General features: G+C 38.1%; 1 protein-coding gene across 1 annotated transcript; it reads left to right on the top strand.

Annotated features, from left to right (window-relative positions):
* Positions 1-35,928: 35,928 nt before the first annotated feature.
* On the top strand, positions 35,929-140,426 carry CYYR1 (cysteine and tyrosine rich 1). Its single transcript, XM_059065320.2, is given in 5 exon segments — positions 35,929-36,198; positions 36,200-36,374; positions 41,375-41,477; positions 125,550-125,707; positions 137,981-140,426. Coding segments are annotated over 5 exon segments (834 nt in total). The 5' UTR covers positions 35,929-35,976; the 3' UTR covers positions 138,157-140,426.
* The last annotated feature ends 3,753 nt before the right edge of the window (positions 140,427-144,179 follow it).

The raw sequence follows: 144,179 nt of genomic DNA, 5'->3' as shown, positions 1-144,179 counted from the left end.
ATCTAAAAACAAAACAGAAAATTACCAAAAAATTACAAATAACAAGATCTCCCAATGGCAGATGCTATAAGTTGTTTTTATATATTCTCAATACTATAGTATTTAATATTCCACATACATTGGCTTCAAATATAAATTACATCTTTTTTATTATTTATTTTTAAATCACACTTTTCCTGCATAATTAAGGTAAATTAACCAGTGAATATCACTTCTCATTTGAAATAAAAGCTAAAACTTATCTTAAGAATAGTCATAAAAGTGTACTAAAATTTAACCTATTACACCAGTGTGTCTCAGGAAACACTGCTTCCTGGTCTATCTCAGCAGAGAGAATACATTTAGATGAAGCACCAGTATGACATCCAAGCGAAATTGGAAGGCAATTTAAATTTTTACTGCTGCTTTTGGAAAACATTAAAGAGGGACTATATTTTTAACTCTGAGCAAAATGTGTTAAAATCTCTTTATCTGAGAATCTCTTTCAATATCTTTCACAATGTGGGAAGGTAGTCACTCCCAATCTCCCTTCTCCTTCCAGCCCAACCATCAAATTCTTTCTCCCTAAATTTTTTGTTTGCTTTTTTTTCTTTTCTTTTTTTTTTTTTTTTTTGCAGTACGCGGGCCTCTCACTGTTGTGGCCTCTCCCGTTGCGGAGCACAGGCTCCGGACGCGCAGGCGCAGCGGCCACGGCTCACGGGCCCAGCCGCCCCGCGGCACGCGGGATCCTCCCGGACCGGGGCACGAACCCGCGTCCCCTGCATCGGCAGGCGGGCTCCCAACCACTGCGCCACCAGGGAAGCCCTCTCCCTAAATTTTTGCAGTTGCTTCCACTGTCCTGATTAAGTTATAGATTTAAAATCATAATAAAATAAAAAGGCAACCCTGAATGCTCCTCAAGCAATAAAAGAGACTTTCTCTTAATGTGGACGTGGGGAAAAGGTTGTTACTATTCATAGTCAATATTTTTTTCTTTGATCCTTGAACTTCTATTTTCTTCCAGTACTCTTAAAAATGATGTATGAAAAAAAAAATGACGTATGATTTATATTTTATAAAATGTACAGATCTTAAACGTACAGTTGGATGAATTTTGACAAATATGTATGCTTGTGAATGTTCAAACTATATGGAATATTTCCATTAGCCCAGAAAATTCCACTGCACCCTTGTCAACCAACAGGTTCCCTACAATTAATGGAGCCATTCAGTGTTATGATTTATATTATTATTTTATGAATTATTCATACTTTTCATGTAGCAGTACTGCATTCCTTTTTAACCTTTCTTTTTTTTTTTTTTTTTTTTTTTTTTTTTTCGGTATGCGGGCCTCACACTGTTGTGGCCTCTCCTGTTGCGGAGCGCAGGCTCCGGAAGCACAGGCTCAGTGGCCATGGCTCACGGGCCCAGCCGCTCTGCGGCATGTGGGATCTTCCCGGACTGGGGCACGAACCCGTGTCCCCTGCATTGGCAGGCGGATTCTCAAACACTGCACCACCAGGGAAGCCCCTGCATTCCTTTTTATTGCTTGTTTTTATCCATTCTCTTCTTGAGGTGCATTTGGTTTTTCCAGTTTTTGGCTCTCCTGCTAGTTTGTGTTTAATAATATACAGATCTAATATGTTTTTACTTAAAACCAGTTTGTTAATTTCTCATCTATCATATCAGCCAAAATTGAAGTCTAACAGTTGCCTATTTAGGGGAGATTATGGAGCAGCCAGAACTCATATATTCTGCTGGATGGAATGTAAATTATTATAATCACTTTGGAGAGCAATTTGGTAATATTTAAGAAAGCTGTACAGATGCATTCTCCATTATCCAGTAATTCAACCCCTACTTACATATTTTAAAGAAACTCTCAGATATATGAATAAGGAAACATCTACAAAAATGTTCACAGCAGCATTTTTTTATAAAACCTAAAACATCAAAACAGCATCAATGTGTTGTCAGAGAAGAATGGAAAAATGGTGATATATATCCTTAAATTGAACACTATTTGGCAATGAAAATAAGTGTGGGTTACTTGTATCTACTTGGATAATTCTCACAAATATAATATCAAGCAAAAAAGTTTAAAAGAGAGTGTTATGATATTTTTAAAAATGTATTTAAAACAACAAAATAGCACATATGTAGAAAAAAACAAGAAATATGTAAAAATGATAATCATCATATGGAGAATAACAGTTACCTCTGCAGAAACTAGAGAGAGATAAGAGACAGGAAGCTTCAACTAATTTTCTTTAAGCCGGGCTGCAGATACATGAGTGGTCACTATAATATTCCTTGTGTCTTCTATTATGTCTGAAATATTTAGCAATAATAATGAATTTTCTTTCATGATACTAAACCACCCAGAAGTGAACACATAATTCAACAAATTCCTAAGAGGATCTTTCAGAAAGTATATTAAAATTAAAAGAGTTTAAGCAAGAACGTTTGGGAAACTCTCAAGGGACAGAACTTCCAGATTATTGATTCTCTGAATCAGCATTGCAAACAGTCAAACATGCTGCGTGAGGGACTGAGTAGCTACTGAAGAGGATCTGGTATCTTCTCAGGACTTGAAGGGTTGCTTTGAAAAGACATTTTCAGATGGATCCTTTTTACTACTTATACTAAAACATACCATTTAAGTAGATCAGAATGTATATGCACATATAGATAATTCAGGGAGAGTGATATGCTGGTAAATGTTTAACAACCAGCTTAGGGAGAGGAGGACTGATTTAGTAGGAGTGGTCAATTCCAATGTTGTAAACACTCCCACCATAGTTGATATACTACCAACTTGCTTTTGATGAATGCAAAGTTGGGAAGAGATGTGCACATCAGCTGGTACCAGCCAGCTCTGGCACGTCACGGTGGGAGACAGGTGTCAGAGAAGACTTCCCCTGAGATGGGAGAAGTCTGATACAGTGGAAGTCACCCATGGCCCAAAATGATACTGGGATTTTCCCAATGATCAAACTAACACAAAGTGATTCAAAAACTACACTGAAGGAAGGGTAAAAGAGAAGAGAACTTAATGGGAAAAGTTAACAGTATTTCTTCTGTGAAACTAAAAGTAAAAATTTGCAACCTTGGGACTTCCCTGGTGGCACAGCGGTTAGGAATCCACCTGCCAATGGGGGGGACACAGGTTCATGCCCTGGTCCAGGAAGACCCCACATGCCTTGGAGCAACTAAACCCATGCGCCACAACTACTGAGCCTGAGTTCTAGAGCCCACGTGCCACAACTACTGAAGCCCATGTGTCTAGAACCTGTGCTCTGCAACAAGAGAAGCCACCGCAATAAGAAGCCCGTGTACCTCAACAGTTGCCCCCTGCTCGCCACAACTAAGGAAAGCCTGCGTGCAGCAACGAAGACCCAATGCAACCAAAAATAAATTAATTAATTTAAAAAAATTTTGCAACCTCTCTTGCATTTCAGAGGCTAAGTCTTATCCTTCTGGAAAGCAGATCTATTTCCAATAAAATGCTCCAATGTCTTGAATACCTTAAGTCGGTGGTAGTGCATTATGAACACAATGAAATAATGGTGTCCTTGATAGAAAAAAGTCAACAAATACAAGTAAAAGAGCTCAGCTAATAAGAAAAGATGCAGAACTGTACGGACTTGTACGGAGATTACACAGTTAGTTTCTCAATTCCCAAAACTCGTGCAAAGAGGTAGCATGCACAGCTGTGTGTGATCCCATGCACGAGGAGAAGGAAAAAAAAACAGGTTAGAGAAGTTTCTCATGCATTCAATTAGTGGTTTTCGATCCTCTTGGCCCTCCTCCTCACCACTGAATTGTGGGAAAGAATCAGGCTACAACTGTACCTGCTTAACAGGTGCATGAATCAACTGTAAAGCAACCCCCAACACGTTTCTTAATGTTTTCTAAGAAGCAGAGGTCAATTTTCCAGGCTATTCCCTAAGCGCATCCAGACTTCAGGAGTCCTGGAGGATCATTCCTGGAGGCAGATTAAGAAGTACTTTGTGATGAGATTAAAATCTCACATAATGTGGGAAATTCTGTGATTAAATCCCATTGTTTTGTGAATCTATACCTTCAGCTCAGCACCTTAGACACCTACAGTCATTAAATGATTCAATATGCATTTTTTTCTTTAACCCTAGATTAAAACTAGAAAGATGATCGAATCTCGAAAGCTTCTTTTTTAGGGTAAAACAAGATGAAACCCTGAACAATGTGATTTTCCTAGGGGGACCTAAGAATGTTACTAATACCAGCTTCTTTGTTAAAGATTTAACATAGGATAAAATTTCTAAAATTTTCAGTTGGGAATGTTCTATACACGGAGCTGGCTTATAGTAAATATTGCTACATATATAGCTTTAAAAAACACTTCCATTATTTCCAGAGACCCATAAAAATAAATTTTGCTGTTCTCATTGTTTAATAATAGATTTTTAATTACTGCTTATTTTTTCCTTGGGAATTGGGAGGTTTGTTTCATTTTCTGTCTACTTTACAGAAAAATAATATACTCAAGAATTTATTTTTTCAAGGATTTGTGAATACTTTTTCCTTGTGTTTATTCCAGGGTCTCTCCAGCTATCAAGGCTTTAAGGCATGTGTGACACAAATAGCAATTCCAAAGAGATCTGCTTTAGTAATTTTTCTCAGATACCACACAATTGACTGTTAGGTTATTTTCTTAACATGTCTTTATACCCTCAACTGAAATGCATTTAAGAATATATTTTTTTGGCCTTCCCTGGTGGCACAGTGATTAAGAATCTGCCTGCCAGTGCAGGGGACAGGGGTTCAAGCCCTGGTCTGGGAAGATCCTACATGCCGCGGAGCAACTAAGCCCGAGCGCCACAACTACTGAGCCCAAGCACCACAACTACTGAAGCCCATGCGCCTAGAGCCTGTGCTCCACAACAAGAAAGGCCACCGCAATGAGAAGCCCATGCATCGCAACGAAGAGTAGCCCCCGCTCGCCGCAACTAGAGAAAGTCTGGGCGCAGCAATGAAGACCCAGTGCAGACAAAAATAAGTAAATTAATTAATTTTTTAAAAATAATTTATTTTTTCATAAATTTGAACTGATGCCTAAATTTTTTGAAAAAAAGCTTTTTTCCCTAATCTTTTGGTGTATAAACACTACTTGAAATGTCACCAAGACTATTCAACTAAAAAGTAGCCCCATTGTGAAAATTACTGACTTTCTGGGAAAAAACATGTGCTCCTTTAAATGATATTTTTTTCACTCGGTAGTTTGCCTACAAGGGAAACTTTCAATTAATATCGTAATAGCTACTTGAATCTCAAAGAGGAGCAGGTTGCTTGAATTGACCCAGGTTAATTACATTAGATGGAGACAATCTCTCCCAAAGCAACTGGATCAGCCTAAACCTTTAATTAAAATTTATTTATTCCTTGGTAGGTTAAAGGGTTTTTTGGGGGGGTCTTTCAGATTCCCATTTAAAAGAAATTTTGCTATTTCTTTGTATCCTTCTCTATTGTTTTTCTTTTTTTCCCTAACATCTTTATTGGCGTATAATTGCTTTACAATGGTGTGTTTCTGCTTTACTAACAAAGTGAATCACCTGTACATATACATATATCCCCATATGTCTTCCCTCTTGCATCTCCCTCCCCCCCACCCTCCCTATCCCACCCCTCTAGATGGTCACAAAGCACCGAGCTGATCTCCCTGTGCTATGCAGCTTGATGCAAAGAAAATATGGTGTTTTTGGAATACGAGAAATATATATACAATGTTCCTACATAGGCTAATCCTTAAGCTGCTGTCAACTAATACCTTGATGGCGATGAACTGACAGCTAGTTGAGAACTTTATAGTTACTTTTCAAGGCATAAGTGAGACAGAGATAAAGGAGGAAGATGGTTAGAGAGAAAGGCGAAGAGCAAAGACTTATCTTCCCCTTGTTCAAAACACTATCTCCGGGACATCTCTTTCAGATGCATTTTCTCATGCTGCCTTCAGGAAGCCAACCAAAATGACAGTAAAGAGATAAAAAAGGTAAAAGTCATAATTCCGTAAGGATAAAGAGAATTGTAGAAGAGACAAGAGCAGACAGGTCCAAAAACAAATTTTTTAAAAGTAAATTTATTTATTTTTGGCTGCGTTGGGTCTTCATTGCTGCACGCGGGCTTTCTCTAGTTGCGGTGAGCCGGGGCTTCTCTTCGTTGTGGTGCGCTGGCTTCTCACTGTGGGGGCTTCTCTTGTTGCGGAGCACAGGCTCTAGGCGCACGGACTTCAGTAGTTGTGGCTCGTGGGCTCTAGAGCGCAGGCTCAGTAGTTGTGGCGCACAGGCTTAGTTGCTCTGCGGCATGTGGCATCTTCCTGGACCAGGGCTGGAACCCACGTCCCCTGCATTGGCAGGCGGATTCTTAACCACTGTGCCACTATGGAGGTTTCCCCCAAAATTTAGAAATAGAAAAACAGACAGATGAGTGATAAAGGATTTAGCTGGCTTGAGAAAGCTGAAAGTCACCTGCCTTCCCAAAAAGCAAATCTGCTGGCTCTACAAAACAAAACAGCTTATTCAATATCTTGTAATAGCCTCTAATGGAAAAGAATCTGAGAAAGAATATATATTCTTTTGCTGTACACCTGAAACTAACACAACATTATAAAACAACTATACTTCAATTTTAAAAAAAGAAGCTGAGGAACTGAAAGTGGGGGGCAGACAGGGCTTGAAACAAAAGGGATAATTGAGATACCCTAGAAGAAGCTATTCAATAAGGCATCCTCCCCCTATCCTGTGCCCCAGAATTGAACACACTCTTGAGAAGAGGAATGAATGTTGTACTGAGAATAGTGGGAGCCATATTCTTACCATACTCCATCCCCAGTCCTAGACAAGAAGGAAGGAAGTGGAGGAGGAAGGAGGGCAATTTTACTTCCTTTTACACACCCTATGGTGTAATAATGAAGTACTGAGATCTGCACTTGGATTGAAACAGACATCTCTCTTGGGACGCTGTGGCACATAACTCAAATGAGCCAATAATTAAAATATCATTTCTATTTAGCTTCGAACTTCATTATGAGGATTGCAGCTTTTTAATTGTTTACACATTTTCTTAATTATGTTTTGCTTTGTGCAATATTAAAGTTAGTTTTAATTTCCTATTCATTTGCTGACTTAGAATGGGGAGGTACAGTCTGAAAGTGCAGTGGATGCTTAAAAATGTAGCAGCCATAGAAATGGATACCTGGTAAACACATTTCCTTCATAAAAATGTCAATTAAGTTAAATTTATGTTGGATCTCTAAGACTAGATTCCAGCCATCTTAAGAATCAATAACAATCAGTAGTAATTCTAGGAATCAAGATGATCATTTAGAGTATATTTATTCCAAGTGAATAAAAGGCACATGACTTGAGTCCACAGGAAAATAGTCACAGACAAACTTAAATGCAAGGAATGATGTCATCTAAACCAGCTTCATCTCCTAGAATAGTGGCAAAACTCAGGAGTGTAGTCAGCAATGTATAAGAAATGTACAGGGCTTCCCTGGTGGCGCAGTGGTTGAGAATCCGCCTGCCGATGCAGGGGACACGGGTTCGTGCCCCGGTCCGCGAAGATCCCACATGCCGCGGAGCGGCTGGGCCCGTGAGCCATGGCCGCTGAGCCTGCGCGTCCGGAGCCTGTGCTCCGCAACGGGAGAGGCCACAACAGTGAGAGGCCCGCGTACCACCAAAAAAAAAAAAGAAATGTACAGAATGCTTTATCCCCAGCCCTGTTACTTGACAGGTTAAAGGTGCTCATTCCCACACGTTAACATGGAACCACAGGTTTGATGTGATTCTTCAATATTAAAAAGCAAGCAAACAAACAAAAAAGCATGCCACAAAACTTTACAGAATTAGCAGTAATAGTTATCTGTTCCAAGTGGATTTTCATCAGTTATTGTGAACCGCCAGATGTGGTTGGCCATTTGCATATTTCCATGAGCTCTTTTCTCATAAAGATTTCTAAAATGTATGTTTTCAAAAATAATTTTATCCCAAACCAGCTTATGTCAAAAGAGAAACCATTTCTCTCCCTCTCATATTCTCTCTCTCTCTGTCTTTACATCCCAGTTGATAAGATGTTCATACTACCATGGACATAGATATAACTACAATGAAATAAACTGTTTCCTATAACACAGGGTTGCAGTCTATATTCTTCTCTCAGACCTCTTCTTTTCAAGGATAATTCTTTAAGTTATATTTACTTAAAGAAATAAAGTATTTTATGGAGAAAGATGTTATGAAATTTTTCAAATAAAATAAATACACTTTTCTTGACATTATTTTAATGTTCAACATGTCAATAATCTAGAGATTATTTTCCTTGCTATATTCACATATACTATTAGTTTTCATTTCTTCCTTTTAGAGTTACTGTTACCATATAATTACTATACACATATGATACATACATTCCCACATATATGTGTGTTTTAAAACATGAATGAAAAGATGTACGTAAGAAGACAAAATAGGAGTAAAGATAAAGGACACCAAATAGAAAACAGTACCAAATACGGTAAATGTTAATCCAACTATATCAATAATCATTTTGCATGTCAATGGTCTAAATGCACAAAACAAAGATGGAGACTATTAGAGTGGATCAAAACACATGACCCTACTACATGTTGTCTACAAGAAACCCACTTTAAATATAAAGACTTATTCAGATTAAAGTAAATGGATGGCGAAATAAAAACCATGCTAATGCTAATGAAAAGAGAGAAAGCAAGGGTAGCTATATTAATTTCAAAAAGAGCAAACTTCAAAACAAGGAACATTATTAGGTATAAAGAACGGCATTACCTAGTGATAAAGAGGTCAATTCTCCTAGAAGACATAACAATCTTTAAGGCGTATGTGTCTAACATCAGGGTGTCAAACTCCAGGAGGCAAAAATTGATAGAACTGCAAGGAGAAATAGATGCATCTACTATCACAGTTGGAGACTTCAAAAGCCCCTCTATCAGAAACAGGCAGAAGTAGCAGGCAGAAGAACATAGTTGAATTCAACCACACCACCATCAATCAGTTGGACGTAACTGACACCTATAGACTAGTTTATCTAACAACAGCAAAACACACATACCTCTCAAGCTCACGTGGAACATTCTCCAAGACAGACTGCATGCCTGGCCATAAAACACACTTTATCAAATTTTAAAAATAGAAATCATAAAATGTCTGCTTTCAGACCACAGTAGAATTAAACTAGAAATCAATAACAGAAAGATAACTGAGAAATCCCAACATACATGGAGATGAAGCCACACACTTCTAAATAACACATGGCTCAAAGAAGAAATCGCAAGAGAAATTTTAAACTGTTTTGAACTAAGTGAAAATTAAAATACAACTTATCAAAATTTGGGGGGCACAGAACAAGCAGTGCTTAGAGGGAAAATACAGAACTCAATGCATGTGTAGAAAAAACAAGAGATCTAATATCAGTCACCTAAGTTTCTACCTTAGAAAACTAGAAAAAAAAAAAAGCTACTTAAACCCAAAGTAAGCAGAAGAAAAGTAGTAATAAGAATGAGAACAGAAATCACTGAAACTGAAAAGAGGAAATCAATAAAGAAAACCAATTAAACCAAAAGCTGGTCATTTGAAATGTTTAATAAAATCACTAAGGCTCTAGTCAGGCTTAGAGACCTGAATCTGAATCTTACCACTGGCCACATAGGAGAAAAAAAAGACCATAAAGGCAGCAGTGCCAGATTTTTCACGGAGACGGTTAGTCCCATCTCTCAGTGGAATAGGTGCCAACTGACTTTCTCAATATATCTAAAGGGGAGAAGAAAAAGAATAGAGCAGGATGAAGGTGCTCTTTCTGTGGGCATGAATCTGATTCAACACACCTTTTTGTCCCACTGGGGACAAGGGACAGAGAGAGAGCCATAACCATTTGTGCAACCTCTAAACACAATGTCACCTACCCACTTGCAAAAGTATCCCAATTAAGGTCATATAATCTTAGCACTCAGATGAATAGCCCATTTTCCTCCTCAGGCAGAGAAAAAGGAGAGTTTCTTTGAGAGCTTTCTTCCCACCCTAGTCCCACCACCCTCAACTCCACCAAACCCCTCACCTTCTCACCCTGAACCAGCACCCAGCAGAGAACCTTTGAGATAGAAAGAAGTTTGATCTTCACTAATGTAACTCCTTCATTTTGCCACTGGGGATGCAGAGGGTCAAAGAGATGAAGCAACCTTCCCAACCAGCTGATTCCTGCCAGTGTCACCTTTATTTATTAACACCGAAGCAGTCATCTGTATTACACTTTTTATCACAGTTAGAAAATTCCTTACATGTCCTATGCTTATATGGGTTCATATCAAATCTTGAACCTTGATAATAATAAATGAAACAATGTTTTAAGAACCCATATTTTAATATCATGAATTGTGTTTTTATACTAGAGGATCAATCACAGTCAATGCTTCCATACCTGGGGGTGAAGCATTAAGTATTTTTTTGTAAATCAATAATTTTCTGTAATTAAGCCACATCCAGAAAGAAAATAAATAAATCAGCAAATCATTCTTTTTATTGCCATTAGCCAGGACTGCATTTTTAATTGGCCACTGTACACTGCTAATATACTTTAGATTTTGTTAATTTTCATTAGTTTTAGGAAAATGTCTTCTGATAGTGTTATGGCCTGCATTGTGTAACATCAAAATTCATATGTTGAAACCATGTCCCCCAATGTGACTGTATTTGGAGATAAGGCCTCTATACAGGTCATTAAGATTATATGGGGTTATAAAGGTGGGGCTATAATCCCAAATGACTGGTGTTCTTGTAAGAAAAGGAAGAGTCACCAGAGATGTGTGCACAGTGGAAAGGCCATGTGAGGACACAGCAAGAAGGTGGTGGTCTGCAAGCCAAGGAGAGAGGCCTCAGAAGACACTAACTCTGCCAACACTTGATCTTGGACCTCCGGCATCCAGAACTGCGAGAAAATAAATTTTTGTTTTTTAAGCTCAGCCTGTGGTATTTTGTTATAGCGGTCCAAGAAGACTAATACAGAGAACTATTTTTGTGAACTTGTAACCACTTGCCAAACAAAAATTCTTTTCTTTGAAAGTTTTACATTTGGAGGGACAAATGATACCATATATGCTTTATTATAATGTACTTAAGAAAATCAAATAAAGAAATATGGACCATAGCAATTGAAAAACTGCGAATGCTTCTTTTGATGGATGACAATGCTTGTTATTATTTTTGCTTATAATCCCCAGGATATAATACTATTAAAATGCATAAAGTTTTAACGTTGAATTTTTTAAAAATCAAATGTAGGGTCAAAAATACTTGTATTCCAATCTCTCAATATGTAATATGGAAAATGGCATACTACTTACTATTAACATTTTAAAATATTTCCATACATGTCTTTCACAGAGTCAAGGGATTGGACTTTAAATGGATATAAGAGTTCATCAAATGGATTGGGCTTCAAACGGATGTAAGAGTTCATCAAATGGTAAAAATAATAACTTAGGAGTGTATATTATATGTCTTATATATGTTATTTTCTTTTATTCCTACTATGATATAAGTAAGCAGAGAAGGTATGAGTCCTCCTATTGAACCATCCAGGAAATGAAAGCTCAGAATGGTAAAGGGTTAGCTAGCAGGACTCAGTGTCAGTGAGCATTATCTGGAATTAGAATCCTGATCTTTTGATGTATACATTGCTGTTTTTCCTATCACTCCATACTGACTTACAGCTTACTCTGCTTTATTTCTAATAAAAAGAATTTACCTAAAGCTTATTTTCCCAATATGGTTAAATACACACGTCCAATTTACACCCATCTAATAGTTTCTGGATATATTTATTAATTAAACACTATTTTCTTCATCCTTCCTCTGGCAAATTTATCATTCCCCATGGGTCACAAATTGTACAATCATTATTTTTCATTGCATATTCTCAGGGTTAGAGGAAAGAGATATTGGTTCTTGTGATAGAGGAGGGGAAATGAAGAACTATCGAAGGTAATGTTTTATTCTCTAGGCTTGAAGGTCACATGTCTAGGAATGCCCCCAAAGTGCCATGACTCTGAGCCCATATACACCCCTTCTAAACACTTAAACGTATTCTAATCACATCCACGAGTCTCCTGCGATCCCTTCTGAGATATGTTGGCCTTCTCCTGAAGTTGCCCACTGCTGCCCTGGCATAAGATGCCACTCTGCCAGGCTCAGCCATCCTGGACTGGAGCTCGTCACTGCTGTCACTAAGCTAAGCGTGTCTGACCACATCCTAAGCCATAGAACCAAGACCAGCCTGGATCTTTTAATGCCTTCCTGAAGATTCAGTGATAATGGGGAAAATTATAACTCAGAGAGTAAATTATCAACCTCTGCTGTATATACATGATCTCAGAGCCCCCAAGTTCATACCCATTTGCAGGGTCATACAGTATTGCTAGGCACTGGTCACACACACACATGGCAGCACCAACTCACCCCTCTATTCAGTGTCCTGACTACTATCACACCTCTGAGTATAGTCGCTCCTATCCCAAGACCTCATCTGAAAGGAAACTTTCTTTTTCATCCTACTATGAGCTTTAACTTCTTGTCACAGGATCTCCATTTTTCCTGGTTGATTAACTGAAGAAATAACTTCTCCCTTAAGGAGAAACCCCTCCCCACCCTCACAGAGATGTGGCATTTTCCACTGACCCCAGTAGAACCATCATATCTGAACACAGTAGCCCTGGACCAAGTCATTTCTCAGCATCCTGTCATCCAGGCTTAGACAACACCACTGATTAGAAATCAAAGGTCCACAGAAACGTTTACACTCAAAAACAAATGACTTTCCTTTTTCTAGTTTCTTTCCAGTATGTCTAAAATTATGTCTATCTCTTTCCTGAAATTCTCTACATCTGAGATCCTCATGCCAGAAAACAGCTGCTCGAGCAGTAATACATGCAATCTCAAAGAATAAATTACAGTATACAAGCAGACTACTTTACAAATATATTCATAAGGCAGAAACACATCTCTCAAAGAAGCAGCAAAATCTGTAGACATGGCTTTGCCAGAAAACTTATGCACAACAGTTAAAATCACCAAAGAGACTATAGCGTTTCTCAGTTTATAACATCTGCGGTCATGTTTACACACTGAGGAGAAGAGGCAGGGAAGAAAGAAAGAGATGCTAAAATGCAGAATAAGAGATCCATGCAGAAAAAAATTCTCCTGGGAGGACGACAACTAGGAGATAGAAGGAGATGGAAGTTAGAATGTTAAGTGGATAGATTAACTTCAGATAAGAGGAGACGCTGGTGAAGCCTTGGGAATAGAGGTCTGGGTAAAGACTAAACTAAAACTGAAACCTCTAATATGATCTTGGGAATGGATAGAAAAAGACACTAGACTTATTTCAATTCCACTTTTAGCACCTGGGTGGTTAGTAAAGAAGCCTCCTTACCTTCCTAAGTTTGAATTAACCTTATAAAAAAAGAAGTATTATTGCACCCCTGCTTACTTCTCACATTAAGAAACAAATAGCAAATATGTGATCACAAAACAATGGAAGACAGCAAACCTTCATTAAAGTGTACAATATCTTGTTCATAGTCAAGAGAGAATATATATGAGAAGCCTTGTATGGTGGCTGGATAATTATAGAGCAGAGTCACTCATTCCAGGAGACAGAAGATAGGATTTCCTCCTCATTAGCTTGAATGTCTCATATTGAGTGTAGGTTAATCATTCGGTCTATGATATGCAACATAGGTCAGACGTTATGAAGGAGAGTCTGTGAGTCCACTAAAGCAGACCACCACCATGCCCACAATGTCATCAAGGCTGCCTCCTCTCAGGACTGCCATAACAGGTTATAGGGAAAAGAGAATACGTTCTGAAATATTCAGATTTTAGTATTCTGGATCCTTTGTTTATTACCAGTGAATTAGACACATACGTAAACTCCTTTAACATATGGTAATAAAAGTGGTGCTTCACAAGGTTGCCAGCTTTTCTCTCTCCTGTCTTAGTGAGGCAACACTGGTATGAGTCACTGTAAAAGACAGAACCACAAAAACAACATCATCGGCAACCATGATCGAAACGTCTGGAGAGTCTAGGTAGGCTCTCTTCAGTTTGTCTATGTGGGACGAAGCACTGGGCTCAGAAACCAGTCAGAAACTGGGCAACGCCGTAGAACCTCTCAGTTGGAGTACCTCATGATTCATTTCTTGGCCCTCTCTCTGTATATTTTCTCACCCTGAATGTTTTCATTTGGGTCCCTGACCTTAAATTCCATCTTATGAGTTTCCTGGGGTGCCATAGCCTAGTACCACCCACTAAGTGACTTAAACCAACAGGAATTTATTGTCCCAGAGCTCTAGAAACCAGATGGTCAAAATCAAGGTGTCACTATCGGTGGGAATGTAAATTGATACAGCCACTATGGAGAACAGTATGGAGGTTCCTTAAAAAACGAAAAATAGAACTAGCATACGACCCAGCAATTCCACTACTGGGCATATAACCAGAGATAAACCATAATTCAAAAAGAGTTACGTACCACAATGTTCATTGCAGCACTATTTACAATAGCCAGGACATGGAAGCAGCCTAAGTGTCCATCTACATGTGAATGGATACAGAAGATGTGGCACAAATATACAATGGAATATTATTCAGCCATAAAAGGAAATGAAATTGAGTTATTGTAGTGAGGTGGATGGACCTAGAGACTGTCATACAGAGTGAAGTAAGTCAGAAAGAAAAAAACAAATACCGTATGCTAACACATATATATGGAATATTAAAAAAAAATGTTTCTGAAGAACCTAAGGGCAGGACAGGAACAAAGACACAGACGTAGAGAATGGACTTGAGGACACGGGGATGGGGAAGGGTAAGCTGAGATGAAGTGAAAGAGTGGCATTGACATATACACACTACCAAATGTAAAATAGCTAGCTAGTGGGAAGCAGCCGCATAGCACAGGGAGATAAGCTTGGTGCTTTTTGACCACCTAGAGTGGTGGGATAGGGAGGGTGGGAGAGAGACGCAGGAGGGAGGGGATAGGGGGATATATGTATATGTATAGCTGATTCACTTTGTTATACAGCAGCAACTAACACAGCAATGTAAAGCAATTATACCTCAATAAAGATGTTAAAAAAAAAGAAAAATCAAAGTGTCAGCCGGGCCATGTTCCCTCTGAAACCTGTAGGAGAATCCTTCTTTGCCTCTTTCCAGCTTCTGGCAGTTTGCCGGCAATAATTGGCTTTCCCTGGTTTGCAGCTGCATCTTTCCAATCTCTGCCTCTGTCATCCCATGGTGTTCTCTTCTTGTGTGTCTATATCTCTGTGTCTCTTCTTATGATGACACCAGTCATGTTGGATTTAGGGCTCAACCTACTTCAGTATGATCTCAACTTTACTAATTACACCTGCAATGACCATATTTCCAGAAAGTTTACATTCTAAGGCACTGGGGGTTAAAACCTCAACATATCTTTTTAAGAGGTACAATTCAACCTATAACACTAATATACTGGTGACTCCCAAATTCATAGCTTTAATATTGATTGACCCTCAGCAATCTCTCAGTTGCCTACTTGGCATTTCCATTTGGATACCTAAGTAGGCATCTCAACATGTGCAAAACTTATTAACTGTCCCAACTTCCCACCTCTAAACCTTTCCTTTCTCAGCCTTCTTCATCTCAGTAAATGGGGCTAACATCTGCCTCATTGTTCAATTTAAAAATCTAAAAGTCATCTGTTGTTCTTCCTTTACCCTCATCTCTTGCCTGTGTTCTAGCAACAGCTTTTTCTCACTCTTCTGCCTCCCGGATGGAAGCTGAGTCATCCATTTCTCTTATCTATTCTGCCACCACACAGGTCCAAATCACCATGGAATACAAAAACTAGCCTCCACATTTATTTCCTTATATCATTGTCTTTCTATAATCCATTTTTCATAACAGCAGAGTAATTTTCTAAAAAAGATAAAACAAATAATGACATTCCTCTTCTTGAAATGCTCAAAATCTTCCTGCCATTTAGAATGACTTTTATGTATTTATTTTTATTTTTGGCTGCGTTGGGTCTTTGTTGCTGCACTCAGGCTTTGTCTAGTTGCGGTGAGCAGAGGCTACTCTTCGTTGCAGTGTGCGGGCTTCTCATTGCGGTGGCTTCTCTTGTTGCAGAGCATGGGCTCCAGGCACGCAGGCTTCAGTAGTTGTGACTCGTGGACTCAGTAGTTGTGGCTCGTGGGCTCTAGAGCGCAGGCTCAGTAGTTGTGGTGCACGGGCTGAGTTGCTCTGCAGCATGTGGGATCTTCCTGGACCAGGGCTCGAACCTGTGTCCCCTGCATTGGCAGGCAGATTCTTAACCATTGCGCCACCAAGGGAGTCCTTAGAATGACTTTTAAACTTCTCACTATGGTCTACCAGGACTAACAAGGCTTGAGTCCAACACCATCATCTCATACCACTACCCCGTTGCTTGGTGGAGTCATGCTTGGGGGTCACTGGTTCTAAAAACTCTCTTGTTCAAATTGTCCAGGGTCCAAATATGAGGTGCTCATAAGGATGCAAATTGGGTTGGAAGGAGTGAAGGAGGAGGGAGAGGAGAAGGAAAGCATAGTAATTGGCATTTCATGGTTGCAGAGGAGATATGGAGTCCACCCAGTTTGATAGATCCACTTTAAAAAATCCTTTTTAAAAAAATCTTATTGGAGTATAATTGCTTAACAATGGAGTGTTAGTTTCCACTGTATGACAAAGTGAATCAGCTATACGTATACATATATCGCCATATCCCCTCCCTCTTGTATCTCCCTCCCACCCTCCCTATCCCACCCCTCTAGGTGGTCACAGAGCATCAAGCTGATCTCCCTGTGCTATGTGGCTGCTTCCCACTAGCTATCTATTTTACATTTGGTAATGTGTATATGTCCACTCTCTCAGCTTCGTCCCAGCTTACCCTTACCCCTTCCCGTGTCCTCAAGTACATTCTCTATGTCTGCATCTTTATTCCTGTCTTGCCCCTAGGTTCTTCAGAACCAATTTTTTTTTTTATATTCCATATATATGTGTTAGCATATGGTATTTGTTTTTTTCTTTCTGACTTTCTTCACTCTGTATGACAGACTCTAGGTCCATCCACCTCACTACAAATAACTCAATTCTGTTTCTTTTTATGGCTGAGTAATATTACCTTAAAAAATCTTTGTTTCACCTGTCTTCATACCACTACTTTCCATGTTATCTGATACCTCCAAGTTCTGAGCATTGCAACTGGATTATCTTTTACTGATACTTAAGTTGAGGTGTCTTTTCCCTCTGCCAGGGAAACTGACATTTTTAAAAAGATTTTTTTGATGTGGACCATTCTTAAAGTCTTTGTTGAATTTGCTATATATAACATTGCTTCTGCTTTATGTTTTGGTTTTTTGGCTGCAATGCATGTGGGACCTTAGCTCCCCAATCAGGGATTGAACTCACACCCTCTGCGTTGGAAGGTGAAGTCTTAATCACTGGACTGCCAGGACAGTACCATCTCCTCAACTGACTTTCTAGCTTCCAAAATTCATAGCAATCTCTTGTCTATGTGTCTTGTCTCATTCTTTTTGGCCTTATGAATTGATACACTTTTAATTCTTCTTTAGTGAAGTCTGGGAAAGAGAGTAGATATATGTGTGTAATCAATCTGCCTGATTAATGGAAAGTATCCCTAACATTAATGGTGATCTCTCTATTTCAACTCTTCTATTATAAGTGGCAGAAAATGCTTAGATTTGGGACAAAGTAAATACTATATCATCTGTATAAGATCAATGAATGGAGTGATAATTAAGAGCAGTGTTTGTCAACTTCAGCACTGTTCTCATTTGGGAACAGATAACTCTTTGTTGTGGGAAGCTGTCCCATGCATTGGTATGATGTTTATCAGCATCCCTGGTCACTACCCACCCTCCAAGTCATGACGACAAAACATCTCCAGAGACTATTAGATGTCTCCTGTTGGGGAGGGGGGGGATTTCCCCTGGTTGAGAACCTCTTATTTAAAGATAAATTAGAGTACTGTTATCAGGGTAAGGAAGAAAGGGACAAGCACAAGAAAGATACTCTACTTCTTAATTTAATCAAAAACAACGAAAAAAAGACTAGGAAAACCTTGTAGAAAGACATATCCTAATACTTTTGACCATGTCAAAAGGTACAAACTTCCAGCTATAAAATAAATAAGTCATGGGGATGTCATGTACAACATGGTGACTATAGTTAATAACACTGTACTGCATTTTTGAAAGTTCTCATCACAAGAAAAATATTTTTTTGTAATTGTATGTGGCAATAGATGTCACTTGACTTATTGTGGTGATCATTTTGCAATTCGTACAAATACCGATTATATTATACACCTGAAACTAATATAATATTATATGTCAATCACACCTCAATTAAAAAATACTTTTGACCCTAAATTATTCTATGATCTCAGTAAAAAGAAATCAGACTCCAGGAGAGGTGAAGAATGGAAAGAGCCAAGGAGGCTCTGAGGAACTCAGTGGTAGGATCCCTTGATCATCACACAAGTGTTTTACTATTTACAGCATTCAGTGTCTCTCCAGCAATCAGCATTTCCTTTGTCTACATTATATGTCATTACCAATTTATAATTACTGTATATTTTTAACAAATATTTATTTCTCACCCACAATATGTCAGGGACCATTGGGGACACTGCACATACAGCAGTGTGTGTGATATTTAGGGCCCCCACCTTCACGGTGCTTGTATTCACATGGAGCAGTTGATAGTAAATAGTAAGCCAATCAATAAATAAATTAACTCTGGTGGTGAAATGTGTTAGAAATGATTGGTGATGGGGGAAGAAGCACAGAAAGCAAGATTAGACTGGGAGTCAGTGAAGATCCACTGCAGAGGTAACACTGACTCAAAACCCAAAAGATAATTAGAGGAGATAGTTAAAGGTTTCCCATATGAAGTTCTGAAAAGAAGACTCCAGGAGAAGAAAAGAGCCAGAAACATATATGTGTATGTATATATATATGTGTGTATGTGTGTGCTGTATGTGCTATGTTCTAAATGATTGTGTTCCCCCCAAATTCCTATGTTGACATCCTCATCCTTAAAGGAGATGGCATTAGGAGGTGGGGCCTCTGGGAGGTGATTAGGTCATCGGGGTGGAGCCTTCATGAATGGGATTAGTGCCCTGATATAAGAGACTCCATGGAGCTCCCTCAGCCCTTCTGCCATGTGACAATGAAAAGACAGTGAATTAGGAAGTGAAAAGACAGCCAGTTAGGAAGCGGGACCTCACCAGACACAGAATCTGCTTGCACCTTGACTTTTGACTTCCCAGCCTCCAAGAGAAATAAATTTCCATTTTTTAGAAACCACTCAGTCTACAGTATTTTCATTAAAGCAACCTGAACAAAGTCAGTATGTATATATTTGTACATTTAAGTTCACTTTTTCTCTATCTCCTTGCTCCTCTCTGGCTAACTTAGGCCAGCAAATGGCCCATTCTATAGATACTTGTCCTCTCTCTCCTAGCATCACCCTCCTCCACTTTTAGCTCCCACTATTACCTGTCTCATTATTTTGGTATTTCCTAATTTGAATTCATTTGATGGGCTGAACTTATCTTTTTGTTCCAAGTAATGCCAAAAAGTGCTTGCCAATATAAGGATTGACTACTTTTGGATCAGATGCCCTTTCCTAATCCAATCAAAAAGTCTATGGTGGGAAAAGGTCAGTTAGTACCAAAATACTTGCCAGCAGTTTCGCTTGAGCAGTACTTCAGTCAAGTCAGATTCTCTTTAAAGAGTCTGTGGGTAGGCAAGCTTCCTGACTGACAGATCTCCCAAAATCACCAGCTAAATCACCCTTTGCTGTGTACTCAAGGTCTTTCTGCCCTTCAGCTCTGCTATCATTCATGTTCCATTTTTAATTTATCAGCTGGAGAAATCCCTGGGAGATATCAGAAAAATCATCCTAACAGTAACGGAGGTTAAAAGTAAATATATAAGTATATTTCTCCCTCACGACAGTGAGGGAGATTTTCCCCAGACACAGAAATGAACTTATGTTTTATATTTCTTAATTCACATTCTCTGGTGTGAGTCATAAACACATTTATGGAACCAAAAATTATTGCCCAGACATTTGAGCCAAATCACATTTAAAGCTTTGGATAAAATAGCCATGAACAGAATAGATGCAACTGCTACCTTTTGGAGCTTACACTGCAGTGGGGCCATGCATTGACTATTTACCATACCTCTCTGACTGCCCAGCACTCCCCGAGGGCCCCTCCAGTGTTTTGCAAATTTTCCACCTAAGCAAGCCTGCCTCCCTAAGGAAGTTCCCCAAAACTCAACATTCCAGGGTCTCTTACAACTAAACCACAGGCATATGACCATAGCCCTGCCTCTCACATACATTGTTCGTTTTAAACGCAAAAGAACATGCCGTGAAGATGAAGGGACACACGGACCCTACATTTTGTGAGGGTTACGTGACATTGCAAAGTAATCCAGGCTAGAGAGTGATCAGTAAGAGGGATTTTAATATTTGGAACCCAAGATGTAGAGTCCTCAGTTAAGCAGCTTCATGGTCTAATTTGTGCATTTTCTACATTTGTGAGGTCCAATGTTGGTAGCTAATAGCCATACGTATCTATTGGACTCTTAGACTGTGGCTGGTGTAACCGATAAACTAAATTTTTAAATTAAGATTTCAAAACTGCTGCTTCATTTAGTTATTAGAAAACTTTTACATATATTTGGTATTATAGCATATACATTACTTTTTATTTGAAGTCTTCAAAATCCTGTGTGTATTTTATAATAACAGTCCATCTCAATCTGGGACATGGGGAGGGGGAAAGGTAAGCTGGAATGAAGTTGAGAGAGTGGCATGGACATACATATACTACTAAATGTAAAATTGATAGCTAGTGGGAAGAAGCCACATAGCACAGGGAGATCAGCTCTGTGCTTTGTGACCACCTAGAGGGGTGGGATAGGGAGGGTGGGAAGGACACGCAAGAGGGAGGGGATATAGGTATACGTATAGCTGATTCACTTCGTCATACAGCAGAAACTAACACACCATTGTAAAGCAATTATACTCCAATAAAGATGTTAATAAATAAAATTAAAAGTAATGTAAAATATCTCATTAATGATATCTTAATTACATGTTATAATATTTTGGATGGATCAAGGTAAATAAATTTCACCACTCTCATTTTACTTTTTTATCCTGGCTATGGAAAACTTTACATACGTGGCTCATGTTATATTTTTATTGGATAGCAATTTTCTAGACCAATGGTTCTCAAATTTTAATATGCATCTGAATTAACTTGAAGGCAGGTTAATTAGTGTGTTAATTGACAGTAACAGAGGGTGAATCAAGGAAGAATCTGAAAAAAAACATTTCAGGTGAGGTCTGAAGTGAAGATTTAGGGAGAAACATGCTATAGAGTGATGGAATTGCATGAGCTAGGATTCTGAGGCAAGAAACTGATTGGTATTTCTGGGAAGCCCCAAGAGGCTCTTGAGGCCAGATCGTAGTGGGGAAGGATGAAAAGGGGGTAAGAAGTTGAGAAAGGCAGATGGCAACCAACCTGTGCATGGCTTCTGTAGGTCTTGGTTAGGAGTCTGAATTTTACTCAAAGTGCAAAGGAAATAGATGAAAGAATTTCAGTCAGTGGATTATGGGGATCTGATACAATTTCTAGAAGATTACTCAGGCCATTGCCTGGAAAACTGATTGAATATGAGTGAAGTGGAAATGAAGAGAATAGTAAGAAAGCTATGACAGCAATAAAGGAAGGTCTAAGTAAAATATGCTAAGACAAGCTAATGGAATTCTAAATCACTACTGACAATAATGATTATGAAGACTGTACAAATACTAAAAAAGTTTAGGGTACAGTGTTAACTGAAAAGAGCAGGATATAAAATTGAACAGATATTATGCTTCAACTATGTGAGCTACATATTCATACAAAGACTTAAATGAGACTACACCCCAACTACATCAAAAAAGAAAAAAATATGGATAATATTTTCCTTTATATTTATATTTTCCTCCAAAATTTTAAATTAATGTAATATTACTTTGCAACATAAATTGGAAATTTTTCTTTAGTTTACTGAAAGATTTCTATTGCCTGTGCTCTTAGTAGGGTGAAACATTTTTATCAGCCCAGAAGATAAAATTGTTGATAAGTCAAACTTGCATTTGTGTTTATCATGGTAGAGGGTTTCAGTTTATTTTTTTTAATACAAAGAGGCATTCCATTAGTTTTCCTATATCGTTATTTGCATTACAACCACAAAAAAGATATTATCTGCTTGAAGAATTCCTAGTATTGTTAAAAAGAATTCATCGGATCTCCAACTGGAAAACAATGGTGACCATCTGACTTCGACTCTCCCCATATAACCTCTCAGCAACAAAAAGAACATAATAGTTTCCAAACAGTTATGATTTATGTACTTAAACACTTAACAATTGTTATATGCTAATTCTATATTCTCTTGCCCTACTACCCTACAAAAAGAGATCAAAATGTATAGAACTATACAAGTATGATTATTGAAGGTGAATTCCTCTATAACCTTGGAGTAGAAAAAGGCTTTCTAACTATGACTTCAAAATCCAGATAGCAAAAAATAAAATTTAAAAATTTGACCTCTTAAAAATAAAAATTATTTGCATAGCATAAGCACCACAAGAAAAGCCAAAAGAGAAATGACAAACTGGGAGAAAATAATTGCTACATATGTCACTTTAAAAGATCTAATATATTAATATACAAAGAACTTTAGTTGAGCAAAAGCACACCAAAATCCTACAGAAAAATGGGCAAAGATTTGAACATATAATTCACAAAAAGATAAAAAATAATACATTATGAAAAGATGTTCAGGGGGGCGCCTTCAAGATGGAAGAGCAGTAAGACATGGAGATCACCTTCCTTCCCACAAATACATCAGAAATACATCTACATGTGGAACAGCTCCTACAGAACACCTACTGAACGCTGGCAGAAGACCTCAGACCTCCCAAAAGGTGAAAAACTCCCCACGTATCAGGATAGGGTAAAAGGAAAAACAGAGACAAAAGAATAGGGACAGGACCTGCACCTCTGGGAAGGAACTGTGAAGCAGGAAAGGTTTCCGCACACTAGGAAGCCCCTTCACTGGTGGAGATGGGGGGTGGTGGGGGGGAAGTTTTGGAGCCACAGAGGAGAGCGCAGCAACAGGGGTGCGGAGGGCAAAGTAGAGAGATTCCCACACAGAGGATCGGTGCTGACCAGCACTCACCAGCCTGAGAGGCTTGTCTGCCCACCTGCTGGGGTGGGCAGGGGCTGGGAGCTGAGGCTCGGGTTTCGGAGGTCATATCCCAGGGAAAGGACTGAAGTTGGCTGTGTGAACACAGCCTGAAGGGGTCTAGTGCACCACAGCTAGCCGGGAGGGAGTCCAGGAAAAAGTTTGGACCTGCCTAAGAGGCAAGAGACAATTGTTTTGGGGTGCACGAGGAGAAGGGATTCAGAGCACCGCCTAAACAAGCTCTAGAGAGGGGCGCCAGCCACAGCTATCAGTGCAGAGATGGGCATGAAACGCTAAGCCTGCTGCTACAGCCACCAAGAAGCCTGTGTGCAAGCACAGGTCACTCTCCACACCTCCCCTCCCGGGTGTCTGTGCAGCCCGCCAGTGCCAGGGTTCCGTGATCCAGGGACAACTTCCCAAGGAGAACACACTGTTGCAATGTCATGCAGGCCTCTGCAGCTGCAGGCTCACCCTGAATTCTGTACCCCTCCCCCACCCCGACCTGAGTGAGCCAGAGCCCCCTAATCAGCCACTCCTTTAACCCCATCCTGTCTGGGCAGGGAGCAGATGCCCTCAGGCGACCTACACGCAGAGGTGGGGCCAAATCCAAAGCTAAACCCCAGGAACTGTGCAAACAAAGAAGAGAAAGGGAACTCTCTCCCAGCAGCCTCAGGAGCAGCGGATTAAATCTCCATAGTCAACGTGATGTACCCTGAATCTATGGAATGCCTCAAGAGACAAAGAATCATCCCCAAACTGAGGTGGTGAGTTTGGGAGCAAGGGTAGACTTGGGGTTTGCTTTCTGCGTCTAATTTGTTTCTGGTTTTATGTTTATCTTAGTTTAGTATTTAGAGCTTAATATCATTGGTAAATTTGTTTACTGATTTTGTTGCTATCTTCCTTTTATATATATATATATATATATATATATATATATATATTTTTTTTTTTTTTTTTTTTTTTTACTTTTTCTCTTTTTGTGAGTGTGTATGTGTATGCTTCTTTGTGTGATTTTGTCTGTATAGCTTTGCTTTTGCCATTTGCCCTAGGGTTCTGACAGTCCATGTTATTTATTTATTTATATTTTTAGTATAGTTTTTAGTGCTTGTTATCATTGGTGGATTTGTTTTTTGCTCTGGTTGCTCTCTTATTTTTTTCTCTCTTTCTTTTTCTTTCATTACGTTTTAATGGTTTGATTTTTAATAATTTTTTCCATTGTAATAACTTTATTTATTTATTTTTTCTTTCTTTCTTTTTTTTTTCTCCCTTTTCTTCTGAGCTGTGTGGCTGACAGGGCCATGGTGCTCCGAACAGGTGTCAGGCCTGAGCCTCTGAGGTGGGAGAGCTGAGATCAGGACACTGGTCCTCCAGAGACCTCCAGGTCCCACATAATATCAAACAGTGAAAGCTCTCCCAGAGATCTCCATCCTTATGGCAAGACCCAGCTCCACTCAATGACCAGCAAGCTACAGTGCTGGACCCCCTATGCCAAACAATGGGCAAGACAGGAACACAACCCCACCCATTAGCAGAGAGGCTGCCTACAATCATAATAAGGTCACAGATACCCCAAAACACACCACTGTATGTGGTCCAGCCCACCAGAAAGACAAGATCCAGCCTCATCCATCAAAGCAAAGGTACCAGTCCCCTCCACAAGGAATTCTAGACAACCCACTTAACCAACCTTACCCACTGGGAGCAGAGACCAAAAACAATAGGAACTACGAACCTGCAGCCTGTGAAAAGGAGACCTCAAACACAGTAAGTTAAGCAAAATGAGAAGACAGAGAAATACACAGCAGATGAAGGAGCAAGGTAAAAACCCAACAGACCAAACAAATGAAGAAGAAATAAGCAATCTACCTGAAAAAGAATTTGAACTAATGATAGTAAAGATGATCTAAAATCTTGGAAATAGAACAGAGAAAATATAAGAAATGTTTAACAAGTAACTAGAAGAACTAAAGAGCAAACAAACAATGATGAATAACACAATAAATGAAATTAAAAATTCTCAAGAAGGAATCAGTAGCAGAATAACTGAGGCAGAAAAATGGATAAGTGACCTGGAAGATAAAATAGTGGAAATAACTACTGCAGAGCAAATAAAGAAAACAGAATAAAAAGAATTGAGGAGAGTCTCAGAGACCTCTGTGACAACATTAAACATACCAACATCCGAATTATAGGGGTCCCAGAAGAGGAAGAGAAAAAAAAAAGTCCTGAGAAAATTTTTGAAGAGGTTATAGTTGAAAATTTCCCTAATATGGGTAAGGAAATAGTCATCAAGTTTAGGAAGTGCAGAGAGTCCCATCCAGGATAAATCCAAGGAGAAACATGACAAGATGCATATTAATCAAACTATCAAAAATTAAATACAAAGAAAAAACTTTTAAAGCAGCAAGGGAAAAGTAATAATTAACATACAAGGGAATTCCTATAAGGTTAACAACTGATCTTTAAGCAGAAACTCTGCTGGACAGAAGGGAGTGGCATGACATATTTAAAGTGATGAAAGGGAAAACCTACAACCTATATTACTCTACCCAGCAAGGATCTCATTGAGATTCGACAGTGAAATTAAAACCTTTACAGACAAGCAAAAGCTGAGAGAGTTCAGCACCACCAGACCATCTTTATAGCAAATGCTAAAGAAATTTTCTAGGTAGGAAACACAGCAGAAGGAAAAGACTTACACTAACAAAACCCAAAACAATTTAGAAAATGAAAATAGGAACTTACACATTGATAACTACCTTAAATGTAAATGGATTAAATGCTCCCACCAATAATCATAGATTGGCTGAATGGACACAAAAATAAGACCCATATATATACAGCCTACAAGAGACCCACTTCAGACCTAGGGTCACATACAGACTGAAAGTGAGGGGATGGAAAAAGATATTCCATGCAAATGGAAATCAAAAGAAAGCTGGAGTAGCAATTCTCATATCAGACACAATATACTTTAAAATAAAAATTACTACAACAGAAAAAGAAGGACACGAAATAATGATCAAGGGATCAATCCAAGAAGAAGATTTAACAATTGTAAATATTTATGCACCCAACATAGGAACACCACAATACATAAGGCAAATGTTAACAGCCATAAAAGGGGAAATCAACAGTAACACAATCATAGTAGGGGTCTTTAACACCCCACTTTCACCAATGGACAGATCAATCAAACTGAAAATCAATAAGGAAACACAAGCTTTAAATGACATGTTAAACAAGATGGACTTAATTGATATTTATAGGACATTCTATCCAAAAACAACAGAATACACTTTCTTCTCAAGTGCTCATGGAACATTCTCCAGAGTAAATAATATTTTGAGTCACAAAACAAGCCTTGGTAAATTTAAGAAAATTGAAATCGTATCAAGTATCTTTTCCGACCACAATACTATAAGACTAGTTATCAATTAGAGGAAAAAATCTGTAAAAACTACACACACGGAGGCTAAACAATACACTACTTAATAACCAAGAGATCACTGAAGAAATCAAAGAGGAAATCAAAGGATAGATAGAAACAAATAACAATGAAAACACGATGACCCAAAGCCTTTGCAATGCAGCAAAAGCAGTTCTAAGAGGGAATTTTATAGAAATACAATCCTACCTCAAGAAACAACTCAATTAAACAACCTAATCTTACACCTAAAGCAATTAGAGAAAGAAGAACAAAAATATGCCAAAGTTAGTGGAAGGAAAGAAATAATAAATATCAGATCAGGAATAAATGAAAAAGAAATGAAGGACATGATAACAAAGATCAATAAAACTAAAATCTGGTTCTTTGAGAAGATAAACAAAATTGATAAACCATTAGCCAGACTCATCAAGAAAAAAAGGGGGAAGGCTCAAATAAATACAATTAGAAATGAAAAAGGAGAAGTAACAAATGATATTGCAGAAATACAAAGGATCGTGAGAGATTACTACAAGCAACTCTATGCCAATAAAATGGGCAACCTGGAAGAAATGGACAAATTCTTAAAAAGCACAACTTTCCGAGACTGAACCAGGAAGAAACAGAAAATATAAACAGACCAATCACAAGCACTGGAATTCAAACTGTGATTTAAAATCTTCCAACAAACAAAAGCCCAGGACCAGATGGCTTCACAGGCAAATTCTATCAAACATTTAAAGAAGAGCAAACACCCATCCTTTCCAAACTCTTGTAAAATATAGAAGAGAGAGGAACACAACTAAACTCATTCTATGAGGCCACTATCACCCTGATACCAAAACCACACAAAGATGCCACAAAAAAAGAAAACTACAAGCCAATATGACTGATGAACATAGATGCAAAAATCCTCAACAAAATACTTGCGAACAGAATCCAACAGCACATTAAAAGGATCATACACAATGATCAAGTGGGTTTTATCCCAGGAATGCAAGGATCCTTCAATATACGCAATTCAATCAATGTGATACACCACATTAACAAATTGAAGGAGAAAAACCATATGATCATCTCAATAGATGCAGGAAAAGCTTTCTACAAAATTCAACACCCATTTATGATAAAAACCCTCCAGAAAGTAGTCATAGAGGGAACTTACCTCAAAATAAAAAAGGCCATATGTGACAAACCCACAGCCAACATCATTCTAAATGGTGAAAAACTGAAACCATTTCCACTAAGATCAGGGACAAGACAAGGTTGTCCACTCTTGCCACTATTATTCAACATAGTTTTGGAAGTTTTAGCCACAGCAATCAGAGTAGAAAAAGAAATAAAAGAAATCCAAATCAGAAAAGAAGTAAAGTTGTCAGTTTGCAGATGACATGATTAAAAATATGCTACCAGAAAACTGCTAGAGCTAATCAATGAATTTGGTAAAGTAGCAGGATACAAAATTAATGCACAGAAATCTCTTGCATTCCTATACACTAACGATGAAAAACCTGAAAGAGAAATTAAGGAAACACTCCCATTTACTATTGTAATGGATAGAATAAAATACCTAGGAATAAACCTACCTAAGGAGACAAAAGACCTGTATGCAGAAAATTATAAGACACTGATGAAAGAAATTAAAGATGATACAAACAAATGGAGAAATATACCATGTTCTTGGATTGGATGAATCAACATTGTGAACATGACTCTACTACCCAAAGCAATCTACAGATTCAATGCAATCCCTATCAAACTACAAATGGCATTTTTCACAGAACTAGAACAAAAAAATTCACAATTTGTATGGAAACACAAAAGACCCTGAATAACCAAAGCAATCTTGAGAAAGAAAAATGGAGTTGGAGGAAACAGGTCCCTGGACCTCAGACTATATTACAAAGCTACAGTAATCAAGATAGTATGGTACTGGCACAAAAACAGAAACATAGATCAATGGAACAGGATAGAAACCCCAGAGATAAACCAACGCACACATGGTTACCTATTTTTTACCTTTTTAAAGGAGGAAGAATGTACAATAGAGAAAAGACAGCCTCTTCAATAAGTGGTGCTGGGAAAACTGGACAGCTACATGTAAAAGAATGAAATTAGAACACTCTCTAACACCATACACAAAAATAAAATCAAACTGGATTAAAGACCTAAATGTAAGGCCAGAAACTAGAAAACTCTAAGAGGAAAACATAGACAGAACAGTCTGTGACATAAATCACAGCAAGATCCTTTTTGACCCACCTCCTAGAGAAATGGAAATAAAAACAAAAATAAACAAATGGGACCTAATGAAACTTAAAAGCTTTTGCACAGCCAAAGAAACCATAAACAAGATGAAAAGACAGCCCTGTGAATGGTAGAAAATATTTGCAAATGAAGCAACTGACAAAGGATTAATCTCCAAAACATACAAGCAGCTCATGCCGCTCAGTATCAAAAAAGCAAACAACTCTATCAAAAAATGGGCAGAAGACCTAAATAGACATTTATCCAAAGAAGATATACAGATTGTCAACAAACACATGAAAGGTAGCTCAACATCACTAATCATTAGAGAAATGCAAATCAAAACTACAACAAGGTATCACGTCACACCCATCAGAATGGCCATCATCCAAAAATCTAAAAACAATAAATGCTGGAGAGGGTGTGGAGAAAAGGGAACCCTCTTGCACTGTTGGTGGGAATGTAAATTGATACAGCCACTATGGAGAACAGTTTGGAGGTTCCTCAGAAAACTAAAAATAGAACTACCATACGACCCCGCAATCCCACTACTGGGCATATACCTTGAGAACACCATAATTTAGAAAGAGTCATGTGCTACAATGTTCACTGCAGCTCTATTTACAGTAGCCAGGACATGGAAGCAACCTAAGTGTTCACTGACAGATGAATGGATAAAGAAGATGTGACATGTATATACAATGGAATATTACTGAGCCATAAAAAGAAATGAAATTGAGTTATTTGTACTGAGGTGGATGAAGCTAGATACTGTCATACAGAGTGAAGTAAGTCAGAAAGAGAAAAACAAATACCGTATGCTAACACATATTTGCAATTGAAAATACTGGAAACTATCTAAAGATCCAGACATATGAGAAGGCTATACAATGAGATACTACAAAGCATTAAAAAATTAATGAGGACAATCTTTATGAACTGATATAGAGTGATTTCCAAAGTGCATTATTCAGTATAAAAAACTGAAGTGCAAAATAGCATGGATGACATGCTACCTTCTGTGTAAGAGAGAAAGGGAAATAAGGACATCTATACCAATAATTCCAATTTCAATCTATCACTCCAGATTTCTCCTTTTCTATTTCCAATTTCACAATCCTATAATACATCTAAAATTTCTTTGCCCACTACAAAAAATAAGCTGGTCCTCTTTACAAACAAAAAGAAACACATGAGAGACAAACTAGAAAATAATGAAGCTGGTCCCACTGAAGGCATGGGGAGACTGAGATGAAAGGCATATGGGAAGGACTGACACTTCTCTGAATACATCTTGCTGGTTTCTTTTGACTTTCAGAAGCTCTACATATTCAAACAACAAAATTAAATCAACAAAGATGGGGAAAAAACCCAAAACAAACAACAATAATAACAGCAACAACCTCAAAAAACTAAAGCTGAAAACAAATGTAAATAAATGAACCCAACTACATTTCAATTAAATTAAAGTTGGGGCTAGAGAGGGAGAGTTTGACTAATTCAAGTATATTATGAACACACTAATAAATTATATACCCTTAGTCTTGGGTCAAGTAGGGTGGGGGAGTAATGAAAACAATTTCTGAACTCTTTTTAGTGTTGGGTGTTTATTTTTTTTTTGCATTATCATTTTTGATAGTGACATAAGCAAAGTAATTCTGAAACAATTTAAAATGTATTATAGGAATGCAAAACTAAGTTAATGTAAAAAGAGAGTTGTAGATGTGAAATGGTGGAAATTGAGGAAGAGCCCTATGGTGATGAATTGGAATTGGAGCATTGGTGTAGACTCATATATCAAACATGCATATATTTCTTATCTCTGTCCACTGGAAGGCCCAAGAAGCAAAGACACTCCAATAGCAACAACACATCTAGTGATGAGATCTTGATTTCTAATACCATTATCCATTAAAAGGAACCAGGACTCCTCAGAGAAAGACTGATTCTAGGGCTGGGGAAGGTAAGATTCAATATGGACCTGGACCATCTTTTATAGGAAGATAAGAAGTGCCTGAAGTAATTATGGGATGTGTCACAAGGACATAGGAGCTAGTTTGAAGGGACTCCACTGGCCAAATGTGGGAGATTTTGAGATTAATAAATTATAAACCCTCAAAAAATAGGAATTCATGAGTCCTTATTGATGATCAATCAATCAATCAATCAATAAAGGAGAAGCATTCTTGTTTTGAATGCCAAGTGTCAATTGGCCAATGCAGAGACAGATTTGGAGTTTGAAAAATCATCATTTTGCAACCGTCATAGTAAAGACTGCTTCAAGCAAAAAACATTCATACATGTTAAATCTAAGGGGGAGAGGGTTTTGCTGAAGGGCAGGATGTTTGGGAGGTTTAATGTATTCCCACAGATTGCATATTCCTAGGAAAGGAAAAAGCAGCAAGTATATAGTAGAAATTTCCAATAAACCGACCTATACACTAAAGTATTTGGGGGAAAGAGATATGATGCATGCAACTTACTCTCAAATGGTTCAGTAAAACAATAATGCATACACACATATAGAAAAAGAGCAAGTGATAAACAAATGGGACAAAATGTTAACAATTGGTGAATCTGAGTAAAGGAAACATGGGTGTCTTTATACTACTCTTGCAGATTTTCTGTTTGACATTACTTCCAAATAGAAAATAAAAAACAAAGTAAAAAATAAATCTACACAAATGCCATTGTTTCATCATCCTCTGAGTAAATGAAAGTGTCACAAATGACAGAACAAACAAGAAAATATCCAAATGGTAAAGTTTCCATCTTGTCCTTTGTCTTTCTTTGAATTAGTGACAGATTGTTGGATATTTTACACAAACTTAAAGAAATGATGAAACATCTGATTTAAATAGTTCAATAAAATAGGCTACATTATGTACTTAGTAGCGATACTAGTATATTTCCTCTAAAATGTGAAGTTCTTACACTGCAGTCTTTTAAGAGCCAAGCATTTAATGCCACACAAGATGGATTACAAGAATAAAATTACTTCCCTGTGGATAGACTTTTAAAACTAAATTAATATTTCAAACCATATGGCCGTTACTTGAATTTCTCCCAAATTTCCTTTGAAAAGCTAGTATGGTCATATTGAGTGGGGAAAAATCCCTCAAACTCAAATCTCACTTTAAATTATGAGATACTCATCAGAAATCCTTGTGAGACGTAAAATTAGAACATTTAAAAGGTGATTTGCAGGGCTGTTAATAGTCGAACCATGGTGAAAATGTGAAGATGAGAAACAGCAGTATACTAAAATGGGTATAAGAGCTAGAAAGAGAAAGCTGGATTTAAAACCTGCTTCTTTCTCTTAGAAGTCACTTGAGGCAAAGGGCAAGATTCTCTAAGTCAGCATTTTCTAAACCAGTGGTTTGGTTCTAGTTGTGGTACCCAGCCATCAGCATCCGCATCAACCAGGAACTTTTTAGAAATGCAAATTCTCGGTACCACCCTAAACCTACCAAATCGAGTTAGGTCCAGTGACCTGTGTTTTAACAGGCCCTGCAGGTGCTTCTGATACACACTAAACTTTCAGAACCATACTTCTAAGCTACAACAAAAATAACAGTAATAAAAAATAATAATAGTAATAAAATCCATTTTAGGATTATGATGATTAAATGAGATATTACACATGCAGAAATGATTTCTAAACTGTAGCAACAACGCTCATCATTAATGGTAGATTATTATTGTGTGACATAGAATTGTGAGAAAAAAAATCTTAAAACCAATAGTTCTTTGTGTTTTTATCAAACTGCCCTTCTACAAAGCTTCAAAGAAGGTTAATTCCTTAAAAGTTCCCACACTTGGTACTAGGTCTTGCACATAGGATTGCTCATTAAGCTTTATTGATGCTAACTAAAATAAGTTCAGTTGACCAAGGTCATTGGCAAGTATTTTATCTCTTGTTTTTGATATGGTCAAACTGGGAATTTTAAACGTCACCGAAACCAACCAAGCTATTAATTTTGAAAGACAATTTAGCTTCTGTTTTTAGGGGCAGATGCTCTGCTTTGGAGTTACACTATCGGGCACCACTCATTGCTGTGTGACTTTGGCAAAGTTATTTACCCACGCTGGGCCTCCTGACTTTGCTCATAGAACAAGGGTGATAATAATAATAGTATCCACCTCAATGAGATGTTGAGAGTATTCACTGAAATTTTAAAGAACTTAAAAATGGCCCTGGTACACAGCATTCAATATTCTTTCTATGCCCTGAATGCTATACTTAGTTTATCTCCCTTTTACTTCTTCATTTTTTCCCTCCTTGCTTTCTTTTGGGTTTTATGCCCATGTCTGCATGAACACTTTCTTTTCTTGGCATCTGCACATCTTTTAATGAAGATGAAGACCAGGCACACATAGAAATTTTAAATGTACATAAAATGATGTATATATTCTTATCTCCTATTATGTATTAGCACAGCTTTTGAAATATCAACTTCTTTGAGGTAAAATTTACATACACTAAAACATACACATTTTAAGTGTACTGTTAAGTGTACAATTCCATGACTTCAGCACATTTATACACCTGTAGAATAGCCACCATTATCAAGATATGGAACATTTCCATCACCCCAAAAAAGTTCCCTCATGACCTTCTGTCATCAATCTCTTCCTACACACACCCTCAGGCAATCATTCATCTGCTTTCTGTCACTATAGATTAATTGTGCCTTTCTAGAATTTCATATAAACAAAATAACACAGTAATTTGTTTGTGTCTGGCTTCTTTGCTCAGCATATTGTTAGCAGAGATTTATCCTTGTTGTTGCATGTACCTCAAACTTTCTTTTATTGCTGAGGAGTGTTTCATTGTATGGATATAGCACAATCTGTTTATCCATGGGTTACTTCCAGTTTTCCTTTCCCATTTTTCCTTTTAACTATATATCTTATGGATTTTCCCCATCATTTTAAAGTTTGTATATAACATGCACATATCCTAATTTACTTAATTGTTTTACCTCTGTTGGACATGTAAGCTCTTTACCGTGTTTTAAAATGATGATAAACACTGTTATAAGTATCTTCATGAACTCAAATATTAATGGAATCCAATTTGGGAATAAAATTCTTGGACTATAGTCTTTATCTTTCAATGGTTTAGAAATATTTTCACTCTCTTTTAAATTCCAAGATTGCAAATGAGAAGTTTAATGTCTGTCTGATTCGTTTTCTAAGATACCTTTTTAAAATTATATATGAAAATTTATATGATTTTAACTTATACAGGTTCAAGTAGGACTCTGGGATATGTATATATGCATGCCTCTTTATTTTTATTTTTTAAATAAATTTATTTATTTTATTATTTTATTTTATTTATTTATTGTTTTTGGCTGCTTTGGGTCTTTATGGCTGCTTCGTTGCTTTTCTCTAGTTGCAGCAAGCGGGGGGCCACTCTTCGTTGCAGTGCGCAGGCTTCTCATTGCGGTGGCTTCTCTTGTTGTGGAGCACAGGCTCTAGTCACACGGACTTCAGTAGCTGTGGCATGTGGGCTCAGTAGTTGTGGCTCGAGGGCGCTAAAGCACAGGCTCAGTAGTTGTGGCGCATGGGCTTAGTTGCTCCCCGGCATGTGGGATCTTCCCGGTCCAGGGCTCGAACCCGTGTCCCCTGCATTGGCAGGCGGATTCTTAACCACTGAGCCACCAGGGAAACCCGCATGCCTCTTTTTTAAAAAAATTTTTTGGAACTCCCCATTTTACATCAGAAAATTCATATATTATTGTAGCTCAGAATTTTTTTTTTAATCTATTTGCTGTTTGCTTCTTCATTTTGGTTTCTTCTAAAACTGCTTCGAGCCTGCATATTATTCTCATTTTGGGTCTCCTCTATGTGCCTTGGAATTTTAAAATATTTTTATCCATGATTTCCTCATCTTTGTATTTCTTCTCTATGTTACGAATATGCTCTCTATGTGATTGAACAGTCTAAGTTGTTTTTGAACGTGACCATTTTATAATTTTTCTGTAATTTAAAAAAAATCTCAAGTCAAGCTTTATTTTACTTTCCAGAAACTGTGAGGTTGTAGGACCAAGTGATGAAGTTTCTCAGAAGCCAAGGATTAAATGTTTGGATTCTAACTTAAGGGCAACAGGAAGCCACTGAGTTTAAAACAAGTGAATGGATGTGATTAAATTTGTAGTTTAAGAAGACATAATCTAGTTTCAGTCTGGCTGATCTCCCTTGAGGCAGAAGAATGGTTATCATGGAGACTACAAGAGCCTATATTAGGGCAGAAATGGAGGCCAAAATGCAAATTCATTTGAGTGGGGATTAGGTGTACAATCAGTGGTACTTGGTGATAGACTGGTTATTGCGGCTGAGGGAGAAGGAGAAATTGACCAGGCTTCTTGTTGGACCTGGTGGATGGTTAGCTCTGCAATGATGCATAAAACACAGTAGGAAGCTCAGGTGATGTTTATTTTGGAGGCGATGTATCCTTGCATCCTCTAATACCCATGTAGCAGTATATTTATAAACTCCTAGAGGAGGACTGACTAAAGTGTTTGTGCATTTGAATTTTGATACATATCGCCACAGTGCTCTCCTTAAACCATACACTGTTTCTGTACTTTCCAGTTCTCCTAGGTTTTCCTCACTGGCTTTCTTTGTCTAACATCTTAAACCCTGAAAAGTCCCTTCATTTGTGTAAAGATAAAGTACAAAGCTTTTCTTCACCGATTACTTCCAAAGGAAAAATTGGAGTGGAGAGCAGGGCGATAAAGGAGCTTATTAAACTCCGTGTCGATAGCCAGAGCAAAGGGTTAGAAAAAGTTCCTTCAGGAGAGGACCAAGCTCCTAGAGTCACTCTATAGAAGGAAGAACTGGAGCGTGGGGAGGAGTCGGGGCCACCCCCGCCCCCAGCCTCGCGTAGGTGCCACCCGCGGAGATGAAATGTGAGCCCGGGTGGCCGAGGACGCTGGATCGGCCGCTTAGCCCGCCGCCCGAGCGCCGCGGGGACAGACAAAGAGACCTCCGCCCCAGCGCAGCCCCGCGCGGCGGCCCGGGCTCCCCTCGAAAGCTCCCAGGGAGATGGCCAGGTCTCCGCGCCACCCGGCTCTCCAGAGCGCTGCCCTCTCCATCTGACCGCCCTCCAGCTCCCCCATCCCCTCCCGGTGCCAGGCTCTCCCTTGGCTCCCAGCCCTCTCTACAGACCTGTCTGTCTGTCTCTCTGTCCATCTGTCCTGGCGCGCAACCTCCGGCCACCGGCTTGGATGGACGCGCGGAGGGTCCCCGGGTGTCCAGGGGTCTTGCTTCCGAAGTTGGTCCTGCTCTTTGTCTACGCAGGTCAGTGACCTAGGGCGGCGGGAGAGGGGAAGGGGGCTCGGGGCGGCGCTGGGGTCACACTCCGGGCAAACACGGGTTGGGCGGGATGCGCGGGGCCATGGTGGGAGGTCAGAGACTGTGTGGTCCCCGCAGGCTGGAACAGAAGCCCGCGCCCGCGCGCTACAGCCCTGGGCTTGACCTCCACGCGGTTGTGTTTTGTCCCTTTCCTTACACGCTTCCTTTTTTTTTTTTTTTTCTTTTCCTTTCTCTCTCTCCGCGAAGCAGCAACCCCCAACCCCACATTTAGGGGTTATTGTTTTTATTTTCTGGATAGCGTGCATTTTTTTCCAGTCGTATCCAGGACTCGGGAATTTGGGGTGAGAGTGGAGACTGAGCTGTGAGAGGAAAGCATGTTTTTTGGAAAGCACCTGAAGTTAGGGAGGCATCGCTGAGGTTTCAAATAAACTAATCTGATGACTTTTCCATTTCAGTAAATGCTACCCACTGGCCCCTCCACCTCCACATTCCGAATATTCCGGATTTTTCCCTTTCAGAAATAAAAAAGCCTTAGACCTCTGTTTTTCTTCTTTAGAAGATGATCCTCAAGTGTGGTGGACAGGGTAATTGGAAGCTTTGAGTTGAAATATAGGGTTTTCGTGAGGCATAAATTCACCCAGAATCTGATCTGTTCTCGCTGAACTTGTTCAGCGCTTGCTTATAGGTGAAGGGCATCTCATTTCCCTCATCCTAATTATTCTTAGAGAGAATTGCTAATAATTGATGAGGCAAAGCAGTTTTCTTGTTTTGTGACTGATGAGGAGCCCAAAATGGCCTTTCACTGGTTATTCATGTATAAAGTTAATTACACTTGCGGTTTTGCATCCGCTTCATATTTTAAAAAAACAGGATAAAAGCAGAATTCTTTGTAAATGTTTTCATGTCTCTAAGTTCCTATAACAAACACCACAGGCTTACCTATGACCTTGCAGTAGTAAGTTTACGTATAGCACTGTGACTTGCCTGTTGATACTTACAAAGATATTGCAACCAAAATGAAGCCGCACCTCAACATTCTTACCTGAACATCAGTAGAACTGAATTTCTCATTCAACCTTGCCAGAAATGAATCACAATAACTTCTATAGAAGTTTCCAATCTGCTTATTAACATGTAAATTAGTGGCTGTCTATAAGTTGTTTTAAAGATATTTTACTGTAGGGGAATAGCTGACCTTCAAATACAGAAATTTATAAAATAGGAAAAGTACTTTCAATTTAATGAGGAGAGTCCACATTATAATGTGTTTCCAACACTTATTTCCTTTACTTAAGTCGTATAATGTTTTTGGAATTTGAGAGTCTAACAGCATCAATTGCATTAATATTGGCTTTATATTAAAATCTCTTTATTAGTTCATTTGAAACAATGATCATTCTTTCCACTTCCTCTGTTTACCGAAAGAAAACAAAAATAAGAAAATAGAACGCAGCAAACGAAACTTTACTTCCCTTGCTCATCTTCAGTCACACCACTGAACGACTTGTTCTTGTTCCTTTGTCCATTTTATTCTCTTTGGTGAGCCCAAAGCTTCTAATTTGCACTTTTCCTTCCCTTCTTCCTGTTCCCCCATGTTAAGTGCACAGCCCCCCCAGGATTCAGGAAACCCACCCAGCGGACCAGCAGCAAGCTTGATCAGTTTAAGAAGTTTTCATTCTATTCATTTCTTCTCTCCATCCGCATCCCTCCCCAGTACACTACAAAGTCATTGCAAGCCAATACTAGGTCGAGTTATCATCTTTGATAAGAAATGATTGGCTAATGTGCTTTTGATATTAATTCCTGAACTCAATTTCAGAGGCCTTTTTATGCTTGCCGTGTCCACTCAACTAATATTTACGGAATGAGATGTGTTGAATGATACAAAGGACAGAGGCCATGCTTTGAGTCTTGTCTGGGAGATCAGGTGTGCCCATTACCCTAAGGTATAAAAAGCTGCATTATAGGAGAGATACATCATGTGCTCTAGGTGTTCGAAGGAGGGGACCTTATTGCTGGCTTAGGAGGATAGGCTCCGTGAAGATGATGTCTATTTTGTTTAGCATAATATTCTCAGAGACTAGCAAAACACCTGGCCCATAAGAGGAACTCAGGAAATATTTGCTCAGAGAAATTAAATTGAGGAGAACTTTTTAGGACCTACACCTTTGAATTGGAGGAAGCCTTGGACATAGGAGATGTAGTAGGATAGAGTGTGAACAAAGGCAAAAATCATGAGATTTGTATATGCAAAAACAGATAACACGGTTGGGTTGGAACTAAGAGATAAGGCTGGAAGTGAGGATTGGTGCGAGATGGGGGAACACTGCAGAAATAGAATTAATCCAGATACCCTGTTAAATAAATTGCCAGCTTTAATGGGACAAAAACCTATGTAGATGCACTGTCCGTAACCTGAATTATTTTCTCCAAGGAAAATGCATTAAATACAGGTTCCATTCGTTAAGGAAATAAGAGCAAGGTTTCTATACCTGAAGCATCATGTCTGACTGTGGAGTCACTTTGGGGAAGGGATTCAACGAAGTGTTTGTATTATTATCCAATTCCCACTGCAGGCTACAAAGACAGGATTCGGCCAAGGTTTTAACCTTCCTGACCCTAGCCAGTGATTTCTGTCTCCTCCCTTTCCTTCCTTTCTGATCCTTAGCTATAGATTACAAGAGCCAATTCTGAGCAAGTGCTTGGAGCCAGACGCTTTCCTGTACTACACATTTCTTAAGATGCAAGTGGGGAAGCTTCTTCCAGATCCTGCCTTTAACTAAAGTCATTGAAGAAAATTGGAACTAGCTTATTTTCAAGGATGTTAACCTGAATATTAGTAATACTGTTATTTATCTTCTGAGGGCCATTGGGATGTTTCATTCTTTTACAAGTGAGAAAATGCTTCTGTACTGTCCGAACTGTGATCTTTATAGGATTATTCTCAAATAAACCGGAGAGAGCAACTAACATATCAAAATAAGTTTGAGGTATGGTTGACCCCCCAGTTTGGAAATGCTGTGATTGTGAATGTATTTGCCATACTATTAAACCTTCCCTTTTCAGTTGTTTAATTCTGGGAAGTAGACAAGAGTGCTGGAAAATGCCATAAAAATAATGAACAATGTGTGACAGGATCTAGATGTTTGCTGCAGGTATAATCCAGCTTCTTGGCTACAATATTTGGGGCTTGGTTTCCTGTAACACTGGCTCAAAATATTTTGATAACACCATGTCCTTACAATAACAGTAATTGAATCTTCGATAATCATGGAGAGCTTAATAAGATGTCACTGTCTTGGGCATTATTCAAAAGGCACCCCATGAAGCTATTTAAAAATCACTTGTCCTGCTCTGACAGAATAAGGCGGGGTGTCAGCTCTCCCACTATCTGAATGGCTTTTAAGAGCGTAAAGCAAAACATCCCAGCTAAGCGCTGGAGATAACTGACTAGTCTAAATATTTGACTTAATTAAACAGTACTAAAAGTAAAAGCTATAGAAATTCCCTGGGAAAATGATAAAATAAACTGAAAAAAGCAGACGCTGTCAATAAATCATTAGATCGTGTTTTCTGTCTTCAAAATTTTGGATTTAAATAGAGTTACGGAATCTTACAAAGGTAGTTATTTTTCCCTTTCATGTCTTCTTACCACATCCCAGAAGAAAACATTAAGGTTTGTTCATTTATGAAGTAGAATAAAATTGAGGAAAAGAAAACATGAACTTTTGACTCGTTGCACAGAGGCCATGCATTATTGATAAAGGTGAAAGAATTTTGCTGGTTTTTGATCGCATCAATTTGTAAAGAACCATCTTGTCAGGGAGGTGATTTTAAAGCAAAATCTGTATTTTCCTCTCTAGACAAATGAATTACATGGACGTGTAGGCATATATATATAACATTTTCCCTTTTATGTTATGCCTTTGACAGAAAAGCAAAAGTCTTATATAATTTAGATAGTAGTTATTGCCTGCAGAGATTGAATTGGAAATGACCTATTTTGTGATTCTTGAACATGTAACTTAAATTATCGGACTGTACTTAATGTTTTCCTCCATGTACCTGAAACTCACATATCCACTGTAATTTATACCACTGATTATAACTAAATCATAACTTTAACTTGTTAAACATAAATCATTTAGGAAGAATAAAGAATTTTTTAAAGGTAGGGTAATTTTTATTTAACATTTTGGTAATAATCTTCCTTGCCAAAAACATGGAAAAAAGACAGTAATTTGGTCTTGTCAGCTCTGGTATGTCCTTTTTAATCAGAAAATACATTTCCCTCTTCACATAGTGCTGTTTCATAGCTTATTCTTATATCTGGCATCAAATAAACTCTTAATTATTCACCAGTGAATTATCTATAGGAACTTTTCCCCACAGCTAACTTACTCATTATCTTCCAATCCAAATGGATTGACAGGATATGCAGACTCATCTGTGGTACCTTATGTATACAAACTGTAATTATGAAGGTAAAAAATGGTAGAGAAAGGAAAGCATATAATGCATTGTGGTGAAAAATATACATTACTTAAATATTATCTCCAGTTGATATTATTCATGTCAACAACACTTTCATGTTAACAAATGTAGTTGAGAGTAGCACCCTAAAGTCAAAAGACTTTATCATTTAAAAATTATTGCAAGAACTCTGTTGACCAATTTAATGTCTGATTAGTTGGATCACTCATTCCTCCCTTCAGTATCTCATTCAACCAACTCTGACTACCGTTTATGGTGTTCGATGGAGGAGGTTCAAAGACTGGTCTTTGCCTTTTCCAGATTTATGTCTATTAAAGAAGGGAGACTAGTTTAGATGCTTACAAATGTTTTAGAATTGTGAGCACATAAAATGAAAGTCTAAATGTGCTAAAGAGTGATAGTTGACTGATCAGGATGTGAAATAGAGTGATTTTTCATGAAGCTGGGATTTTCAGAAATGTAACGGCATGGATATGGTTTTTATTTTGCAGAAGATTGCCTTGCTCAGTGTGGCAAAGACTGCAAATCTTACTGCTGTGATGGAACCACGCCCTACTGTTGCTCCTACTATGCCTATATTGGGAATATTCTCTCGTGAGTATTAATCGAATTTGGCCATATTGATACTTTTTCCCTTGCCCAGTCATGTTTTCAAAAAGCACTAAGTTATAGTTATGAGTAGGAAATTCTAAGATTAGTTGTTGACATAAAATCTTTACTGGAGACACTCAACACTCATCATTCTCTAGTGTATTGTATTATTTAACTAAATGTGCAAATTAATATACAAAATAAATTGCTTTTGTTAGAAGGGAGTTTAAAGAATATTTTTATTGTCTAATTTGTTTTATGATAATAATAATGTAATAGTAATAATAATGTTTTAACTAGACCATATTCATATATTGATCATTTTTTAACATTGTAAACTATATTTTTTTGTGTGCTTTGTTGAAGGATTAGTAAGATAGAATTTGTCATTTAATGATAGCCAGTTTAGTTTGCCATGCACATATTGGTCTGACTCAGCCAGTAGATATCAGGGAAAAGAGACATTATGAATAAAAAACAGTTGCGATATGAAACATCAGTTTTCTACATGATGCATCTAAAGCAACTTTGGGAAACAAGATTAGAGCCCAAGAAATCTAGCCTCAACAGGGCAAAGTGATAACCAACTATAAAAATCAATGAAACATACATGCGGAGAAGGTGTTAAGTATTTCTCTCTAACAAATGAAGGATTTATTTTAGAGATGCTTTTAGGTGAAGGGAAATGGATGAGCAGAAGTTGTCTTCAGGGTTGTATGTCTGAGGACTGTGCAACTCTCTGTTCCTCTACACACACCTTCAAGTTGAGAAATAGAAGGTAGAGAATAGGAACATAAGAATTCCACCCATGGGTGACCATCACCCATGGCTTTCAGGAGTCTGCATTTTGTATTTTTCAAGTGACTGTCAGGATGATTTGAAGGCTGTTCCATTGTGACTTAACTTGTGTTTTATGAAGGCTTACGTGGAGCCAGGAAAGATTAGGCAATAAGTGATGTGTGCCTGGCTATTTTAAGCATATATCCATTGAGATGGCTTATAAGTCATCCTCAGTTTCCTGAGAATAGAAAACCTGGCATCGCATAGACTTTCTAGAATCAAAGTGGGGCTGATCTTAGAGATAATGTCTCCATGAATAAGGCCAGAATTATACTTCAGGATATTCATGAAGACTGTCATGATGATGGAAGAAATGTCAGGCTGTAATAAAGATTGATGAACAGAATTTAAGCATTCTTTGAAATGCAAATAAACTCTAAAATGTTTTAATTTTTTCTCATAGAAGATTCGGTGGAAAAACATTAAGTCCCTTTACATTTAGAAAACAGTCAGAATCAGCTTAGAATATAAATACATAATGATGTTTCTCATTTGTATATCACTTCATACTTTTTAAGTAATTTAAAATACTTCATTACTAAATTCAAATTTGATTTTTCCAATGATCTCCACATGCCAGAGGCTGTTGTTCCAGGTAGATGTGTGAGTGGGCCCCAAAGGTGGTATACATTTGAGGAACCTGGGGTCAGAATGACTCAGATTCTTTGGTCCTGTGGCTCCAGGCCCATTTCTCTGCCCACTAACTACGTCACAATGTGTGTGTTGTGCCCTTTTTCTCACCTCATAGATACCTCCACCCTGATAAATATATATAGAAGACATAATTACTTACTAATCAAAATAGTTAATAAAACATTTTTAATTTACAGTTGTGCTTTACATGTTTTATATTTGCAGTCAGATTCATTTTTTATGGTTCCTATTCTTAGAACTAATTTTATCACTTGGTTAAAGTAAATAATTCGTTGAGTTATATCTTTATCTGGGTTATTAGGGCCATGTACTTGTTATGTTTGAAAAAAAGAATTGTGTTTTTTGGAGGGCGGAAATAAACACAGATGGCATTATATTTCAGGCAGCTAAACTGAATTTTCTGTTCAAAATAGAAACCTCTAAGTAAATCCCTTGCTAAACAATTCTTAGAGAAAAAAAAAAGAGCTTTAAAGTGTTTTCCCCACTGAATAAAGGAGAATACATTTTCAGGACTTCCAGTTATTGTTTAAGATTTGAAAAGAGTTAACTCCACCCAAAGCTTTTCCCTTTTTTGAGTTAGGGTGGGTGTGTGGGGTAGAGAAAGAGAAAATAATTCCAAGAATGCTTACAAAAGTTCTTTCATGCACATGTTTTCAAATATTGCTCTTTTGGAACTCATACGCTATGCTTCTTCTCTTCCAAGCGTCCAGGAACATTCTTAGTAAAATCATTTTAATCATCTTAACAGAGAATTTAATCTTCGTGCTCATCAGTAAGGTAATAGGGAAGAAAGCAATAAACACAGTGGAATGTTTTGCATCCTAAATGAATAATTTTATAAATCTGGCTTTGAGTCTTGTTTATTTTCAAATAGAAAATGTCTTGGCTTAGCCTAAAATGAGCTAAAGAGAGTACAAAACACGATTTGGGTCATTCTAGACTGTGTGTAAATTGGTAAGGTAAGGCACACTTGATGCTTCTTGCTGAGGCCTCTCTAAAATAATCAGAGTACAGGTATTTAGCCCTTAATCCATTTACTTCAACTGCTCTTTCTAAACTTTTGCAAATTAACCGTTAAGATTCGTTTTCAAAGATATCACAAGAGCTTTCTTTCAATTTACCTTTTATATAGTTGAAAAGTATTATTTTACTCAGGTCTCTCCCTTTTACCCCCTTTTTATCAGTTAGGAATTTTAAAATTTGTGTCTTGTGAAAACAATTTAAAAATTAAACTTTAAAAATAACATATATACTTTTTAAAACTGAGATGTAATTGACGTGTAACATTATATTGGGTTCAGATGTACAACATATGATTTGATATTTGTATATACTGCAAAATGATCAATACAATAAGTCTATTTGACATAAATCTATTTAAAATGGCATGCCTACTTTTGCTCATTATGGTCACAGATATTGACTTCCATATAGAAAAGTAACAGTATTATTTTCCAGAATTTAAGAATAAGTTTTGCAAAAGTCAGCATATACTATGCAATCAGTTATTTACAAATTCATATTGAGTGCCTGTTACCATGGCAGCATAGGATCCAAAGATGAATAAATGTTGTTCCCTGACCTTTACAATCTCACAATCTTATAAGAGAAGAAAATGTAGACAAATAATTATTCATAGAATTAATCTATGAAGTGTTATTGAAGAGCTGAGAAGAGAGAAAGCAGCTAAGTGTGTGTGTGTGTTTAGAAAGAGAGGTTTAGAGAAAGTCTCATAAATATGAAATCTGAACAGATTTTTAAAGAAAGAGTAGATATTTACTTAAGTGGACAGTGAAGAAAGGGAAGAGCATTCCAGACAGAGACAGTGTCCCCTACAAAGGCAAAGATTTAAGAAAGAAAATGGTCAGTTTGGGAAAACTCATGTTGTTCAGTGTTGCTAGGAAAGGAAGGTTAAACTTTGAATATAACATACAAATAAATAGGTAAGACAAAATATACATCCTTATTTTACAGACTTTCATTGGTAGACTACATTCTTTTATTGGTCATGTCTAACAAAACTAAAATAAAATAGTTCAGTATTTTTCTGGAAATAAGAGCTGGTTTTATGTAAAATGGATGCACGCTTAGATACCACTAAGACAAGGGACAAAGGTGAGAAGGCACCAAATGAAGATTATGTTTACTAATTCCATAGAGAAAATATTTAGAGTGAACACTTTGAGATGTTACACTATTTAATACCATTTATTACCGAATATGTGACTTTGGAATTTTTTCTCCATTTTTGATCAGGAGTGTAATTAGCTGACAATTAGAAACCTCACTCCGTTTGAAAATGAGAATTGGGCCAATTTACAAAGTAAACAATTTCTCATCAAACTGATTCTCAAACATTTCATCCAGCCACTTTTCTCCACGGAAAATAAACATTCTGTGATGAATATGTAAATGGGTATTTCAGTTTTGCTGCTGATGAAATTTGACTGACATTTCCTAGATATAGGATCCAACATAAAGATAAAGTTTATGGAGTATTCCTTAGAACTAGTAGAGTTCAAGGGCTCAGAGGGTGCAGTTGAGTGGCTAATTACTATTAGTAATGGGACAGACTAAAAGCAGGACTTTACTGAACATGAAGAGAGACTGTTATGTGAATAGGAGAATAACTGTACAATATTGAACATGAACCAAATAATGGCTGGGTTGGACATGGTGAGCCAGATGATAAGATATAAAATTTAATCCCCTCATTCAGAAATAGGTTTTTGCTTTTCCATGTTGCTTTCGTAGAATGTGGATATGTCTAGGGATCCTTCAGTGTGCCATCTGGCCAACACAAAATCCCCACGGGGAAAAACCAAAAGGAAGAACTAATAATGGAGATGCTGGTGGGATTAAGTTTCTTTTCTTCTCAATGAAATGTAAAAGATGTATTGCCCGAAGTTTTGCAAAGACAGCTAATTAATATCACAACTGTGATGTTAGAACCATGTTATTCATGAAAGCAAAACTGAGTTAAAAGATAAAGGTTTCATATTTCCAAATGGCATTTGAGGTCCCATACTCACTAAGTAGCTGAGCATTCTGAATAAAATAAGTGAGGCTGTTCAAATAAGGACAGAAACGTAATACAGTTTGAAAGGCCTTTGGCATTGGTAAGAACATCATTTAAATTAAATGAATTAAAATGTTCTTAGGACTTAGATATGATAAAACACCTCTGAAAGGTACATTCTGAGCAAATCAAAGTTTGTGGGAGCCTTGTTTTTGTTTTAATAATGACAGAATGATAAATAACTAATATAATGTTAAAATGAATATGAACTTGATTTTAATGTTAATGAGGTGACTTTTGGAAAGCACCTGGGGATGGGGGCTGGTTGCCAGGGAAACCAACCATGTGATTAGGGGGTTGGAACTTCCAATCCCAAACCCTGGACCTTTAGGGAGGGAAGAGGGGCTGGAGATTGATTTCAGTATCAATGGCCAATGATTTAATCAATCGTGCCTTTGTAATGAAACCTCCATGAAAATGTGAAAGGACAGGATTTGGAAAGCTGCCAGATTGGTGAACACATGGAGATTTGTGGAGAATGGCATGCTCAGAGAACATTTTTTTTTAGTTTAAGTAATTGAATAAAAAAATTTAATGTAGTAACAGATAATGTTTGCTATAAGAAGAAAGTTATTGTTTCTCAGAAGACATGTATTTTATGTATTACATAAATACATTTTATGTATTATTAAGAGCAAATATAAATGTGTAGATATCTAAAATTTTTTGAATCAACTCTATTCAATCATAATTGCCTTTGTAAATTAAGCTTCATTGTTAAAAACATAATTTGTTTTTAGGAAGGGCAAGATAAGTTTCTAGAACATGTTCCCAGCAATTTATTTCTATAATATGTACAGAGATATTCTATGTTCTACAGCTGGTAGTGGAGGATGTAGCCATGAATCAAACACGGTTCCTGCTCTTCAATTGTTTATAAGCTACTGGGAAACATGAACTTAGAAAACAGACAGTTTAGTAGGCTGTGGAGAGGACTAAATGTAGTGGAATCAGAGAGAAGGAGTTTTTAGTCCAACTTTAGGGTGCTAGGAAGACTTCTTGAAGGAGAGCAATTCTAAGAGGAGCCTTGAAAGAAATGTCAATTGATGAAATCCATCACTCACTTGAGTTAAAAAAATACTTAGCAAACTATGAATAGAGAGGAAAATTTCTTAACTGAATAAAGATCTCAAAAGAAAAAACAAAACCTACCTCAAGAACCCTACTCAATGCTACACTGTTATGACCATTCCCTTTTAAGGCAACTATAAGACAAGCTAGCATCTAGCACCACTCTATTCAGCATCTTACTGGCTTGGTCAGTGTAACCGAGACAAATTAAAAAGAGATGATTCCAATTGGAAAGGAAAGAACTAAATTTTTATTATTTACCAATGATATGATTGCCTATACTCCTCAGACTATAAAAACAAATAAGAGAATTCATCAATACTGCAGGATGTAAGATCAGTGTACAAAACTTAGTTCATCCTTATACATCAACAACACTCAGAAAATGTAATATATATTGTATACACAAATCTCACAACACCAGAAACTAAGTACCTAGTAAGAAATCCAATAATATGTGCATGGCACTTATGGAGTAATATAAATACATAAAAGTTTCAAGAGATTAAAGGGAGACCTAAAGAAATTAAGAGATATACTGAATTGTGGATGGGAATATTGTAAGGTTGTCAATATTGGGATATGTCAATTCTTCCCGAACTATATGTAAAATCAATACAATTCTAATAAAAACCCACAGGACCATTTTTTACTGAGTTTGACGGACTGAGCCTAAAATGTATATGAGCAAGAAAAGGGTGTAGACAAAAGAAAACAGTTATGAAAAACAACAAAGTGAAAAGACATGTCTAGGAGACATCAAGCTTTATTATAAAGTTATGGAAAATAAATAGTGTGATACTGGTTCACAGATAAATGGATAGAATATAAAGCTTAGAAATTGACTCATGTGATAACGGAGATGATTACTGATTACAAACCAGTAGAGGTGGGTGGATTATTTAATAAATGGTGCCAAGACAATTAACTATCCATACAGATAAACGTTAAACTAGATCACTCCATCACACCACACCCCAAAATCTATCCTAATGAACTAATTACATAAAGGCAAGAAGCAAACATTTACAACATTTTAAAAAAAGAGTAGAATGGCATTATAGTATCAGAATAGGAAAGATTTCTAAACTAAAAGTTAGAAAGCACAAACTGTGAAAGAAGAGGTATACTAAATCACTGAACTCTATACTTTGAAACGATGAATTTTATGGCATGTGAGTTATATCTCAATCTTTAAATTTTAAAAAAATATATAAGGCAACAATTCCATAGGCGAAGCATCAGGCAAATTCCCCACTTGGAGAAGATACTTGCAATTCATATGATTCACAAAAGATTAGTATCCATAATGCCTCAATAGGAAAATGGGCAATGTGTGTGCTCAAAAGAAGTAGTAGAGCAGCAAACCAGAAGGGCAATAAACACACGGAAGATGCTCCGCGTGGCTAGCTAAAGCAGGGAAGTGCAATTTGGGCCAACGTGGGCCAACGTGAAAGGGAACTCACACTGCTGGTGGGAAAACACAAACCGTTATCAACACTTGGGAGCAATTTGACCACATGCAGAAAAGATGAAGATGGGCATCCTTTAGGACTTGGCAATTTACCCCTTCTACATATATTCCCTGGAGAATCCTCAGATATTCACAAGGAGACGTCGTAATGTTGGTTGATATTATTTAAAATAGCAAAACATTGAAAGCAACCTAAATTTCTATCAGAGGAGAATGGAGAAGTAAATTAGACTATATTCATACAGTGGAATGGGATATAGCAATTAAATCCATGCATGTTAGTGTATCATTAGAATAAATCTCAAAACTGTAATGCTGTGTGAAAAAGAGCTAACAGAAAAAGAATGTGCCAAACATGATACTATTTGCGTAAAGCTGAACACATAAAATAATTCTGTATATTATAGAAACATGCACATGTGGTAAATGTCTGGTAAATTTGTGGGGGAGGGAAAGGTACAGATGAATTTCAGTATTTCCCAGAACTGAGAGGTTTCCTGGGGTGCAGGACTTTCAGTGCTACAATTTGGGACAGTCCTGGGACAAGTTTGTCACCTTAGGCAGAGGAGTAGGAAGGAGACCTTCAACTCTAATATTTTATTACTTAAAAAATACAAATCTGAAACAGATATTCTAAATTATTAACATGTAATAAGTATGGGTAGTGGGTATGTGGGTGTTTTATATTAGTATCTGTGATTCTTATAGTTTGGAAAATCCTTATAATTAAAAGAAAGAAAGCAATGGAAATATTTGATGAAGACAGTAAGAGATCACATGGACACCTAAGATTTTAAGACCAATTTCATTGTGTGGGTTTTCCAACACCACAAGCAATTAACTCAGTTCTGACACTATGTACCTGGAGAGAACATCAGATCCACAGTTTACGGGTTCAGGCCTATAAAACTGCTCCCACCTTCCCCAACTTTAGCCACCAGTGGCAAGTCCACGGTGTCATCTGAGCTACTGAACTATAAATTAGAGGTTTCAATGACCCTAGGATTCAATAAATTTGCTAGAGCACTCACAGAACTCAAAGAAACATTTTACTTATAAGAATAAAACATCATAACTCAGAGATAGCCAGATGGAAGGGCTGCATAGGGCAAAGTATGGGGAAAGCTTTGAAGCTTCCATGCTATCTCCAGTCATGTCCGTCTCCCTAATTCTCCACACGTTCACCAACCCAGGAAGCTCTCCAAACCCCGTCCTTTTGGGGTTTTATGGAGGCTTCATTACATAGACATGATTGATTAAATCGTTGACTGTTAATGATTTAACTCAATCTCCAGCCCCTCTCCCCTCCCTGGAGGTCTGGAGGTTGGAATGAAAGTTCCAACCCTCTAATCACAAGGTTGGTTTCCCTGGCAACCAGCCCATCCTCAGGTGCTTTCCAAAACTCACCTCATTTACATAAACTCAGATGTGGTTGAAAGGGGTTTGTTATAAATATTAAGATACCTTTATTACTCTTCTTATCACTTAGGAAATTCCAGGGGTTTTAGGATCTCTGTGCCAGAAATGGGACAAAGATCAAATACTTATTTGTTAATATAAGTATCACAGCACCTTGTTAACATGTGGCTTCTGACTTGGTTAGGTCTGGTGTGGAACCTGAAATTCTGCATTTTTAACAAACTCCCAGGGGGTTCTGATGCTGCCCATCCTTCAAGCACGCTTGTAGAGAGGGCCGGTGCTCTTTGCTAATGTCCTGTACTGCAGGGCAAAGTGATAAAGAGACTAAGAATTGGGGCTAAACGAGAGGAACAAGTACAAATCAAGTCTGAAGTTCTGAATGATTGCGTAGATAGTGTGTTCTGGGAACTAATGAGGAACATTCAAGAAGGTTCAGAGAGGAGAATGAATTCCATTTTTAATATGTTGACTGGTGGGGAGTGGGGGTAATAGGCTTTATAGCCTATAAGACAAATTCAGTGAACCTTTAGTGGGTGGAATGCAGTAACTGAACCTCTTTGGAGAGCCTGGAGCATCACATCTAGATCTGAGAGTAAAAAGCCTAGAGGTGCTGGCTGAAAAAGGTGTGGGGGGAGTGAATGGGATGTTCCGAAGAGAAGCGTAAGAAAGAGAACAGCAAGCCCACCATGAAGCCCATGAAAATTCGGGAATACACTGTATTTCTCCCCTTTCTGCATCTGATCTGCCTCCTGAAAAGTGTTCTACATCTATTTCAGCTTCCCTAAAAGTGTTCTCCAGCCCTTCAAAATTCCTTCACTGTTAAAATTGATCTTTCCTTCACTAGTCAGCCTGAATACACCTTCCTTGGTGGTGGGAACAGTGAATACCTGAATTCTCTTCTACGTGCTTTTTGTATTCTCAGTTATGTAAAAGATAGGATTTGTGGTATTTTGGTTCATTCTGAATTGAATATGTTGCCATAATAAAGCAGTTTACGTGAGGATCCGTCTTTATTTATTCATCCATGAGACTGTGCCCAAAACAAATCAACTTACAGCTGGTCATATATTCCAGGTTTTAGGGGCTACCTTCATTTGATAGAAGTCAGAGTTGGGTATTATAAGGGAAAGAGTGTTTAGCGGTGGCAGAAATTATTAGAGTGAAGGGAACTATCATTTATTTAATGTAATCTCTGTCCCAGATGCTTAAAATATATTAGTTTATTAATCTTCAGAATAGTCCCCATTACCTGGCTATTATTATTCTTCTCTGTATAGATGAGGAAGTTGAGACTCAGAGTTAAGTAATTTGTCTAATTTCACACAGCTACTGTGTAATAAGCTGGCATTTAAAACTATGTGTGCTTGACCTTTTTCTGCTACTCCCCACTGACTCCTGAAGAACTGATGGTTTCAAGATGGGAAGAATGAAAACTATTTATTGCTATAATAACTTATGAAGATCTAAACATCATATTTTGGGGGGAGCTTTCTCTTAACTTCAATCTGGATTAAATTCCCTCCTATATGTTGTCATATTAGTATCCTTTCTCTGCCCTGCTATTATTTATCACTTTATTCAAGTTCCTAAATGATCTGTCTGTCCTTCCAAGAGGACAAGAAGCAGGTCTCCCAACTTACCATGGAAGGTATGGGGCCTGACCAACTGAATGATCCAGAGTGGATCATTTAAACACAAGTAATCCTCCATTTAAGCACGAAAAAGCTGACATTTTGTGAGTTCTAAATAAATATGTATCATCTGGGTAAATATTTGCTTAGAAATATCAACTCATAATTCAAATGTTATTGATTTCAGAGAATTTCTTTCATCGGGTAAAAATCAGGTATCATTACAAGATAAAAGGAGTGATTTCTAGGGAGTCAGCCATCACTTTCGAGTCACACTGTTTATAATAAATTATAATCAGATGATAGGAATTAGAACTCAAAAGGCAACTTGATTATAATGATTTAACTTCTTGTCATATTTCATTGTAGAGCACATATTTGAATGTGCTCTATCAATGCTTAGTACTTCAGTAGAAAAAGTTGAAAAATGGCTCCACTACAGAAGATCCAGAACCCAAAGGTAGAAGGTGCTTTGAAGTGAAGTTTGCCTCAGGCATATACGAGGAGGCCTAGCTTTGGTCCTACCTACATCCCATACAGGATTTTGCACAATTCACATATTTGAATATGTTCTATAAATGAGAACAGTATGATCTGCCAGCCTGTGACTCATCAGGCAACAGGCTCCTGTACAACTCTATTCAGTTACATAATTTTTGGAGATAAAATATTTTATCGATAAAATTGAGGAGGCAAGAATTATGCACACACAGTGATTTTTATTCCATTTATTGGAAGAATTCTGATGGACAGCTGCTGGTCAGAGCACACTATCTTTCAGCTCTCTCCCAATTGCCAAATGTTAGGATGAACACACCCATAACAAATGCAAATTTCAGACGGAGATGATAACCACATAAAGTATAATAGGATTCCATCCGAATGTTCCATGGGTGAAAGCCTTGGCTGTTTAACACACAGTAGCTCAAAGATAAATAGAATTTGAGGTTTAGATATGCATTCTCAAGGAAAGAGAAAGAAGAAAGAAAATCTTACAGGTAACAAAAAGAATGCCTTTGGCCAAATCTGACAAAAATAGAGAAAAACATGACAAATTACTTCAAACATACTCTATGAATGCACACTGTCAAAAAAGGTAAACAGAATGATATCTCTCTGTGCTTCATTTTGCAAAAAATAAGTGCTACCTGTGGTTGCAAATAACCAACTGTACAGGGAGACCTTCAAGATAGCAGAGGAATAAGACATGGAGATCACCTTCCTCCCCATAACTACATCAGAAATACATGTACATGTGGAACAACTCTTACAGAACACCCACTGAACACTGGCAGAAGACCTCAGACTTCCCAAAAGGCAAGAAAGTCCCCACATACCTGTCCATGTGGCTGAAAAATCTTGCTACTCTGGCCGGGTGTTGGGCCTGTGCCTCTGAGGTGGGAGAGCAGAGTTTAGGACATTGGTCCACCAGAGACCTCCCAGCTAGATATAATATCAAATGATGAAAGTTCTCCCAGAGATCTTCATCTCAACGCTAAGAGCCACCTCCACTCAACAATCAGCAAGCTACAGTGCTGTACACCTTATGCCAACCAACTGGCAAGACAGGAACACAACCCCACACATTAGCAGAGAGGCTGCCTAAAATCATAATAAGGTCACAGACACCACAAAACACACCACCATACATGGTCCTGCCCACCAGAAAAAAAAAGGATCCAGCCTCATCCACCAGAACACAGGCAACAGTCCCCTCCACGAGGAAGCCTACACAACCCACTGAACCAACCTTAGCCACTGGGGGCAGACACCAAAAACAATGGGAACTATGAACCTGCAGCCTGCCAAAAGGACACCCCAAACACAGTAAGTTAAGCAAAATGAGAAGACAGAGAAACACACAGCAGATGAAGGAGCAAGGTAAAACCCACCAGACCAAACAAATGAAGAGGAAATACGCAGTATACCTAAAAGAATTCAGAGTAATGATAGTAAAGATGATCCAAAATCTTGGAAATAGAATGGAGAAAATACAAGAACCGTTTAACAAGGACCTAGAAGAACTAAACAGCAAACAAACAATGATGAACAACACAATAAATGAAATTTAAAATTCTCTAGAAGGAATCAATAGCAGAATAACTGAGGCAGAAGAATGAATAAGTGACCTGGAAGATAAAATAGTGGAAATAACTACCACAGAGCAGAATAAAGAAAAACGCATGAAAAGAATTCAGGACAGTCTCAGAGAACTCTGGGACAACATTATATGCACCAACATTCAAATTATAGATGTCCCAGAAGAAGAAGAGAAAAAAAAAGGGACTGAGAAAATATTTGAAGAGATTATAGTTGAAAACGTCCCTAATGTGGGACAGGAAATAGTCAATCAAGGCCAGGAAGAGCAGAGAGTCCCATACAGGATAAATCCAAGGAGAAACACGACAAGACACATATTAATCAAACTATTAAAAATTAAATATAAAGAAAAAATATTAAAAGCAGCAAGGAAAAACCAGTAATTAACATACAAGGGAATCCCCATAAGGTTAACAGCTGATCTCTCAGAAGAAACTCTGCAAGCCAGAAGGGAGTGGCAAAACATATTTAAAGTGATGAAAGGGAAAAAGCTACAACCAAGATTACTCTACCCAACAAGGATCTCATTCAGATTCGACAGAGAAATTAAAACCTTTACAGACAAGCAAAAGCTAAGACAATTCAGCACCAACAAACCAGCTTTACAACAAATGCTAAAGGAACTTCTCTAGGCAGGAAACACAAGAGTAGGAAAAGATTTACAGTAACAAACCCAAAACAATTAAGAAAATGGTAATAGGAACATACATATCGATAACTACCTTAAATGTAAATGGATTAAATGTTGCAACCAAAAGACATTGACTAGCTGAATGCATACAAAAACAAGACCCATATATATGCTGTCTACAAGAGACCCACTTCAGACCTAGGGACACATACAGACTGAGAGTGAGGGGATGGAAAAAGGTACTCCATGCAAATGGAAATCAAAAGAAAGCTGGAGCAGCAACTCTAATATCAGACAAAATACATTTAAAATAAAGACCATTATCAGAGACAAAGAAGGACACGATATAATGATCAAGGGAGCAATCCAAGAAGATATAACAATTGTAAATATTTATGCACCCAACATAGGAGCATGACAATACATAAGGCAAATGCTAACAGGCATAAAAGGGGAAATAGGGGCTTCCCTGGTGGTGCAGTGGTTGAGAGTCCTCTTGCCGATGCAGGGGACACAGGTTCATGCCCCGGTCCGAGAAGATCCCACATGCTGCAGAGCAGCTTGGCCTGTGAGCCATGCCATGAGCCTGTGCATCCGGAGCCTGTGCTCTGCAACAGGAGAGGCCACAAAAGTGAGAGGCCCACGTAAAGAAACAAAAAAAAAAAAGGGGGGGGGGGAATCGACAGTAACACAGTCATAGTAGGATAGTAGGGGTCTTTAACACCACACTTTCACCAATGGACAGATCAACGAAATTGAAAATCAATAAGGAAACACAAGTTTTAAATGACACGTTAAACAAGATGGACTTAATTGATATTTATAGGACATTCCAGCCAAACAAAACAGAATACACTTTCTTCTCAAGTACTCATGGAACATTCTCCAGGACAGATCATATTTTTGGTCACAAATCAGGCAAGGCTTGGTAAACTTAAGAAAATTGAAATTGCATCAAGTGTCTTTTCCAACCACAATGCTATGAGACTAGATATCAATTAGAGGAAAAAATCTGTAAAAAATACATATACATGGAGGCTAAACACTACACTACTAAATAATCAAGAGATCACTGAAGAAATCGAAGAGGAAATAAAAAAAATACGTAGAAACAAATGACAATGAAAACATGACGAACCAAAACCTATGGGATGCAGCAAAAGCAGTTCTAAGAGGGAATTTTATAGAAATACAATCCTACCTCAAGAAACAAGAAACATCTCAAATAAACAACCTAACCTTACACCTAAAGCAATTAGAGAAAGAAGAACAAAAAAACCCAAATTTATCAGAAGGAAAGAAAACATAAAGATCAGATCAGAAATAAATGAAAAGGAAATGAAGGATATGATAGCAAAGACCAATAAAACTAAAAGCTGGTTCTTTGAGAAGATAAACAAAATTGATAAACCATTAGCCAGACTCATCAAGAAAAAAGGGGGAAGACTCAGATCAATAGCATTAGAAATGAAAAAGGAGAAGTAACAACTGACACTGCAGAAACACAAAGGATCATGAGAGATTACAACAAGCAATGATATGCCATTAAAATGGACAACCTGGAAGAAATGGACAAATTCTTAGAAAAGCACAACCTTACGAGACTTAACCAGGAAGAAACAGAAAATATAAACAGACCAATCACAAGCACAGAAATTGAGACTGTGATCAAAAATCTTCCAACAAACAAAAACCAAGGACAAGATGGCTTCACAGGTGAATTCTATCAAACATTTCGAGAAGAGCTAACACTTATCCTTCTCAAACTCTTTCAAAATATAGCAGAGGGAGGAACACTCCCAAACTCATTCTACAAGGCCACCATCACCCTGATACCAAAACCAGACAAAGGTGTCACAAAGAAAGAAAACTACAGGCCAATATCACTGCTGAACATAGATGCAAAAATCCTCAACAAAATACTAGCAAACAGTATCCAACAGCATACTAAAAAGATCATACACCATGATCAAGCAGGGTTTATCCCAGGAATGCAAGGATTCTTCAATATATGCAAATCAATCAATGTGATAAACCATATTAACAAATTGTAGGAGAAGAACCATATGATCATCTCAATAGATGCAGAAAAAGCTTTCTACAAAATTCAACACCCATTTATGATAAAAACCCTTCAGAAAGTAGGCATAGAGGGAGCTTTCCTCAACATAATAAAGGCCATATGTGACAAACCCAGACCCAACATCGTTCTCAATGGTGAAAAACTGAAACCATTTCCTAAGATGAGGAACAAGACAAGGATGCCCACACTCACCACTATTATTCAACATAGTTTTGGAAGTTTTAGCCATGGCAATCAGAGAAGAAAAAGAAATAAAAGGGTTCCTAATTGGAAAAGAAAAAAGTAAAACTGTTGTTGTTTGCAGATGACATGATACTATACATAGAGAATCCTAAAGACATAACCAGAAAACTACTAGAGCTAATCAATGAATTTGGTAAAGTAGCAGGAAACATAATTAATGCACAGAAATCTCTTTCATTCCTATACACTAATGATGAAATATCTGAAAGAGAAATTAAGGAAACACTCCCATTTACCATTGCAACAAAAAGAATAAAATACCTAGGAATAAACCTACCTAAGGAGACAAAAGACCTATATGTGGAAAAATATAAGACACTGATGAAAGAAATTAAAGATGATACAAACAGAGGGAGAGATATACCTTGTTCTTGGATTGGAAGAATCAACATTTTGAAAATAACTACACTACCCAAAGCAATCTACAGATTCCATGCAGTCCCTGTCAAACTACCAATGGCATTTTTCATGAAACAAGAACAAAAAATTTCACAATTTGTATGGAAACACAAAAGACCCCAAATAGTCAAGGCAATCTTGAGAAAGAAAAACAGACCTGGAGGAATCAGGCTCCCTGACTTCAGACTATACTACAAAGGTACAGTAATCAAGACAGTATGGTCCTGGCACAAAAACAGAAATATAGATCAATGGAACAGGATAGAAAGCCCAGAGATAAACCCATGTACATATGGCTACATTAGTTTTGATAAAGGATGTAAGAATATACAATGGAGAAAAGACCACTTCTTCAATAAGTGGTGCTAGGAAAACAGGACAGCTACATGTAAAAGAATGAAATTAGAACACTCCTTAACACCATACACAAAAATAAACTCAAAATGGATCAAAGACCTAAATGTAAAGCCAGACACTATAAAACTCTTAGAGGAAAACATAGGCAGAACAGTCTATGACATAAATCACATCAAGATCCATTTTGACCCAGCTCCTAGAGAAATGGAAATAAAAACAAAAATAAACAGATGGGACCTAATGAAACTTAAAAGCTTTTGCACAGCAAAGGAAACCATAAACAAGATGAAAAGACAACCTTCAGAATGGAGGAAAATATTTGCAAACGAATCAACGGACAAAGGATTAATTTCCAAAATATATAAACAGCTCATGCAGCTTAATATTAAAAAAACAAACCACCCAATCCAAAAATGGGCAGAAGACCTAAATAGACATTTCTCCAAAGAAGATATACAGATTGCCAACAAACACATGAAAGGATGCTCAGCATCACTAATCATCAGAGAAATGCAAATCAAAACTACAATGAGGTGTCACCTCACACTGGTCAGAATGGCCATCATCCTAAAATCTATGAACAATAAACGCTGGAGAGGATGTGGAGTAAAGGGACCCTCTTGCACTGTTGGTGGGAATGTAAATTGATACAGCCACTATGGAGAACAGTATGGAGGTTCCTTAAAAAACTAAAAATAGAACTAACATATGACCCAGCAATCCCACTACTGGGCATATACCCTGAAAAAACCATAATTCAAAAAGAGTCATGTAACAAAATGTTCATTGCAGCTCTATTTAAAATAGCCAGGACATGGCATCAATCTAAGTGTCCAATGACAGATGAATGAATAAAGAAGATGTGGCACATATATACAATGGAATATTACTCTACCATAAAAAGAAACAAAATTGCATTATTTGTAGTTAGGTGGATGGACCTAGAGACTGTCATACAGAGTGAAGTAAGTCAGAAAGAGAAAAATAAATATTGTATGTATGCTAACACATATATATGGACTCTAAAAAAATAAAAGGTTCTGAAGAACCTAGGGGCAGGGCAGGAATAAACGCACAGACATAGAATGGACTTGAAGACACGGGTAGGGGGAAGGGTAAGCTGGGACGAAGTGAGAGGCATGGACATATATATACTACCAAATGTAAAATAGATAGCTAGTGGGAAGCAGCCATATAGTGCAGGGAGATCATCTTGATGCCTTGTGACCACCTAAAGCAGTGGAATAGGGAGGGTGGAAGGGAGACGCAAGAGGGAGGAGATATGGGGATATATGTATATGTATAGCTGATTCACTTTGTTATAAAGCAGAAACTGACACACCATTGTAGAGCAATTATGCTCTAATAAAGGTGTTTAAAAAAGCATAACTACCACAAATAATGAAAAAAAAAGGCAACTGTACAATGTTAATGCAACATTTTTCCTCTATAATCACCAGGAATAATACAAGGTCAACTTCCAAAGTATTACATATAGGCAAATATTTGAATTTATATTTATCAAATAAATGGGGAAAACTCTTCCTTATGGTTTCAGTCTCAAGTAATTCCCATCCTCACATTAAGAAAATAGACCTACTTGCCCTTTGTCCAGTGAAATTAAACAGGAAACAACTCTCTGTGATTCTATTCCTAATTAATAGTTGTTTTAGCAATAGGAGGTGTAGAAGAACAACCAAGTTCACCAAACTGGTCTTGAGTTCCTCTTCTTTTATGCTGTGTAAACTTTATTCTTCTAATATCATTGAGCCTCTTTATTAATTTGTTAAGAGGGTATAAGAGTAACAACTTGCCTATCTCCCAGAATTAGACCGAAGGGTATATTAGCATATAAAAGTACTTAGAAGAGCTTTGAAATATGTTCCTGACATTGGGCTTTGAAAACGTTTGGAGTCTGGGAAAAGAGGAAACAAATGGGGAGCAAAGTGACTTCTCCAAGGTCATTCAGAAAACCTATGACTGAGCTGCAGAGTGCCCGTTCATGTGCAAGGCTCTTTTTCTGGTTCTCTGGGCCAAAACATGGGCATCTCTCCTCAGGAGAGCTTTCTCAGCCTTGAGTGAAATAAACAGCCTTCTTAATCAAATGTGATTGCAGCCTGATAACTGCAAAGGCAGCTAATTAAGTACTGTCTCCTGCTGCTCAGCCTTTCCTATAAGCATAATACAGCCAAAAAGGTCATGTGCCTTAAATAGCACATCTGCCATGTTGCCCTAGGCTGACCTGTGAATTAGAGAAGCTGACTCAAAAACAGGGTAAACAAGTCTAAATAAAAATATATAAATCAGGTTTATGAAAAAATCATACATGTAACCCCCAAATCAGAGGGCAATGCTTTTACTTTACAAAAGGATTCATTGTAGAGTTCCAATTAAGTTCCTTTTCATAATTTATTTCATTCACAACTTTTCAGAAATATGTAGTGTGCATATGACTGGTTCATCTCTATTGATGACATGTCAATAATTAATGCAGAAAAAGTATCCTAAGTGCTAGCCATTTCAGTGGAGTGATTCCAGTACGCTATAGATTTGAGCATGCCTTTGCATATAAAAGTTTAGAATTGCCCTGATTAGACTTTTTTTTAAAACTGTTAATCAGCAGTTCTCTCAATATGTCAGTGTTTATGACTTACAAGAATGAAAAGGGAGATGAGTTTGCCTCCGATGATATCATACGTAACCAACCTTAGCAACAACTGCCAGACAAAGTGTTTTCAGTGCCAGCAAATAAATGCCAGATGGCATGCTGAATACAAAGTCATTGATCATAGCAAGGATCAGCTGAGGTCTATCAGTTCTAAAATGAGTTTCCTTTTACTCAGCTTGTTGGCTTTAAACAGCCAGCTTACTATACATGCTATGTGTTTTGCTTAGTGTTTTGCTGTAAACAAAACACCTTTCATTGGGATGATTGGCTCCACTTCTGCATAAGACAGAGAGAGCACACTCCACTCTCTGCTCCTCACTGAATGAAGCTATAGAATTTGGATGGAATGCATGGAACAGCTATTTCAGGTCGATGAAGAGCAATGTTATGCAGATTAAGGAACAAGACCAAAATTCAACGTACTACCCAACTAGCTATGAGTTTACCAGTTTTTTCCCCTCTGTTTACTCCACTCTGGACCAAACACAGCCCAAATTACATAAGTAGGACATGGGCAGAGAGAGATACAAGAAAATCTCTCTAGTTATGGCTAAATAAGCAAGGTCTCTTCATGCTCAAAGACAGTGGGGGAAGTACCCCCAATAGTTTTCTTTGTTCTCTTGTGTGGCTCCTAAGTGACCTTTTGGTTGCCACAGTAGTGGCAGTGACACTGGCAGTAACAGGAACTGACAGGAGCCTAGAACTCTGAGAATGGCGAACCTTCCTTTCTGATCAGAATGATGTAATACTAGGAGAATGGGGTGAATCCCCATTGCTTTTTTTAAATCTTTGTCCTCCAACTATTCAACCCTGGAAATGAGCCCATTTGAGCAGCGTAAATAAAGCCCCTGTTTCTGACCAGATAACCACAAAGGGTGGCCCCAGGGAACCAGATCATCAAGATAGAAGAACATAAGAAAGTGACCCCTAAAGTTGCTTGTGAACCCCTGGGCTCATCTCAAGTTGAACATGCATGGGTCTGACTCTAAACAGTACACCATAGAACTTAAGAATTGAATACAGCATATACCACTCAAGTCCTATATTGGCATTTGAGTGGTGTATGCATGGAACAGATCCAAACATGACTACAGAAGCTTTGAAAATGGAACCTGCATTGAAATCACAACCCACAGAAGTCTGATTGGAATTTGTGGTCTAAATTGAGCCTGGCTGGTTGTCAGCTAAAACTACAATATCAAAATTCCCCATAGACTTAAATAAATCCCAAGGTCTCATAACATAATATTCAAAAAGTTCAAGATATAGTCCAAAAATTACCCAGCATACAGTGAAACAAGGAAATCTCGACTCACAAAGGAAAACACAATCAGGCAACAAAGATGTTGGATTTATCTGATAGAGACTCAGAAGCAGCTCTTATGAAAATGATCCAGAGAGTAAGGGTGAGCACTATTAGTGAAATTAATAGTGAAAAGACTGAATTAGAAAAAAGGAAATAGAAAATATCCAATCTGAACATCATTTTTCCAACAACAATTGCTCATTTTATATTTCTGTATCATTCTCTCGATATTTAATGTAACTCTTTCAATATTTCAAACCTTTTCATTATTATTATATTTGTTATAGTAATCTGTGATCAATGATCTTTGATGTTACTACTACGACTTACTGAAGGCTCAGATGATGGTTAGCATTTTTTAGCAATAAAATATTTTTTAATTAAGGTAGGTATATTTTAGACATAATGCTATTGCACTTAATAGACTACAGTGTGGTGTGAATGTAACTTTTATATGCACTTTGAAGCTGAAAAATCCATGTGACTTGCTTCATTGTGATATTCACATTATTGCAGTAGTCTGGAACCAAACCCAGTCTCTCTGAGGTATGCCTATAGTCAGAAGAAGGCAGGTAAAGGGAATGAATCAAAGGAATGAAAAACAGAGAAAATAAGCATAAATCACTAATAAAATGATGAATCTAAATCCAAACAGATCAATAATTACATTAATGGTCAAAACAACACCAACTGAAGGATGGAGAATGGATTTTTTTAACTGACAGAAATGTATCCTATCTACATGAAACTCACTTCAACTATAATGATATAAGTAGGTCAAAACTATGGGAGGAGGGGAAAATAGAGTTGGTCAAATGGTACAAAGTGTCAGTTATGTAAGATAAATAAATTCTGGGGAACTAATGTATAATAATATGACTATAGTTAACAATACCATATGTGTAATTGAAATTTGCTAAGAGGGTAGATCCTACTTTTTCTCAAGATAGGCACAGGCACACACACACAAGAAAAAGGTAACTGCGAGGTCAATATGTTAATTACCTTGATTGCAGTGATCTAGTTCACTATATATGTATAATAAAGTCATCAAGTTGTACACCTTAAAGGTAAACAATTTTTAATTGTCAATTATACCTTAATAAAGCTGGGGGGGGGGAGCAGAGATGAGCTATCAAGCCAAGAAAAGAAAAATAAATAAAGGTTGAAAAAAGATTTACCATGCAAACATTAACCAAAAGTAAGAGTGGTTATATTAATATAAGACAAAGTAAAGTCCAGAACAGAGAGACCAGAGATAAAAAGTGATATTGCTTAATGAGAAAAGGGTCACTCAACCAAAAAGGCATAACAATCAAAAGGAGAGGTTCAAAATTTTGATATTTGGTTTTTATAAGCGGCAAATAAAGAAACTAATTTTGTTTTTTGAAACCTTCCAAGAGAAAAATAACGATATGTATATGTTGACTTACATGTAGGATTAAATGAAATTATTTACATTTTCCTTTTCTTTTTCTTCATTTTTAATGTCATGTCAGTGAATTGCAGATAACAGCATGGAAGGTTAGATTTACTCTATTCTAATTCTAAACCAGCCTAGAACTTGACAATCCCTGGCATTTTTATGTGTAAACACCTCAACTAGGAAATGGCCCACACATAATGCACCAAAAAGCCTTTGGAGTGATGGTAGAAATATTAATTTAACTTACAGCATGGAGAGTATGCCCTGTAGATGACATAAAATAAAGATCAAGACATGAGCAGCAGAAAATTGTGTTGATAATTAAATTTTGAGATGAAAATGGCTAAAATGATTAATTTCAACTTAGATTTATTTAGAGAAGTATATTGTTTCATGAAATGTGGAAGAGAATTTGGGAAAAGAAAAGAATGTAATATTAAACCCAAGACCCTTTAATCATTGGCAGGATTTCCCAACTATGTACATACATTTAAAAAAATTCCTTAAGCTTTTTAAAAGAATGGTCCTGGCTTTTTTCTTCTAATCTAAGTATTTATGAGAAGAGAGACCTTACTCAGAACTGCAAGACCCCCAAATTCATTCCTTTCTGGGTGCAGGAAGGAAGTAGTTCATGTGGGAAAAGAGCTTATCCTCAAACAATTTATCCAAAGCCAGTAAAATCTGTTCTACTTTTTAGATTATGCTATTAGGAAGACTAACCTCCCAGGTGTTTCAATTAATCGATTGTCTGATTTAAAGATCTGCAAAATCTTGTAGTTTTTTCTTTCCTGTACTGCATCATTTGTTTCAAATAACACTTTCAAGCCTATATTAGCATACAAGAAACAAAAACATATTTATTCATTTCCTACATCACATTCAAGCTTTTAAATGTCTTGCGATTATAAACACTAGACAATTAGTTATATCTGCTCACTGGAAAGTAAAGTAGAGATTTCACAGCATTTAAATTACTTTAAATTAGTGGTTCCCAAACTTCAGTATGCATTATAAGTACCTAGGAGTGCTTGCTAAAAATCCATTTTCTCGGAACCTGATCTAGAAATTCAGATTCAGTAGGTCCAAAATAGGGGCAGTAAACATATTTTTATTAGCCACCTCCCATTAGGAAATGATGGAACAGATGGCCCTTGGACCACACTGGTCTAAATAAACCATACCAGGGCTTCCCTGGTGGTGCAGTGGTTTAGAATCTGCCTGCCAATGCAGGGGACACAGGTTCGAGCCCTGGTCCAGGAAGATCCCACATGCCACAGAGCAACTAAACCCGTGAGTCACAACTACTGAGCCTGCGTGCCATGACTACTGAAGCCCGAGCACCTAGAGCCCATTCTCTGCAACAAGAGAAGCCCACGCACCACAATGAAGAGTAGCCCCTGCTCGCTGCAACTAGAGAAAGCCTGAGCACAGCAACAAAGACCCAACGCAGCCAAAAATAAATAAATAAATTTCAAAAAGAAAAAGAAAAAAAAAAAAAACCATACCAGAAAACATTTCATTTTGGACTCCTATTATCTTGTTTAGTAATCAAATTAAGAGATATAACCAACTGTGATTTCATGAACTATGACTTTTTCATACATACATAGACTTACATAAAGAGTTATGTCATATTACTATGGTGAATATATTCAGCAGCCTTGAAAATAAAATCCTATAAAGATTTATTTATGTTTGATCAAAGTAATTGGACATAGGAGATCAGTGAGTTCTCAGTGATCCCGTGGACAGTCAAATTTACAAAGCTTTTAGCACTGCCCAAAATAGGGTTGTAAAAGGGTGAGAACATTAGAATCTGTCCCATAGGTGGCCACAAGGAGTAAATTTGTTAACACTTGGGAACCACTTTAGCCCAGTTTAGCTGCCGTCTATTCTTCTCCAATGTGTGTTTCCATTACATCATTTATCTCATACGTGATAGGCAAATCAGGGATTGGTATTAGTGTTAACAGGAAAGTTATGTTGGTTCAAGCATGATGTTTCCTTGCCAAAGAGAGTCCAAAAAAGTGAGACCAGAATTACAGTCTTCAGCGGGTAAGGACAAGACCTTTAGTTTAAATCAGCAGTCCCCAACCTTTTGGCACCAGAGACCAGCTTCGCGGAAGTCAACTTTTCCACGGACCGCTGGGGGGAGGGGCGCGGGGAGCGGGCGGATGGGGGCGGGGATGGTTCAGATGGTAATGCGGGTGCTGGGAGCCATGGGGAGCCTGAAGCTTTGCTCGCTTGCCCACCACTCACCTCCTGCTGTGCGGCCTGGCTCCTAACAGATTGGGGACCCCTGGTTTAAATGCTGCACAGGCGGGATCCTTTCTTGTACTATTTTAAGAAAAATAAAAATGAGTGCTCACATCTGGGGCTCCCTCACCCAAAAACTGCACCCTCAGCCTAACTCAGCTCTTGACTTCTGGCAGATGACATTTCCATCCGCATTGTCTCAGTGCTGGGAAGCTGGCATTTCCACTAGATTGTTTCTGTGCCTTTTTAATATCCTCTGAGGCAGCCTCAGGCCACAATGAGCTTCCTCCTGGAGTTGGGCAAGTTATTTCCTGAGTTTCCATCCATTATTGCTGCTGGACTACTCTAAGACCAGTAGAAGTTATTGTGACATTAATGAAGATTTCTCTTCAGAGCTCTTATCTTGCAGGGTCCCCTACATTGTGTCTAAGAGCGTGTACTCACATGGTCACGCATTTTTGTAACACTTGCAAAGTACGATAATTTGACTGCCTCTTTTAAGACCACAGTCTCTTTCCACTTCAGTTCTTCATCATCAGGGGCTTTGGAATGGCTGCACCATTTGGGGGTTCCAGATGGGAGAAGTGGAATTGTGGATGCATTCAGTCTAAGTTTAGTATATATTTAGGTGATTCCTCGTCACTTCCATGTGTAGCTAAATTATTGCAAGTCATTCCACTACAGGAAGAGCTCCCCAAAATGATCAAACAGCTCACTGCAGCAACTTGCCCAGTGCTCCTGCAGGAAGGGTCAAAGCTGGAAGTCCGGTGGCAACGTGAATGTGTAATTGAAGTGTATCTTACAACTATGCAGAATGGAAGTTTATGAGTAGTGATGGAGAAACAAAATTTGACATATAGGAGCCAGAAGAAAGTCTGTGGAAAATTCTTCCAAACACAGTATTACTACCTGTATGTGAAAGAAACCTAATAGAAGTTGTCTTAAATTTGATGAGTCCTAAATATTTACACAACATTATCACTAACGAGTTGTGAGGCTAAAGAAAAATTTTACACCAAGAATAATCCCAAGCAAATTTCAATCCCTGCACTAGAATAAAGACTGCGTTATCTTTTTCTTCTCTGTTTGTTGAAGTTATTGTCATGTGAAGAAGAGCTGAAAGAATTTGCAGCCAAAAAATGTAGTAAAACATGGGAATTTGCCCTGCTGAGCTGTATCAGGCAGTTAGGTAATCTAATGTATTTTCCTTAAAAAGGGTCCTCAAAATTATATAAGTGTCAGATGTCAGGAAACACTGATCCACCACTGGCTTTGATTAGCAAGCTACATAGATCTTAACTGGTCTCTCTCTAATCTGTTTTTTGTTTCTTTGTTTGTTTGTTTTGCGGTACACTGGCCTCTCACTGTTGTGGCCTCTCCCATTGCAGAGCACAGGCTCCAGATGCACAGACTCAGTGGCCATGGCTCACGAGCCCAGCCGCTCCGTGGCACATGGGATCTTCCTGGACCGGGGCACGAACCCGTGTCCCCTGCATTGGCAGGCGGACTCTCAACCACTGTACCACCAGGGAAGCCCCATGTCATTTTATAAAGTATAATTTATCTTATTCTCGAAATATTCAGACCCATAAACATTCAAATCTCTGTAATATAAAAAATAGATTTTTGTTTTAATTATAAAAGTATTCTTTAAAATTTACTTAAATAATGTTAAGCAATTTGAATAAAATTATCTTTCCTTCTGACACTATCATTAATCAGTGTATCCTAAGCATCACCAGGGTACATCACAATGTGTACCCATCAAGAGTGTCATTAGACATGGACCATGACTACAAAAGAATTTATAAAATTTAGTTTTCTAAGTCAGAAAGGAGATTTATAAACACTGCATTCTTATGGTGGACATTTGGCTAATAAATCCTAAATAAGTCTTGATTTATAAATCCTTTTATTGTCCTTAGGATTCAAGTGACTGATTTATGAGTCAGTATGCTAAAATCTATAATTTGATCAGGCACAAATCTTATTCTGTGATTTCTGTTTTGACATGTAATTCATAAATCCTGGTCAGTGTAGGTTTTTATTTTTCTAAGTGCTCTGTATTTAGCAGTGCATCTTATAAGTACATATTTTAGGATGTCGATAATTAAAAGTGATAATTTGCACATAATTCAGTTAAATAAAAACAGCAGCTAAGGAGAACTTTCTCTGAAGTCTACTGGGTGCATTGGTAAAAGTGAGCTCTAAACTTATTGGTGATTTCAAAATATTTTAGCTTTAAGAACAGTAAAATATTATAATTAAAATTATCGTTGACTGTAGCTAACACTGGTGTGTCAAAACCCACTAGTTTTCTTCTAATATCCAATCTCTTTTTTTCTGCAATAATATAATTTCCATAGAGCACAATATCTGCCCAAGATAAACACTACATTTGACAGCCTTCCTTGCAGCATGGCCATGTGACTAACTTATAGCCAATGGTCTATGAGAAGAGGCAAGAGGCCTCTTCTCATAGGCTTCTTCTCATCCCAACTCTGGTTGGGATGCAAAAGTAGTTCAGATCCAGAAGAGAAAAGGAAAGAGTACAGCCTGTGACATGAGGGTACCATACTTTGAGCCCGGATGCACTTATGCCGTGACAGATAGATGAGGGAGAAAACAACTTCTCATATTTTAAGACATTAATTTAAATCTCTGTTATAGCAGACAAATGTTCTTTCATTTTTCAACAAATTTTATTAAAAGTATTCTTTGTCAGCAACTCTGCTAATCATTGTGGACATAGAGGTAAATGTGATTCAATCCCTGCCTTTGTTAAATGTATTCCTAAGCAGTCATGTGTTTCTTAACGCTTAAATACATAAGAATTGTTTTTAATTTTGTTTTCTGTTTGCTGCTATCATATAAAAATATAATCAGTGTTTATATATAAATCCTTATACAATCTTGCTAATTCACTTAGTACTCCTAGTAATTATTTTGTACATTAGTCAGGATTTTCTATGTAAAAAATTGTCTTCTGCAAATAGAGTTATGCTTCTCTCTGATCTGTATGCCTTTTATTTCTTTCTCTTACTTTGTTGCCCTGGAAATATTCAATATAAATTATTAGAGTAGACATCTTTGCCTTGTTCTAGAACTTAGGAGTAACAATATTCCATTAAGTTATGATTAATGTAATTTTGTTTGATCCTCTTTGTCAGATTGAGGAAATTCTGTACTGTTCCTAATAATTGGGTGTTGAATTTCATCAAATACTTTTTTGCATCTACCGAAATGATCATATGCTTAGTTCTCTTGTAATGTGAATTGTATTGGTTGATTTTCAAATTTTATACCACCCTTGCAGTCCTGGAAGAAACCCTACTTGGTCATGATTTTTAAAGTTTTTAAATATATTTCTGAATTTAATTTGGTAAGATTTTGCTATGGATTTTTGCATCTATGTTCATGAGGGAACTTGGTCTGTAATTTTACTTCCTTGTAAACGTTTATAGCTTTGTTCTCAGTTACACTAACTTCACACAACTGCCAAGGAAGTGCTCTTTCTTCCTCTGTTTTCTAAAGAAAATGTGTGAAACTGATTTATTTCTTCTTTAAAAGCTGGATGGAATTCATCAGTGAAGCCTCCTGGGTCTGGAGTTCTATTTGGGGAAATATTTTTGATAATGATTTTAATTTTTAATAGGTATGGACCTATTTAGATTTTCTATTCCCACATATATATTTTTCAAAAAATTTTTTCATTCCACCTAAGTCTTCAAACTTAATTTTATTAAGTTCATAATATTCCCTTATTGTCCTTTAATATCTCTAAGATCTGTAGTGATAAACCCTCTTTTATTCCCAGTATTGCTAATTTGTATTCTGGTTCGTTCTTTCTTTGTTTCTTTTTTAATCAGTCTACCTTATCTAGAGGTTTCTCAATTTTATTACTAGTTTCAAAGAAGCAACTTTGGGCTTTATTGATGTTCTCTATTTTTTGTTACCTAACTCACTGATATCTGCTCTTTGTTATTTCCTCCTGTTTATTTTATGTTTGCACTGCTCTTCTTTTCCTCTTAAGATGGAAGCTTAGATCACTTAATGTTAGATCTTGCTTCTTCTCTAATATAATCATTTAAAGATTATAAGTTTTCTTTTAAGCATTGTATAGTTACATCCCACAAATGTTGCTATGAACTTTCATAATCATTGACATGAAAATTTGTTCTAATTTCCTTTATGATTTCCTTTTTGCTTCATCAATTATTTAGAAGTGTGTTTCTTAAATTTAAGATATTTGGGGTTTTACTCAATATCTTATTATTATTGATTTCTAATTTATTTCTGTTTTTGTCAAAGAACATACTCTGGGATATTTCAAGTTTTGTACTTTAATGAGATTTGTTTGGCCCAGCATATGGCCTGTTTGGTGAATATACGTGGGCACTTGAAAAGAATGTGCCTTCCATTCCTTAGGTGTAGTGTTCTATAAATGTCAAGTAGTCAAGGTGGTTGACAATGTTGTTCACTTGGTCTGTATCCTTACTGACTTTTTATGTATTTGTTCTATTAATTGAAAAGAGAAGTCGTTAAAATTCCAAACATAACTGTGAATTTGTCTCTTCATCTCTCTTTTTTTAAAAATATTTTAAATTTATTTATTTATGGCTGTGTTGGGTCTTCGTTTCTGTGCGAGGGCTTCCTCTAGTTGTGGCAAGCGGGGGCCACTCTTTGCAGTGCGCGGGCCCCTCACCATCGCGGCCTGTCTTGTTGCGGAGCACAGGCTCCAGACACGCAGGCTCAGTAGTTGTGGCTCACAGGCCCAGTTGCTCCGTGGCACGTGGGATCTTCCCAGACCAGGGCTCGAACCCGTGTCCCCTGCATTGGCAGGCAGATTCTCAACCACTGCGCCACCAGGGAAGCCCATCCTCATCTCTTCAACTCTACCAATTTTTACCTCATGAATTTTGAAACTCTTTTTGTTCCTAAGTGCAAATGTTCTTCTGAATGTTAAGTCTTCTGATGAATTGACCTTTCAACATTATGAAAATATGTATATATTTTCTTCCCAGCCTTTAAGGGAGTCTTTGAATTCAGGGTGCATCTAACTGAATTTTTGTATTTAAAGTACCTCGGATATACAAAGCATATAGTTCATGCCTTTTAAACTATTCCGACAATCCTTGCCTTTTTATTGGAGTATTTAATTTCCATTTCATATAATTATTGATGTGGTTCGATTCAGGTCTATCGGCTTCTTCTTTGTTTTCTATTTGTCCCTTTTTTGTGTGTTCTCTGTAATTTATGCTATGGAGTTCATGTTTACATATTACATGAGATTGTACATAAGATGCTATGCATGAATCATTTTCACTTTAAATGATCATAAATATTTTAAAGACATTAAGATCTGAATTTTCATCTGGAATCATTTCCCTTTGACTTAAAGAACTTCCTTTAGCTTTTGTTGTAAGGAAGGTCTGCTGGAGAATTATCTTTGTTTTTGTTCATCTGAAAATGCCTTTATTTCATCTTTATTCCTTGAAGTTATTTCTGCTCCAGAGAGAATTCTGGGTTGACAATTTGTTGTTTTCATTTGGCACTTTAAAAATATGTCATTGTATTCTGGCCTCCAATGTTTCTGCTGAGATGTCACTGGTAACTTGTATTTTTGTTCCTGTATATATAAAGTGTCTTTTTTCTCTGGATACTTTCAAGATTATCTTTTGTTTTTCACATTTCCAAGGTGGGTTTTGTTTTTTGTTTTTTGTTTTTCCTATTTATATTATATAGGATTCTCTGAGTTTTATGAATCTGTAAAATTTTTGAAAATGTTGCCCATTCTTTCTTCAACTGTTGGTTTTACCCAGTTCTGTCTCTCATTTACTAGAACTCTATATGTATATGACCTTTTGATATAGTCCCACAAATCACTGAGAGTCTGTTATTTTTTTCCCTTTCTTTTTCTCTCTGTTCTCCACATTGTATAATTTCAATTGAAAAAAAATGAAAAAAAATTTTCGATTGAGTTGTCTTCAAGTCACTGACTCTTCTTTTACTTGCAATATGCTATTAAGCTCACCCAATGAATTTTTTGTTTTGGATATTGTATTTTTTTATTCTAGAATTTCCATTTGGTTCTTTTTTCTTTTCTGTTTTTTTTTTTTGTTGTTGTTAGTTATTATATTTCTGTTGAGATTTTCTGTTTATCCATTCATTGCAAACGTATTTCCTTTGTATCCTTGGGCATAGTTAAAATCTTTGTTAGCTAATTCTAGCATCTGGGTCATCTCAGGATCAATGTCTTTAATTGCCTTTTCTCTTGATTATATATCCAGTAATCTGAGATGTATCTTGAACATTGTGAAAAATACATGGTAGAAACTGGATTTTGTTATTTCCTCTTGTTGATTTTTTGTTTGTTTGCTTTATCAGTTAGTTAATATGGCAAGACTCAAGCTGCAGTCCTTGTCACCTCTGCAATGGATAGTTGCTAAAATCTGTATTCAGTTCTTTTAGCCTTATCTGACCTGCTGGGAGTTTGCCCCATGCATGTATAGTTCAGAGATGATCCTGAGATTTTCCCACAATTTATGTGCAAAATTTAATGTCTCCTTTCCTCCATCATTTCTCCTTTCCCTGATTTCCACCCTCACTTTCCATCTACTTTGATAATCCTAAACTCTGTCTTCTGGTTCTTAAAACCAGTACACTACAAGGGTTTCTATCTAACAGTTAGCTAATTTGCTTTAATCTGATTGGGGCATGGCTTTGAACAAAAAGTCTTATCAACAGGAAACACCCAATCCCATTTCCTTCTTGCAAGTTTTGACTCTCTTCCAATTTATGCCTGCTTTTGGTTTCTCTCCGGTGACTTCAGGGAGTTGCTTATTTTTGTTTTTTTTTTTTAACATCTTTATTGGAGTATAATTGCTTTACAATGTTGTGTTGGTTTCTGTTGTACAGCAAAGTGAATCAGCTCTACGTATACATATATCCCCATATCCCCTCCCTCTTGCATCTCCCTCCCACCCTCCCTATCACACCCCTCTAGGTGGTCGCAAAGCATGGTGCTTTTTATATTTTGTCAAGAGTTCATAGTTGTTTTCTGTGGTAAGGTTGGACCCATAGGAGATACTCTACTTTTACCGTTCTACTGGAAGAAGAAACTGCCCACACCCTGGTTGTTGCCTTTGAGGAACTCATAGTCTAGTGTTCTAAGCAGAGAGATGAAAAGCATCTAGGGAAAGTCTAAGAAAAGTTCTTTAAAGAAATGATTTTCTTAAAACACAAAAGAGATATCTTCCTTAAAGTGGCATTGCCTATAACCTTGTTTTCTCACTTTTGTATTAAATAAGAAATAAGGAGATATACTATTATGAGAGGACAAAAAGATGTGAATCCCAGACATAATAAAATGCTCTTTATGAATGCATCAAAGTTTCTGATAAAACAGCATTGAATGCAAATGTCTGTTTCTTCCTGAAGCCTCACAAAGCAATGACAGTAAAGAAATTAAGAGAAGAAAAAAAAAAAAAAAACTCATAAGGACAAAGAGAAGATAGCAGACAACAAAAGTAACGTTTTGAAATCTGGGAAATAGTCTAACTGCTGGCAACTGCTTATACTAGAGAAAGCAATGATCTGAGTGTGTTACAGCAGAAAGCCAAAAAGCTAGTCATTTCCTCACAAAACTACAGAAATCTTCAGGGATTGGAGACAACTGGTGCTTGAAAGGCAGGTGTGCAAAAAAAAAAAAAAAAAAAGACTGAAAATTGGAATGTGGACTGAACATCTTTAAAAGAGAAGGTAGATTTCCCATATCCCCTCTCCACCCATGCTTCATCAAGAGAAAACCTGGGGTCGATTTTGCAGAGGTTTTATCTACAGCCTCTGGATTTGGAGACAGCAAGCACAGTTGAGATTGGAGGGTGAGTTACTGTGCTGAAAACTGAGGGATTATGGGAAAATCTTCCCACTGCAGAGATTTGTTCTCCACCTGGCTCCCGAAAGGCCTGCAACCAGGCCCACATACTTGAGGCTGGAGATTGGTGAAATGCCTTCTGCAAAAGAATCGACCCACCCAAAAGTAAAGACCTACAGTAGGGATTTTTTTAACCAGAGAGTCTAGGAACATAAAAGAACAATAACTCATTTTTGTTTTCACTAACCTCTGAAAGTTAGCATTTCCATCATTTCTGAATGTGGGCAAGAAACCGTCATAGTATTAGCAGTATCTGTGACTTTGTCACTAACAGGAATCATAGATATGTTCTTGTCACATTACTCATTGCATATACCTTGAAAGAGTATTTATACTCACCGTTGTTTCAACAGTTATTAGACACGACTCTAAAGCTTATCACATGATACATTAATAAGCACATATTACTGTATCACAGATTTAATTTTTAATATTTTGATATAATTGATTTCTTGCATTTAAAAACATTATTCTGAAACAGGCTTCACCAGACTGCTATGGCACCAGTAAAGTTAAGAACCTCTAAACTATGGATACAGGCATTTGGAGACTTCCCCTAACCAAGCGAATGATCCCATGATAGCAACCTTACAGTGAGACTCACAAAGTGACAAGCCACACTCATGTTTCTGAATAGGGTTTTTCTTGGACTCACTTTTAAATATGATTTGACAGTTCAGGAAGACCAGACATTTGAGGACAACCTCTACTATGAAAGGTAAAGACAGAACAAAACAAAATAGAATCAATCAGAAACAAAGAGAGGAGAGAAACAAAGTGGTGAGAAAATGAACCCATGAAAGTAGAATCATAATTAAATCCTAAGAGAAATAAGAGACTGTATTATGTTCATAAAAGAAGACCAGGACACTACATACAAAGGAACAAGGGACACAAGGGAGCTCTTAGAAATTCTATTAAGAGAACTTCAGTAAAAAGCTCAACAGACATGCAGAAAATAATATGAAGGACATTTCTGTTTTGCTTCTTCCAGGAAGTAGAGGAAAAAGCCAAAGAGATGGAAATGGCATTTTATCCACCTTACCTATTATCCATTTACAAAACACCTCCTGATCTCCTCTTCTGTACACTATCACTGCACTACAATGCCCTCACCCACACCCACCCACCCCTACAGTAGCACATGAGAGAAGGTGAGACAATGGGTTGGTTGTAGGTAGGGCGTCAGTAATTTGCTCTTTCCATAGGCTGCGATATCGGCTCAACAGATGTTCATCTCTGTAGTGATCATTACCGCTGATCAGCAAATATTTCTAATTTTCTACTTACCAGCCTCATGGTAGTAGGCTGCTCCCTCTACTGTAGTTTGAAGTTGAGCATTGCTCTCTGACTTGATTTGGCCAGCGAAATGTGCAACGCTTCTGCAGAGAAGCTTCCAGAGCTGGTTTACTATTTGGCCCATGTTCTTCTCTGTATTTCAGTGAAGCCTCTGCCAGTCTGGGTCACTGAGTGCAGATACAGCACAAATACCCCTTCCTGCCAACCTCACGTTGGATATAAAGCTTGAGCACTAGATAAACCTTGCTTGAACCAAGCACTGAGAGCTTGAGGTTGTTTGTATTGAGTATAAACTAGAATCTCTACTGTCTACCTCCCTGCATGGCTCTTTAAGTGTTCTGAGTTGTGAACCAAAGGGAAATGCCACAGAGAAGAATAGGATAAAGAAAGCTGAGTTGGACCCTTTAATAGTCTTGATCTTTTGCGTAAGTTACCTGGGTTGCAGTGGTTTTAAGTCAAACACTGCATAGACCCATACCTGATTCCAGCACCACACAGCCACTGAGTCCCTGCACATGCCATTCTTTCTACCTGATGAACTCTCCCTAGACCCTCTCCTATACTCTTCAATCAACTAATTAACTTGTGTTCACCTATCCCAATCCCCTCCAACATCATTTCCCATGAAAACCTTTCTAAACCCAGATGCCATGCAAGGTTCCCAGGTGTCATGCTCCTACACTTGTTCTTTTCCTTCACAGTGTTTACAAGGATCAGGGTTTACAGTTACAAATTCTTGGCACTTTTGCTTGACTTCATGAGTGCAGCATCTCTGTCTGGGGCTGGCACACAGTGGGTGCTCAACAAATATTTTTTGAATGAAGGAACACATGAAAGTAGCATCCAGAAAGCTGAGAATAAGTCTGGAGAATACAGAAATTATGTAGTATTGGGGAAAATGCAGAAATAAAGGTCAAGACTGGGATGAAAACAGAACCAGTTCAAGGCCTGCAATTTAGTGGTGCCCCGGTAACATCAAGAAGAAGATCCATTTCCATTCTGGTGTCTCAGAGCTGCTAGTGTTATAAAAATAGTGACTAAAAAATCAAAGGGAAAAAGTTATCATTTTCTTTCTACCTATGTACTGAATTTTAAAAGCAAAGCTTCAGGCCCTTTGTAGTCACATTAGAGTGACTCCTGGCATGGTTTTCTAAAATGAAAACCTCTTGAGTATGGAGGAAATGGTGTTTAAAATGTACTAAGGTGACTTACACCATCCAAAAAATGTCTTAAGTTCCTGCCATACCTGATTTTGAAATGTTATAATCTGACATTGCCTTCCTTTGATAATATACACAATTTCTTCATTCATATAGACTATACCTATACCCATACCCATTTCTTAAAAGCATAATAAATCATCATACAGAAAAGCAGGGCTTAATACTTGTAGGGATTTCAAGAATATATCACTTCTGTTTGTTTTTTTTTCCCATGTTTCTCTGGCAATTTAAGGCTTATGTGGCGAAGAAGACATAACAACTTACCGGTGGTCTATTGGCTAGGCAAGTTGCCAATATCCTCCGGTGGAGATTTCTCAGAGTTCACTCGACTCCTGAACCTGATGGAGAAACTGAGGCAGCCCTTGGAGGGTGGGATCTGAGAGTGGCTACTGAATCACCATGGCATCACATGCAGAGAAAAAACAACCCTCACAAAGCAGCCATTGTGTGTAAAACAAATGAAACTAGAGAGTCCCCTGGATTTTAGAAAGAACTGTAATAAAACCTGGTTGCAAACTCATTAACTTCACTCCACAGCCACTGGGAGAGGTACTAGTAAAAGTTTCTCACATCTGCTTGCCACCCACCCCCGCCCCGATCCAAATTAACAGAATGAGCAAAACTTCAACAGAACACTTCTTTATAATAGCAAAATTATTCTGAGCTGAGATGCCTCCATTCCTCCTTTCAGAGCTTACCTCCTCCCTCTTTTTGCCATCACGTAGCAAAGAGCACCCTTCAACTGTTTTATTCTTTTATCCAACATGACACCCACTCTGGGCCAGGCTGTCTCTGGGCCCCCTGCTCTGGCAGGGACCACACCTCAGCTGTCGCATTGTCAGTAGACAAATTTCTAATGACTTATGGGAAACAAAAGTAACGAATGGAAGTAATAAAAGTACTAGGGGTAGGATGTGTTTCTATCACAGTTATTCTGTAAAATGGGAATAGTCTTATTTTCTTTGCCACTGTGTGGAATAAAATTAAATACGTAAGGCCTATGCAAGCAGCTGGTACCTGACAAGTTCCCAGAAGGAGACAGCACACTCAAACTGGAAAGGGAAGAGAGTTGAATAGAAGGACCTTCAATAAAGCTGCAAGCAGGGACTGGAGAAACCAAGAAAAGATGGTGCAGTATTATGGACTGTCAACAGCAGAGAGCTTCTATCATCCCCAAATGGAAAGGGACAAGGGGAGGGAGCAGTAACCAAAATCCAGAGAGAGTAGCTCCCATCAGAACTATGGCTGTCTATTGAAGGCAGCCAACTGGCAGCAATTGACTGGATGGGGAGCCAGAACATCATGGGTCCCATTCTCACTCTCCTCTCAGCCTCCAATCTCCCACATCAGGCTTCCATTGGCCAAACCCAGAGGTCAGAGGGCACATTGATCTCTGATGCAGTCATTATGGGTCAGCCTTCCTGATTACTGAGCAAGATGGAGAAGGGTGGAGGGTGGGTCAGAGGGAAAAGAAGATAGTATCTAGCACATTGACACATGGTAGAGACTCAGTGTATGTTCACCGATGCTGGGGCTGAGAAGTGAGAATCGTCGATTCACTCATTTAACATTAACCCTTTGTGAAGCCCTTATTATGTAAAGGAAGTCTGCTAGTTCCTGAGAATACAAAGAAATAAGACATCATTTCTGCCTTGAAAGAGTTGTAATGGAGAAATCAGACATGTAAACAGGCAAAGGACAATAACTCATAGTGATATTAGTGAAATATTGACAGTGTCTTCTTCTAAGGTCATTATTGTGAGATTCTGGTTGACAAATTGCTTAAAGGGAATTGAAACAAGCACTGACAGAGTGCCAGAAATACTGATGAAGAGCTTACCACATGTGCTTGAGGCTCCAGGTGTGTGGTGCAATTAGAATTTGATCCTGAATTCATTAGAATCAACCTTAAAGCAAATACATCTGAGTATTAGAATCAACCTTAAAGCAAATACATCTGAGTCCTAAATTCTTAAAAGCTTGTAGGCCTTTTGCCATGAAAGAATAAGTTGGCTGGCTATGTCATGTACATCAGCGCTGGCTGAAGTTCACTTTTACAGGTCTTTTCACTCTCAGAACCTAGCACTGAACACACGAACACACACACACACACACACACACACACACACACACACACACACACACCGCCACCACCACCACCAACAGCAATGGTAATAGCAACAGCCTGGTCAATGCTTTGTGATAATGTGCTGCCTGTAGTGTGGCCAAAATAACAGGATACTCAACTTTTAGACACCAGTAAAATTTCTCCATTAAAAATTGTAATTTTTGGCTTCCCTGGTGGCGCAGTGGTTGAGAGTCCGCCTGCCGATGCAGGGGACACGGGTTCATGCCCCGGTCCGGGAAGATCCCACATGCCGCGAAGTGGCTGGGCCCGTGAGCCGTGGCCGCTGAGCCTGTGTGTCCAGAGCCTGTGCTGCGCAACGGGAGAGGCCACAACAGTGGCTGACAAATCTAAGCTTTGCAGCACACCCCAAAGCCTAGAGCTTGGGTTTGCTCCGGTCTCCAAAGGAAGACCTGGTTATTTACTTACCACAGTTATGGCATGGCTCACCAACACTAGCAAGTCAGCATTCCTGTTGATAAATATTAGTGTTGCTACACAGTTCGTCACTGTCACTGGAAATGACGGGTTGGGCACAATAATATAAAATTGTCAAGAAAGAGCTTTCGAAGAACCTTTGTTTCCTTCATTTTGAAGATTCGCTCTTACCATATGTCTAATGGTTAACTCCTTAGCCACTCCAAATACACCTCTGCCCCTCAATCATTCTAGCAAACAAACTTGCTTGTTTTAATAACATAAAATCCAATAGCACTGAACCACAGTGACCTCTGTCAAAAACAATGCTACCTATAGTTGAGATTTTTAATTAAGTGAAATAGAGACTAATGATATTGTTTATGACTATGCAACCCATGTTCCCCTGTGCCTTCAGGATCTGTGTATGGACATGCCATGCTATTGGTCTACCCATCCTCCAAACCTGCAGTACTGTGCTCTTGTTCCCAAATTGTGCTAACAGCTGCTGCTAGCTCCAGCAAGACCATGTTTTGAATAGATTTAGGCAAAGCCAAGAGCGATCATTTGTATTTAAAATATATGTATTTAACATATATATAAGTTAATGTATGGCTCAATCTATATAAGATAATTTATATCCAGTTTATCAGAGACTCAATTATTTCATAAAACTCTATATATCTTTTAAAAAATATGCAAAGGGAACATATGTAAGAAAATCTGACGGGATAGACACATGATGGGTTTTGAACTAAGCATATTTCTATTCAAATTGTCAAAAACAATATTGCCACCTCTGCCACTTGTTAACTAGGTGACCTCAGGCAAGTTAATAAGCCCTTCTGAGCCTTACTTTAGGTTACGTGGAAATGACAATATGCATCTATTGGACTGTTGTGAGAAATAAGTTATATATGTGAGGTGTCTTTGTGTCATTGAGAATGACTCAATAATTGTTTTAATCTCACCTATGCCCCTTTGTTTGCTCTTAATAGTGGACGAGATGTGTGTGAAATAGATACTAAACCAACAAAACTTTAGTGTTAGCCTGCCTGCCCCAGAAAAACCTTTGTTGAAAAGGCTCATGAGAGATTTATTTCAATGTTCTTTCTTCTCTTGCACATTTTCTCCTCCAATGGCCACATATAATCAGTAACTGAGTGCCTCAATAACTGCAGGTCAAATTGATTTCTGATCAGGAAATTGCTTCTCTCTGAGTATATAAATAATGGTACCATCCCAACAGATTGAACTGATTCTTAGATTTTACTTTCACTTTTTTCCTCATTTTAAGATCTTTCCAAAATTGCATCAACAAATTTCTGGAAAATATTACTTAACAAGAGATGTCTATAAAGAAACCAAAGGCTTTTAAATGCTAACCTTTGGCTCTGAAAGCAGAAATCTAGCTATTAATCAAAATGATTGTATTTTGGCATAAAATGTTCCTATTTCTATTATGTCAAAATGGCTTTTCTGTAATGATATTTGTTTCTTTTTGATTGACTGTTGACCAGATTTCTAACAGAACATTTCTGGATTTTTACTCATTTTAAGTGTTGCTGAATTTTTTCCTTGATCCTTTCTTTATACGATTGCTAGAGTTTATTTCTTGAGCTTTCTGTGTGCTGTTTTTATAAAACAGTTCACTCTATAATTTGAGCTTTTTTTTCCCTAAAAGGTAATAATAATGCCTTAACCTTCAGTACCTCTGACTTTGTTGAGTATCGTATTTCTGGAGACCCAACAGGTGAACAGAACTTCTGATCACTGAGCTATTATATTATTTGAACAAAATATTCTCTTGGGACCTGTAAAAGATTCTGATCCCTCAAACCTGAATTTAGCTTTGAAGTTGGCAGCAGAACTCTTTGTAAAATAACAGTGTTCTGGAAGAGCTGAGCTTTCTTTGTATATGATTCATCTGGCCATATTCATGCAAAATAAAAGAAATGTACAGAGGCAGCAATCAAACAGTATATTCATCCCAACTTAGGCCATTTTTACTTCATGATGAAAACAGATCTATTCAACTACCAGCAATTGTTATATAATGAAAGATTCCTAAATTTAGGGAGAATATAAAAAGCTACTTATTAGATCTTCTTTTTCAGTTGGCCTTCTAAACTTCAAGGTTTATACAACATTCATTGGGAAAAAATAAGTGATTTGACTTCACGTGGTTATGTAGATTGGATTATTTTACGTAATTAAAATATGCTGAGTTTACACAACTTCATGCCTGCAAAAACAAAACAAAATAGAAAGCCATAAAATTTCAGAAATTTGGTTAATTCCAAATTCTAAGCCCCAGTTTAATGACAGGACTACTTATTTTGGTAGTATTTCGACCTGTGGAGAAAGAAAAAAGGAAAACTGGCAGTGCTTCTGGCCTTTACTCTGGCTCTCATTTGCTCTAAATGTACTATTATATGTTTCCTTGGCAGAATAGAGTTACTTGAGGGCAGCTACTTCCTGACATCTGATCCTTCATGTTATGAACACACTGGTATATTTGCAAGAAAAAAACCTAGAGGAGTCCAGAGCCTCTTCACCTTTAGGGTCAACTTACTTTATTGTCTAATTCATTACAAGTGATTGACCTGAACTCTTGGCTTCTTTTATACAGGGATAGGAATGCTTGGTCTCAGGCAGAGTTTGAGAATTAACAAGGCCATAGTGTTTGGAGGACATGTGATGTGTTCCTAAGTGGGGTTCCTGGATTTTAAAACACTTTCACCTTGCTTATTTCCTTTAATACCTAGAACCCTGAAGTAAGGGCAGGAATTGTTCTACCACATCAAATATGAAAACAAATAAAAACCAAGAGCCAAAGAGGTAAAGAACCTTACAGAGGATTTACACTGTCCCTCAGCTAATAGAAAGTTGTAGCTGGACTCAAAAAGAAGATAAATATCTCCACAGACAAAAAAAGGAATAGAAAATCACAGGTGTTGGGGCTGAAGCCTCTGGAGAGGACACAGGCAGGGATGGCTAGATTGCTGATTTGAGATGGGAACTTGGTTTTCTGAACCTAACACTAGGATACCAAGGTGGAATATATGTTCGTGGAATCCTGAAGTTGGAACTGGAATTCATTTTTGCATTTAAAACACCTATAAATTATTTTAAGTATAGTGGGGATTATCATATTCATCAAATAAATTATAATTAAAAATGGCTGTCATAGTTTCAGGTGCACAGCAAAGCGACTCAGCCATACGTATACATGCATCCATTCTCCCCAAACTCCCCTCCCTGAAACTATCACAACATTGTTAATCAGCTATACTCCAATATAAAATAAAAAGTTTTTTAAAAAATTTTAATGATTATAGTTTTTAAAAAATGGCTGTCATGATCTTAACATGGAAGTAGCTTTTACATTACAATAAGAGGTTAAAATGTAACTTTTGTAAAACAGTTTAGCAATAAATTAGCAGCTGCCTATAGTTAACTTTCAGCAAGGTAATAAAACACCTACAAAATTAGCAGAGTGAAATGGTTTTAAACTGTAGGCAATGATTATAGAGGTTCAAGGGGGTCAGAGAGCCTAGAATAGCTTTAATGAATAAGTGGACTTCTTCAAAAAAAGGAAAAACTTCCATTTAATATAGTGCTATAAATTCACTCATTAAATATTCCACATACACACTAGAATAATTTTAAATTTAAAAGTTGTTATAGGGCTCAGAAATAAAATAAACAGCTCCACGGATAAAAAATGAATAGAAATACACAGATGTTCAGTCAGGGCTGAAAACGTTCAGGAGGGAAGCAGGCAAGGATGTCTAGGATTTAGTTTACAAAGTTCTGTACTCATTGGGGGGACCACAGAGCTGGGGGCTGAAACCAGACTAACTTCTTGAACCTGCAGGCTATTATGAAGCTAAGGTCAGCTCACCCACCTATCAGAGAGGCTGAAATAGCTGCAATAAAATAACATGATAGAGCCGTTGAAAATGGTTCAGAATAAATATTATTTTAGAGTCTCAAAGACATGAGGAAGGCCATTAAAAAATTTGGAAGAGCAACAAAGGAAAACAGACAGAAACAGAAAGAAAAGTGAAGAAGGTGAAGAAGGAGGAGGAGGAGGAGGAGGAGGAGAGGGAGGAAGGTAGGGGAAAGAAGAAATAATTAGAAATCCTGCAAGTTAATAATGTGGCATTGTCATAGAAGAAAAATTTCATAGAATAAGATCTGTGTATGGTTGAAGAGAGATTTAGTGAATTGGAAGATGGTCTGGAGGAATTTATAAGAGACACCAGAAAGGAGATGACAGAGGGAATATTCTAAAATCTTCCCATGTTGGTTATCAATTTATTGTTTCTTAGCTCCAAGTTCACCCTTCAATATATTCTCTGTGAGAACAGGTGGAATTCCTTTAAGCTTTGCCCTTATAAAGTGAGTGTGATGTTAAGCTTTCTCAGTAGAGGGCACTGGAAGTACATGGAAGTGGGAGGAGGTCAGCAGTGTGGGTGTGAGGACATAAGGTGGGAGCTCTGCTCCAGCCACCCATCCAGAATGCAAGATCTCTCAATACCTCTGCAGCTTTGGCCTGACAATAACCTTTCTCTGGGAGCCTTTAACCACAGAAGCCAGAGCCCTGAGAGCTTTCTGCCTGCACAAAAGTTCTCTTGCCCACACAGGTACATGGATTTCTAATGTAGGTTCCCTACTTGGCAGAGCAGTCCCACCAAACCTCCACTCTCTCTGCAGATGCCCATGCAGCCCACCAGCACCCATAGAATTCCCACTTGCTCTACAAGCCCAGCCCCTGGTTTCTGATCATTTGGCCCAGTCTGCTCTCCAGAGGTGGCCTCCTCATTGCCCAGTGACTGCAGACCACCTCTGGCCAAATTACAAACTTCTCTGCTGTCCAGGGACTGAACTACACCTCCAGTGAGTGAAACTTTCCCAGTCTGTCCTTCCTGGGTACCCTCCCTCAGCCCTAGCATACCATATAGAATTTCCATATATTTTATAGCTACTATTTTATCAACCTTAATAATTCTTTACGTATATACTTCCCCTGTTTAAACCACTGTGTGGTCTCTATATCCGGATACAATCTCTGCACAGTTTGGAAAGTGAATGAAGACACGAATTAACTTTAGACTTACTTATGCCAGCTCTACCTGTTAAACCCACTGAAAGAATAAAAATATAATTTTTGAACTAGCACCAAGAAAAGGCAATACATTGAATCAATTTAACCAACCTATGAGAAGATGAAAAGGAGGGGAAAAAGCAGAGGGGAACCATGATTATAAACACACACACATACATACACAATAATGCAATAGAAAGGTCCCAAATTATCATAATCACAATAAAGGTGAATCGACTAATATTAAAGGACAGAGATGTTTAGGTTGGACTTTTTCATTTAATCCAATGATTGGATTTTTACAAGAGAAAAAAAATGACCAAAAAATATTTGCATATAAAGGAAGGAGAAAGATACTTCATGCAAGTATTAATCAAAAGAAAGCTTAGCTTTATAATTTTAATCAGCAAAAAATCTTTAAAGCAAAGAGCACTATTAAGCAAACTTGAAAGCAAAAGGCTCCATTTTATAAAGAGACTTATGGAAAAAAGGAACACTGCACCATTTCAGTTATCATGAGGAAGATACACAATCCTACTCCTATGCATCTATCAACATAGGCCTAAATTATATAAAACTAAGGGTGACAGAACTACAAAGAGAAACCGATAATGCCCTGTAATGACAATGGGAGATTTAACATCCTTCTCAGAAACTAGTAGACTTTTCAGACATATAATATATAAAGATCTAGAAGATTAGAACACAGGTGAATATGTTAGAAAACAGAAAATTTAGTTTCCCTTCAAGAATGTATGTGAGATTTACAAAGTATGAGTAAAAAGAAAATTTAAACATATATCAAGAAATAATGTCATACAAACCACTCAAAGTACAATTAAAGTTAAATATCAAGCACATAAAGGTAGTTAAAATACAGCAACCTAAGTTTAGCATCACTCCTAAATAAATTTTGGGTTAAAGAGAGAATGTTACTGGAGATTATAAAATGATTTGAACTTAATAGCATTAAAGGTACTACAGAGTTTTCTGAAATGCAAACTAAACTACTTAGAAAAAATATATAATCTTAAAAAGATTAAAAATAATTGAGTCAAGCACTCAGCTCAGGAGGTCTTAAAACAGAGAGTTTCAAAGAAAGGAAATGATTAAAAAAATCTTTTCTGCACCACTAACTGTAATATAAATTGGTAGAACCTTTGACACATGGTGAAAGGGGAATATTCAAAGATGTTTCTTGGAGTCTTATTGTCATGAGAGAAAAAACAAACTAAATAAACCCCAAGATGTTCATCAAGGAGGGAAAAAGTAAATAAATTGTGGGATATTCAGGCAATGTAATAAGCACAGTGGTTACGAAGAAACAATTTTTTTTTTTTTTTGCGGTACCCGGGCCTCTCACCGTCGTGGCCTCTCCCGCCGCGGAGCACAGGCTCCGGACGCGCAGGCTCAGCGGCCATGGCTCACGGGCCCAGCCGCTCCGCGCACGTGGGATCCTCCCGGACCAGGGCACGAACCCGCGTCCCCTGCATCGGCAGGCGGACTCTCAACCACTGCGCCACCAGGGAAGCCCACGAAGAAACAATTTTGAGTAAAAGAAAATAACTTGTAGAAAAATATGCATAAGTAAATCTTTAATAATTAAACACTATTATTTATGGATACATATCTTTTAAAAAGTATAAAATGTGAAAATCTGGCCCAGCTGGAGCCCAACCTCATAGCAAGGGTTGTCTTTGGAGAAAAACATAAAGAAATAAGACTGTGGAAGGATATATCATAGACATTATCTGCAATTATTTATTTTCTTAGAAAACTGTCCGAGGCAAAATGACAAAATGTTCATGACATTTTATTCTGGGTGATGGGTACATGGTTGTTTGTTGAGTGACCCTCTGTATGTTTATGCAGAATGTTAAATTGGCAAAATTTTTTAAATTACAGAAAATAAGAAGGGGAGAGGGGAAGGATTGGGGGAGGGAGAGGGGGAGAATGGGAGGGAAAGAGAGAGACAGAGAAAGACAGAGGGAGACAAAGAGAGTGAGAGAAAGAGTGGGAGGTGGGGAGGAGAAGGCATCACTGGGTTGCCCACTTCCAGGTTGATGGCCAGGCACCCTCAGTTTCTAGGCATCTGAATCCAACAGAACTGCCTAAACCTCAGTTAAGCCTTTATTTCTCCACCACACACTGCTTTGTTTCAGAATGTCTTATAGAGTTTGTTGCTGAGGAAAGGAGACAAGGATTATATATATATATATATAGGCCAAATATCTTTCTTTCTGCTTTCCACAACATCAGCTAATGACTGGAGGGACCAAAACACTGAATGTAAGCTGTCTGTGAAATTGTTGGGTTAAGTTCAAGAGTAGCAAATTTGAATATCCTCTTGGATTCAAGTGGAGTGTACGCACTTTTTAAAGATACTGAGTTGCATTTAATTTCTGTCCAAACTTACATTTTAAGAAATAAAATGGCTAAAGAATAAGAATGTCAAACGGACTATATACAGATACATACATAGTTTGAGCTCTAAGAATACCCAAAACACAAAGTAACCCTCAGCATACGAAATGTTAAAACATAACAAGTATAGGCAACCCCTAACCTCCAAGTGGAATACAAATGTGTGTGCATTTATTTGTCTTACTGTGTAATCTGGATCGTAGAACTAAGACACCAACACACAAAGTTTTTGCCAACATTCATTGCTTTGAAGCCCTGCTAACCAAAGCAACAAATGTCGGTGAAAACTTTGTGTGTTGATGTCTTAATAAGCTTGAGCTTTGATAATAAAATATCATAGCCCAGCTCACTTAAACAACAAACATTATTTCTCACAGCTCTGGAGGTTGGGAAGTCCAAGATCAAGGTGCTGGCAGATTTGGTCCTTGGTTAAGGACATCCTTCCTGTCTTGCAGAGGGCTATCTTCCCACTGTATCCTCACATGGCAGAGAGAGGAAGCTCTGGTGTCTCTTCCTCTTATAAGTACACTAATTCCATCATGGAGACCCCACCCTCCTAACCTCATCTAAACCTAATTACTTCCCAAAGTAATTAGTAATTAGAATTAGAATTAGAATTAATAATTCTTCCTCCAGATACCATCGCATTGGGGGTTAGGGCTTCACCAAATGAATTTTGGAGGAACACGAGCATTCAGTCCCTGACAGTTGGATATTTATATATTAAAGGTAACAATACTAGAATCTTACAGAGTTTTTCTTTCTTTTTCTTATTTGAGGAAGATACAGAGTTTTGATTAGTTTTTGTGAAATGAGTAGCCACTTACAATAAGGTCAAGTTGAGCAGGTGCTAGTACTTCGCATTTCCCATTCAACAATGTGTTCTTCCCACAAATATTTACTGGCTCTTTTGCAATGGTGGAGATGTTCTGTCTCTGCTCTGTCCAATATGATTGTGGCTCTTGAGCACTTGAAATGTTGCTAGTGCAAATGAGGGACTGAATTTTTAATTGTATTTAATTTTAATTAATTTTAACTAATATTTAAACACCACATGTAGCTGGCGGTTACTGGATTGGACAGAGCCACACTAGACACTCTGCCAGAAACAGAGCAAGAAACAATCCAATCAAGATTCCCTGCTTGCTATGGAGCATTTATGGGTGGGGCCACAGAGGGAGAAGAGTAGAGATATCAAACATGCAAATGAATGCACAAACACATTTATTAAAGGCAGAAGGCTGTAATGAGATTGTCAACTTCCTTAGATGAGGGCCAGCAAGGCTTTTCTGACAAGGGGACATTTGGTCTGGAACCTGGAAAGTCAGCCATGCAGAGGTGAAGGGCAAGAGCATTTCAGGAAGAGGATTCAGGCAGAAAAAAAAAATTTTGGAGTGGTCCAGGAATGGGAAAAATATGGGTGTGGCTGGAGCATCGTGACCCAATGCAGGTGTTCTAGGGAATGAGAAGGAGGTGCAGAGCATGTTGACATGGGTCCAATCACATAGGGCCTGGCAGACCACAGTCAGAAGTTTGGATGTGACTCCTAAGTGTAGTGGGGATTTTAAATAAGGGAATTAAATGATTTCATTTGTATTTTATTTTAAAGGTCATTTGCTGCCATGTGAAGAATTGTGAGGGACAAGAGAAAAAGCAGAGACACAACTCTGGAACTATCTCAGGGGCAGAGGAGAGAGAGAATGGGGGCTTTTCCTCAGATAATGGTGCCAGAATAAAGAGAAGTGGACAGATTCTGTATACGTTTTGGAGGTAGAGTCAATGTAATTGGGAAGGAAGTTAGAAAAAGAAAACTTCTAGCTAGAAAAAGAAAACTTCTGGATTTCTAAAACAGAGGCAGGAACAACTGTATTCTTTTATTAATTTAACAAATTATCTTTTTTTCCCACCAGCTTCCTATTTTCTTTTATTTATTAAACTATAGTTGATACACGATGTTGTGTTAGTTTCAGGTGTACAGCTTCAGATTCTTTTCCATTATAGGTTATTACAAGATATTGAATATAGTTCCATGTGCTATATAGTATATTCTTGTTGTTTATCTATTTTATATATAGTGGTATGTATCTATTAATCTCTTACTCCTAATTTATCCCTCTACCACCCCTTTCCCTTTTGGTTACCGTAAGTTTTCTATGTCTGTGATTCTGTTTCTGCTTTGTAAATAAGTCCATTTGTATTGCTTTTTTAGATTCCACATATAAGTTCATATCATGTAATATTTGTCTTTCTCTGCCTAACTTACTTCACTTAGTATGATAACGTCTAGGTCCATCCATGTTGCTGCAAATGGCAATATTTCATTCTTTTCATGGCTGAGTAATATTCCACTGTATATGTAATACCACATCTTCTTTATCCATTCCTCTGTCAGACATTTAAGTTGTTTTCATGTCTTGGCTTCCTATTTTCAATCTGTCTTCATTTCATCCACCAGAGTGAGACTTCTAAAATAATCCAGATTATAGCTCTCTTGTTTCTTACCCTTTAAATACTTCCTCATCACATTACATACACAGGTCTAGACACTTATGATGGTCCCAAGCTCTTTGCAGTCTGGTCTGGCCTTCCCAGATTTCCCCTCAGCCAAGCCCCTTCCTAGCCTGTGTTCCCACCAAACTGAACATCCATACCTTCATGCCTGTTGTTCTTCTCAGTCTAGTGCTCCTCCTGTACCTAGAAAAATTTACTCATCTTTCCAGTCCCAGTAATCCCTGGCAGAATTCAGTATCCCAGGGAAAACACTGCCCTTGAATTCATTTCCCGAATGATGTTTTTCACCATATATGATATTAGCTGTGTCTATTATGTCTCTCTTGGTAGACTGTGAGATTCTCATGGTCTTTTTATCTTTTTTCATCATTATATCTTCCAATGTATAATGGATACCCAAAAATATTGGCTGAAATAAATTAAGGTCTATTCCAGTATGAAAAATTATAACAGGTAGAATCAAATATTTTCTCCAGAATATCAAGATGTGGAAGCAAAAGGTCCATTTCAATCAAAGCAGAACTGAATTTTGTGAGTAAATTGTTCACAAGTTGGGAGAGTGTTCTCCTGATATATCAATAACCCTTAAAAAACACTATTTGTGCATTTTTCTAAGTCAGCGTGTCTTAAGTTCTTTTTTTTTTTTTTTCCTGAGGGGGAGTGACATGACAGGTGCTTTGAAATTGTGATCAAAACTGTTGGATCATCTAACAGATTCATATCAATATACAACTTTGCAAATAATTTTAGAGGCTTCCAGGCCCACTAAGATACACTCTCCTGTGACCTTTTTAAAAATAATACACAGCAAATATTCTCAATAGTTGGAATATTGCCCACATTGTCAATTATTACACTACAATTCGCATAGTGTGTATGTCTAATACTACAGTTGGTTTCAATGTGCTTTGTTCTCAATGGCATAGAGCTTTGACAGAAGACCACACAGGACAATACAACATCAATGTGAAGCTGTTGGTGAATTTCACTTCAGATAGAATTCATTTGTACAATGATGACAGGGTACCTTTTCAATCCACACCACCACAGATCCCTTCCTGAAGGACAAAACAGCTAACAAGGACTCCATTAAAGAGGAAAAACATTATATATGCTACCATAGCCCACTAAAGAAATGGATATAATTTATTCCTAAACATGAGCAAATATTTTATTCTGTCTCTTCATGTTTTCTTCTTTGAAATATGATGGTCCTGTTTTTGACTCCGAGGTGATGTCAGATGAGATGTGGGTAGGTATATTGAAAAGTATAGCACATATCCTGCATCTGATGAGACAATATTTTGTTGATTATTCTCTTTGGAATGAGATACACTCAAGAGTTCAACAGAGGCAGCAGTCCATCAGAAATTCTTCTTAAAAAAATAGATGGAAGGGTATAAGCTGTGACAAAGTGAGACAGTGGCATGGATATATATATACACTACCAAATGTAAAATAGATAGCTAGTGGGAAGTAGCCGCATAGCACAGGGAGATCAGCTCTGTGCTTTGTGACCACCTAGAGGGGTGGGATAGGGACGGTGGGAGGGAGGGTGACGCAAGAGGGAAGAGATACGGGAACATATGTATATGTGTAACTGATTCACTTTGTTGTAAAGCAGAAACTAACACACCATTGTAAAACACTTATACTCCAATAAAGACGTTTAAAAAAATAAAATAAAATAAACTACATTATGTCTAAAAAAATAGATGGAAATTCCATTACTTGGTCAAAATTAAAACAAACTGAAGGAGGTCATTATTTGCTATTAATGATTGATGTGAATTTGAATGTTCCTTTCAGATAAGTTAGTCCTGATGGCTTTTATTGGAAATTGTTATTGAATTCAGTGTCCATTCAGAGTACCACTGATTTACAAAATTTAAGAATTAAGAAAATACCTGAGCATATCTCCAGGGAAAAATTCATTGGCAGAACTGTATCTATGTAACTAGATTTCATTAGTATATGTATAAAGTACTTTGAGTCTAGGCTACAGAGAATGATAGGTTAATTCATGGGGGGACCAAGTTTGCTCACTTAACCTCTTAAAAATACCTCTCACTTGGATTACTGCTTTGCCTCTTAACTTCATCTCCCTACTATATCCTCACTCCTGGCAGTCTCTTCTCAATCCAGCAACCAGACTGATTCCTTTGAAAAACCTAAGGTTGAATCATGTCACTTCTCTGCTCAAAACCCTTCAGCAGCTCTCCATTTTCATGCAGAATAAGAGCCAAAGTCCTTAAATTGTGTACAAGTCGCTCCATGACCTGCCTCTTGACGTCTGACCTCGCCTCCTACTATTTTTCAACTTTAGCTACCTTGACTTCCTTGCCTGAATATATGAGACGTGCTTTAGGCTCCTGCTCTGGCTGTGCCACCTGCCCGGAATGCTCTTGCCCAGGTGTCTGGGCTCACTCCTTCACCACCTTCAAGGCTCTGTATCTCAATTCACCTGCATCCTTTCTCTTGATTCTCCCTATCCTGCTGACTTATTCTTTTATTCCTTGTAGAATTTAATACATTCTGACAATATTTATACTTTATTTATTTATTATGCTTATTGTCTTTCCCCCATTCCTTCCAGAATGTAATATCTTTAAGGATGAGTATCTTATTTGATAATACATTCCAAACATCTAAAATAGGGCTTGAGGGCTTCCCTGGTGGCGCAGTGGTTGAGAGTCCGCCTGCCGATGCAGGGGATACGGGTTCGTGCCCCGGTCCGGGAGGATCCCACGTGCCGCGGAGCGGCTGGGCCCGTGAGCCATGGCCGCTGAGCCTGCGCGTCCGGAGCCTGTGCCCCGCAACGGGAGAGGCCACAGCGGTGAGAGGCCCGCGTACCGCAAAAAAACAAAAAAACAAAAAAACAAAAAAATAAAAAATAAATAAATAAATAAAATAGGGCTTGATACATAGTAGGGTCTCAATAAATACTTGTTGAATCAAACAAATGAACGATTGGCTGTACAGCCTAAGTTTTACATATTAATTTATTCTGAGGATAGAAAAATGAATGACATGATCCTGCTCAAATACTATCTGACTACCTCTAACATTTGGAACTATATTAAAATGATCACAGGCATGAGTGATAGAGCAGGGATGGTTCTACCAGTCTATTCAACTTTGGGAGAAAAGACATCTGTTACAAGGATTTCAGGGATACTCCAAAAATGTACATTATTGCCTATATTTTTTAAACTCATAGTGATAGCCTCTTCTTGGGCCCTTTACTTTTCTTAAGGTAATCACTTGGCAAGAAGTAAATTGAACCATTGGTTTGTGTATCAGAAGACTAAACTTTAGGCAGACGTGCTATCTGGGAGCGCCATAAAGTATGGATCTACAAAGAATAAAGTAGCGTAATTTCTGCAGAGATTAAAGCAGTAGGTTCAAGAAGTTAGCGTCCTTAGGGGCTTCCCTGGTGGCGCAGTGGTTGAGAGTCCGCCTGCCGATGCAGGGGACGCGGATTCGTGCCCCGGTCCGGGAAGATCCCACACGCCGCGCGGAGCGGCTGGGCCCGTGAGCCATGGCCGCTGAGCCTGCGCATCTGGAGCCTGTGCTCCGCAACGGGAGAGGCCACAACAGTGAGAGGCCCGCGTACCGCAAAAAAAAAAAAAAAAGAAGTTAGTGTCCTGGACAAAAATGTCAGGCGTCTAAGTCTGGATCTCAGATGGCTGCAGATACATAGGAGCTGATTTCTGCTTTCAGGACCCAGACACTGTCTCATTATTGCCCTCCCAAATGCTCAGGGAGTGGCTCCACCCCATTTGCAATCAGCCCTTCCTTATTAAGGAGCCAATGTCTTCATCATGGCTGTGTAGTTACTCAGACACACATATTCAGTGATGTTGTGGGCCAAGACCTCAGGACCATGTGAGAGGAATACCAATATACCTTCAGGTCACAGTCTGTTCAGGCTGCTATAGCACAATACCATAGACTGGGTGGCTTAAACAACCAATATTTCTCACAGTTTTGGAAAATGGGAAGTCAAAGATCAGTCAGCATCGTTGGGCTCTTGGCCAGGGATCTCTTCCTGGTTTACAGGCAGCTGCCTTCTCGCTGCAAAGATGGAGGGTATGGCAGAGAGAGAGCCGGATCTCTGGTCTTTTTTATAAGGGCACTAATCCCATCATGGGGGCTTCATCCTCATGACCTCATCTAAACCTAATTACCTCCTAAAGGCTCCACCTCCAAATATCATCACATTGGGATTAGGGATTCAACATCTGAATATTGAGGGGACACAAATATTAGTCCATTAGCAGTACCCAAGAAATACCTGTATGTACCTGTTTGGAAATCTTCTGGGGTCTCTTAGATGTTTAATGAAGAATTGTCTGGGCTCCTCCTTTACCACACCCTCCGACCTCCAACCTCTGTCAATATATCTGATTCCTCATCTCTCTGAATCTTCTCATTTTAGAAAAAGGAATAAAGAGAAAAATATTTTATATAAACTAAATATACCTCATGGATGAATACATTTTCTGCTGCATTTTTCTTCCAGTTGCAAGCCACTTCTGGGAAATAATTAGGTTATCTGACAGCAGTACTTGAAAGATTCGAAGTAATATTGTATTACAACTGTACATAATAACATGAAAAGTAAAAAAAGAAAAAGGATTCTTGAAGGAATAGGTTCAGATAATCCTAGTATAGGGTGTTCTGTTTCTTCCTTGTATATCACTTTTATTCATAGGTACATATTTTTAGCCTTCATCATAGTCAAAATTATAATTGGATAGGCTATCCTAGTGAATTTTTAAATCCTGGCTAAACATTCCTTTTATTATTCCCTAAAATCCCTTCATTACTTACTAGCTTGTAGAATAACGTTAAGTTAAGCAAAGAATTTTGAAGCAAATATCCCCTAAAATATATAACATATTCTAGAGGCCATTAAGTGGCTTTATGCTTAACCATTATCATATATAATAGACACAGCTACTATTGTCTATTTGCAGAGATAATTAAGACTAATTATATCTGGGGAAGCCTCTGTAAATCTATCAAAACTAGGGAACTTATCATCCAGCAGTCCATTAGTTTGGTGTCCTGACATCAATATTTTTAAGCTGCAATTTTCAGAAGATATGTATTTCATGCTTTTCGCCTCAATAATGGTGAATTTTCTTGTAATCACTACAAACTCAAGACTATTTCTTCATAATTTAGTACCTTTTGGTCATCCATTAATAAATGCATTCATATTTATCAAATGAGAAGAAAAAAGTCTCTCTTAATATGCTTGTTAAATGCCTTAAATATAAGTTTTGCCCTCTAATCCAAATCGGCTGTCAAAGGGCCCTTGTGAACTATCAGAGTGTCAGAATTATATAAATTATGTAGTATAAGAAATCATGCAGTTATTTAAGTAGGAATTCTTGGAAGTATGTGATCATAAGATGTAAATCAGTGTATTTTATTAAAGACTTTGAAAAACAGATTTTATACCATAGGCCTGTACATACTATTGGTAGTGGAAAGTATTTTTAGAATCAGATCCTCACATTGGCTTTGCAAGTGGTATAAAACAAAATCTACAGTTTACCTTCCTCTGTGTCTCATGTCTTCCCCCAGAGCTAGGGCTACCTAATCCTTCTTTATAGGCTTTCCTGCTCTATAGATCCTAGAATTAAAGCTAAACCTGGGCTTCCCTGGTGTCACAGTGGTTAAGAATCGGCCTGCCAATGCAGGGGACACGGGTTCGAGCCCTGGCCCGTGAAGATCCCACGTGCCACGGAGCAACTAAGCCCATGCGCCACAACTACTGAGTCTGCGTTCTAGAGCCCACAAGCCCACAACTACTGAGCCCGCACACCAGAACTACTGAAGCCTGGGCACCTAGAGCCCATGCTCTGCAACAAGAGAAGCCACCGCAATGAGAAGCCCACGCACCGCGACGAAGAGTAGCCACTGCTCGCTGCAACTAGAGAAAGCCCATGTGCAACAACAAAGACCCAACGAAGCCAAAAATAAAATAAATAAAATAAATATATTAAATAATAATAATAATAAGATGGGACAATTCCCTTAAAAAAAAAAAAGGCTAAACCTAAGCAGGAGTAATGTAAGGAGCCCCTACCCAATATTTGGGACTCAGCTCGGTCACCCTATTGGTAGGAGTTCAGCTCTGATCTTTTTTTTTTTTTTTTTTTTTTTGCGATACGCGGGCCTCTCACTGTTGTGGCCTCTCCCGTTGCGGAGCACAGGCTCCAGACGCGCAGGCTCAGCGGCCATGGCTCACGGGCCCAGCCGCTCCGCGGCATGTGGGATCTTCCCGGACCGGGGCACGAACCCGTGTCCCCTGCATCAGCAGGCGGATTCTCAACCACTGCGCCACCAGGGAAGCCCTCAGCTCTGATCTTGAGTGTTGTTTCTGTCTTTGGCCTTTGGTCCAGTCACCTCCTCAGAACCCCAGTCTTTCTAAGACCAAGTCTCTATCTTCTTGCCAAACTCCAGAGCCCCCACTTTATTCTCTTTTCTGTTGTCTCTGCTGCCCTGGACCCTGTTCTGGTTAATAGAATCTTGCTATTTATAATGAACATCACCCAAGTTTAGGGCCTGACTGGTCTTCAGCGTGAGATCACCTGCTTCTGGATTGGGTCTTCGGCTTGTGTCCTTCAAAGCTCTTGTTCGTTTTTTATGGAACTGAGCCACCCCTCCCCATAGAAGCTTTTTTAGAGCACTGACTTGGGTCTTTGGCCATGTCACTGGAATTTCCCTTGGACCCTGCAACCAAGGAAGTATACGTGATTGCATGTGTACTCAGCCCTGGGGTGGTTCCTGGCACTAGTCCCTTGGTCTACAGGGATCTGTACCAGGCCTGTCCACAGCCACACCATTCTTAAAGGTACAAAGATGAGTACAAGTCTTATACTTAAGGATCATATAATAGAGTAGGGAAAATGAGACAATTGCATGACTAAGCACAGTGCAAGGCAGGATATGGTAAGTGTGTCAGAGAAGTGAGAATTCATACAAGAAATCACATTAGGTTGACACATTTCTGAACTGCCATCTTGAAAACGACATTTGAGCTGGGTTCTAAGTGTTAGATATCAAAGAGGAGCACGCAGCTAGAACAAAGAAGCAACATAAACAGACAAAAGGTACCAAGGAAAGGGTAAGTAGTGATGTGAAGGCTAGAGAGAATCTGGTCTGGGACTAGTATTAGAGATCGAGGCTGTAGTATACAGCCATACAGGCTATGCACTGCCCAACTCCACAAGGTCCCATTCTTACACATTGGGGGTTGACAAACGTTTTCTGTTTTATCTGGCCAGATAGGAAATATTTTAGGCTTTGCAGGCCATGTAGTCTTCGTTGTAACTACTCAACTCTGCCTCTGTAGCTCAAGAGAAGGCAAAGACAGTATGTAAACAAAGGAGCATGGATGTGTGCCAATAAAACTTTATTTATGGACACTGAAATTTGAATTTCACAAAATTATTCTTTTGATTTTTTTCAGCCATTTTAAAATGTAAAAAAAAAAACTGTTCTTAGTTAATAGGCTTTACAAAAATAGGCAGCAGCCCAGATTTGGTCCTCAGGTTATAGTTTGCCAACACTGAGATAGACTCAATGTGAATGACACTCCTGGATTGTAAGACACAGTGGCCATGTGGAAAGCCATTGGTGGTGTTTATTAAAGACAAGCATCATACTGTCAAAGCTAGATAAGAGACAGATGTGAGATGGGAAACCAATTCTTTTCTTTCTTTCTTTTTTTTTTTTTTCTGAGGAGGCTAGTTCTGAGGTTGCTGTCATAGTTCAAGCTGTGTGTGTGTGTATGTGTACGTCCATGCATGTGCATGCACTATTTTTGACACATTTTTGAACTGCTATGTGGAAAGTGACTTTTGACCTAGACTTTGTTTTTCTACACCCTCTATTCCAAAATGACTGTACAGTGCATATGACCATCAACCTGGCACTGTGACCAGTTCTCTGAATGTCTTTTATAAAAGAGGATGGCAGAAGTGTCTAAAGAGAATAAAAGGAGAAAAGCAGTCATTCTCAAGGTTGTAACAGTGGGGGAGGGAGGGACCCAAACCCTTGAGTCAAAGCGGTAGCGTAAGTTGTCGGCAAGAGGAAACAAAGGAGCATTCACTTTATGATCTCCTGGTCCTATTTTAACACAGCGTCACATAAAACATCTTACAAAATTCGCCATGCTTTCTGTTACCCTGCATTTGAAAAGCCAGCACTTCAGCAGGTGTCAGAAATCTTGGTTCAGCTACCTTCTGCTTCAGAAAGCTTTATTTCGTTGTAGATATGCTGTCTGCGTTCCAGCACATGGCCGTGGGTATCTGTTTGTGGCTGGCCTTATGGGATCGTTTTCTCTTGCTCATCACAGCAGAGTTATGTGGGCCAGTGACTAGGCAGGAAAACTCCATGACACGGTTCAACTAGAAAATTCTCCTAGGGATTTTTATATGTTAGTTACCCTAATACCGACTGGTTTACAGTCTTTAACATTTCAGGCTAGCCACCTGTAATCTTTACAAAATAGTAAAGATGTTCCTAATGTTTAGTATCTGTGTGTGCAGTACTGTTACTAGCAGCAAGAAACAGCTTCTACACTACAAGAATGGGTGGAGGTCATACCTAGGCAAATATATGCTTAATATGGGAAATACTTTTCTATTAGATATAGATACATAGAAATGGAATGAACTTTCCCATAGATAGTAAATAGAATGCTAAGTCAATAAGAAATTCTCCTTAAGGACAATGTGTTAATTTGGTAGGATACTGGAACAGGCGACTTGGACTCCCCTTATCGTAATGTTGTAGGAGTCCACTAACTTTTCCAGAGAACCCAAAGCATATTTTAAGAGTAGAATCTACATCTTTGAGTATTTCGCATTAAATGTATTTAAAAGATTACATTTGTTATTTACAACATTTCTCTGAATCGAGGAGATGGACAAATAGGTATCATTATTATCATTATTAACATTTTATCATCATCAATGATCTTGAGGTACTAACAAAATAATTATTTATAAATTCAGTATCTTTTTGAAGTCTGACAACACAGGTACTCATGAATTATGCAAATCTATAAAAACCTACTAAAAGATTTTGATAACTTCCTAAATACATTCCAATGAGATTTTTCAAAGAGCTGACAGTTGGCCAGTATTACACCTGATCCTAAATACACATCAGTCCTTGGAACATAGGGTTGATGTTGTCGCCCAACTGCTGGTCCAAGTGTGGAGGCCATACATGGAGACCGTGGAGCCATAAGATGCAAAAGGGGCTGGATTACTTAGTCACTACATAGAGGAGAGCTGTCGTGGTGAGTCACCTAACTTAAGCAGACTTCAGTTAAGGAAGAAATAAACTTTCTCATTTAGTCACAGAAATTTGGGGGCTTGTCACAACGGCACACACTCAGCCTATACTAACGTAATTCATCTAGATCTTTTCTGCAGCTCCTATCATCACTTTACCATTATGTCCTAATACGCCACGATCTCTAATTAAGATGTTTAAGAAAGTACAAACACTACTCTTCGGTGCTATGGAGAAAATAAGGCAGGAGAGGTGATAGGGGTTGGTTAAGGTTTCGGTGCCTTTAGGTGTTTACACTGAGTGGTCAAGTTCTCTCACTTAAGAGAGAACTTTTGACCAGTGACTCAAAGCCATGCCGATATCTGCAGGAGATGCATCCTAGGCAAAAGGGAATATTCAATCATCTGATGTTTTAGGAGAAGCAAAGAGACCAGTGTAGCTGAAAGGCAGTGACTGGAGGAGGAGGAGAGTAATGAGAAATGAAGTTAGAGGGGGAAAAATAAGCACATTGTAGAGGGCATCGTGGGCTGTTATAAGGACTTTGGCTCTCACTCTGAGTGAAATCGGAAGCCACTGGAAAGTGTGGTGCTGTGTCGTGACATGGTTTGATTTATATTTTTAAAGAATTGTCTTCTAAAAGCATATTTATGACACCAAAACGTTATTTACAATGGATGATGTTGCAAAATAATCCTGGCTCCACTCATGTGTCGTTACGATCCTTTACTAATTCTCACCAATCCAATACTGGTGGTACTAACTTACAGTGCAGACTATATTGATGACAATCAGGCTGCCATCTAACTCTCCCGGCGATACCCTAGGCTGCAGTGACCTGATTTGAAACACTGCCATAAAGCTATCAAAGCAATCCTTGCAAGAGTCTTTATTCTCCTGAAGCTCCACTGTAAATTGTCAAAAAGAGTTGGATATAATTTCACAGCATATGAAACCAGCACTTGGAGTATCCTAGACAGAGATGCATTGATCTCACAAACTGATTACTTCGTCATTTCCACCTGGATACCCAAAAGACATCTTTTGGCTCAGTATATCCAAAAATAGAACCATTCCCCACTCCGATCTACCTACTGCAGACATTATGTTCACTGTATTCCTGTTTTCAGTTCAGAAAAACCCCATTACCACAGTAGTTCAAGTCAGAAAACCCAAAGACTGGTAACCATTTCTAAAAGTTCCTTCTCCTACACACCTTTCAAATTCACCCCTTCCCCTTTCTTCCCCCAACACACCTTCAAATCTAGTCCCATTCCCTCTCTTGTAAACTGCTGAATCAGCCCCTAATGCATCTCTCAGGCTCCATTCTCTCATTGGACACCGCTAAAGGAGCATCTTTCTAAAATACAAATCTGGTGTGGCACCCTCCTCCTTATAAAGAATGAGCTAAACTCTTTGGACTTAAAGATCCCTGACCATCAAGTTTCTACCTGCATTTTACCACATCTAGATTGCAATTTTTGCTGTGCCACACAAAACTGCTTGTTTTCCAAACATCACAAGCAGTTTCATACATCTGTGACTTTGCGTATGCCCTCTGCTGGAATATTTCTTCACCTTGTCTAACTGCAAAATTGCTCCTGCTTTCAGCCTCTGTTTATATGCTATATCATTTGTGAAGTCTTCCCTGATGTCTCCTCCAGGGCCCCTCATGTGTAACTTTATTTCAGTGGTGACTTTGAGCTCACATCTGTCACCCCCATGAGACAACTCTTTGTATGTCAAGCCCCTAAGACAGAGGCATAGTAGATACATAGTAAGTGCTCAGTCCATGTTGAATGAATTAATACTCCAAAATACCAGTCTGGCTCTGTTGCCTGGCACATAAGGAAGAGGATGTCATGTCTGTACCCCAACATCCTATGACGCTCAATGGGTAGAAAGTGGCATTATGCTGTCACATTGTTTGTGAAGGAAAATGTAGTAATTTCTTTCAGCAGTGTTTTGGATAAGTTGAACATAAACGATATTTTAATATTGAACTTGGGCTTACAGGTTTTTTTCTGGCGTTCTATTGCTCCAGATTGATTTATCTTCGTAACTCTTCTTTGGCTTGCAGCCAATGTTATTAAATGATTACCATTCTCCTTAGGGCTGACCTCATTTTCTTGTTCACTGGATACTTTGGCTGTGAAAGGGAAACGTGTTGAGAAAAATCAGCCTTTGGTTTCTTGGTTCATATGGGGATCTGAATTCTGAAATTTGTGTCAAAATAGATTTTATTTAAGAGAGCAGCTATCTAAAACTAATAATCTTTTTGATGCAATGGTAAATGGGATTGTTTCCTTTATCTCTCTTTCTCATCTTTCATTGTTAGTGTATAGGAATGCAAGCAAATAATGGAAAAACTAAAGATGCCCAATTTTCTTAAGAAATTACATTTCAGTAATACAGCATTGTTTAGTGTTTGTATTTGGCTCTTTTATTCTTATTAAAGGACAGCATATGCTCTGAGTTGGGACATTGCTGTTTTTGCCTGATCAACTTGAAAGCCCTCTCTAGTTGGCATAAGGCATGTTTGGTTGAATACTGCAATAATATGCTGATATAACTGGTGGCTGAGTCATCGGTTTTTACAGGATTGGTACTGTAAAGAGCTGAGTCATATGTCTTGTGTCAAAATTGAGTGTGAATTTTAAAGCCCAAAGTAAAATGAACGCTTGAGCGCACTCAAGTGAAAAATCACAGCAACTTGTGGGCTGAGGGTTTTCATAGCTACTATTTGATATTTTTTTTCCAAGCTGCATTATTTTAGTCTTTGCATTTTCATGCAGCAAGTGGAAAAATCCAAGCTCAGAGCTCACTGTCATTGTTATGAAAAGGATTATGCTAGAAATGAGTCTAGTTCTCTGTGATTAGCTATAAACCTTGATACCCTGCTTATTATGAGCTTCATTTGCTTGTAGAGTTTCCAGTGGCCAAGTGCTCAAATGAGGGGCCAGGGTCATTTTTGCAAGTGAGCAAGCACTGAGATTAGGTAGAGAGCCCACAGAGGTCTCAGAACTTTTTTTCAGATAAATACCCAGAAGTGGAATTGCTGGATCTTATGGTAGTTCTATTTTTAATTTTTAGAGAAGCCTCCATACTGTTTTCCATAGGGGATGTACCAATTTACAGTCCCACCAACAGTGGACAAATGTTCCCTTTTCTCCACATTCTCACCAGCTTTTGTTAGCTCGTCTTTTTGATGTCAGCCATTCTAACAGGCATGAGGTGATATCTCATGATGGTTTTAATTTGTGTTTCCCTGATGATTAGTGATGTTGAGCACCTTTTCATGTACCCATTGGCAATTTGAATATCTTCTTTGGAAAAATGTCTCTTCAGGTCCTTTGCCCTTTTTATTATTGGAGATATATGTGTGTGTGTGTGTGTGTGTGTGTGTGTGTGTGTGTGTGTGTGTGTGTGTATATATAGTTGTTGAGTTGTATGAGTTCTTTATATATTTTGGATATTAACCTATTATCAGATATATTATTTGCAAATATTTTCTCTGATTCTATAGATTGCCTTTCCATTTTGTTGATTTGTGTGTGTGTGTGTGTGTGTGTGTGTGTGATATGGAATTCTTATAGCCACATTTATTGTTCCTTTATTGTTGACTTTTTTTTGCAATTGACTTCATGCCATTTCGCTGAACTTGCTGTTCAAAAGTCCTCTGGACTAAAGAGAATGTTAATAGACAAACAAGAGCTAAAAACTACAGATATTAGAGCCTTTTAGAATAATTTTGAAAATTAATATAGATAAGCAATGGGAGGGCCTGAAATTTTCTCTTTTTTTTTAAAGAATGTGGACTTTTAATTTTTTTGCCCCATCTCCCTTTGGCATGGATTTGTAAAATTTAGAATTTTCCAAAGGTTTTTCTTTTTTTTTTTTGTCCTTTGCACCCTACACTTTAGCTGTTAGGATCACCTGAATGCGTAATATCCAGACAAGTGTTTTATTGTGACTTTTAAAAAATGTTACTTGATCGGGCGCAAGCTGATGATTTCTGTCAACTCCTTATTAGAAGTCTTAAATCTCCAAGAGGCCACGGCAGTGAATGTTCTTCAAGAGTGGTCTCCAGGCAACAGGATTCCAGGAAGATACTGGAATACTTTTGTTCACACAAAAGTGAACAGAGATAAGATGAGACAGTGACTTTGTAAAAAGGAAGAATTCATAAAACATATAGATGTATTTAAGAGATACATATCAGAACATTCTAGTGTCTTGGAGAGAGGAGTTAAAAGGAAAAAATATAAGCTATAATTCATTTCTTAAATTAGAACATGGGATATTTTAGTTATTGATTCAGGACTTGTTTAATAACATTTGAATTTTTGTCAATAAAATGTAAAGCTCATTAACATACTCTTAAAATATAATTTTGGTGCAATTTTGATAGTATGCCTCACATTACTGATATAAGTGGTTAAGGAAAGCAGGACTCAAATACTTGAAAGTCAAGAACAGACTCTAAATTTTCTCACTAATATCCTAAATAAATGAGGTCCACGAATATTCTCTCCATTATAATAGTATCTCCCAGTGCTTTTAATGGTGATGAAATTACCCTACTGAAATTAGAACTAATGTCATAGAGACTGTTTTTGTGAACTCCAGTGTCGCTCTAAAATTGAACCTTGTGAAAAAAAGAAAAAGTAAGGTTAAGTCTGTTATGAGTTCCACCTACTTTTATCTTCCTTGTCCCACCTGCCTCCAGAATCAAGTATAAAACAGACACTTTTGACTACAGCAAATACACTCAGACCATATCTCTATGGAAGAATATAAACATTTGGGCAAAAATAAACAAGCACATGGCAATAAGGAGTAAAAAGAAAAAATCATCATCAAAAATATTCATCTATAGGAACAGAGCACCAGCTGTTTCACATATGGTATTAAAGATAAGAAGAACTTAAATAAAACGTCTTAGCTTTAACATTAGCAACAGCTGACTGGTGTATTATAACATAAACAATATGAAATAGAAAATATATTTGGAGTTAAATATGTTATAAATAGACTTATGACACCTGTTTTATGTGTACAAGGAATCAGAGCCTTCTAAAAAGAAAAGACAGACACTGTAATATCTTGTCCGTGTAGATACAAAGACCAAGAGAAATTGAAAGGGCCAAAATAATGTAACTGTTCTCTATATGCTGGAAGGTTTACAGCCTGAAATAATTACTGTACAGGAAGGAAACAGTGACTTTAACTTTCTCTAAAAATATTTAAATTCATAAATAACTTGTTATTTTCTTATTGCTTTACAAATGTAACTTACTCTTCTTATCAAACTTGCTATGCATTTTCATCTGCTCCCTGAATATCCTTCAAAGCAAGCAACACTCAGATCCCCATTTCATCTCTATTTGCAAGACCAAAAACAAAAGCAGTTATCAAATTTATACATAGAGAATGAATTCTGCCCCATGCTGCATTTTGAATTGGGGAGGAAAGTATCCTTGATCTCTTTGCTTTGGCTTTATTTCTGAGCATTTCTGTCTTTAGTCCTTTGCCTTCCTATATAGACTATTCTAAATTTCCAAGACATGTTGCTTGATTTCATTGCATCCTGGGTGCGGAAATCAGTGCTTTATTTTAAAAATTTAGCAGGATTTTTTAGAATGCAAAGAATATTTCACTATTAATCGGTTTATGGTCTTGGAATGTCAGGTTTTGTTATTGCTTTTATTTTTCTACTCAGATATTATGCATATTCCTTTCTACCCTAAGGCATTGAGATACTAGGGCAAGCAAGCCAAGCTCCTTTGCTGGATGTTTTTTCCATATTCATTAAAATATACTTATCCGTTGACACTTAATAATCAGCTCTCTCTCAGGATGTGCTCTTCATCTTCAGTACATTTTCCTGACCATCATTAATTCTTACAACACTTCAGACAGGTACCTAAGTGGGCATCACTGGTCAGATTTTCATTCAGTCTAACTGGGAATCCTTCCATCAAGGTGACAAATGAAAGTGGGACCCATTATCTCCACTGTACAGATGAAGAAAACGAGCACAAAAGATTAAGTGGCGAAGCAAGGGGAAAGAGAGAGAGGCTGTGTGAACAAAGTGGAAATGCTTTTTCAATCCCACAGCTCCCAGTCCTAGCTTGTTTGTGTTTGATCTCGTTACAAACCTCTCTCTCGACTGGGGAAAACAGATGGAACCAGATGGGATGCTTTAGAAACTTCTGTATAAACCTTTGTCCAAGAATTAATAAGAAGTGATATGATTAAAGGAAAACAAATAATCACACCATGATTTGTGATTCTCAATTGAGCACTAGGGAATTGGTTGGCATCTATTCAGAACGGGCTTTTGCCACCTTATTGATACGGTTCAGAGGGGGAAATTGACTACTAGGATTTCTTAGGAGAAATATCCATTGTTGTTTTTGAACGTCTAAACAGTACATTGAACAAGCATGGTCCCACTGCCATTTTACAGGAAGCTTTCCCCTCCGATGGCTGAAACTTTGGCACATCTGTGGCTTTCCTGCTTACAGTTAGTCCTTAAATCTTCTAAGTCTCAAAACACTCTCATTTGGCAAGGTTCAATGTCTACTTCGAGATGTCTGTAAGCATTTCAGACTTCATGCCAGACTTCTCCCCGTCTTCTAGCTGAGAACAGTAGTTGGTGGGTCACCTGTCTTCAGGGAGAGGGGCATGGCCAGTTGCTCTCTTTTCCCACCCATTTCCCACCCAGCACTCCCCCCTCCCAGGGCACCCCACCAGTGTGAGAGCTGCAAAGGGGAAGAGAGAGAAGGAAGACATAGGAAAGTTCTGGCTCAGCTCTTGATACTTAACTGGATTCCTGCCCTCTGCTGGGTCCCTCTGACATCAGCCCCTAGGACTCAGAGCTTCTCCCTTGCTGGCTTGGTAGGCTTGTTGTCACCCATTTCAGGTAGCCCCCGTCCCTTCCCCCTCTACCACCTCTGGCCTTCTGTCATCCACTCCACACAGACTCAGCAGTCTCCCCTGTTGCAGCCCCGCTGCCCCCTGGTGGTTCTCTCAGGACCTAGAACAGCTCCCAGCTGACTCTTTAGCCCACATAGCCCACATCTAGTCCATAGATAGTCACATTCCTTGCCTGATCTGGACTGAATGTTTGTCCCCTACCTCCAATTCATATGTTAAGCTCTAGTCCCCGGTGTAATGGTATTTGGAGGTGGGGCCTTTGGGAGATAATTAGGCTTAGATGAGGTCATGAGCCTGGAGACCCCATGGTAGGATTAGTGCCCTTTGAAGAAGAGGAAGAGACACTAGAGCTTTCTCTCTCTGCCATGTGAGGACATAGTGAGAAGGCAGTCATCTGTAAGACAGGAAAGGGCTCCTTGATCTTGGACTTCCCAGCCTCCAGAATTGTGGGAAAATAAATGTCTGTTGTTTAAGTCACCCAATCTATGGTATTTCTTACAGCAGCCCGAGCTGACTAAGGCACTGCCCTGTGTTTGGCTGGGGTATAAATTCCCCAGACCCAGCCCTTTTACCCCTTTTCCCTTCACTGCCATAGACCCTTCCTCTGGCCAGAAAACACTGCATTCTTTTCATTTTTCCTCCCTTTCCAATTTTCCTTCAAATTGCTCAAGACCATAATTCTTATCCTTCAGCCAGTCTGGTCCATTCACTGGTATTTTGGCATTCCATGTGCATTCAGACCAAGCAGTTTTTCACTAATACAACCTCCTGCCCGTCTGCCCAACTTCATTTCCGGTTTCACTCATGAATGCCCTTAGATCCTGCTCTACTGGACTTTTGCAGTGTCCCAAATGGCCTGTGTTCTCTCCCTCCTCCAGTGTCTTTCTCTTGCTTTACTGTATTTGTTTCCTATGGCAGCTGTTACAGATTACCAAAAACTGTAGCTTAAAACAATAGAAATTTGTTCTCATAGTTCTGGGGGCAGAAGTCTCAAATCAAGGTGTCAGCAGGGCTGTGTCTCCTCTAGAGGCTTTAGGGAAGAGTTTTTTCTCACCTTGTCCAGTGTCTAGTGTTGGTTGACATTCCTTGGCTTGTATTCAGACTTCTGCCTCCGTGCTCACATTGCATTCTCCTCTTCCGCCTGTCAAATCTCCCCAGTGTGTCCTTCATAAGATGTTTGTCATTGGACTTAGAGTCCACCCAGATAATCCAGGATGATCCCTTGATCTCAAGATCCTGAATTTAATTACATCTGCAAAGGCCCTTTCCAAATAAGGTAATGTTCACAGGGCCTGGGAATTAGGACATGGACATATCTTTTGGAGGACCACCATTCAACCCACCATGCTTGGCAGTGCCTTTTCTCACCTCCCAACTGGTATCTCTGTCTCCACTCTTGTCTCAGGCAATCCCTTTGTCATTGTCACTGACATCCTCCTGAAACACAACTGTCTTCTTGCCACTGATGCCCCTGCTTTAGAGTCTCCCTTTTACCATGGTTTTCAGGGCCCTTCATGACCTCATTGCTGTTTAGCTCCCCAAGTCTATCTGCAGCCATTAGTCAAACACCTTCCTACCATCAAAGCTGTAGACAGTACTTGCTCTACTGATCATCTCTCTCTTAAAATGTGCCCTACTCTCTCCCGATTTCCCACAGGTTGTTGCCTCTTCATGAATCCTTTGTTTTCTTTCTTGACTAATTCACCTTTCAAATTTCATTTTAATTACACTTCCTTAATATTCCTAAATAGCTTATTATCTAACTGTTTTTCTTCCATGGTAGAGGTCAAAGCAGATGCTTTCTGGATTAACTGTTGTGCCGACAGCTCCTAGACAAACAGATGAATAGGTACTTCATCCATAGCTGATGAATATACGAAGAGATACATTCCTCACTCTTTTTTCAATAACTTGTCAAATGTAAAAGATAGGAATCTTGTCAAACTGATGCCAAATTTAGCCACTTGGAGTTTAAAACCAAATGAAAATATATGATATCAGTGAAATGGGAACTCAACTTGAGATCCAATTTAGACATTTTAATTCGGCGGAGGGCATAAAATCAATATTTACACGTGGGTCTCCTGACAGACCCATGTTTTGCTTGTCTTTCAGTGTAGAAAAGAATGTGTGTTTCTTAGGCATTTTGAAACATAATATTTAGAAGCCTTGATCTTAAATTGATTAATTCCCCCAAAAGCAATTAGTTTCACATTATCATGTTGTCAGAGGGAGTATGTACGATGCTTTCTGAGGTTGGTCTTACGGACGTAAGCCACACTTCACTGAGTCCATGGCATTTAAATAACTTGAACTTAAAATGTAAAAGATCAAATTATATTTCTTAGCCCCATGTGATACTAGAAGTTCCCTTAGGGAATAGCAAAGGAAGCAAAGTAATAGCAGAAGGGAAAAATAAAGGTCAAGATTTATAGAATAGAGCCCAAAGTTTCTGTGACCATTTTTCTTCGTACACATGCTTCTGATATCCCTCTTGCTAGCTGATTTGCTTTTAAAAAACGACCTTGTCTTTCTTACAGAATCAAATCCAAATTCTTGTTAAAGGTTCTATTTTATGTTCTATGAATTGAGTAATACAAGATTGATGAAACAATCTTTGAAATCATGACCTAGTGAATTGACTGGCATAATTCCAAACAGTTGACATAAAATAAGTTATTGGTGTTGTTCCCTGGAATTTTTATGATTTAGATTTCCTGATGAGGGTACTTTGGTTAGGAAAGGCTCATTTGCAAATTAAAGCTGAACAAATGTGAGAATATTTTAAGGATAAGTCAAAATTATTAAGACTGTTGGCTTTGATTTCAAGTAAAGAAGAAAAAACAAAGAGCCTTGATGCCAGTAAATTGAGTACTTTTAGTAACCTTCCTACGTCATCAAAACCAAGTAATTAATATGTTAGTGTCCAACAAATGCCTTTCATTACTAGCAGATATTTTCAAGTTTGTCATTCCACTGGACCTTAGTGGTCCAAAAACAGGAGAAATTTGAGGAACAGTTATAAATGACTAAAGGAAATTAAGGTACACTTTGCCATTAAGATTCACTCACATCTGATAGGAAATTAATCTTTCTTGCTGAATGCGGGGCAGGTCAGCAGCAGAACAGGGCATTGGATAAATAAGAGGTCTGAACCAACTGTCAATTTCTAGGTTGCTGAACTAAATTTTCTCCCCATTTGGGAAGCACCGATCTGCCTATTTTCACAGAATCAAACATATATCAATTGTTCAGTTTCTTTATTTCTATAACATTTTGTTAATATTTTACTAGTTTTGTATATTACCAATCAGAAATATTTTTCTATGCTTAACATTCATGTGTACATCCATGATTTCTTCCCTTATTTTAAGTGCATTTAGTACACTGAGAATATGATATGGAATGAGGACTGAAAAGAAAATAACAGTAATATTCATAATGATATTTATTCTGTGTAAGTTCTGTAGATGGAAATGTTTTGACTTAAATCACTATCTCTTTTTTTGTTGAGAAATTGCTACTAAAATCACTTCTTTTGCCAATTTCACATATCTGAGTCCACTTGGTGTTTCTTTCCCCTGAGCTCTATCCTTCGCTTCCTGAACCAATTTCAGTGGAGACAGAAAGCTTTTAGGCAGCTTTAGGTCTCTTTGTTACTCCAACTCATTGATTCCTAATTCTGGCTGTATATTAGCACAACCAGGGTAACTTAAAAAATATAATATCTGGATCTCATCCCCAGAGATTCGAATTTCATTGATTTGGTTTACAGGTGTCAATATTGTTGTGTGACTTAATTTCAATCTAACATGAAGCCAGAGTTGGGGACCAGCGTTCACTCGGAGGCAACATGGGATTGGCTCTCATATTCTTTACCAAATCAGGTGCCTTGTCGGGCCCATTCAGCTCTGTCACTCGAGGAGCCTGAGAGCCACACCTGATTCCTTACAAGTTTCATCTGTTTTAGGAGGCAGTATTTCCAGGGCCCACCACGGGACTTATATTTTGTTGCCTGAGTTGAAACCACTTATGAGGTCTCATCCTGATAACGAAATTCTTGCGCCCCAAACTGAAGCTCAGAGACGTCAGGTAACAGAGGTCGTCAGTGGTGGAAACAAGATTTATACATTGGTATGCTGAATCCACATCCTGTGCTCTGAGTCACAACACCGATGCCTTAGTCAGGATAGCTAGGCTATGCTGCAGAAACAGATAAACTCTGAAATCTCAGTGGCTCATCCCAAAGGCAAATTATTTTTTGATCACATCAGCAGCTCACCTGTGTGGCTCTCCCTGACGCCATGGCTCAGGGACACTGTCTCCTTCCATATTGTGGACTCACCATCCCAGAATCCTTTGCTTCCAGCCACCCAGGCTGGGGTAGTGAAAGGAGGTGAGGAAGGAACACCACCTCTTAACTGATCTTGACAGGAAGTGACGCATCTCTTCCTTCAGTATTCTGTTGGGGAGAATTAGTCACACAGCCCCTCCCTTCCAAGGTGCATGGACAGCTGGGAAATGTAGAGGAGCAGGTAGCTCTTACTGTCTCCACAGCAACGCTGCGGCCAGCACTCACCTGCCTTAGATGGATCTGTGGAACTAAAGATTATGACCCCCTTAATTCTCTGTTTCTGTGTTTCTTCTTGTTGGATCCACCTCTCTGCCCAGTCTGCAGTAATTTGGTCAGGAATCTTGACTTTATGGTGATGACCCACACTGTAATTTGCTAGTCTGCCGATCCACACAGGTAATATAAGTTACTTAAATAACTACTGTTTACCTCATCCCACCAGACTACACAGCTTATGTTGGCTAGTTATCTTCTCCCCAGTAAGAGAACTGTCATTTTTTGGGCTACTCCTCCTAAATTTTAACGGTACTATTAGATGCAACAGGATGAAGTCTGCCTAAATAGAGACAATACTGATGTAATACCACTCTAGTGGTTCAAAGCAGGCATAATTTCCTCCCTGTATGTTGCATGGCTATAAGAGTGAGTAGCTCCCTGGCCCACTGGAATTTCAAAGAATACAGTGAAACATTCAAGCACATTATAATAGCTTCTCCTAAAATTGCAAGAATCCATCTGATTTTTGAATCTTTTATTATCTCTATTTTTAAAAAATCATGTAAAATATCTTCCACACCAACTGTTGTGTCATGGTATAGCCAAGATCTTTGAGACAAAACTATGACTTTCCAAAGTAGAAATCATTAATAAAGAGTTGGCTCGATAATATGCATGAGTGCATGCAGTTATAATTACTCACTTAAAATACTGAATACTACCTTGATGATTTTTACACCTCCACAGACTTGAGATTGTTGCTTATATTGACAATAAATGAGATAAGAATTATTGAGAAGAGGTATTCTCTTTCTATTCAGAATTGGAAGTGATACTGCAGAAGAGACTTGCATGAATAAATATAGCTTACATTACAGTTAGCCAATATTCATTTTCTTGGACTGTAATTAATTATCACACTGAATTCTAACTTGCTTCTAATTTTTCTTCAGTGTTCATTACGTTGAGATTTCTACCTTAGCTTTGCTTTCCTTTCTTGAACTGCAGCAGCTGTATTATTAAAGTGGAATTTCTGCTAATTAGTTGTGGTACTGGGGAGGTGGAGGGGACATCGGGCATCATCTGATCCAATTAAGATTCTAACTGCACAAAGACTTGGATCGGAAGATCAGACTGCATGAAGCAATCTAAGAATAACTCAAAGACTATTATTTTTAATTTATGTTTTACAGAGGTTTAAGGACATGCATTTCAGAGAAGGGCAATTAAGAGTTCACTGATTATACAAATAAAACAAACCTATCTATGCATGTTCATTATGATAAAAGTTTATGTAATGCAATATTAAAGAGTACATATGCTTTTTATAAACATACTCATCTTTGGAAAACATACTTGGTTGAAATCAGACCAGTAGGCAACAAGGGTAAGCAAAGTTTATCTCCTGCCCTCTGACACCCTCTGGGCCTGACATTTTCCTTCTTTCCTATGAAAGGTCAGGGCGTTCCCTCTGCAGAGGTGCCTTTGAAAGAGATAAGAGATCTGGTGAACTAAATCTACTTAAGTGTCCCACAGTTACAAGGAATTATTCAGTAATGGAAAAGATGCCTCCAGACTTAGTGACTTTTAAGTGCTGGGACTGTCCAAGAGCTTTGCATGCCTGCATATAGCACAGAGTTATAATAATCTTTTAGGAGCTTGAATTTGATGACCTGAAGGCACCACTAACTTTACCTTCCATGTTATATGTTCTGAGTTTTTGAACTCCCTCCTCCCCACCTTCTTCTTCCCTGCCCCACTTTCATTGTCAGGTTCAGTCTTTCACCACGTTTTGCCCAGATAATTACAATGGTCTTTCAATAGGACCACTTGGGTACAGCCTGGTACCCATTAAATCCACCCTTCACATTACTCTTAGATGGATCCATGCTTGCAGGTTTTCACTTATTTTTCCATTAACTCCAATAAAAAGGTCAAGTTCTTTACAGTGTTATTGAAGACCCTCCTAATTGCCCCACCAAACCCCTGCTTTTTCTCCAGCCTCATCTGCGTCTTTTCTATTTCAGCAACTCTCAATTTTTCATGGTCCCTTAAACATGTCACAATATCTTACATTCCTATGGCATTTATACCTTGTTCCTTTGATCTTAAATGTGTTTCTGCTCTAATCCCCTCAATCTCCGTTGATTAATTCCTCATCTTCCTTTAAGATTCAGAAGGGGTTATCTCCTTCTGGAATCCATCCATCCTCAAGCGCTCCCCAAACATGCATATACACCTGCACCTTCTTTCAGTGATATACATTCTCACACACACCCATCTCTACTCACACACACTCGCACATTTTCTATACTCTGCTGTCATAGAACCTACTCCATGCTTCCCGTTTGCAATCAATGCTGTGCATTATAATTATTTACATACGTGCAAATGTGTCTTCCCCAGGCTATGTCTTCCTTGAAACACTAACATATATCTAGGAAATACTCAAATATGTTTAGTGTTATATAATTTAAGATTCTTTGAAATAAGTTCTTTCAAAATCCTTATAGTCCCAAACCTCTGTGTTTGTCTAAAGTTACTTTTCTGACTTTCTGGTACCATGTATACATTCAGGTGAAGGATGACTAGAACTGAGATTTGTCTCTATCTGTCCTTCATTCTTTTTTTTTTTAACATCTTTATTGGAGTATAATTGCTCTACAATGGTGTGTTAGTTTCTGCCTTATAACAAAGTGAATCAGCTATATATATATACACATATCCCCATATCTCCTCCTTCTTGCGTCTCCCTCCCACCCTCCCTATCCCACCGCTCTAGGTGGTCACAGAGCACCAAGCTGATCTCCCTGTGCTTTGTGGCTGCTTCCCAATAGCTATCTATTTTACATTTGGTAGTGTATATACGTCCATGCCACTCTCTCACTTCATTCCAGCTTACTCTTCCTCCTCCCCGTGTCCTCTACTGTCTTTATTCCTGTCCTGCCCCTAGGTTCCTCAGAACCATTTTTTTTTTAGATTCCATATATATGCGTTAGCATACGGTATTTGTTTTTCTCTTTCTGACTTACTTCACTCGGTATGACAGACTCTAGGTCCATCACCTCACTACAAATAACTCAATTTCGTTTCTTTTTATGGCTGAGTAATATTCCATTGTATATATGTGCCACATCTTCTTTATCCATTCATCTTTCGATGGACACTTAGGTTGCTTCCATGTCCTGGCTATTGTAAATAGAGCTGCAATGAACATTGTGGTACATGACTCTTTTTGAATTATGGTTTTCTTCATTCTTTATAATCCTAGCTTACAGCCCTAAACTCAAGACTTGGGCTTGGAACCCTAATGTCAACTATACAAAGTTATCTTGTGTGTGAATGACTGTGTCATTGTTTGCCAAATTCTTGTCTCTGCTCCTGAACTGACTACCTCTATTTCCCCCACGTGTTTCTGCATTGGTTACATAGAGCAGGTCTGGGGACAGGCATTTGACCCATTCTGGGCTAATCGTGGTATTCTTGGCCTTGGCGAAGTGGACTGTTCTATAGGAGGGTCCCCAACTCCACCTGAGACATTCATATTCATTCCTTCTCTGGGATTGAATCTACTGTAATGAGACATGATTGAAATCAGTCTTCCTCCCATGGATAATTATACGGCATAAAACTCAGAAACTGTTTGTAGCTATTTGATTGATGAAGAAAGCAAGAATAACTCAAGCCAAAAAGTACCTTTTGAGAACTGGTTGGTTTGCACTTATCTCCACTGATCAAGTTTTCTAAACAAATGCCCAATTCCTATGTTAGATTCGTAAAATGAGTTCAATGAAGATCAAATGCATATAATAATAGTAATATTAATAGTAGCAATTAAATGTTTTTCCCAGATATATATGATCATATATGAACATATTTAATTTTAATTTAGGAAAACAAGAATCTGAGTGACCATTCCCTGAACTATATTACTTGACATACTCTGTGTACTGGGGTGGATTCCAAATGTCATGATCTGATTAGCTATGATGAGGATGTATTGCTTGTTAATGACTTTAAGAATCATTAAAGTGAGTATGAGGCTAGATTCTATAAGGCAGCCAAAGTGTGACAGTTCTGATCAACCACATTAGGCTGGTGCAGATGAGGTTGTGAACAAGACTTTCAGAGAAGTGAGATCAGGCCGCCTCCCTTGGGTCTGGGCAGCCCCAGCCGGAGAGAGTTGTGTGTAGATAATAAATGTCAGAACTGAGCAAATCATTGGCAGAACTAGAATGGAGAGCTTCCTGCAGAAGGTGGTCAGGTGCAGGTTTGTCTCGGCAGAGGATGGGGACACGCTAGGGTCCAGGAAGAGGACCACAGTTGTCTCAGTGGGCTGGCTACCTTGTAATGTATAGTCTAGCAGTTGACGGAGCCACATGTGAAAGGCTGGCTACCTTGTAATGTATAGTCTAGCAGTTGATGGACCCACATGTGAAAGGCTGGCTACCTTGTAATGTATAGTCTAGCAGTTGACGGAGCCACATGTGAAAGGCTGGCTACCTTGTAATGTATAGTCTAGCAGTTGATGGAGCCACATGTGAAAATACTGTATTTGGTGGCCCATGGTCTCACTGCCAGGGGTCCATTACATCATCAAGGTCTGTTACCTGTTTCAGAAGTTAATCTGGAAAGGTTTACAACCTCCACCCCAGTCCTATGGGAACCTTATTAAATTTTCAAATGGCCAGGCCTAAAAGGTAGTTGCTGTTCTGCCAGATCAATAATTATATAAGCCTCCATATTTATTTGAAACTCTCCATGCTGGTGTCAATGGAAAGGAAATCGGATTATTCTGAGGGTTCTGATTTTCATAATCATATTCAGTCTCTTAAATCTTACATGCTCTCAGGACTTACATCTCAACAAATGGATTTTTAATAGAAATCTTTAGAGTTAGTGTTAAAAAAAAAAAAAACGGGTTTGTGATTTTTTTTTCTACTTAAAATATGATAAAAAGGTACAGGAAGAAAAAGAAGAAAGTCCTGTCTAAAGTAAACATCATAAGCAAGTTAAGGTAATTAGCTCAGTGTGAAGTTTCAGCAAAGGTCACTTCAAAGGGTGAACTGTGCCAAAGCATTATAAACGTAAGTCTAGAAGTAAGTGGGAAATTTTTAGGTTTAGAAGGCAGAAGGCAAGGAAACCTGTGTGGTTTGCCTTCTGCCTGTATCTACTTAAATCTAGTTTATGATTCCCTGTCTCACTTATTCTTCATTTCAAGACTTAAAAAAATTTTTTCCTTGTGATGAGAACTCTTAGGATTTACTCTCTCTCTTCTTTTTTTTAAACGGCAAAGAGACATTTTAAATTTACTTGTTTATGGCTGTGTTGGGTCTTCGTTTCTGGGCTTTCTCTAGTTGTGCCAAGCGGGGGCCACTCTTCATCGCGGTTCGCGGGCCTCTCACTATCGCGGCCTCTCTTGTTGCGGAGCACAGGCTCCAGACGCGCAGGCTCAGTAGTTGCGGCTCACGGGCCCAGTTGCTCCGCGGCATGTGGGATCTTCCCAGACCGGGGCTCGAACCCGTGTCCCCTGCATTGGCAGGCAGATTCTCAACCACTGCGCCACCAGGGAAGCCCCATTTCAAGACATTTTTATGGACTGTATATGGTACAGTAAGGGGCAATCATCCACATGGAAGATATTCTGCACTCCTGCCTCTCATTTACTACCCAATTCAATCAGTCATCAGGTCTCAAGGTTTCAATTTCCCAAACATTCCAGGAATCCTTTCTCTCCTCTTCTTCTCTGCTTCCTAAGGACACTTTGTTCATCTTTATATGTCTAGTGCTCACTGGAGTATCTGGCACAGCAAATAGACTCTATATATGTTTGGAGAGTGGATGAAAGACTATGAGCAAGGCAGTCCACTGCCAAATAAACAGCTCTGGGGTGAAAATTAGGATCGCTGAGCTCTATTCTTTACCACGAAACTAACGAGAAGATCGTCATTTTAGCCTCTCATGGATTTGATTTTTTTCACCTGCAAAACAAGTGGGTTGAATTCTATTTCACAAAAGCATCCTCTGGGTCAAAAAACTATTATATGCAAGTAAGAAGTATTAAGAAATCACTACTATTCTCTTGAGTTTATTACGTTCATTTACAAAAAATGTTCTCTTTTGCTGAGTATGATCAAATTTTTAAATTATTTTATTGACTTAGTCTTCTATGCCTGGAGATAGTGACCTTTCAAAATCTCTCTTTTTGTTTAGTTTCTCATACATGCCTCTAAAATCCTTGAAGACAGATACCATGTATCATTCAACTTTGCATCCCAGCACCCAGAATAGTGCCTAGCACATGGTAGATAACCGATATATATTTCATGAATAAAGTGATGACTGTTAATTCTTTAGCGATAGCTCTTTAAAATTACAGGCATAATGACTGAGGAATAAATCAAACATCTCAAGGCCATGCCTGGAAAATTAAACCAATGTAGGTGTGGGTCAGTACTACTTTTCCAAATATTGTTGTTAAATAAACAAGGAAATTGAATCACATTTGTGAATATTGCACAAAACGTTTCTGGAAACTTCTGTAACTATGAATGACTGAATTTAAATTTTGACTTACACTATGTTATGCTGTGCTATCTCAAGGCTATACTGACAGCTAATCAGTTCATGATATTTGGAATGCACACAGTATACAGAATATGTCAAGTAATATAGTTCAGGGAATCTCCACTCAGATCCCTGTTTTTCTAAATTACGGTTAAATATGTCCATATATGAGCATATATATATGGAAAAACATTTGATATGATTAATATTAATATTATTTTATTATATGCATTTGATCTTCATTGAACTCACTTTACGAATCTAACATAGGAATGCATATTATATGCATTTGATCTTCATTGAACTCACTTTATGAATCTAACATAACTTGTTCAGAAAATTTGATCAGTGGAGATAAGGGCAAACCAACCAATTCTCAAAGGGTACTCTTTGGCTTGAGTTATTCTTGCTTTCTTCATCAATCAAATCATTTACTATCACACTCCAGTGATAGTAAAGCGTTATCGTGCAGGTCACCCTAGCGTTCACAGCACATTCAAGACCATTTTTTATTCTCATTTTGTATACCTCTTTGACATCTAGGCAACGTAGGGATTTTTTGAAGGTCTTTCACCGAATCATACAAGTTTAACTCTACCTAAGATGGAAGATAAGCGATCTTAATTTAATAGAAGTTGAATGCAGTCTCATGCTTTCTTGGTTCTGGTATGCTTTTTTGGAACCTTTTTCTGGAGATCTCAGAGTACCTGTGTGCTCCTTAGAACTATTTCCATGTGAAATATTTCTTTTTGTTTACCCAGTGTGCTTATTGTAGCAGAGAAGTTGTATTAGGTAAGATTAGGTCAAGCAGTGTAGTTCTCTCTCACACACACACTTAAGCTAAAATAATAGAGGTTTTAATAATTTTTTTAAAAAACAGTGTGTGTCTGTCTCATGTAAAGGAAACCTAGAGATAGGCAACTTGGGAGTGATATAGCATCTCCATGTTGCTGTTAGGGATGCATACTCCATCAAATTCATACCTCCTGCATCTCTAGGTGGACTATCCTCACGGTCCTACATGGAGATGAGAGCTCAGCCACCACACCCACATTTCAGAAAGCAGGATGGAGGGTAAGATAAGGAGGAAGGGACAAAAAACCCATCCCAGCCATCTTTCAAGGAGGTTTCCTGAGTGATAACACAAAACATTTTACTTACAACTTATTTTCCAGAACTTTACTGTTAGGTTTAAGGGTATCTAGAAAAAATAGTATTTATTTCAAGTAGCCATGTACCCAGTTAACCATCAAGAGTTCTTTTATCAAGGAAAATGTAGAGAATAGATACTAAGGTGGACAATTGTCTACCACAGGGACTGAGTTGGTAAATGAAGTAAATTTAAACATTTAGAGTAAAATTAGGTTCTAATTTTATTATTCTGAGGACTACAGAAAAGTTACCTATAAAACCCCAAAAAGGAAGATATGTTGAATGATGTTATTAGAGAGAAGGACTAAAATGAAAAAAAAAAAAAAAAAGGCAAAATAAACATCTTTAACATATCTGAATTTTACAGGATTTTTTTGCAAGTAATTTAGACTTATTGGGAAAATCACATGGATTGGTGTTTCTACTCTTCATAAGCATTTAACACGTGGAATTGTAACAATATTTAGCAATAATTTAACCACTTGACGTTATAGTCATCGTATTTGATATATATATAAATGTATATGTAAATAAATAGGTAGAGATAGATACAGATTCAGATATAGATACAGATATAGATATATTTAGTTCTGGGGACCTACTATTATTCATTAGAGTGATGGAACTAAATACTTTCCATATTGAAAACCACACTCCATTGAGCTTGTTTTTCTATTCTTACTCTTCTGTATTGATTTATTAAAGCAACAACAAGGAAAATGCATCATTTAAAAATTAAGCCAGTAAGAGTTTTGCTAAAGTTATAGACTTTATAAATTGTGAATAGGTGTAGAATAAAATATGGGTTTTGAAGATTTTGAGCATGAAAATATTGTATTACATATTTTAATGCACTGGCTGAAAGAACAATTATTGAGCTAATGAAAGAGTTTGAAGAAGAATTTTGCCAAGTTTTATTTTTCTCATGTGTGCTTTATCCTTTCAGCCCTACAGTTGAAATATTTTTTCATTGCTTTAATTAATCACTTATGGATTATTATAAACATATAGGATTATTTAATATTTCCTCTTTAATAGAAAGAGAAAATGTTTTTGCTGCATTTATGACTTATTTTCCATTCTAACAGTAAATGAACTCATTTTAAGTTTATTCTTTTGAAATTGTAGGCAGTTATTCCAGAAAACTCTCTTCTAAAAGTTTTCTCACTTAATTTACTTCTTAAAAACTCTTATGTTCATTTGAAAAGTTTCTCCTAATGGAAATATTCTACAATTCTGCCTGCATCTTATGTAGGCATCAAATATCTCTGTGGCCTATTTAATAGAGACATGTTATTAAATTATTACATGGAATATTCATAAGTCCTTTGTATCAAATGCATTTGTAAATTGGTCATGTCAGAGAAAGAAGAGAAATAATCTAATGGCATGCTTTGCATATTTACTCTTTACATTAAACATCCATTAATAGTAAAACCATGTCAAGGTATCTGTATTTTTAAGTTGCTGTATAGCAGTACCAAGGTTAAAATGTGTTGTAAATATTATTGTAACAATTGCAACATTATCAGAATCTATTTTACTGATGAAAAGCTACTTATGGAATGAAATATATTGTCTCTGAGCCTTGTTATAAACCCCGGTTTCATAGTATATTAAAGCCACTACAAGTACATTTAATATCTTGATCATAAAGTCCCATTTTGGTACACATTTCAATCCATAATTTTGTTCAAAATGTTTTAATTATCTGCAAATGGTCAAAAACCATCCATGGAGCTAAACAATACACACTGACACTTAGATGTGTCCACAAAGATTTTTGGAGAACAGAGAAGAAAGCCGGTGGGGTGTCTTTCCTCTTGACACCAACCAATTCTCATATCAGCTGGATGTCCTACAGTTCAATTGAATTCTGATGCACACTACCTGTAGTGAGTATCAGACTCCACAGGTGTAACGATTCGGTCCCATAAGACTGCCCTTATTTAGGATGCCAGTCACAAGTATTGAGTCCCCAGGTTATACACACGTCCATGCAACTTGACTACAAAGTCAGGGATCCCCCCCCAACCCCTTCCTTCAGGTTTGACTAATTGTTAGAACAACTCATAGGATTCAGAAAAATGCTTTACTTACTATTACCAGTTGATTATAAAGGATAAAACTCAAGAACAGTCAAGTGGAAGCGACACATAGGGCAATGTACGTGAGGAGGGGCATGGAGCTTTCAGACCTGCTATGGCCTCTCCAGGTGCTCCACTCTCCTGGCACCATGATGTGTCCATCAACCTGGAAGTTCTCTGAACCCCATCATGTAGTGGTTTTTATGGCCGTATCCTTGTGTAGGCATGATTGATTAAATCACTGACCACTGGTGATTAACTCACTGACCATTGGTGATTAACTCAGCCTCCAGCCCTGCCCCCATCTCTGGAGGTCAGAAGTGGGAAAAGTTCCCACACTCTAATTATGCTTTGGTCTTTCTGGAGACCAGTCCCCCTGTTAAAGTTATCTAGGGGCCCCCAACCACCAGTCATCTCATTAGCATACAAATGACACTTTAATCACTAAAGAGATTCTAAGGGTTTTAAAAGCTTTGTGCCAGGATCTTGGGGCAAAGACTAAATATTTATTTTTCATTATACCACAAAGCACGAGTAATTTTTGTATTGAAATAGCATCAGAAATGTACTAGAGTAAACAATATTAGTACTGGTAATCAAAAAGAATATTCAGACCTTGCAACTCTTGTGAGTTTCTGATTAATGGAAACAAAAGAGCTTCCAAATACCATTAAATGTTAGATTTTTCAGTACAAGTTGTCTGGCCTGTGCTACCACTTGCTTTGTTACAATATCATTACTGACATAATGTTTTAGAAAACGTCATCTAGGGAAAGGCAGCATTAATTTATTCACAAGTGAAATAAATCAGAGTTCAGTACTTTTTCTACAAAGAGCAAGATGGTAAATATTTTAGGCTTTGTGACCATGTGGTCTCTGTCACAACTACTCATCTTTGACATTATAGCACCAAAGCAGTCAAACAACAGGTAAACAAATGTGTTTGGCTTTGTTCTGATTAAACCTGATTTACTGAAACAACTTGTGGGCCCCATTTGGCCCATGGCCATAGATTGCCTACGTTTGGACTAAAAATTGACCAAAAAAAGTCATTCACTATAATAAATAATTATAATGGATAGTTTAAAAGAATAATTTGTTTATATAACCTTGGATTTTTTTTGTCTGGTGATTCTTGTATGTAACCAAAAAAACTAAATGCTTTTGTTTAGAACTGAGCTCACACAAAATTATTAAAGGCACAAAAAGATAAGTACTTGTGAAATTGTAGAATTCATAAAAGGTGTTGCAGTAGCCTCCTGAAAACAGAAATTTATCTTTGCATATACATTTACATGAATTATGCTTTATAGTCCAAAATATCAGGAGTTACAAAAGAAAGAATTAACAACATCAAAAAGAAGTTATATTTCGTTCTTCTCCCAAGAAAAATGCCCTTTCAGGTTTCATTTGAATAGGGAATTAACACATGCCTTTAGGAAATACTTTCATTACAGAGAAAGAATTTTGTGGCTGGTAGTTCCTAACAGTTTAATAATTGTGGGTAAGGTTAGCTTAATTTGTGTATTTATTAAAGGTTTTTGAGCACTTTTAATATGTATAGGAAAAGGTTCAAAATCATAGGAGATATATATATGTAGATCCATGGCAATGTTTTTCCCTAAAAACCCAACTATGTTTTTAAGGATATTCATCACATTTTTAATCTCTTCTATAAAAATGTTTTTATATTATCCTTTAAAAAATCACTTGACAATTTTAAACAATACCATTTATTGCAATATTTTATTTTTTCAGAGTAGAGGTACATTTCCCTATTCCTCCCTCTGTGAACAACTTTAAAACCCTAAATATTGTATATAAAACAAACAAGACAATTCTGAAAGGTGAAGAGAAGAAGGCAGAGCAGCTAGGAATTTCGTGGGCTGAAGAACAACACGACATGACAGTGAGCTCCCTGGGTTTTCTTTTTGCCTCATTTCTCCAAGGTTTGTAGATACAGAAGCTGGCAACCCATAAACACCAATAGCAGCAGACAATAAAAACCCCAACAAAGGCCTGATCTCTGCAGCCAAAGTCCCCAGAAAGAGACAGCCTAGCAAAACAGAAAACTTTGAGACAGTAACAATTTAACTAATTTGACTATAACCAAAACACCATAAGAAAAAAAAAAAAAAACAGCCTCATCCCAAAGCCTATCAGCACAGGTCAAGTGCAGAGCCTAGACAGAACAGAAAAGCTGCAAAATATATGGAACAAAACTGATAGAACTGAAAGAAGGAACAAACAAATCCAAAATTATAGTTGGAAACTTCAGCATCCCTCACCAACAATTAGTAAAGCTAGATAGAAAGTCAACAGGATATAGAAGAACTGAACAATATCATCAACCAACAGAATCTTATCAACATTTATAAAACACCCTATCCAACAACAAGAAAATATACAGAACCTCAAAATACTCCCAGACAGCATGACCGACTGATTTTTGACAAAGGTGCAAAAGCAGTGCAATGAAAGAAGGATAGTGTCTTCAATAAATGTGCCAGAGCAGTTGGCTATCAATGGGCAAAATAAATGAAACTCGATCTAAACCTGACACCATATACAAAATTAAGTCAAAATGGATGATAGGGCTTCCCTGGTGGCGCAGTGGTTGAGATTCCGCCTGCCGATGCAGGGGACACGGGTTCGTGCCCCGGTCCGGGGGGATCCCACATGCCGCGGAGCGGCTGGGCCCGTGAGCCATGGCTGCTGAGCCTGCGCGTCTGGAGCCTGTGCTCCACAATGGGAGAGGCCACAACAGTGAGAGGCCTGCGTACAGCCAAAAAAAAAAAAACGGATGATAGATTTAAATGTCAAACATAAAACTATAAATATTTTAGAAGGAAACATAGGAGAAAACCTTCAGAAACTAAGGGTTGGTGAAGAGTTCTTAGACATGACAACAAAAGCACAATTCATAACAGAAAAAATTGATAAGTTGGACTTCATTAAAATGAAAAACTTTTACTCTTGCAAAAGACTGTTAAGAGGATGAAAAGACAAGCTACCAGCTGGGAGAAAATATTTACAAACTACTTATCTGAGAAGGGAGTCATATCTAGAATTTACAAAGAACTCTCAAAAGTTCAACAGTAAAAACACAGATAATTCAATTAGAACATGAGTAAAAGATATGAGACATTTCACTGAAGAAGACATATAAATGGCAAATCGGTTCATGAAAAAATGTTCACTAGCTTAAGGGAAATGTAAATTAATATTACAAAAAGAAATCACTGTACACCCATTAAAACACCTAAAATAAAAAATAATGACAATATCAAATGCTGGCAAGGATGTATAGAAACTGGATCTCTCCTGTACTGCTGGTGGGAATGTAAAATAGTACAGTCACTCTGGAAAATAGTTTGGCAATTTCTTTTAAAACGGAACATATGCTTATATATCCTAGCGATCTTACTGCTGGGCATTTATTCCAGAGAAATGAATACTTATGTTCACATAAAAACCAGTACATGATTGTTCGTCACAGCTTTATAAATGGAAAAGCCAAAACTGGAAGTAAACAGAATGTCCTATAAGAAGTAATGGTTAAACAAACTGTGTTATATCTATACCATGGAATACTACACAGTAATAAAAAGGAATGTATTGCTATACAGAAAAGCCAGTATGGCTTCCAAGGACATAATGCTGAGTGAAAAAAGAGCATTTCAGAAAGTCACGTACTATGCGATTCCATTTGTATAACATTCTTGAAATGACAAACTTATAGAAATGGAGAACAGATGAATGGTGTCAGGGGTTATCATAGTACCTTGCTCGCTGAACTGGTTGCATGGATCTATGCACGTGTTAAAATGACATAGAACTGTACACACACTTTATACCAATGCCGATTTCCTGGTTTTAATGTTGTACTTTAGTTACCTAAGATGTAACCATTGGGGGAAACTGGGTGAAAGATACACAGGACCTCTCTGAATCTATAATTATTTCGAAATATGCAAACCTTGTAATGCATTCTTTCAAAAAAAATACATTCCCTAAATAAATTTTTTCAAGGATTTTATGATGCCAAATTTCTCAACTTAATAGCTTCTCTCTTTCCAACAGTTGACCAAACCAAGTTATTTATATACTGGAAGATGACTGCTTATTTTTTAAATTAATAACAGACTAAATAATGCTATACATTTTATACTTGCCATGTCTTAAATAACTAATGTATAATTGCTAATGGGTATCAAAGGATCAAGGACATGAAAATCATGATTTAATCAAAAACCTCATTTAACACATTAGTTGCAACCTCATTATTGACCACAAGGGCAGGCACTTTTGCTGAAGCTGCCAACAAGAAAACAAAATGTGACTGATTTTTTTACTTTTCTCTATTTAAAAAGGAATTAATGAATATAAATATTTCCCAAATTGATAGCTTCCATAACATATACTTTGGAAACTCTACACCTGAATAATTAGACCATTGATTATTTCTGGAACATAAATTAAGTCCTCCAATTTAGTCTTATTTAGACCTGAAAATTACAGTAAAAAAAGAAGTTTCCAGATTACTTTTAGTTTTTTAAATTTGAAGTTATCACCTTTGATAAATCTTTTTTCCTGAAAAGACATATTTATTGAACTGTTAGACTCTGCCATTCTTTAATTGCTAATAGCAGCCCATCCAAATATGTCTCACGTTCTACTTTCATAATTTACTAACAAAGTTAAAATGCATGTGGGAATATTTTAAAGTAGTCTGTTGGAATGCATAATGGTATTCTGTTTTTTTAAGTGAGTAGGGAAAAGTCAGAGAGAGAAGATCTCTTCTGAATAGTATAAATATACGTCCACAGTCCCTTATCTGCAATTCTGAAGTCCTCAAAAACTCTGAAAAGTAAAGGTTTCATACAACTCAATTGGTGGCAAGACTGAACCTGAACGAACCTGGGGCATTTTTTTTATAGCTTCTATGTAATGCACGAGTGTTAATATTCCTACATTTACTGCAGAAATGTACATGTGTTATGCTCAGGATGCTGGCCCTGGGAATATCATATAATATACAGTATATGCATGTTCCCTTTTCAAAATCTGAACATTCTTGACTTACGAGACACATCTAGTCCCAAGGGCTTGGGATGAGAGATTATGAACCTGTCCTAGAAAAGTACAGGACAGATGTTCATATAGCACTTGAGAATAGGAACTTATTTATGTGGCAAATGAATCTAGGAGCACAGTTATTTCATAACATTAAATTTGGGAGGAGAGGCAGATAAGCACCAAGCTGACCTTTATTTCATTAAGAAGCAAACTGGGGCATTGAGCAACTTGCCCGAGGTTACCCAGCTACAGTTGGAACCATGGCAGTCTGGCTTTAGAAGTCATGCTTTTAAATCACAAAGATTTTGTTACTGAAGAAAGCCTCCTCTGTCATAGCAGAATGAGACTAAGTCTCTGAGCTGAAAGCAGGAGGATTTTGTGAAAGTCCATACCCTTATGGATAAAATCCAGGAAACTGGCAGCCCAGTTCATATTCCCCAAGTATGAAACTGGAGGATCCTTTTAAGGAGTAAAAATGAACAGCTACAAAGAAAAACAAAACTATGCAAACTGGCCTCAGTTGATCCTCTACTGCAGTGTTCACCTGTCCAATACTAGCTTTGCACACTGAACTCCCAACCAGCTATTACTAAATAGCAGCTTATTACCTAGGAATAGATTCAGGGATCACCAGACATTTAAGGAAAATGTCAAACATGAAACAGACTAAGGTAAACAATCAATAAGAAGAAGCCTAGGGCTTCCCTGGTGGCGCAGTGGTTGAGAATCCGCCTGCCGATGCAGGAGACACGGGTTCGTGCCCCGGTCCGGGAAGATCCCACATGCCGCGGAGCGACTGGGCCCGTGAGCCATGGCCGCTGAGCCTGCACGTCCAGAGCCTGTGCTCCGCAACGGGAGAGGCCACAACAGTGAGAGGCCCGCATACCAAAAAAAAAAAAAAAAAGAAGAAGAAGCCTAGACAGGACAGAGGAAACACAAAAAACAGATAAAGTTTCAAAGAATATGTCATGAGTACTGTTAGAGATTAATAGAAGAAATTACATCCATAAAAGCAAAAAAAGGACACTATAAAACAGGTGTTGCAATAAAGGATAAGATAGAGCACGTGGAAGTTAAAAATATGATAGCTGAAATTTACAAGTTCAATAAAAGTTTGGAAGATAAAGTCAATGGAATTCCCCAGAAAGTAGTTCAAGAAAACAGAGACAGGAAAAATTAGAGAAGTTATCCAGGAGGCTCAGAGGTTTATTTCAGAATAGGCTTTCAGAAAGAGAAACAGAGAAAATGCTGCAAAGGAAATTATTAACTTATGGAATGGTTTCAAGAACTGAAAAACATGAGTGGGGTTTTTGTGTGTGTGTGTGTGTGTGTGTGTGTTTTTGCGGTACGCGGGCCTCTCACTGTTGTGGCCTCTTCCGTTGCGGAGCACAGGTTCCGGACGGTCAGGCTCAGCGGCCATGGCTCACGGGCCCAGCCGCTCCGCGGCACGTGGGATCTTCCCGGACCGGGGCATGAACCCGTGTCCCCTGCATCGGCAGGCAGATTCTCAACCACTGCGCCACCAGGCAAGCCCAACATGAGTGTTTTTTAACATTATCCTTAAGAACATATTTAAAGGGGCACTTGTCATGTAGTCATGGAACTATAGTTGAAAGGCTGAGGAATCTTTATGAGCCTTTTCAATAAATGTACTTCTGCTTTTCCTTTTTAGGGGCACAGCAATTGCTGGCATAGTATTTGGAATCGTATTCATCATGGGGGTCATTGCTGGAATTGCCATATGTATCTGCATGTGCATGAAAAACAACCGTGGGACACGGGTGGGCGTCATCAGGACCACCCACATCAATGCCATCTCCTCCTACCCTGGTAAGCAAAACTGCTTACTCTTTCTGAAGGAAGAGTCAGATTTGTTAGTTATGCTGTACTCCTGAGGTAGAAGACTCTCACTGGAATAATCTCCAAGAATGTAGGATATTTCTAAATTAATGTAGATTGAAGCTCTAACTTTCAATGGAGATTATTTAGATCCACATAATAAAATCTACCTCCTATTCGAATGCATTCATATTTTCAGTGGTTGTCTTATTGACTACAGTTGCCAATCAGCCATAGTTAAGAGAAATAGACAATTCACACCCACTGTGTCTATTTGCTAGTGAGTTCTGACAAATAATTATAGAGAAAGAATGTTACATGGCTGAATCAACTGGCATCTGATTCAATTGGTATGTATGTCTTGAGAAAAAATATTGAAGAAAGTTTTTATGTATCCCCCTTATGCAAAGAAAACAGTCTTAACATAATATTAAAATTATCAGCAAAAAAGTAATTTATTAATAATTTGACAAGTATTTCTTGAGAATTTACTAGACGTTCCACATATGAATATATTGAACACATAAACAAAGTGCTGCGTTTTGCCTTGATTTCAATAGCATTTTTAAGTCAATCTGTATATATATAATTTGATACATGAAAAGGAGTCAAGTTCTACACTTAACAAATCCTTAGGAAGAGAATTTTCTATGCATACTCATGTCCTCTCTCTCAGTCCCTATAGGAAAGGAATAAGGTAGCTTCTACATCCAGTCTGCCCTGAGTGTCAATTCCCTAGTAACGTCTCTCCTCTCTTAACTTTTTCCCTACCCTCTTCAGCTTGAGGGAGCAAATTTCAGATGACTGTCAGTACAATCATTTCCCCTGTCCTCTTCTGTGCATTCTCCCTCTTCTCCAATATCTCCATGTTAGACTGCTTCAAGGCTCACTCTTGTGTCTTCTTCTATCCTGTATCAACGCTTACTTCTTTGGTTCTATCATTTGGCCTCATGGTATTAAGTACCATTTATATGCTAAATGCCTCCCAAAGTAATATATCTCTTTTCCAAACCTCTTCCCTGAATTTCAGACTCATTTGAGCCCACTGCCCGTCGAACATCTATGCTTGGATGTCTGATTGATATATGTCAAATTTAACAGGTCTAAAGCTGTACTCCTGAGCATTCCCCCAAAGCCTCCTCCACTCACCACTCACTATCTCAGTTGATGGCATCTCCAGCCTCCCAGCAGCTCAGGCCAAAGACCTTGGCGTCATCCTGGACTCCTCTCTTTCCCTGACATCTACATGCAGTCTAACAGGAACACTTCTCAGCTCCATCTTCAAAATATAAGAGTATCTGACTACTTCTCACTGTTCCTTCTCTGGTGGGAGCCACCATCAGCTCTCCTACTCATTCCTGTGAAAACATCCTAACTGCTCTGCCAGCAACCACTGGTGCCTCCCAGGGGTCTATTCCAAACACAGTAGCAAACTGAATACATTTAAGATGAGTAAATGTCAAATCATATCACTTCTCTGCTCAAAATTTTCCCACTGGCTCCCCATTTCCCCCAGGGGAAGACTTAAAGCCAGTGGTTTCTCATTTTATCCAGAGTAAAAGACAAATTCTTTACCAAGGCCTGCAAAGCCATGCATGAATTAGCCCCTCTCTTTTATTTCTCTGACCTCACTTCCTCTACTCACCCTCTTGCCACCTGGCTCCACTCATACTTTTTTCTTGCTGTGCTGTGAACATACAGGGCACACTCCCATCTAGGTTTGCCTAGAACACTGACTCCCTCACTTAATTCAAGTCTTTGTCAAAGGTCACTTTCTGAATGAGGCCTTCCCTGATCACCCTACTTAAGACTGTAATGTGTCCCTCCCCCATAGCACCCCAATCCTCCTTACTCTACTTTTTGTCCAGAGTGCTTCTTTTAATCTTCTAAGATACCACGTTGTTCACCTAATGGTTAAGTTTATTATTTATTGTCTATCCCCTCTTTCGGGAACATTAGCTCCATGGGGCAGGGATTGTTGTCAAGTTTATTCACCACTCAATCCTAAGCATACAAGACTGGAACTAGCATGTAACGGGTACTCAGAAGACATGGCTGAACGAATGAATATCATGACAAAATCTGATTTAATTATATCGATGCCTAGAAATTTTACCTTCAATTCCACCCTGGAATGTATAGCTTTTACTCACTACAAAAGCAATTCACTATTTTGAATCTTTCCAACTTACTAAGAATATCGTTAGGGTTAATATAACAATGTTAAAATTATGATATAAGGAAAAAATAGGGGGAGTTATTTTTTATTCTTCGTATCTGCCTATTTTCACCTGGCCAATCCATAACCCAAGAGAAGAAGAGGAGAGTCTGACAGAGACATTAATTGGAGAGAAGATGAGGAGAAGCACTCTGTACATAAAGCTCCAGATTCACTTTTCTTGATCAAAAAGTGTAGTTAAAATTAATTTTTAAAATATTTTTTATAAAACTAGACTAGAAAATGCAAAATATTTTAATGTGTTGCCTTGTGTTTTCTGGGGTCTGAGGTTTCTATTTTGTACATGGAAACAGGTTTTCAAAAACTTTATTCTAGTAGCGTTATTTATACTGGCAGATCACAGCACCATGTTGCATTTTCAGTAAGTGCATTGTTCTGGGAACTGAATAATGCAAAAAAAAACATCGTAAACCTTATGGTGGAAACATTTTCACTACAAAAGACTAGGTCGTGGAAAACATGATTTGCTTGATTATTTCTCATTTCCTTCTCAAAGTCCCTAATTAAGCTTTTGCTTAAAGGATCAGGAAACAACACAGAGTAGTATTGACTGCTTTTCAAAACCTTTCATCTATGGAAATAAAAAATAATTTTACCCACATTAATTAATTAACCCTGTGCTAATTGAATAATCACTCAAGTTATTGAATAGTCTTATAGCCTGAAGGCCACATAAATGGGTAGAAAATAATTTAGTCAAGGTTATCTCATCCCTTGGTGAAAGCACTCAGTGGGGAACCCTACAGCAAACATTACTCTGCACTGGGAGGAGATTACCAAGAACAGGTAATCTGCCACACCCAACGTATTGTTGGACAGTGGCCAACTGAAATAGTTTTTTACTCCTGCCATGTTGGGTGGCATGAACTGTGTCCTGTTTAATGACAACTATTTTTAAAACCATCAGTGTGAAAACAAGAATTATTTGTCAAGTCTTACGTTTCCCCTACTTTCCAGAACTTCAGTATAAACAAAAGAAAGTGATTATATTAACTCTTTTTTTAAAATGGGTTTGGATGACACACATCTGAAGGAAAATAATGCAGAAAGAACAGAAGAAAAGGCCTGGCAAATATATAAAAATCAAATGCCATGAAGTACATTATTGAATCCCTAATGGTAGGTAGCTAGGTAGGTAGATGATAGATTGATTGATTGATGATAGACAGACAAATAGACAGATAGATGATGATGATGATGATGAATTTAGATAGATAGATAGACAGATAGAGAGATAGATAGATAAACAATGAAGAGGATTTGAGTTTCTTGATAACAGAAAAATGCCAAAAGATGCATGTAGAAAGAAGTTGTGGAACTGGAAAAAAATCATCATTTAAAACCATCATAAGAAAAATTTAGAACAAGATTCATCAATTGATGCTAAATCTGGGGGACACATTGCTGAGGAACAGGATATTTGCATACTCTCAACCTGTCTACCTCCAGATTTCTCATTATTTACAAGGGGAATAATAGTAACTACATAGTGGAGAAACCAGACAACATCTTGACGAGGAAGTAAAAATTAATATCAACAAAGTGGGACAGATGTACATCTTGCACCTTTGGGTGTTACTTTGACGATCGTACAATTTCACGTGTGTAGTGTACTGGCCAGAAGCTCATAGCTTGAATCTTAACATGAGAAATTATCTGACAAACCCAAGCTGAGGAACATTCTATAAAATAGCTGGCTTGTATTCTTTCAAATCTCTTGGAAATATTTCATTAAGAAACCAAAGGGCTTCCCTGGTGGCGCAGTAGTTAAGAATCCACCTGCCAATGCAGGGGACACGGGTTCAAGCCCTGGGCCAGGAAGATTCCACATGCACAGAGCAATTAAGCCCGTGCACCACAATTACTGAGCCTGTGCTCCACAGCCCACAAGCCACAACTACCGAAGCCGCATGCCACAACTACTGAAGCCCGCGCTGTGCAACAAGAGAAGCCATTGCAATGAGAAGCCCACACACCACAATGAAGAGTAGTCCCCACTCACCACAACTAGAGAAAGCCTGCGTGCAGCAATGAAGACCCAACGCAGACAAAAGTAAATAAATAAATATTTTTTTAAAGGAATCCAAACTCCATTTGCATCATTGAATTCACAATTGAGGGCAATCATATTAGTATATATACTGAACATGAAAAGACACATGCACTCAAAGGATTTGGTGATATGAAGATGGTCTCTTCTGATTGTATCCATTTTCTTAGTGAAATAAGAAGCAAGTCTTACACTGCAAGTGGCTTGAGGAGGTGTTTGTAGCTAAGGAGAAAGAAAAAAGCATGAAAGGGTAATCTCAGAGAATGGAGGGGTGGTGAAATGCCTAATGCACAATTTCCAAGCAATGCCAAGGGCCTCCACACTTAAGAATGTGGTCGTGCATTTGAAGTGAGATGAGTCAGCATGACTGTTCATTTTGCTCTAAGTATATTAAGCTCCTAGATACAGATCTGGGGTAGCCAAAATGCTGGACTGGAGCTTTGTCAAGCAATGGGGAGAGAAAGAGATGAGAAAGTTGATGATAGATGCAAAGGAATAATTTTTGTGATGGACCGTAAATCTAAGCTGAATGAAGAAAGACATGAAGACAGGAAAGAGGTGACATCAGTTTAAATTAATTTTTTTAATGCCATCAGTAAATCAGAAATCCAGGTGAGGTCCAAGATGTATTGGGATGTATATTCTAGAAAGATAAGTGGGTGGTCATAGTTACAAAATGGCACCATAATTGGTTACAGTAAGGGTGAGAAAAAGATTTTTGAAGGCAAAAGGCCCAAAGGACTGAGAGGCAGGGTTACATGTGTTAAAAACGGATTAAAGAAGACAATTTAGGTGATGCAAACTTCATGAATCAAAAAGTCTTCATGGGGAGAATAGTAAAATGGACAGAAGGCAGGAATCTTTTATAAGGTGAAGAGTAAAGAACGAAGAAGAGAAAAATAGAAACTATCTGATTGACTGGGGCCACGGAGGCAGCCTTGTTTGGGGTGAGAAGGAACCAGGAAGTTAAGTATAGAGCCCAGAGTTGGCTTGGCATTTGGGGATTGATTAGGTGACTGGATATACTGAGTTTCTCATCAAGTGGAGCTTTTCAATGACGTGAAAGTTACCTAAGCTTCAGCTTGCTGATGTGGCAACCCAGGCAGAAGTGGCTCCATCTTGGAGCTAGAAATTTATTTCAGCAAGTGGATGTTGAAATCACCTAGAATGATAACCGAAGTTGTGATGCAGAGAAGAGTAATGGGCTTGATACTAAATCTTCAATAAGTGAGATTTTGGGGTAGAGAGAACCACAGATATAGATAACAAGGAGGAGTAGAAAGTAGCAGAATCTCATGGCATATGCTACAAAAGAACTAAGGTTTTTGTGTTCATTTTTTAACTTTTAATTTTATATTGGAGTATAGTTGATTAACAATATGTTAGTTTCAGGTGTACAGCAAAGTGATTCAGTTATACATATACATGTATCTATTCTTTTTCAAATTCTTTTCCCATTTAGGTTGTTACAGAATACTGAGCAGAGTTCCTTGTGCTATACAGTAGTTCCCTGTTGGTTATCTATTTTAAATATAGCAGTGTTTACATGTCAATCCCAAACTCCCTGCCTATCCCTTCCCCCCACCCTTCCCCCCTGGTAACCATAAGTTCTTTTGGATGGACTTAGAGATTGTCATACCGATTGAAGTAAGTCAGAGAAAGAGAAATATCATATGATATCGCTGATATGTGGAATCTAAAAAGAAATGGTACAAATAAACTTATTTACAAAACAGAAACAGACTTACAGACTTCAAGCTCAGGTTTTTAAAGAGGGAAATTCGTTGTTTAAAAATGGCTGAATCACAGGGAACACCCTGCATAACTCCTGGTCCCATAAAATGTAGGATGTGGGAGAAAAAGGATAGCTCTGATTTAATAGTGCTGCCGAGGAAGCTGTCCTCTCATGGAAAACCAGATTTTAATTAAATTAGAAAGGTGAAGCAAATGTTCCCTTTCACTCCCTGTCTCATGTATTCTTCTCTCTTCTCAAAACTCAAAAAAAAAAAAAAAAAAAAACCCTCAGCCTTTCTCTCTCTCAGCAGATAATTTCCAGCTGATGTTACTTCTCTGAGAAAACAGACACAATTGGAGGAGAACTTCCTTATATTCCAAGCTGGGGTAACATGTAAAGGGATGAAAAGAGGATGAGGGTACAAAGGGCTTTTCTGATGACAGACTTTGTGTTCCATTGAGCACAGTGAAGGGGGTGGGGAAAGTTGGGAAAATTAATTAGATTAGATATGTAAAGCCTTCCAGAGCTAAAGATCTACACTGAAGGGTGCTCTAGGAGCTTGTCCTTCTCATGCTGACAGAGGGATGTAAACGTGACAGGACGTGTCCTGATGTTATCTGAGAGGAAGGGAGACGCTAGGTTCTAATGATGTCACCCTTTCCGGTGGTGCATCTCAGGCCATTGTAGAGGAAGAGATGGGCAGGGCTGTGCTGTGTGGTGAGGGGCAGGCAGTGGAGGACCTGCCAGGAGGGTGAGGAGAAGGTTTGCTACTAGTAATAATGTTAGAAGTTGTCCTTTTTTTTTTTTTTTTTTTTTGGACTATAATTGCTTTACAATGTTGTGTTAGTTTGCTGCACAGTGAAGTGAATTAGCCATACGCATACACACATGCCCTACCTCTTGGACCTCCCTCCTCCACCCTCCATCCCACCCATCCACCCTCCATCCCATGTCATCACAGAGCACCGAGCTGAGCTCCTTGTGCTATACAGCAGGTTCCCACTAGCTAGCTATTTTACACATGGCAGTGTATTTATGTCAAACCTAATCTCCCAATTCATCCCACCCTCCCCTTCCTCCCCGTTTCCACATATCTGTTCTCTACGTCTACGTCTCTATTCCTGCCCTGCAAATATGTTCGTCTGTACCATTTTTCTAGAGTCCACATATATGCATTAGTGTATGATATTTGTTTTTCTCTTTCTGACTTAACTTCAGTCTGTATGACAGACTTTAGGTTCATCCACATCAGGTTCCTTAAAAAACTAAAAATAGAACTATCATATGACCCAGCAATCCCACTACTGGGCATATACCCTGAGAAAACCATAATTCAAAAAGAGTCACGTACCAAAATGTTCATTGCAGCTCTATTTACAATAGCCAGGACATGGAAGCAACCTAAGTGTCCATCGACAGATGAATGGATAAAGAAGATGTGGTACATATACACAATGGAATATTACCCAGCCATAAAAAGAAATGAAATTGGGTCATTCATAGAAGTTGTCTTTTAAAATAAGTCATGAGTGATAGAAGTGTCAGCTAATGCTAAGAAGTGTTAAAAGATAAACTGAGGCATATTAAAATCGTGAAGAGTTTATTTGAGCAAAAATGGGGCAGCACCAAACCCAAAGTGGTTAGGAGGGCCCTGCCTTACACAGAGGAAGCATGCCAGCAACAAAAGGAAATTATTTGATTTCCTTTAACTTTAACTAAAGCCTTTAACTAAAAAGCCTTTAACTAAAAAGCCTAGTTGGCTGTTTGTGATTGGTTGTCCTTAGCGTTTTGATTTCATAACTTTGAGGCACTTGCAGCTTAGATTTTGGTTTGCTTACATAGACACCATGGCATTAGAGCCACCTCAGTCTAATAACCTCCTTGCTTAATTAATTTAACAGGTGGTAATCATATTGCAATATATAAATGTATCAAATCAATACATTGTACCCCTTGAACTTACACAATGTTATGTCAGTTGTATCTCAACTGAAAAAATAAATTTTAAAAAAGTGTTAAAAAATAAGTCATGAAATTTTGCCTGTCCTATCAGATAGTAAAACCACTGAAAATCAATAATAATTAAAATCAGGTGTTTCTGGTAAAAAAAAAAAAAAAAAAAAAAGATATGCCTTGGTAATTAGAACAGAACAAGTGATTAAAATTTCACAAACTCTAAAGGAGAGATAACAAAACAATATGAAAAGTGAGGATTAAGAGGCAATGCTTCAATACTTTGGCTTAATCAAAATTTAAAACTTAGAAAAAATAAACTCTGATGTAAAATAACAGATGTAAGGAAGCACCAAATATATAAATTTACATGGAAAAACTCAAAAATAGATTGGTTATGAACCAGATATCTGAAAGACAAATGTTTAAACTTGGAAACAATACAGAAGAGATAAAAAGGATGAAGAACCCACATATATTTTCTTAGATACAAATTTTAAACTTCAGGATGTCAATAAGGTAAAAATACCATAGCTAATCATTTTGACAAAGTTATTTTTAGAAAGCTATAGAAAAGATAAATAACTTTGCATACATATTTATATCTTGTTATCTTAATTGTATCTTAATTCTAATTAAGATTCCAGTTTGTAAATTATCAGCCCAAAACAAACATAAAAACATACAATATGAATTACAAATAATAAACAAGATGTAAAACTATCAAAGAAATGTAAAATTAAGGGATATTTTAATAGTGAAATTTTTTCACTATTAAATTACCAAAATATTAAATGATAGCCAGTTAGTTGATTCCTGGAATTTTATTCTAAAAAACTAAATCAAAGTAATAAACAATCTATATGTAGAAAGACATTTGTCACTCCACTATTTATAATAATAAAAAACTGCTAATCTCAAAATAAGTGAATGGTAAGTGGAATAATGTACAGCTGTTAACAATAGAGTTCATGAAGAATATGTAGCAGAATGAAAAAGACTGTTACAATACAGAGTGAAAAAGCATAGACTATTTTACATGACTACAAGGATATAAAAGCACAAGTGACTAGAAGGGAGTATATAAAGATATTGCTTGTTAAATTGTGGTGACAAAATTATGGATGATTTTCCTCTGTTTCCACATTTTGTAAAATAATGTTGTACAATTTTTATAACACCATGCACCTTCCCTTTACATTTGTTTTAGAGATGTTATCCTGAGTGGGTAAAAAAACATTAACTTCCTCCTATGAATTTCATAGCATCCCTAAATTTTGAAAAATTCTACACAACTACATTGACATACATGATAAATGACATATTTGCCCTACTTAAGTCAGAGAATTAGAATTATTGGTTATGAAAGAATTTCAAAAGCACCATATCTCCAGCTGCATCCATGTATCTTTTAAAGATGATTCGACCTTTAAGGGAGAACAAAACCTCTTAGGGTTAATCAGCAATTCTAAAATTGATTCCCTGAAAAGTTTACTTCCTAGTGAAACATTTTTATCTGTAAGAAAGAAAGATAGCACAGTCCACAGTTACACCATTATTATTTTGAAATGTCTTCCCACAGCTGGTACTATAAAAGAGGTGCCGTGTTTGTTTCATTATGGATATAGTCCTCCAAATACCACTCTTCAGCATTATATTATCACCTTATCAAAATACAAAGGCTATATGAATGAAAGAACACTGTTTCATATCTTAGATTTTCATGCTCAACATGCAGCTGTATAAACCGTAGGGAATCTACCTGAAATGTCCTCCAGCAGTTTTTATGCAGATGGAAAAATATAAATGCTTTGTTACTGAAGCATAAAGACACACCACAGCTTCATGACAGAGAAGGATGCAGAGTCAATCTGTAGAATCATCTGGTGTGTGCTTCTCAAGTGGGAGGCAAGGAAAAGCTTCATCATAAAAACAGCTTAGAACCCACATGCTTATAAGAAACAGTTCAATGGGAATCCAGCTGTAACTTCCTGTTTTACATGGAGGCTGCATTTCTTGCCTTGGATAAAGTTTATTATAAATCTCTTTGTCTCAGTTCTCTTGGATATAATGAAGCAAAGGAGTAGGTGTAATGCAGAGGGAATGTGTGTTTAGACTCTGGCAGGAGTTATTCCATTTTGTTGTAGAAAACAAAGCTTGGAATAGGCCAGCCTCCCCGGGTCTAAAGCAGCCGTGGAGAAGCTGCCTTCTCCACAGATCTGTGGCCTCTGCTCTGAGCCCTTCGCTTGCTCAGCCCACAAGAGACTTGCAAACAAGCCTTTGCTCACCAGAGCATCCCTCAGAGGACATCCCACCCAGTTCTGTGTCTCATCTTTCTCTTGTGTCAGGTGCCTCAATTCTGCTTCTTCACATCCCTAAGTACAGGCAGATCAGTAGATGGTTTAAATCATCAAGCTCCTGGTAGAGACAGCCAAGTTAAAGAGATACAGATGGGAAAAGAATCTAAAAAAGAGTGGGTATATGTATAACTGATTCACTTTGCTATACAGCAGAAACCAACACAGCACTGTGAATCAACTATACTCCAATACAAATTAATGTTTTTAATAAATTTTTTAGATAAAGAGATTCAGAAGAAATTTTGTGTTTGCATATAGGGTGAAGCCCTATGTTTATACATGCTTATTGATCAGAATACTGTCATAATCTTATTGGTAAGAGTACAATTTAGAAGAAGTTTTAGAAATGAGTTTGTTGAAATGTTGTTTGTTCTTTCCTTCCCCTTCTAGAAGTAAAAGCTTGGCTGTTTATTTGCATTATTATATCACTAGTCTTGTGGTTTAGGCTACATTCACAGTAAGCAATTAAGACATGTCAATTTCCAACTAGAATCACGATCTTGATGGCAAATCAACTACTGGAAAATCATCAGAGGGGGTTGCTGAGAGGGTGCTCAGATGTTGTCAAGTGATTTGGTTCTTGAAGACATGGAGTGCTCAAGGAGTACCTCTCTTCCAACCCTGGAGACGGGATGGAGAGCACTACAAAATAGACGTCTATATATAGTCATAACAAATGTATTAAATGTGATTTTAAAACACACTGACATATAATAGTACACTAAAAAATTAAAGACACTTTTTCTAATAAGATTTAGAAAACTAAATTCTCCATCCTCATTTCTAAACCTGTTTGTCCTCCGTTTTTTTGTTTTTTGTTTTTCTTATTTCTGTAATGGCTCCATGACCCTCCAAGTTACAGGAGCCCAGTACCAGGTACCCAATACCTCGACACCTTCTTACTCTCGACCCCTTTTCCACCTACCCAGTCATCACTTAAGCACTCAGCTGCTCAAGTGCTCCTATAATCCCCACCCCCAACTTCCGTGAGTCCCTTATCATCCCTCACATATGCTACTACATCATCTCACCTGTTCTTTGCTCCACCTGAATCCATACTGCTGAAAGAGTCACCTTCCTAAAGCATATTCACTAGCATATTCAAAAAAATCTCTGATGCCTGCATATCACACACTCCTTATGTGATATTCAAAGTGCAATGTCCACGTAGCCTATCTTACACCCAATAGTTTGTACCTCCCACTCCCCGACACCTATGTTATACAATATGGGAATATAGCCAATATTTTGTAAGAAGTGTAAATGGAGTGTAAACTTTAAAAATTATATGAAAAAAAATTTTTTTGGCTGTGCCACACAGCATGAAGGATCTTAGCTCCCTGACCAGGGGTGGAACCCATGCCCCCTGCACTGGAAGCACAGAGTCTAAACCACTGGACTGCTAGGGAAGCCCATAAAATTGTATGAAATTTTTTTAAAATTAAATTAAATTAGAATTTTTTTTAAAAAATTATTTAATTTATTTTTTTATACAGCAGGTTCTTATTAGTTATCCATTTAGATTAGAATTTTGTAAAAGCCCACCATGATGGTGATACAATCAGATTCCTCATCATCTTTTCCCGTTTCTCTCCTCCATGTATTTTTTGCTTGGAACAAAAGTTCTCTCTTGCTTTGGTGCTTTTGCGCAAACTTGAATCATCCTTTAGCCCCTTCTCTATCTGCCCCTTCTACATCATCTTTCCAAGAAACTTGGCCTAAGCCACCAATTCTAAATACTTTGGCCAACGGCACCACTTTGTATAGCACTTGCCCTTTCATACATGTGTGTCGCCAGCCTGATAAAACTATGATTACTGAAAGCAAAACTTATGTCCTCCCCCAAAGTACCCAGCCTAGCGGCTCAAATATAGCGGACACTCAGTTATTGCTAAATGCCTGATGCCCTTCTCCTTTTCTTTTCCAGTGGCACCACCCCCCTATAGTTACGACCACGAGATGGAACACTGTGCAGACTTGCCCCCTCCGTACTCCCCGACCCCAGCACAGCGTTCTCCACCCCCTCCGTATCCTGGAAATTCAAGGAAGTACTCCTTCTCCCAGAACAGAATATGTGCCAATCAGAGATCTCCCCCGGAATAAAATGTCTCTACTCAGAAACAGACAGGAAAGGATTGCCCTAAGGAATACCCTTTTGGGTTAGACAATATGTCAAGTGGAATGTCCAGGCTAAGAGAAGAGATTCAGGGTTTCTACCCTACTCAGAGCTGATCCCATCTGGGGTATTATGTTGGGTTCCGTGGGACCACATTTGAAGAGTTCTACTGATCAACATAAGCACACTCAGAGAAGAGTAACGGATAGACAAAACATCGGAAATTCATGTTGCTTAAGGAACAAATGAAGGAAATTGCAATATTGTATTGATCCTGAAAAAGAGAAGATTTATGTAAGACAAGAGGATAACCTGGACTACATAAGGGAACAACTATACTCTGTAGCTTTAAAAGTCAGAACTAGAATTGTTCAGTTTTTTCGTTCATCAACAAATGCAGATCGAGTGCTTGAAAGCCTACTCTGTGCCTTATACTGTTGGAAACACTAGATGGAAGTTATAGGAAGAGAACTTTGGTTTTAGTATAAGAAAGGGCTGCTGAAGCTTTCGTACTGACTAGATTGCTTTGTGAAGCTCCCTATCACCAAGACTCCAAACAGAACCTGGCTTGACTACCTGGTAGAGACATGCTCGAGAAGGGAGAGCTAAATTAAATGGTAGATGGGTTCAATGGGCCCCCAAAGCTCTGCTCATGTTTTAGGGAGATGTGAGGTGAATTTCTATGCCATCAAGAATGACAATAACAGAGATAGTTGAATCTATCTAATTTGAGACTTAAAACAATCAAAAGGACTTAACAGCTGCTTGAAGCCAAGAACTCTTCAATGCTAGATACTGCCGCCTAAAAATCATCTGATTTTATTTAGTGTATTATGATAAAGGTTATTCCAACTGTGAAAAAAAAATTTACCAAGTTCCACAAGCAACAAATACTTCATTTCAGATTAAAAGATGAGAAGCCAGAATCCCATGGGATTTTACATCAGGGAGTACAATTTCAAAACTCAACCAGGAAGATATACAAAAGTTTACAAAAAGAAGAGGGAAAAATGAAGTTTGGATTCTGTTCTGTGTAACTCCACTCACATGCAGCTTAGACAAATTTCTATTGTTCTTGTAATATCTTAATAATCTATTCTCTTGAAAAAGTTATACAGTTAATGGAAAAGTAAGATATTGACATCAAACTGTTGCCTTTTGCCAAAATCCATATTTTATGAAGTGCCTACCTTTAGGTGTAAAAGTTTTTAATAAATAATTCCAATATGCCATACTTTGTTGCCAGTGACCTTAATTAACATTTCTATTTTTATGAGGGTCCTTTCATGTATTTAAAATTGTACATTGAGAAACTACTGGGAATCGATGATTATATTTGTCACTTTTCAATTAAATCTAAAATGTTTAATCCAACGTCATCAGCACAATTCAGTGAAATCCCAAAATGATGCTAAGGATTTTGCTGAATAAAACAACCAAAAGAAATGTCTTAAAGTAAAAGTTAAAGTTCAGGAACTCAGTAGTTGTAGTTGGGAAACTCAGTAGCTCATATAAGTAGCATATTTTACTTTCAAATACATCGATCTGACTGAAATACCGTCTAACTGCCAGTGAAATCTAGAAGCTAGATTTGTTTGGAATGACTTGCTTGATTTTTAGGCACTGGTGATTCTCTTGCTTTATGGAGCCAGAAAGCATTCAAGCATTCCAGTCCATCCTAGTAAATGAGATTTTAGCACAATTTTAACAGTGCATATGCTTTAATTTATCTCCCTTCTGCAAGTGCGATCAGACCCAATTACACTGTAGCTACACAATTCAAAGTGCCAGAGCCTCTGTGACATTCAGAATGATGTTTCCCAATGCACTTAAGAAAAAATGGAGAGAAAAGTCCAGCAGAAATTGAATTCTCATCATCTTCACTGTCAATAAATGTTTATTGTGCATACCTTCTATGTTCTGCAAACATACCCACGTAGGAGCTATTACAATCCACATCATCTCTCTTCTTTGAGTTTTTTTATGGCCTCCCTTAAAGCATATCACAAATCCACACACCTACATCAGATGAGTATTTTTACTACTTGTATTTAGAGTCACGATCGCGTAAATGTGCACAATATCAGTATAGACTTTTGGAGTTCACTGATTATTTTCATAGATGACATATCTTGGGGGGAAATAGTATATGATGTGAAAGCTTTGAATTATGGTTATTTAAAAACTAATGTATTTGCTATGTCCAAAGTGTTTATAATAAGCAATAAAATGAAATAACCGATTATAACAAAAGTTATATTTTAAATGGTCTTGCGTCTATTTTGTTCCACCCTCCATTTCTGCTGGTTTAGCCTCGTTCTTCTGTACGGGAAACACGGGACTGGGGCCAGATAAACTTTGTTTTGAATCCTGTCTCCTGCCTGTATGATGATTTGAGGCAGGCCACTTCATCTCTCTAAACTTCAACTTTCTGCTCTGGAAAATGTAAATAATAGAATCGACTTCATCAGGTTTTGTGAAAATTGGATGACTACACATAACATTCTACATATTGTGCCTGGCACGTAGAAAATGTTCTATAAATATTAGCCAAAAATAAATTAACAAAAGAATAACATAAGGATGACAGCCCCTAGAACTGTGCTATCTAACACATTAGCCACCAGCTACATATGATTATTTCAATTTAAATGAATTTACATTAAACTAAAGGAAAAATTTAATTCCTCAGTCTCACTAGCCACATTTCAAATGCTACATAATCTCATGAGGTCAGTGGCTACCTTACTGGGCAGTGCTGCTCTAGAAAATCCTCTTTGCGGGCTTCCCTGGTGGCGCAGTGGTTGGGAGTCCGCCTGCCGATGCAGGGGACGCGGGTTCGTGCCCCGGTCCGGGAAGATCCCACATGCCGCGGAGCGGCTAGGCCCGTGAGCCATGGCCGCTGAGACTGTGCGTCCGGAGCCTGTGCTCCGCAACGGGAGAGGCCACAACAGTGAGAGGCCCGCGTACTGAAAAAAAAAAAAAAAAAAAAAAAAAAAAGAAAATCCTCTTTGCAAAATGCAAAGAGGTAGCAGGAAGGAGCTGAAGAAAAAAGCCACTATAACCATCTTGTCCAGGAAGAAGTGTGGACTTTGTCAATTAACCGTGATGTCCTTCACAAATGTGTGAGGCCATTGCTCTGGAAGTAAGGTGGTGATCTGCAGGAGGAGACCCTTGAGCAATGAGAGACCCACCCACAATTTCACCAGGACCAGGGATGCGGAAGCTACCGCAAGAACTGGAGGGCTGATGGTAGAGGAGAGACCCCAGGCCTGGCCCAGGAATCAGTGAGACGGGGCCACAGCCTGTGCTGAGTCTCATCAGTTCTGCAGCTGCCCTGCCCAGCTCTAGAATCCACTACACGGACATCCAGGGCCACCCACGTTCCTAAGATGTAGCACTGAGTTGGACTCCTTCGCTGCTTCAGCATCTTGTTCTCACCACCAAATGAAAGCAGCACTCACCATGCATCCACTTACTCCCAACTGGTCCATGTTCAGCCAAACCCATTTTGCCAGCTTTTGGCTGTAGGTCAGACTAGATTGAGCCCATCAAATAATGGAACTCTGGGTGCTATTATTTTATTTTTTAACTTAATTTAAACTACCCAACACCAGCATGCTAAAGCTACATGATCACCTTACTCATCACCACAAAGACTTCTAAGGACTGTCAGGTCCTCCGTCAGAACCTGCTTGAAATGTGCAGTTTTTCTTTTCTAATTACAGGCCCAAGCTGCAGGAAACATGGCTGAACTTGTGTTAAGTTCAGTGCTTTTCTGTGCAGCCCCACTGTGTGGTATGGTCCAGTCCAAACTATGTCAGAAAGGAAAGTGACATAACTTGCTTGAAAAGAGATCTATAGATGATTCTGATTTCCACCCTAACCTCAACCATACCACTGCCTCCTATGACTGGTTAATGCAGAGAAAAGAGCAAAGGCTTCAGAGTAAGATTCTAGTTTCTCTCATCTCTGTTACCTTCTGACTTATGTGTTCTGAGCCAAATAACTGAGTTTCCATAACCTCAGTTTTGTCCAAAATATATCTGTGACTAATACCACCCTTGCCAGGATGTTGCAATGATTAAAAACAGTATAGGTAGGACATCGGTCATAAAGATTCTATCTAGGTTGGTGACACAAATACACATACCTAATTCTTTTTCCAACCTTTGTGCCCCCAACCCCAGGCCTTACCGCTTCTATAAGCGGGTGTAACAGTTATCCTTCACTGTGTAACAAATTACCCCAAAACTTGGTGGCTTGAAACAACAACATTTATTATCTCGGTTGCTATAGGTCCAGAATCTGGACGTAGCTTAGCTGGTCCTCCAGCTCACGGACTCTCACAGGCTGCAGTCAGTGTGCAACAGAAGAGAAAGGTCAGTCTCCAAGCTCACTCACATGCATGGTCGTTGACAGGAGTCTGTTCCTTGCAGGCTGTTGGACTGAGGGCCTCAATTACTCACTGGCTGTTGGTTACCCTTGTTCTTTACCATATGGGCCTCTCCTTAGGTCAACTCAAAAATATGTCAGCTTGCTTCCCCAGTGCAAGCCAGCAAGAAGAGCCATAGAGTGAAAGAACCTGGTAGCAAAACATAGTGCTAGCCAGAGGGGAGTCACAGACTTAAAACCTAATCTTGGGGCTTCCCTGGTGGCGCAGTGGTTGGGAGTCCGCCTGCCGATGCGGGGGTCATGGGTTCGTGCCCTGGTCCGGGGGGATCCCACGTGCCGCGGAGCGGCTGGGCCCGTGGGCCATGGCCGCTGGGCCTGCGCGTCCGGAGCCTGTGCTCCGCAGCGGGAGAGGCCACAGCAGTGAGAGGCCCACATACCAGAAAAAAAAAAAAAAAAAAAAAAAAAAAAAACCTAATCTTGGAAGTGATATCCCATCACTTCTGCCATGTCCTATTCCTTAGAATCAGGTCCCTAGGTCCACTCTGTACAAAAGAGGAGGGGATTACACGAAGGTGCAAATACCAGGAGGTGAGAGCATTAGGAGCCATCTTGGTAGTCAGCCTACCAGAGCAAGGATAATTCATCTCATTCCCTTGAAATCCATTATTTGGAGTTTAGGCAATCTTGCCTCTAACAAGAATGTGCCAACTCAGCAGCTGAAAGAATACCAGGGCCATGCTTGGCTGTGATCAAATCGCTTTTAGTGACCTGGCAGGGGTAGAATGGAGCCAGCAACAGAGGTCCATGCTAACTGGGTAAGTGCTGCATTCCTAAGGAATATTGAAAGGAGACACTACATTTGCATTTTTCATGAACTTCATTTACAAGCTGTACTAAAGTCCATCACATTTTGACAGGGAATGAAGTACACATACCTTCTGGACAAGTCTTAACGTGGTCCCAGTTCTAACCTCTGTTTCAACTTTGTTCCAAAATATTTAATCTTCATCAAGAAAAGAATTCCAAGACAAGTTTCCAGATGAGTGTTCAGTGGATCAAGTTGCTACCTAACCTAATCCTGAATACCTGCACTAAAAATGGAAAACAAACCCAATGAATGCTTGGAACTGCAGAAACGTGCTGGGAATGTTTGCCTTCTCTGGATGCATTAAGGAATAACTGGTTTAAAACAATTATGCACAACTAGACTCTTCGATTCCGATTTCTGCTCTGCTCCCCCTCTGATACCCCAGTCGTGAGGAGCTTTCGAGTGTCTACCACCTGCCATTTCTTAGGGAAGAGGAGACAGAGGAATCACCTTCGGAATCACATGTGGTAGTGAGTGATAAGTGAATAAGAGATCTCATATTGTTTCCAAGGCCTGAAAGATCGATAATTTTTTCTGATTAAAATGCAGAGAGAACCAAGTAATCTGATTTCCCCATTTTTGTATCTTGAAGTCAATGTCTTCATTATCACACCTCTTGCATATTATCTTCTCTGTTAACTGGGAACAACTTGAAAGCAGTTCAGAAGAATGAAACTGTTGAAGTTCAAGTTCTTCTGTTTTGCCCGTGAAAATGCACTTGGAGACCCACCCCCTGGGCCTCACCAC

This window comes from Kogia breviceps, chromosome 5 (genome assembly GCF_026419965.1).
Source record: "Kogia breviceps isolate mKogBre1 chromosome 5, mKogBre1 haplotype 1, whole genome shotgun sequence".
Classification (NCBI taxonomy): domain Eukaryota; kingdom Metazoa; phylum Chordata; class Mammalia; order Artiodactyla; family Physeteridae; genus Kogia; species Kogia breviceps.
The sequence above is the reverse complement of the archived record's forward strand: the minus strand, read 5'-3'. Positions and strand labels throughout refer to the sequence as shown.